General features: G+C 43.9%; 4 protein-coding genes across 8 annotated transcripts in view; 2 read left to right on the top strand and 2 right to left on the bottom strand.

The window, feature by feature from the left end:
* LOC133644879 (ankyrin repeat domain-containing protein 50-like) overlaps nt 1-2,434 on the bottom strand; it is a 26,490-nt gene extending 24,056 nt beyond the window's left edge. Inside the window, exon 1 of the mRNA XM_062039632.1 lies at nt 2,401-2,434. Coding sequence (XP_061895616.1) covers nt 2,401-2,434 — 34 coding nt within the window. The remainder of the gene's footprint in view (nt 1-2,400) is intronic.
* Nucleotides 2,435-11,983: 9,549 nt separating this feature from the next.
* LOC133645092 (gastrula zinc finger protein XlCGF57.1-like) lies at nt 11,984-25,546 on the bottom strand. Of its 2 annotated transcripts, none has more exons than XM_062039883.1 (3): nt 25,194-25,546; nt 23,952-24,206; nt 11,984-13,409 (listed from the first exon to the last, which is right to left on the bottom strand). In XM_062039883.1, the coding sequence occupies exons 1-3, from the start codon at nt 25,285-25,287 to the stop codon at nt 12,295-12,297; spliced, it is 1,464 nt and encodes a 487-aa protein (XP_061895867.1). In that variant the 5' UTR covers nt 25,288-25,546; the 3' UTR covers nt 11,984-12,294. The 2 variants fall into 2 exon arrangements, with proteins under 2 accessions (XP_061895867.1, XP_061895868.1); XM_062039884.1 differs by having other exon boundaries at nt 23,982-24,206.
* Nucleotides 25,547-28,902: 3,356 nt separating this feature from the next.
* LOC133645093 (zinc finger and SCAN domain-containing protein 2-like) lies at nt 28,903-54,844 on the top strand. Its single transcript, XM_062039885.1, has 3 exons — nt 28,903-29,416; nt 37,848-38,048; nt 53,430-54,844. The coding sequence occupies exons 1-3, from the start codon at nt 29,242-29,244 to the stop codon at nt 54,464-54,466; spliced, it is 1,413 nt and encodes a 470-aa protein (XP_061895869.1). The 5' UTR covers nt 28,903-29,241; the 3' UTR covers nt 54,467-54,844.
* Nucleotides 54,845-81,164: 26,320 nt separating this feature from the next.
* ankrd50 (ankyrin repeat domain 50) lies at nt 81,165-118,475 on the top strand. Of its 4 annotated transcripts, none has more exons than XM_062039888.1 (5): nt 81,165-81,403; nt 91,104-91,146; nt 91,313-92,171; nt 116,447-116,679; nt 117,922-118,475. In XM_062039888.1, exons 3-5 carry the CDS (start codon nt 91,684-91,686, stop codon nt 117,981-117,983), a joined length of 783 nt encoding a protein of 260 aa, XP_061895872.1. In that variant the 5' UTR covers nt 81,165-81,403; nt 91,104-91,146; nt 91,313-91,683; the 3' UTR covers nt 117,984-118,475. The 4 variants fall into 4 exon arrangements, with proteins under 4 accessions (XP_061895872.1, XP_061895874.1, XP_061895871.1 ...); XM_062039890.1 differs by lacking the exon at nt 91,104-91,146 and having other exon boundaries at nt 81,165-81,518; nt 91,313-91,537; nt 91,613-92,171; XM_062039887.1 differs by lacking the exon at nt 91,104-91,146.
* The last annotated feature ends 13,604 nt before the right edge of the window (nt 118,476-132,079 follow it).

The following is a 132,079-nucleotide window of genomic DNA, read 5'->3' as shown; positions in this document are numbered from 1 at the left end:
CCCCCAGTTGTCTCCCATTACCCCCAGTTGTCTCCCATTACCCCAGTTGTGTCCCATTACCCCCAGTTGTCTCCCATTACCCCCAGTTGTCTCCCATTACCCCAGTTGTCTCCCATTACCCCCAGTTGTCTCCCAATACCCCCAGTTGTCTTCCCATTACCCCCAGTTGTCTCCCAATACCCCCAGTTGTCTCCCATTACCCCCAGTTGTCTCCCAATACCCCCAGTTGTCTCCCATTACCCCCAGTTGTCTCCCATTACCCCCAGTTGTCTCCCATTACCCCCAGTTGTCTCCCATTACCCCCAGTTGTCTCCCATTACCCCCAGTTGTCTCCATTACCCCCAGTTGTCTCCCATTACCCCCAGTTGTCTCCCATTACCCCAGTTGTCTCCCATTACCCCCAGTTGTCTCCCATTACCCCAGTTGTCTCCCATTACCCCCAGTTGTCTCCCATTACCCCCAGTTGTCTCCCATTACCCCCAGTTGTCTCCCATTACCCCCAGTTGTCTCCCATTACCCCCAGTTGTCTCCCATTACCCCCAGTTGTCTCCCATACCCCCAGTTGTCTCCCATTACCCCCAGTTGTCTCCCATTACCCCCAGTTGTCTCCCATTACCCCCAGTTGTCTCCCATTACCCCCAGTTGTCTCCCATTACCCCCAGTTGTCTCCCATTACCCCCAGTTGTCTCCCATTACCCCCAGTTGTCTCCCATACCCCAGTTGTCTCCCATTACCCCCAGTTGTCTCCCATTACCCCAGTTGTCTCCCATTACCCCCAGTTGTCTCCCATTACCCCAGTTGTCTCCCATTACCCCCAGTTGTCTCCCATTACCCCCAGTTGTCTCCCATTACCCCAGTTGTCTCCCATTACCCCCAGTTGTCTCCCATTACCCCCAGTTGTCTCCCATTACCCCCAGTTGTCTCCCATTACCCCAGTTGTCTCCCATTACCCCCAGTTGTCTCCCATTACCCCAGTTGTCTCCCATTACCCCCAGTTGTCTCCCATTACCCCAGTTGTCTCCCATTACCCCCAGTTGTCTCCCATTACCCCCAGTTGTCTCCCATTACCCCAGTTGTCTCCCATTACCCCAGTTGTCTCCCAATACCCCCAGTTGTCTCCCATTACCCCCAGTTGTCTCCCATTACCCCCAGTTGTCTCCCATTACCCCCAGTTGTCTCCCATACCCCCAGTTGTCTCCCATTACCCCCAGTTGTCTCCCATACCCCCAGTTGTCTCCCATTACCCCAGTTGTCTCCCATTACCCCAGTTGTCTCCCATTACCCCCAGTTGTCTCCCATTACCCCCAGTTGTCTCCCATTACCCCAGTTGTCTCCCATTACCCCAGTTGTCTCCCATTACCCCCAGTTGTCTCCCATTACCCCAGTTGTCTCCCATTACCCCCAGTTGTCTCCCATTACCCCCAGTTGTCTCCCATTACCCCCAGTTGTCTCCCATTACCCCCAGTTGTCTCCCATTACCCCAGTTGTCTCCCATTACCCCCAGTTGTCTCCCATTACCCCCAGTTGTCTCCCATTACCCCCAGTTGTCTCCCATTACCCCCAGTTGTCTCCCATTACCCCCAGTTGTCTCCCATTACCCCAGTTGTCTCCCATTACCCCCAGTTGTCTCCCATTACCCCCAGTTGTCTCCCATTACCCCAGTTGTCTCCCATTACCCCAGTTGTCTCCCATTACCCCCAGTTGTCTCCCATTACCCCAGTTGTCTCCCATTACCCCCAGTTGTCTCCCATTACCCCCAGTTGTCTCCCATTACCCCCAGTTGTCTCCCATTACCCCCAGTTGTCTCCCATTACCCCAGTTGTCTCCCATTACCCCCAGTTGTCTCCCATTACCCCAGTTGTCTCCCATTACCCCAGTTGTCTCCCATTACCCCAGTTGTCTCCCATACCCCCAGTTGTCTCCCATTACCCCCAGTTGTCTCCCATTACCCCCAGTTGTCTCCCATTACCCCCAGTTGTCTCCCATTACCCCCAGTTGTCTCCCATTACCCCAGTTGTCTCCCATACCCCCAGTTGTCTCCCAATACCCCCAGTTGTCTCCCATACCCCCAGTTGTCTCCCATTACCCCAGTTGTCTCCCATTACCCCCAGTTGTCTCCCATTACCCCCAGTTGTCTCCCATTACCCCAGTTGTCTCCCATTACCCCCAGTTGTCTCCCATTACCCCCAGTTGTCTCCCATACCCCCAGTTGTCTCCCAATACCCCCAGTTGTCTCCCATTACCCCCAGTTGTCTCCCATTACCCCAGTTGTCTCCCCATTACCCCAGTTGTCTCCCATTACCCCCAGTTGTCTCCCATTACCCCCAGTTGTCTCCCATTACCCCCAGTTGTCTCCCATTACCCCAGTTGTCTCCCATACCCCCAGTTGTCTCCCATTACCCCAGTTGTCTCCCATACCCCAGTTGTCCCCCATACCCCCAGTTGTCTCCCATTACCCCAGTTGTCTCCCATTACCCCCAGTTGTCTCCCATTACCCCAGTTGTCTCCCATTACCCCAGTTGTCTCCCATTACCCCCAGTTGTCTCCCATTACCCCCAGTTGTCTCCATTACCCCCAGTTGTCTCCCATACCCCCAGTTGTCTCCCATTACCCCCAGTTGTCTCCCATTACCCCCAGTTGTCTCCCATTACCCCAGTTGTCTCCCATTACCCCAGTTGTCTCCCATTACCCCAGTTGTCTCCCATTACCCCCAGTTGTCTCCCATTACCCCAGTTGTCTCCCATTACCCCAGTTGTCTCCCATTACCCCCAGTTGTCTCCCATTACCCCCAGTTGTCTCCCATTACCCCAGTTGTCTCCCATTACCCCCAGTTGTCTCCCATTACCCCCAGTTGTCTCCCATTACCCCAGTTGTCTCCCATACCCCCAGTTGTCTCCCATTACCCCCAGTTGTCTCCCATTACCCCCAGTTGTCTCCCATTACCCCCAGTTGTCTCCCATTACCCCCAGTTGTCTCCCATTACCCCCAGTTGTCTCCCATTACCCCCAGTTGTCTCCCATTACCCCAGTTGTCTCCCATTACCCCCAGTTGTCTCCCAATACCCCCAGTTGTCTCCCATTACCCCCAGTTGTCTCCCAATACCCCCAGTTGTCTCCCATTACCCCCAGTTGTCTCCCAATACCCCCAGTTGTCTCCCATTACCCCAGTTGTCTCCCATTACCCCAGTTGTCTCCCATTACCCCCAGTTGTCTCCCAATACCCCCAGTTGTCTCCCATTACCCCCAGTTGTCTCCCATTACCCCCAGTTGTCTCCCATTACCCCAGTTGTCTCCCATTACCCCCAGTTGTCTCCCATTACCCCCAGTTGTCTCCCATTACCCCAGTTGTCTCCCATTACCCCAGTTGTCTCCCATTACCCCAGTTGTCTCCCATTACCCCAGTTGTCTCCCATTACCCCCAGTTGTCTCCCATTACCCCCAGTTGTCTCCCAATACCCCCAGTTGTCTCCCATTACCCCCAGTTGTCTCCCATTACCCCAGTTGTCTCCCATACCCCCAGTTGTCTCCCATTACCCCCAGTTGTCTCCCATACCCCCAGTTGTCTCCCATTACCCCCAGTTGTCTCCCAATACCCCCAGTTGTCTCCTATTACCCCAGTTGTCTCCCATTACCCCCAGTTGTCTCCCAATACCCCCAGTTGTCTCCCATTACCCCCAGTTGTTCCCATACCCCAGTTGTCTCCCATTACCCCAGTTGTCTCCCATTACCCCAGTTGTCTCCCATACCCCCAGTTGTCTCCCAATACCCCCAGTTGTCTCCCATTACCCCAGTTGTCTCCCATTACCCCCAGTTGTCTCCCATTACCCCCAGTTGTCTCCCATTACCCCAGTTGTCTCCCATTACCCCCAGTTGTCTCCATACCCCCAGTTGTCTCCCATTACCCCAGTTGTCTCCCATTACCCCCAGTTGTCTCCCATTACCCCCAGTTGTCTCCCAATACCCCCAGTTGTCTCCCATTGCCCCCAGTTGTCTCCCATACCCCCATTTGTCTCCCAATACCCCCAGTTGTCTCCCATTACCCCAGTTGTCTCCCATTACCCCCAGTTGTCTCCCATTACCCCCAGTTGTCTCCCAATACCCCCAGTTGTCTCCCATTACCCCCAGTTGTCTCCCATTACCCCCAGTTGTCTCCCATTACCCCCAGTTGTCTCCCATACCCCCAGTTGTCTCCCATTACCCCCAGTTGTCTCCCATTACCCCCAGTTGTCTCCCATACCCCCAGTTGTCTCCCAATACCCCCAGTTGTCTCCCATTACCCCAGTTGTCTCCCATTACCCCCAGTTGTCTCCCAATACCCCCAGTTGTCTCCCATTACCCCAGTTGTCTCCCATACCCCAGTTGTCTCCCAATACCCCCAGTTGTCTCCCATTACCCCCAGTTGTCTCCCATTACCCCAGTTGTCTCCCATACCCCCAGTTGTCTCCCATTACCCCCTGTTGTCTCCCATTACCCCAGTTGTCTCCCATTACCCCCAGTTGTCTCCCATTACCCCCAGTTGTCTCCCATTACCCCCAGTTGTCTCCCAATACCCCCAGTTGTCTCCCATTACCCCCAGTTGTCTCCCATTACCCCCAGTTGTCTCCCATTACCCCCAGTTGTCTCCCATACCCAGTTGTCTCCCATACCCCCAGTTGTCTCCCAATACCCCCAGTTGTCTCCATACCCCCAGTTGTCTCCCATTACCCCAGTTGTCTCCCATTACCCCCAGTTGTCTCCCATTACCCCCAGTTGTCTCCCATTACCCCAGTTGTCTCCCATTACCCCCAGTTGTCTCCCATTACCCCAGTTGTCTCCCATACCCCCAGTTGTCTCCCAATACCCCCAGTTGTCTCCCATTACCCCCAGTTGTCTCCCATTACCCCAGTTGTCCCCCATACCCCCAGTTGTCTCCCATTACCCCCAGTTGTCTCCCATTACCCCCAGTTGTCTCCCATTACCCCTAGTTGTCTCCCATTACCCCAGTTGTCTCCATTACCCCCAGTTGTCTCCCATTACCCCAGTTGTCTCCCATACCCCCAGTTGTCCCCCATACCCCCCGTTGTCTCCCATTACCCCAGTTGTCTCCCATTACCCCCAGTTGTCTCCCATACCCCCAGTTGTCTCCCATTACCCCAGTTGTCTCCCATACCCCCAGTTGTCCCCCATACCCCCAGTTGTCTCCCATTACCCCCAGTTGTCTCCCATTACCCCCAGTTGTCTCCCATTACCCCCAGTTGTCTCCCATTACCCCCAGTTGTCTCCCATTACCCCAGATGTCTCCCATACCCCCAGTTGTCTCCCATTACCCCCAGTTGTCTCCCATTACCCCCAGTTGTCTCCCATTACCCCCAGTTGTCTCCCATTACCCCAGTTGTCTCCCATTACCCCCAGTTGTCTCCCAATACCCCCAGTTGTCTCCCATACCCCCAGTTGTCTCCCATTACCCCCAGTTGTCTCCCATTACCCCAGTTGTCTCCCATTACCCCAGTTGTCTCCCATTACCCCCAGTTGTCTCCCATTACCCCAGTTGTCTCCCATACCCCCAGTTGTCTCCCAATACCCCCAGTTGTCTCCCATTACCCCCAGTTGTCTCCCATTACCCCAGTTGTCCCCCATACCCCCAGTTGTCTCCCATTACCCCCAGTTGTCTCCCATTACCCCCAGTTGTCTCCCATTACCCCCAGTTGTCTCCCATTACCCCAGTTGTCTCCCATACCCCCAGTTGTCTCCCATTACCCCAGTTGTCTCCCATACCCCCAGTTGTCCCCCATACCCCCAGTTGTCTCCCATTACCCCCAGTTGTCTCCCATTACCCCCAGTTGTCTCCCATACCCCCAGTTGTCTCCCATTACCCCAGTTGTCTCCCATACCCCCAGTTGTCCCCCATACCCCCAGTTGTCTCCCATTACCCCCAGTTGTCTCCCATACCCCCAGTTGTCTCCCATTACCCCAGTTGTCTCCCATACCCCCAGTTGTCCCCCATACCCCCAGTTGCCTCCCATTACCCCCAGTTGTCTCCCATACCCCCAGTTGTCTCCCATTACCCCAGTTGTCTCCCATACCCCCAGTTGTCCCCCATACCCCCAGTTGTCTCCCATTACCCCCAGTTGTCTCCCATACCCCCAGTTGTCTCCCATTACCCCAGTTGTCTCCCATACCCCCAGTTGTCCCCCATACCCCCAGTTGCCTCCCATTACCCCCAGTTGTCTCCCATTACCCCCAGTTGTCTCCCATACCCCCAGTTGTCCCCCATACCCCCAGTTGTCTCCCATTACCCCCAGTTGTCTCCCATACCCCCAGTTGTCTCCCATTAACCCAGTTGTCTCCCATACCCCCAGTTGTCCCCCATACCCCCAGTTGTCTCCCATTACCCCCAGTTGTCTCCCATACCCCCAGTTGTCCCCCATACCCCCAGTTGTCTCCCATTACCCCCAGTTGTCTCCCATTACCCCCAGTTGTCTCCCATTACCCCAGTTGTCTCCCATACCCCCAGTTGTCTCCCAATACCCCCAGTTGTCTCCCATTACCCCCAGTTGTCTCCCATTACCCCAGTTGTCCCCCATACCCCCAGTTGTCTCCCATTACCCCCAGTTGTCTCCCATTACCCCCAGTTGTCTCCCATTACCCCCAGTTGTCTCCCATTACCCCCAGTTGTCTCCCATTACCCCAGTTGTCTCCCATACCCCCAGTTGTCTCCCATTACCCCAGTTGTCTCCCATACCCCCAGTTGTCCCCCATACCCCCAGTTGTCTCCCATTACCCCCAGTTGTCTCCCATTACCCCCAGTTGTCTCCCATACCCCCAGTTGTCTCCCATTACCCCAGTTGTCTCCCATACCCCCAGTTGTCCCCCATACCCCCAGTTGTCTCCCATTACCCCCAGTTGTCTCCCATACCCCCAGTTGTCTCCCATTACCCCCAGTTGTCTCCCATTACCCCCAGTTGTCTCCCATTACCCCAGTTGTCTCCCATTACCCCCAGTTGTCTCCCAATACCCCCAGTTGTCTCCCATTACCCCCAGTTGTCTCCCATTACCCCAGTTGTCTCCCATTACCCCCAGTTGTCTCCCATTACCCCCAGTTGTCTCCCATTACCCCAGTTGTCTCCCATTACCCCCAGTTGTCTCCCATAACCCCCAGTTGTCTCCCATTACCCCAGTTGTCTCCCATACCCCCAGTTGTCTCCCAATACCCCCAGTTGTCTCCCATTACCCCCAGTTGTCTCCCATTACCCCAGTTGTCTCCCATTACCCCCAGTTGTCTCCCATTACCCCAGTTGTGTCCCATTACCCCCAGTTGTCTCCCATTACCCCCAGTTGTCTCCCATTACCCCAGTTGTCTCCATTACCCCCAGTTGTCTCCCAATACCCCCAGTTGTCTCCCATTACCCCCAGTTGTCTCCCAATACCCCCAGTTGTCTCCCATTACCCCCAGTTGTCTCCCAATACCCCCAGTTGTCTCCCATTACCCCCAGTTATCTCCCATTACCCCGAATTGTCTCCCAATACCCCCAGTTGTCTCCCAATACCCCCAGTTGTCTCCCATTACCCCCAGTTGTCTCCCATTACCCCCAGTTGTCTCCCATTACCCCAGTTGTCTCCCATAACCCCCAGTTGTCTCCCATTACCCCCAGTTGTCTCCCATTACCCCAGTTGTCTCCCATTACCCCCAGTTGTCTCCCATTACCCCCAGTTGTCTCCCATTACCCCAGTTGTCTCCCATTACCCCCAGTTGTCTCCCATTACCCCCAGTTGTCTCCCAATACCCCCAGTTGTCTCCCATTACCCCAGTTGTCTCCCATTACCCCCAGTTGTCTCCCAATACCCCCAGTTGTCTCCCAATACCCCCAGTTGTCTCCCATACCCCCAGTTGTCTCCCATCACCCCCAGTTGTCTCTCAATACCCCCAGTTGTCTCCTATTACCCCGAATTGTCTCCCAATACCCTCAGTTGTCTCCCAATACCCCCAGTTGTCTCCCATTACCCCCAGTTGTTTCCCATACCCCCAGTTGTCTCCCATTACCCCCAGTTGTCTCCCATTACCCCAGTTGTCTCCCATACCCCCATTTGTCTCCCAATACCCCCAGTTGTCTCCCATTACCCCAGTTGTCTCCCATTACCCCAGTTGTCTCCCATACCCCCATTTGTCTCCCAATACCCCCAGTTGTCTCCCATTACCCCAGTTGTCTCCCATTACCCCCAGTTGTCTCCCATTACCCCAGTTGTCTCCCATTACCCCCAGTTGTCTCCCATTACCCCCAGTTGTCTCCCAATACCCCCAGTTGTCTCCCATTGCCCCCAGTTGTCTCCCATACCCCCATTTGTCTCCCAATACCCCCAGTTGTCTCCCATTACCCCAGTTGTCTCCCATTACCCCCAGTTGTCTCCCATTACCCCCAGTTGTCTCCCAATACCCCCAGTTGTCTCCCATTACCCCCAGTTGTCTCCCATTACCCCCAGTTGTCTCCCATTACCCCCAGTTGTCTCCCATACCCCCAGTTGTCTCCCATTACCCCCAGTTGTCTCCCATTACCCCCAGTTGTCTCCCATACCCCCATTTGTCTCCCAATACCCCCAGTTGTCTCCCATTACCCCAGTTGTCTCCCATTACCCCCAGTTGTCTCCCAATACCCCCAGTTGTCTCCCATTACCCCAGTTGTCTCCCATACCCCAGTTGTCTCCCAATACCCCCAGTTGTCTCCCATTACCCCCAGTTGTCTCCCATTACCCCAGTTGTCTCCCATACCCCCAGTTGTCTCCCATTACCCCCTGTTGTCTCCCATTACCCCCAGTTGTCTCCCATTACCCCCAGTTGTCTCCCATTACCCCAGTTGTCTCCCATTACCCCCAGTTGTCTCCCAATACCCCCAGTTGTCTCCCATTACCCCCAGTTGTCTCCCATTACCCCCAGTTGTCTCCCATTACCCCCAGTTGTCTCCCATTACCCCAGTTGTCTCCCATACCCCCAGTTGTCTCCCAATACCCCCAGTTGTCTCCCATACCCCCAGTTGTCTCCCATTACCCCAGTTGTCTCCCATTACCCCCAGTTGTCTCCCATTACCCCCAGTTGTCTCCCATTACCCCAGTTGTCTCCCATTACCCCCAGTTGTCTCCCATTACCCCAGTTGTCTCCCATACCCCCAGTTGTCTCCCAATACCCCCAGTTGTCTCCCATTACCCCCAGTTGTCTCCCATTACCCCAGTTGTCCCCCATACCCCCAGTTGTCTCCCATTACCCCCAGTTGTCTCCCATTACCCCCAGTTGTCTCCCATTACCCCTAGTTGTCTCCCATTACCCCAGTTGTCTCCCATACCCCCAGTTGTCTCCCATTACCCCAGTTGTCTCCCATACCCCCAGTTGTCCCCCATACCCCCCGTTGTCTCCCATTACCCCCAGTTGTCTCCCATTACCCCCAGTTGTCTCCCATACCCCCAGTTGTCTCCCATTACCCCAGTTGTCTCCCATACCCCCAGTTGTCCCCCATACCCCCAGTTGTCTCCCATTACCCCCAGTTGTCTCCCATTACCCCCAGTTGTCTCCCATTACCCCCAGTTGTCTCCCATTACCCCAGATGTCTCCCATACCCCCAGTTGTCTCCCATTACCCCCAGTTGTCTCCCATTACCCCCAGTTGTCTCCCATTACCCCCAGTTGTCTCCCATTACCCCAGTTGTCTCCCATTACCCCCAGTTGTCTCCCAATACCCCCAGTTGTCTCCCATACCCCCAGTTGTCTCCCATTACCCCCAGTTGTCTCCCATTACCCCCAGTTGTCTCCCATTACCCCAGTTGTCTCCCATTACCCCCAGTTGTCTCCCATTACCCCAGTTGTCTCCCATACCCCCAGTTGTCTCCCAATACCCCCAGTTGTCTCCCATTACCCCCAGTTGTCTCCCATTACCCCAGTTGTCCCCCATACCCCCAGTTGTCTCCCATTACCCCCAGTTGTCTCCCATTACCCCCAGTTGTCTCCCATTACCCCCAGTTGTCTCCCATTACCCCAGTTGTCTCCCATACCCCCAGTTGTCTCCCATTACCCCAGTTGTCTCCCATACCCCCAGTTGTCCCCCATACCCCCAGTTGTCTCCCATTACCCCCAGTTGTCTCCCATTACCCCCAGTTGTCTCCCATACCCCCAGTTGTCTCCCATTACCCCAGTTGTCTCCCATACCCCCAGTTGTCCCCCATACTCCCAGTTGTCTCCCATTACCCCCAGTTGTCTCCCATACCCCAGTTATTTCCCATTACCCCAGTTGTCTCCCATACCCCCAGTTGTCCCCCATACCCCCAGTTGCCTCCCATTACCCCCAGTTGTCTCCCATACCCCCAGTTGTCTCCCATTACCCCAGTTGTCTCCCATACCCCCAGTTGTCCCCCATACCCCCAGTTGTCTCCCATTACCCCCAGTTGTCTCCCATACCCCCAGTTGTCTCCCATTACCCCAGTTGTCTCCCATACCCCCAGTTGTCCCCCATACCCCCAGTTGCCTCCCATTACCCCCAGTTGTCTCCCATTACCCCCAGTTGTCTCCCATACCCCCAGTTGTCCCCCATACCCCCAGTTGTCTCCCATTACCCCCAGTTGTCTCCCATACCCCCAGTTGTCTCCCATTAACCCAGTTGTCTCCCATACCCCCAGTTGTCCCCCATACCCCCAGTTGTCTCCCATTACCCCCAGTTGTCTCCCATACCCCCAGTTGTCCCCCATACCCCCAGTTGTCTCCCATTACCCCCAGTTGTCTCCCATTACCCCCAGTTGTCTCCCATTACCCCAGTTGTCTCCCATACCCCCAGTTGTCTCCCAATACCCCAGTTGTCTCCCATTACCCCCAGTTGTCTCCCATTACCCCAGTTGTCCCCCATACCCCCAGTTGTCTCCCATTACCCCCAGTTGTCTCCCATTACCCCAGTTGTCTCCCATTACCCCCAGTTGTCACACTACAGACTTGGACACAAACAGGACAGGAAGTAAAAAGCAGCTTTAAGGAGGTCAAAACAAAATGTATGCATTCTTTCCAACGGCCGCTGGGTGGCAGCAGAGGCTCCATGTATTACCTGAAGAAACATTTAACTTCTGACCTTTCCACATTATTTATCTCATCTTTACTGCTGGAGTTCAGCTCACTGAGGATGTAAGCTCCATTTTGGTATTTTAATTATCTTTAATTATTCATAAACAGGCTTAAAACAAACCATTATTATCATTACTGCCTCATTTTTTCCACTCTCTACTAATTTCAACTATTCCAGCATGAAAACATTCAGGATGTTCATACCAACAATATTACACATCCCCAAACGTACCACTTTATTATGGTATTAATATCATATATTATTACTTTGAATATTCACATGTTTATAACAGCGCTGAACATTTTAATTTCCCCTCTGGGATTAATAAAGTATTTCTGATTGTGATAATTGCATCACTCTCATAAAGCCTTTAAAGCTGAATATGTTTTTTACCATAGGTCAGCTTCACAATGTTGGAATATTGACTGCTGATATTAATATTCTTCTATTGTTTAGAATATTACACTTTACTCTTTTTCTTTGCTCAAATGAACAGGATGAAAGTGTCTTAATTGTCACTACTGAGTGTAACTACAGTATATATAATGATGTATATAATAATCTTACATTCTTCACCTTCATTACTGCTTGATTTAACTCTCATCTTATTTTATCCAGAGACAACTTGACCATAAAAAGATGGCTGCACATCAATAAACTGTCACTAAACTTCAATAAAACTAAATATATCATATTTGGAGATTGTAAAAATGTAAAACACAAATTATGATAGAGAATATTGAAATTAAAGGAATAAAGGTAATCACATGTTTAGGAGTTAATATAGATAATGAAGTAAGCTGGACACTACATATAAATCATATAAAGAAAATCTAAAAAAAAAAAGGAGCGCAATACTAAATAGAATAAAATACATACTTACAAATATTAACTACAATTATTGTACCCAACTTCAGTTGAAGCATACATTGTTTATTGCATAAAGGTCTGGGGACATACATATAAAACAATCACACAACAATATTCATATTACACAAGAGAGTAATAAAGACAATTAATAGAATGGATTATAGAGACCCAACAAATGATTCATAAAGTCACACATTTTAAAATTGTATAAAAGACAACTGCTCAAATGATGTATAAAGTAAATAATAATATGCTTCCAGAAGTGGTCCAGAAGATGTTTCAGATGTGAACCAGTAAATATGAACTAAGAGGGATTTATGAGTACTCAAAAGCAAAAGTATGAACACATGTAAAACTTCATTTGCTGCTGCTGTTCTCACCAGCACACTTGTGTTTCTTCCACTGGTACTTAGAAGACAATCTTTCACCACACACACTGCAACTCAACACTTTCTCAGCTGGGTGTCTTCTCATGTGTGCTCTAAGAGTCTTTAGGTGACCAAAGCTTTTGTTGCAGCTTGAACAGGAGTACGGTTTTTCACCAGAGTGCCTTCTCATGTGTGATTTTAATTGGGGCCTTTGAGTAAAATCTTTACCGCACATTGAGCAGGAAAAAGGTTTTTCACCAGTGTGTGTTCTCATGTGAACTTTTAAACTTTCATTTACTACAAAACTTTTACCACATTCTGAGCAGGAAAAAGGTTTTTCTCCAGTGTGTGTTCTCATGTGAACTTGTAAACTTTGATTTACTACAAAACTTTTACCACATTCTGAACAGGAAAAAGGTTTTTCTCCAGTGTGTCTTCTCATGTGAACTTTTAAACTTTCATTTACTACAAAACTTTTACCACATTCTGCGCAGGAAAAAGGTTTTTCTCCAGTGTGTGTTCTCATGTGAACTTGTAAACTTTCATTTACTACAAAACTTTTACCACATTCTGAGCAGGAAAAAGGTTTTTCTCCAGTGTGTCTTCTCATGTGTACTTTGAAATTGGGCCTTTGAGTAAAAGCTTTACCGCAGATTGAACAGGAAAAAGGTTTTTCTCCGGTGTGTGTTCTCATGTGTACTTTGAAATTACTGCGGTCATTAAAAGTGTTGTGACAGTGAGAACACGTGAAGTGAGTGTTGTCAGTGTGACATGTTGCATCATGTTTAGAGTGTTCATCATCAGTGTCAGGAGAGTGTGACCTTGTGTCCTCACTATCTGATAGTGGAGATAACATCTTGTCTGCTTGTGATCCTCCACAGTGGTCTCCATCAGCTTCTGTTGACCTGCTGCTTCTCTTCTCCTCACTCTCACCTTTGACCTCATCATCTTCACTCTTCACACTGATGAGGTGTCTCTTGTCTTCCTCTATGAAGTGGGGGGGCTGTGGCTCCTCTTCTTTCACGTGGAGGTGCTGTGAGCTCTCCTGCTCCATACTAGAGGACCCCTCCTGCTGCTCAGGTGGAACATATTTTTCACAGACGTCTGCAGGACACAAGAAGACAAACACATGCTGGGATGGAAATAGATAAGATTTGACCAATTCAGATTTCATTTTTGATTCTGCTTTACGATTCGGTTATTTGTGGACTCACTTTGCTTTCACATTCAGTAAAAAGGAGAAGAAACAGGTGGATTAGCATCAACTTTGACTAGTTGAGAAGTAACATGAGCGTACAAAGCCAACAGTGAGGTCTTAAGAGGCACAGATTTGACGGGTCCCCCATGAGGTGCCAGAGGGCTCTAAGGACAATATTCTGCTTTGAAAATATCTATAAAATAAAAATATTTTTGGCAATTACAAAAGAATGTCCAGTGTAATTATCAGGGCATTCAATCAATCACAACTGGACTGTTAAAGTGAACATAGATACATAAATGGTAAATGGTAAATACTTGTATAGCGCTTTTCTACCTTTTTGAGGAACTCAAAGCGCTTTGACACTATTTTCCACATTCACCCATTCACACACACACATTCACACACTGATGGCGGGAGCTGCCATGCACGGCGCTAACCAGGCCCATCAGGAGCAAGGGTGAAGTGTCTTGCTCAAGGACACAACGGACGCGACTAGGATGGTAGAAGGTGGGGATTGAACCAGGAACCCTCAGATTGCTGGCACGGCCACTCGCCCAACTTCGCCATGCGGTCCCCTAAATATACAGTATATATATATATATATATATATATATATATATATATATAGTATATATATATATATACAGTGTGTATATATATATATATATATATATATATATATATATATATATATATATATATATATATATATATATATATATATATATACAGTATATATATATATATATATATATATATATATATATATATATATATATACAGTATATATATATATATATATATATATATATATATATATATATACAGTATATATATATATATATATATATATATATATATATATATATATATATATATATATATATATATATATAGAGAGAGAGAGAGAGAGAGAGAGAGAGAGAGAGAGAGAGAGAGAGAGAGAGAGAGAGAGAGAGAGAGAGAGAGAGAGAGATACATACCCCGCCTTCCACCTGATTGTAGCTGAGATAGGCTCCAGCACCCCCCGCCACTCCGAAAGGGTAGAAAATGGATGGATGGATGGATATATATACATATACACTTGTAAAGAACATCATGTCATGGCTGTCTTGAGTTTCCAATCATTTCTACAGCTCTTTTATTGTTGTGATGTAGTGATTGGAGCACATACTTGATGGTCACTAAAAACATTCATGAAGTTTGCTTCTTTTATGAATTTATTATGGCTCTACTGAAAATGTGAGCAAATGTTCCTGTTGGAACACCCAACAAGACCCAACCTCTGGGCTGATGATTTTAGCTTGTCCTGAATAATTTGGAGCTAATCCTCCTTTTTCATTGTCCCATTTAAAGCAGCAGTTCCATTGACAGCAAAACAGGCAGAGAGCATAATACGACCACCACCATGCTTGACGGTAGGCTTGGTGTTCCTGGGATTAAAAGGCCTCACTTTTTCTCCTCCAAACATATTGCTGGGTATTGTGGCCAAACAGCTCCATTTTTGTTTCATCTGACCACAGAACTTTCCTCCAGAAGGTCTTATCTTCGTCCATGTCATGTCACATGAAACACAAATGGAGCTGTTTGGCCACGATACATTACATTATATACATTACAATCAATTGACATCGGTACAATACCACCTTTGAAAAGTACTGCTTCCGCTCTTCCATCTGAGTGACTACAGGGTCGAGGTGCACACACAAAGTGCACACAAGCAATAACATCTTGAAGAGGAAGAAAGGCAAAGAACTACAATTCTACTGGTTAATAATGAGGGTGTGAAGTACAATATGGAGGTATTTGGCCTTCAAAACTAACAATAAAAGGTGACTCTTTAAAGGCCTACTGAAATTTTTTTTTAAAATTTAAACGGGGATAGCAGATCTATTCTATGTGTCATACTTGATCATTTCGCGATATTGCCATATTTTTGTTGAAAGGATTTAGTTCAGAACAACGACGATAAAGATTGCAACTTTTGGTATCTGATAAAAAAAAGGCTTGCCCTACCGGAAGTAGCGTGACGTAGTCAGTTGAACATATACGCAAAGTTCCCTATTGTTTACAAGGATGGCCGCATGAAGTGAGAGCGATTCGGACCGAGAAAGCGACGATTTCCCCATTAATTTGAGCGAGGATGAAAGATTTATGGATGAGAAAATGCAAGTGAAGGACTAGTGGGGAGTGGAAGCGATTCAGATAGGGAAGATGCTGTGAGAGCCGGGGGTGACCTGATATTCAGCTGGGAATGACTACAACAGTAAATAAACACAAGACATATATATATACTCTATTAGCCACAACACAACCAGGCTTATATTTAATATGCCACAAATTAATCCCGCATAAAAACACCTAGGTGTTTGTTATGCTAGCTCCTAGCTCCTAGCTCGAGCTAGTTATAGCTCGAGCGGGTTATATGGACGGGATCCTGTATATATAACCCGCCAATACAATTCAAACACCTGCACAACACACACACTCACTCAGCCCAAAGGACCGTTCACCTAACCCAAGGTTCATAAATCTTATATATTTAACCAAAGTTACGTACGTGACACACACGTACGGGCAAGCGATCAAATGTTTGGAAGCGCGCGGGTGGGACCTGATATTCAGCTGGGAATGACTACAACAGTAAATAAACACAAGACATATTAAGATTAAAGATTAAAGATACCAATGATTGTCACACACACACTAGATGTGGTGAAATTTGTCCTCTGCATTTGACCCATCCCCTTGGGGAGCAGTGGGCAGCAGCGGCGCCGCGCCCGGGAATCATTTTGGTGACTTAACCCCCAACTCCAACCCGTGTTGCTGAGTGCCAAGCAGGGAGGTTATGGGTCCCATTTTTATAGTCTTTGGTATATATATACTCCATTAGCCACAACACAACCAGGCTTATATTTAATATGCCACAAATTAATCCCGCATAACAAACACCTAGGTGTTTGTTATGCTAGCTCCAAGCTCCTAGCTACTAGCTCGAGCTAGTTATAGCAAGCGATCAAATGTTTGGAAGCGCAGCTACGTACTCACGGTACCACGTCTGTGTATCCAAATCAAAGTCCTCCTGGTTATAGTCTCGGTTGTCCGAGGTCTTCGATCTTGACTGCATCTTTCCGCAATGTAAACAATGAAACACCGGCTGTGTTGTGTTGCTGACTTCCCTCGCAAAATACTCCGCTTCGCACCGACGACTTTCTTCTTTGCTTACTCAGCTTCTTTCTCCATAATGCAATGAACAAATTGCAACAGCTTCACCAACACAGATGTCCAGAATACTGTGGAATAATGAGATGAAAACAGAGCTATTTCGTATTGGCTTCAATGGGGAAGCCATACCTCTGTTAAACTGGCTACGTCACGCGCATACGTCATCATACATAGACGTTTTCAACCGGAAGTTTAGCAGGAAATTTAAAATGTCACTTTATAAGTTAACCCGGCCGTATTGGCATGTGTTGCAATGTTAAGATTTCATCATTGATATATAAACTATCAGACTGCGTGGTCGCTAGTAGTGGCTTTCGGTAGGCCTTTAAACCGGGAGGCACCGCTTTGCAAGTACTGTTTCACGCCTTCTCTGCTGGGATGTTCACTTCTCCTTTATTTAACTGCAAACTGTATCAGTGTTCAATTAACATCAATACTAGCTCAAATGTTTTGTCATCTCATTGAATTGAACGCTGGCTGTGAAGATTGTGTATTCGATGTGAGAGGTGTCACTAGTCTTTATTTTTGTTGGCCAAAGTGTTGCACTGAACTACAAGGAGGCGTTGTTGGAGAAGAACAAAACTTGTTTATTAGACTTCATATTCATTAGCCAAACTGCTTTGACTTTTATATTAATATCAAAAAGTAAACGCCATGATTTATTTACATTTCGTCGATGTATTGTCGTGGAGATAAAAGTCACTGTGAATGTCCATTTCGTGTTCTGGACTCTCATTTTCAAGAGGATATAGTATCCCAGGTGGTTTAAAATACAAATCTGTGATCCACAATAGAAAAAGGAGAGAGTGTGGAATCCAATGAGCCAGCTTGTACCTAAGTTACGGTCAGAGCGAAAAAAGATATGTATTTCACTGCATTCTAGTCCATCACTCTAACGTTCCTCATCCACAAATCTTTCATCCTCGCTCAAATTAATGGGGTAATCGTCGCTTTGTCGCTCCGAATCTCTCTGGCTCCATTGTAAACAACAGGGAATTGTGAGGAATATTACCTCCTGTGACGTCACGCTACTTCCGCTACAGGCAAGGCTTTTTTTTATCAGCGAGCAAAAGTTGCGAACTTTATCGTCGATGTTCTCTACTAAATCCTTTCAGCAAAATATGGCAATATCGCGAAATGATCAAGTATGACACATAGAATGGATCTGCTATTCCCGTTTAAATTTAAAAAATTCATTTCAGAAGGCCTTTAATAATCCATTTTCTACCACTTGTCCTTAATAATGTGTAGAAAATAATAGGTGTATAAATGACACAATATGTTACTGCATACGTCAGCAGACTAATTAGGAGTCTTTGTTTGTTTACTTCCTACTAAAAGACAAGTTGTCTAGTATGTTCACTATTTTATTTAAGGACTAAATTACAATAATAAACATATGTTTCATGTACCCTAAGTTTTTTTGTTCAAATAAAGCCAATAATGCCATTTTTGTGGTCCCCTTTATTTAGAAAAGTACCAACATAATTTTAGTAGTGGTACCAAAATATTGGTATGGCTACAACACTACCACCTATATTTGAATATTGTCTAATGGAAATGACTGCTGTGTGATAATCACATGAATAACCAGTGTTGGCGTTAACACACTTTTTATGTCTTTTTACGCATTGAAATCAAAAAGGACGTGCATTTCTGTAAGTCCGCGCGTCCCTGGGATGCAGAGTTTTTGTTTTTGTAACCCACCTGCCTTCTCCGGGTCAAAACTCCAGTTTGCTTGTTTGTTTTTTTAATCGATTATCGCTTTCCGCCGGTGTTTTGTTTTGTTTATTGTGACGGTGCGCTCTTATCACGCCGTCACTTGAGGACCGCCACGTCAGCGGGAGCAAGCGTGCTGTCACAAAGACAATGTCAGTGTCGTGACTTGGAGAAGATAACCGGGTCACATTTCTGTCCCCGGTTTTTTTTTCTCCCCAAGATGGCGCCGCTGTAGTGGCTGCTGGTGGCAGGAGCTCTGTGCTCTTGTGTCATCCTTTTGTGTTCCGGATGTTTCCCTCTGGTTTTCATGTGGGGGTTTTTTTGCCTTATGGTTGGGGACCCTTTGGGACTGTGTGACAAGGGGTGGCACTTTGGTGACTTGTGCTGTGCTTTTTTTGTGGACTTCTGGATCTGCCTCCCGGGAGCCTTTTGGCCATGGAGACCAGCTTCTGGGTCTCTGCCACACCAGAGTCCGTTTGGAGAGACTGGAGGAGATGTGGATGAAGAGACAGGACTGCAGAGTTTGGAGAGACTGGAGGAGATGTGGATGAAGAGACAGGACTGCAGAGTTTAGAGAGACTGGAGGAGATGTGGATGAAGAGACAGGACTGCAGAGTTTAGAGAGACTGGAGGAGATGTGGATGAAGAGACAGGACTGCAGAGTTTAGAGAGACAGGAGGAGATGTGGATGAAGAGACAGGACTGCAGAGTTTAGAGAGACTGGAGGAGATGTGGATGAAGAGACAGGACTGCAGAGTTTAGAGAGACTGGAGGAGATGTGGATGAAGAGACAGGACTGCAGAGTTTAGAGAGACTGGAGGAGATGTGGATGAAGAGACAGGACTGCAGAGTTTAGAGAGACAGGAGGAGATGTGGATGAAGAGACAGGACTGCAGAGTTTAGAGAGACAGGAGGAGATGTGGATGAAGAGACAGGACTGCAGAGTTTAGAGAGACAGGAGGAGATGTGGATGAAGAGACAGGACTGCAGAGATTGGAGAGACTGGAGGAGATGTGGATGAAGAGACAGGACTGCAGAGTTTAGAGAGACAGGAGGAGATGTGGATGAAGAGACAGGACTGCAGAGTTTAGAGAGACTGGAGGAGATGTGGATGAAGAGACAGGACTGCAGAGTTTAGAGAGACAGGATGAGATGTGGATGAAGAGACAGGACTGCAGAGTTTAGAGAGACAGGAGGAGATGTGGATGAAGAGACAGGACTGCAGAGTTTGGAGAGACTGGAGGAGATGTGGATGAAGAGACAGGACTGCAGAGTTTAGAGAGACTGGAGGAGATGTGGATGAAGAGACAGGACTGCAGAGTTTAGAGAGACAGGAGGAGATGTGGATGAAGAGACAGGACTGCAGAGTTTAGAGAGACAGGAGGAGATGTGGATGAAGAGACAGGACTGCAGAGTTTGGAGAGACTGGAGGAGATGTGGATGAAGAGACAGGACTGCAGAGTTTAGAGAGACTGGAAGAGATGTGGATGAAGAGACAGGACTGCAGAGTTTAGAGAGACAGGAGGAGATGTGGATGAAGAGACAGGACTGCAGAGTTTAGAGAGACTGGAGGAGATGTGGATGAAGAGACAGGACTGCAGAGTTTAGAGAGACTGGAGGAGATGCGGATGAAGAGACAGGACTGGAGCTGGTGCTGAGAGCCGGGACAGACAAGCTTCACAGTGTCTTGGCTGAATGAGCAGGTATCGGACACCACGGTCTCCTTGGACGTATCCTCGCTCATCCGTGCAGACTGGACACTGGCCGAGAGTTGGTGGGCGGCTGAGGGTGGAGTCGGCTCTCTTGGTTGCTTTGTTGGGTCTGCTCCTGTCTCTGGCCATGCTCCCCCCACCCCAGCAGACGATGGCGTGGAACACCGCAGAGGTCACCACAGTGTATATGTTTTTGTTGTTGTTGTTGTTTTACTTTTGTGGCTGTGTGTAGAAGTGACTGTTCTTTTAATGTCTTTAATGTCCTTTGTGTTCTTTGATGTTTCCCTCTTACACTCATGTTTATGTGTGCTATGGCTATGAGTTTGTTTTTCTCTTTGGCCACAGTCTGGACCCCCTCTCCAGGGGCCCAGGCTGAGACTGATTTTTTTTTCTCAGCCCTCCTCCCCCTCCCCCTCCCCAGCATTTACCTGTTTCTCACCTTTTTTGTAAGGGGCGCCGGAAGTTGGCAGACCCGTCAGCGATCCTGTTCTGTCTCCCTGTAATGTTTGTCTGCTCTTGAATGGGATTGTGCGGAAAATCTTAATTTTCCCTCTGGGATTATTACAGTATTTCTGATTCTGATTGTGTTTTTATTGCCTGTCTTCAAAGTAATGAACTTTCCGGTACAATTTCTTAAATTTTGATTCACCGAAAGTTTTATCAGTCACAAATACTGCCTCAGTTTGCACTCGGACAACTTTACCACAAGGGGGCTGTCAAAAGAAAGACTTTAGAAAGACAAGAAGACTTTGCTAATTAGTACTAATAAACTAGATTGATTGAGACATTGCTGGACAGCAGAGAAGTAACTAAATCCAAATAAACGTTGAATATATATTTTTTAAGATATCTGGCTTGTATCTTCATTAGGGATGTAAATCGTTAAGAATTTCTCGATACGATACCCTAATCGATACTCCTTATCGATACCAGTATTTATGGGTACTCTTATCGGTACTACATGTCATTTGTGGAAATAAAAAAGTGTAAAAAAGGTATTTTAAATAGCATTCTTATTAGCACAAGAGGTTGAACACCTCCAACATGATGTTCTGTAACATCTCAGAGCAGGGAAGTCTTTTATCAACAGCTGTTTATTTCAAGTCTTAAAGGCCTACTGAAAGCCACTACTAGCGACCACGCAGTCTGATAGTTTATATATCAATGATGACATCTTAACATTGCAACACATGCCAATACGGCCGGGTTAGTTTACTAAAGTGACATTTTAAATTTCCCGCAAAATATCCTGCTGAAAACGTCTTGGTATGACGACGCTGCGCGTGACGTCACAGATTGTAGAGGATATTTTGCGACACTATAGCCGCCAGCTATTAAGTCGTGTGTTTTCATCGCAGATGATTGTGGACATCTGTGTTGGTGAATCTGTTTCAATTTGATCATTGAACAAAGGAGAAAGAAGCTGAGCAAGCAAAGAAGAAAGCTGTCGGTGGGAAGCGGTGTATTTTGCAAGGGAATGCAGCAACACAAACACAGCCGATGTTTCATTGTTTACATTCCCGAAAGATGACAGTCAAGCTTTACCATTGGCCTGTGGAGAACTGGGACTACAGAGACTCTTACCAGGAGGACTTTTAGTTGGATACGCTGACGCTGTACCGTGAGTACGCAGCTGCGCTTCCAAACATTTGATCGCTTGCCCGTACGTGCATGTCATGTACGTAACTTTGGGTAAATATATGTGCTGTATGAACTTTGGGGAGGTGAACGGTACTTTGGGCTGTGGGATTGAGTGTGTTGTGCAGGTGTTTGAGTTGTATTGGCGGGTTATATGGATGGGAGGGGGGAGCTAGGAGCTAGCATGTCACGTACATGTCACGTACATGTGCATGTCACGCACATGTGCATGTCATGTACATGTGCATGTCACGTACATGTGCATGTCACGTACATGTGCATGTCACGTACGTAACTTAAATATATGTGCTGTATGAACTTTGGGGAGGTGAACAGTACTTTGGGCTGTGGGATTGAGTGTGTTGTGCAGGTGTTTGAGTTGTATTGGCAGGTTATATGGATGGGAGGGGGGAGCTAGGAGCTAGCATGTCACGTACATGTCACGTACATGTGCATGTCACGTACATGTGCATGTCACGTACATGTGCATGTCACGTACGTAACTTAAATATATGTGCTGTATGAACTTTGGGGAGGTGAACGGTACTTTGGGCTGTGGGATTGAGTGTGTTGTGCAGGTGTTTGAGTTGTATTGGCAGGTTATATGAATGGGAGGGGGGAGCTAGGAGCTAGCATGTCACGTACATGTCACGTACATGTGCATGTCACGTACATGTGCATGTCACGTACGTAACTTAAATATATGTGCTGTATGAACTTTGGGGAGGTGAACGGTACTTTGGGCTGTGGGATTGAGTGTGTTGTGCAGGTGTTTGAGTTGTATTGGCGGGTTATATGGACGGGAGGGGGGAGCTAGGAGCTAGCATGTCACATACATGTCACGTACATGTGCATGTCACGTACATGTGCATGTCACGTACGTAACTTAAATATATGTGCTGTATGAACTTTGGGGAGGTGAACAGTACTTTGGGCTGTGGGATTGAGTGTGTTGTGCAGGTGTTTGAGTTGTATTGTCGGGTTATATGGACAGGAGGGGGGAGCTAGGAGCTAGCATAACAAACACCTAGGTGTTTGTTATGCGGGATTAATTTGTGGCATATTAAATATAAGCCTGGTTGTGTTGTGGCTAATAGAGTATATATATGTCTTGTGTTTATTTACTGTTGTAGTCATTCCCAGCTGAATATCAGATCCCACCCGCCTCTCACAGCATCTTCCCTATCTGAATCGCTCCCACTGCCTTCTATTCCTTTACTCTCACTTTCCTCATCCACAAATCTTTCATCCTCGCTCAAATTAATGGGGAAATCGTCGCTTTCTCGGTCCGAATCGCTCTCGCTGCTGGTGGCCATGATTGTAAACAATGTGCAGATGTGAGGCGCTCCACAACCTGTGACGTCACGCTACTTCCGGTACAGGCAAGGCTTTTTTTTATCAGCGACCAAAAGTTGCGAACTTTATCGTCGATGTTCTCTACTAAATCCTTTCAGCAAAAATATAGCAATATCACGAAATGATCAAGTATGACACATAGAATGGACCTACTATCCCCGTTTAATTAAGAAAATCTCATTTCAGTAGGCCTTTAATTTCATGCCTTTAAAGAAGTCAACTATGTGTGCAGTGCAAGGTGAAATGCAGTTATGTCATCTTCTTGTCAATAACACACACATCACACTTGTGCGTGTTGTTGCTTCCTTATTTGTCATTATTCAAAGCTGATTTTAATGTGTAGCAGCGGCAGCTGAACTCATTGCGACAACGTGTCATAGTTACGTCAGTCAGCTGGAATTAAAAATACAAATAGTTGTGTCATTAGTCCAGAATCTTCACGGTCCTCATGGACGACATAATTAGGAACCAGTACTAAAAAAAATGGTACTTGGTATACATCCCTAATCTTCACCACTAAACCTTTGAAATATGCTGACATGTGTGCTGCTAAAGGTAAATAAACAGTAGCCATATTGAATATTTGCCTTCATTTGACCACGTGAGGTAAGGAGGACGGCCTCTAGGTCACATGGTTACACCCCAGCAATTACACTGTTGATGATTGATGAGCATTCATGTTTAAATGGTGGTGTTAAAAAGCAAGTATATCTCCATCTTTAGTCATAAATGTGGCCCCCGGATGTACATGTGTCACAAACATTGTATTAGATGATATGTGGATGTTGTGCTTACTTGGACTGTGATGAAGCTGTGAGGACTCACGTGCTTTGTCTTCATGCTCTTCAGTCTTCACAGAGACAACAGTCATGACATCATCCTCCTCCTGCCCCGCAACACACTCTCCCTCCTCTTCCTCTTTAAAATAGGGGGGCTGTGGATACTCCTTGACACCTTTAAAATGTGAGGGCTGCGGATCCTCTAAAGTGAAACTGTCCCCCTGCAGATGAGGGAGACATTCTTCTTGGTGTCCAATCAGCTGATGGATGTCTACAGGACACAAACAAAACACATTTTAACTCCTACATGCTAAATATTAAATTGTACATGAAATATAGGGCTGTGGCTATTGAAAATGTTATTAATCAACTGTTCTACTGGAAATGTTTACGATTAATCGAGTAACTGGATAAAACATATATTGCTTGGTTAAAGACAAATTTAAGTGACTTTAAGACATTTCACTTAATAATGAACGGCCAATTGGTTTGAGATGGTATGAGATCAAGATGTCATCTTTAGATCAGGCTTTGTTTTTTCTACAATCACTGCCACGTTAAAAAGTTAAAGTACCAATGATTGTCACACACACACTAGGTGTGGCCAGATTATTCTCTGCATTTGACCATCACCCTTGATCACCCCCTGGGAGGTGAGGGGAGCAGGGAGCAGCAGCGGTTGCCACGCCCGGGAATCATTTTTATGGTGATTTAACCCCCAATTCCAACCCTTGATGCTGAGTGCCAAGAAGGGAGGACTCAGTCGGGTTTGAAGTCACAACCTACCCATCTCAGGGCGGACACTCTAACCACTAGACCACTGAGTAGGTGTTGTAGTAGGTTTTGTAGTAGGTTAATGGCTGCACTAATATGAAGGAAATAACAGGTCAGTATAGCTTTTACACACATAAATAACTTGTCAAACCTGCCAGCTAGCAGGCTAGGTTTACAGCGTCAGTTACCAAGGTAACTAACTCTGACTTTGTCTTACCTCTCTGTATTTGGAGGTAAAACTCTCGAGGAGTTTGCACTTAACCTGCTCTCTGGAATATTCCCCCGGTGACTGTGTGACTTTTGTGTAAACATGTTGATACACATTGTTACAAACTGAGAGGAACATCAACCTCTCATAAATATTGTCTGGTTTTTATGAACAACATAAAACAATCAGTGCATCATCCAATTCATCTTCCTATAGACAATCTATTGAAGAATAGTGTTAATAATAAATATAAAGTTAGTAAAGAAGTAAACAAACCTGTTGTGTGTAACACAACTTGATGTTGTCGCTCCTTCTCCTCTTTTGTTGGACAAAGTTCCTCCTCGTACTCTGCTATGGTTCTTTCGCACATTTTCACACAATCACAACACTTTACACTCACACTTGATCTCTGCTTAGCGATGTCTTTTCATCACTTCTTTGTTAGCAGCTAACAAGCTAAGCTAACTAGCAAGCTAAGCTAGCATCAAGGTGCGCTCAGACTAATATACAAACAGTTATTAATGAATAGAGTGTAATAAAGGACATATATGTGTACATGGACGCACAGATTAACAACACTGCAATAACGTCTTCACCGTCAGACGCCATCTTGCTTTATCCTTGCCGTGTTTGCTTCGCGCGCAGTCTTGTCAGATCTCGCGAGAGAAACAAGTACACAAGCTCCCACCCCCGGTACAACTATTTTATTATATACTATTTACTTATTCTGAAAACAAAAGTAAACTTGTCCACTTATTTTCGTAAACATATTCAAATATTTAACAATGTATTGAAAGAACAGTAGCATAAGGAAAGAAAAAAAATAAAAATATTACACTCATGATATTATTTTTGTCTTTGATACTAATCGTTTTTATAATGTATTTTAGAATGTGGGAGGTTCTCATGTTCTTCTTAAATTTACTTTGGCATTATATTTATATATATTACACTTTTATGCAGATGACTGCCAAATTTATATGCCAATTTGAAAAGGCCACGGTCCCCTGACACCCCTTCTCAACTGTCTATGCCACGTCAAGGCTTGGTTAGCCCAGAATGTTTTAATAATGAATGAGGGAAAAACGAAAATTTCAGTTTTTGGTCCGGCCCTCACTGACTTGGGACCATTGCAAAATGATGTGCGTCCCAAAGTCAGCAGCCTTGGCGTCACTATAGACAGCCATTTTAAACTTGACAAACAAGTCAATGGCGTTTTAAAATCCTGTTTTTATCATCTTCGTCTTTTAGTAAAGGTAAAACCGTTTTTATCTTTTAACCTTTTTGAACAAGTGGTGCATGCTTTTATTTCAAGTGGCCTGGACTACTGCAATGCACTTTATGCTGGCATTAGCCAAAAAGCTCTCTCCCGGTTGCAGTTAGTCCAGAAGGTGCGCTCTGTGTGTGTCTAGGTGTGTCTGGGTGTGGGTGTGGGTCCTAAGGCTTTGTAGACGTCTACAGGTATGCCAACTGCTGCTTTACCACAGTGTGTCTGGTCCATGGCAGTTCTCACTTTCCCCGAGTAGGAGGGAGGTACAGGTACACCTGAGTTGGCTTCTGTGGTATCTGTTGTAATGCCTCTTGGTCAACAGAAGGTGGTCTGTTGAGGAACTGACTAAAGAGTTTTTTCCAACGCCCACTGATAGATTTGCTCTTTAATTTGGTGGATGCATCAACAGAGAGAGGGTGTGCAGTGCCCCCTTTGGCTGGACCGAAGATGGCTTTGAGATGTCTGAAGAGCATTTTGGAGTCCAGAGAGTCTGCATAACGCTGGATTTCCTCAGCTTTTGGCTCCCACCATGTGTCTTGCATAGAGCAGAGCTCTCTTTGGTCTTTTGCTTGACAGTCTTTAAACCTGTCATGTTGGGATCCACAATATAGGCTCTTCTTTTGTCATCAATTTGAGCCTGTACAGTCATGTCGTACTCATCAAACTAGTTTTCAATTCTCTGCTTCTTGGCAAACAGAGGTTGTGCAGTCGCTGTTACTATGTCCCTGAACTGGGTCCAATTGTCTGGTGTACTGCCTGTAAGGGGTCCTTTTTAATCCAATTCTTGGTCCAAGGTGGCGGGAGAGTGAAGTTTGGCTGTATTAAACCATACTTTAGTGACTTTTGGCTATACTTTCACGTGGTTCTTAATGGGCTAAATCTGGAACCTGGGTTATTAGTTTTCCTGCCATCTTATGTGTCTAAACAATACAATTCCTTGAATCCTTCAACTCCCCCAGCCGGATACTCACCAGAACCCCCTTAGTCCAGTACATCACCCTGGTCTTGCAGCAACTCCACTGGCTCCTCGTCAAAGACCGTAGCCAGTTTTAGATCATCTTCTTACTTGCAAGGTTATCCACAACCTCGCCCCGTCATATCTTCATATCTTTGGAACTTTAAAAGTATTTGAAAACTGTTTAATACTTTTTGGGGAGTAGCTTGTAGATGTGGAACATATGCAAGTAAGACTTATGCTGACCCACAGCATGTAGCAAATAAAGTAGAGGAATGTAATAAATGCAGTTATTTCTGTCAGGAGCTGGAATGCTGCTTAGTGACGTGACCCCAAGGATGCAGAGAAAATACTCACATGGAGGGGAGGAAAGAATAGAAAACTCAACCACAAAAGGAGTGGAGGAAAACAAAAGAAGGCGAGTGCAGAAGTAAATGCGCAAGAGGCGGAACTAATTTTGTACCAGAAACAACACGTGTACGCAAAGATCCGACGCTGTCTGGATGACAATCTGGACTGAAATAGGAGATTGATTGGCAACATGGTACAGGTGTGTCCCGGTTGCATATCAGGCAGCTGGTGTGGAAGATTGTGAACAGCACGAGGAAGTGAAAAACACCAAATAAGGGCACAGGACAGGAACTTATATACCACATACAGATAACAAGCAAACATAAGTCCAAAACAGTTACAAAGAAGTAACAATTTCCTCACTTTGGACGAAGATATCAACCGCTATTCTCTCTGGTCGGTGGAACCAATCAGATGTTAGGACCCGCCCCCTGACTTTAATGGCTGAGTTTGAAAGATAAAATACATTTATGTATTTAATTCCATTTTTAATGAATTATCACATTTTAATAATTATTTAAAGATGTATTTATTTGTTTAATTTTGTCCCATTTGACCCTCCATATTTTTGCAACAGCAAGACTTCCACAATATGGACTCATTTAGCCTTTTCAAATCAAGAACACACTTATTCCAGAATGCTTATTCACTTTCATTTCAGCTATTTCTAGTTTCTTGTCTAAACTGACATTTTCTGTTTTATATTGTTCAATGTTTTAATGTTTGTATCGTCTCTAGAAAGGCACCTTATAAATAACATTGATTATTATTATTCGTATTATTCTTAAACAGAGGATTTGGTCCTTTCACATCATCTACAACCTTTTTTTCTTCCTGAGAACTTTTTTAAAAAAAACTAAAATGGCGGAGATTTACTCATTTTTTGTCATGTTTATTTTCATAGCTTCTTTCAAGCCAAACAAAGGACATAAGATTATTTTGCCAGAGCACATTTGTATCACTACTAGAGGTATTTTGTCAAAAATAAAGGATTTTGTGTTTTATTAATATGAGCAGCAACATTTCAATGGTACTATATGTAGGACTTTACAATACTGTACTGCCATCTACGGGTGACTTTTGGCTACCGCACGATAAATTGACGTGTAGGCGAGAGGCAGTATTTTAGTTTCACTTTCACTTTGCCTTTTACCTCATTTTTCATTATCATCAGAATAAAACACAGACCAAAATGTATCGACTTATTGGTGAATAATACAACAATATATACATCATTTTAGTTAATGAAACAATTACAACAACAACAAAAAAATCATTTGATTACAAACAACAGTTTTAACAAAGTCAATAATGCAAAATAAATGTAGAAAATCAAAAAGTGATCACGCTCCTGATTTACTACAAAGCTTTGAGTCTTCTGCGCATGACACATCTCGCGAGAGCAGAGCAGTCATAGACGAGAGCAGAACCGTCTTGTAACGTCAAGCGTGCCAACTGTCGTGAAAGCACATTGACCCAGAACGAAGCCAGAAGGACGCTAATAAGTCAGTCTTATTATTTGTTCTCCAGTTTGAAATATTTACGTCGTATAAAATACATCTTTGATTCTTTAATTCAGGGTAAAATCGTTTCGATGCGCTAGAAGCACTTTGCTGCTTCTCGTGCTCGTTTATTGTTAGTTAGCTTAGCTCGCTAGTTAGCTTAGCTTGTTAGCTGCTAACAGAAGTTATCAACACATCGCTAAGTAGACATCAAGTGTGAGAGTAAAGTGTTGTGATTGTGTGAAAATGTCTACATTACACATGTTGAGAGCGCGACTAACTGCTGCCGTTGAAGAAATATTTGTAGTGTTAGAAAGAACGATAGCAGAATACGAGGCGGAACTTTCTAGAACAAAAGAGGAGAACAATCAACTACTGGACGCTGTTTTCAAGAAATATCAAGTTGTGTTACACAGAACAGGTTTGTTGACTTCTTACTCTCACATCTTTACTAACTTTATGTAGGATTATTAACACCTTTCTTCAATAGATGGTTAATCGGTGGCCTAGTGGTTAGAGCAGACCTGGGCAAATTAAGGCCCGGGGGCCACTTGCGGCCCACCGGACATTCCCAAATAATTTTTTAGATATTTAAGATGGAAATTTAAATATCTAAGTTTAAGTTAGATATTAAACTTAAACATTTCATACATTTGTTTTTGAAATGTATGATAATTCAGGTTTTCCTGGAAATTCAAGTTTGAGTTCATAATTCGTGGTTTTCCAAAGCCCTATACAAAGTATTTCAATGGTTGGAATCTGCGCTTTTGCATGATATACCAGTTACTATGGTATTCTAATTAGTTACTATGGTAATCTAATTAGTTACTATGGTATTTCAATTAGTTACTATGGTAATGTAATTAGTTACTATGGTGTTCTAATTATTTACTATGGTAATCTAATTAGTTACTATGGTATTCTAATTAGTTACTATGGTAATCTAAATAGTTACTATGGTCATCTAATTAGTTACTATGGTAATCTAAGTCACAGCAGCTCAGACGAGGCACCAAGCAGTGTGGGCGGGGAGCGTTTCCACGGAGTGTTTCCTGAAATGTGGGTGTCAGGGACAGACGCGGAAGGAGATTTTCACAACAAAGTTCTAAAGCTTAGTGATATATCAGATATATCAGATTGTAAGTGTTTGTTTTTTTTACCCTTCGTGTTCATATTTCGCTGTGTTTGTTGCATTTTGCTTGATTGTAAAATATGTGGATGGAGAGGGGGTGTGACGTTCATATGTTGTCAATATTCAGTGTTTTATTCTTCATAGTTAATATTGTAAATCCCACATTCTTTATTTTCATGTACATTGTGGGTGTCTCATTCAGTAAACATTTTTTAAATTCCATGCCGTTTTTTCAGGCGTTTTTAGCATTCAATCAGACATTATTGGGAGGTTGTGTATTAGTGGTCCTAAAAATACAAATACCGGCCACCAGACACATATTTTTCTGTAAATGTGGCCCCTGAGTCAAAATAATTGCCCAGGCCTGGGTTAGAGTGTCCGCTCTGAGATGGGTAGGTTGTGAGTTCAAACCCCGGCCGAGTCATACCAAAGACTATAAAAATGGGAGCCATTACCTCCCTGCTTGGCACTCAGCATTAAGGGTTGGAATTGGGGGTTGCATCACCAAAAATGATTCCCGGGCGCGGCCAACGCTGCTGCTCACTGCTCCCCTCACCTCCCAGGGGGTGATCAAGGGTGAGGGGTCAAATGCAGAGAATAATTTTGCGACACCTAGTGAGTGTGTGTGTGTGTGTGTGTGTGTGTGTGTGTGACAATCATTGGTACTTTAACTTGAACTTAATAGGAAGATGCTTTGTCTTGTGGGGATGATGCAATGCTTTCATTTACATTCTTCATGAAAACGAGACAGTTTGATGTTGATGTTCCTCTCAGTTTGTAACAATGTGTGATTGATTGATTGAAGGACTTATGAGAAGTTTGCATAGGAAAGGCTACACTTTCATCACGGTACACATTCACTGCTCAGTGTTTCCCCCAGAAAATGTGTTAGTTAAGGTGGTGGGAGGGGGCGTCGCCCGGGATAGGCGGCCGGACGGGGAAGGGGGTGGCGCCCGGGATAGGCGGCCGGACGGGGAAGGGGGTGGGTGGGTGTAAGGAACAGTGTAACTTGGCCTCTCGCCATCACGTCTCCACCTCATCGCTGCCACCACAGCCTGGAGGGCCAATAAACTACAGACTCTCATTACATTGAACACATTGTTTATTAAAAAATAACCAAATAACAATTTCTTATAATAAATAAAAATATTAGAGAAATAAAGAAGCCTACACTTTTTGGTTGTGTTTTCCGCTCCATTTGCAGAATGGCGATATACGATATATACCTCCATATTTTTCCCGTAAAGTACAAATAAAACACAAAACAGTCCGAGTTACCTGAGATACTAAGTATGTCATTATTATGACTTAGTAAGTCAATATTTTGACTTAGTAATTTGAGGTTAGTTTGTCTAAATTGTCAGACGATTGCTTCTCTGAGGTCTCCATCATGTCCAGAAGTCTCTTCTTTATTTGGACGTCGTCTTCTACTGCATTCAGCAACTTTGTCTCCATTGGAAGTTTTCCTTTTAGTCTGTCCTGCTTGTGGCTGTTGAGTTTTGCCTCGTGAAAAAAAAAAAAAAAAAATATATAAGGATTTTTACAAAATGACATTCAACAATCATGAATATATTATTTGGGATGAAGCCACTTTAGCACAGGTGTAAGATAGTGACATGTTATTTACAACATGTCAAATGGTCCTCAACATCGTCAGGAAACAATGTGTGTCAATAAAACACTTCGAGCTATTTTAATTTTGACAGAAAAAAAAAATATTTAATGCAACTGCAGTTTTACTTAACTCAATATTATTTATTACAAGAAACTACTCAAAGCATTTTTAATACAAGCCTATTTAAAGGCCTACTGAAAGCCACTACTACCGACCACGCAGTCCATCCATCCATTTTCTTCCGCTTATCCGAGGTCGGGTCGCGGGGGCAGCAGCTTAAGCAGGGAAACCCAGACTTCCCTCTCCCCAGCCACTTCGTCCAGCTCTTCCCGGGGGATCCCGAGGCGTTCCCAGGCCAGCCGGGAGACATAGTCTTCCCAACGTGTCCTGGGTCTTCCTCGTGGCCTCCTACCGGTCGGACGTGCCCTAAACACCTCCCTAGGGAGGCGTTCGGGTGGCATCCTGACCAGATGCCCGAACCACCTCAACTGGCTCCTCTCCATGTGGAGGAGCAGCGGCTTTACTTTGAGCTCCCCCCGGATGGCAGAGCTTCTTACCCTATCTCTAAGGGAGAGCCCCGCCACCCGGCGGAGGAAACTCATTTGGGCCGCTTGTACCCGTGATCTTGTCCTTTCGGTCATGACCCAAAGCTCATGACCATAGGTGAGGATGGGAACGTAGATCGACCGGTAAATTGAGAGCTTTGCCTTCCGGCTCAGCTCCTTCTTCACCACAACGGATCGATACAGCGTCCGCATTACTGAAGACGCCGCACCGATCCGCCTGTCGATCTCACCATCCACTCTTCCCTCACTCGTGAACAAGACTCCAAGGTACTGGAACTCCTCCACTTGGGGCAGGGTCTCTTCCGCAACCCGGAGATGGCACTCCACCCTTTTCTGGGCGAGAACCATGGACTCGGACTTGGAGGTGCTGATTCTCATGCAGTCTGATAGTTTATATATCAATGATGAAATCTTAACATTGCAACACATGCCAATACGGCCGGGTTAACTTATAAAGTGCAATTTAAAATTTCCAGCTAAACTTCCGGTTGAAAACGTCTATATATGATGACGTATGCGCGTGGCGTCAGTAGTTAAACGGAAGTATTGGTATCCCATTGAATCCAATACAAAAAAGCTATGTTTTCATCTCAAAATTCCACAGTATTCTGGACATCTGTGTTGGTGAATCGTTTGCAATTTGTTTAATGAACAATGAAGACTGCAAAGAAGAAAGTTGTAGGTGGGATCTGTGTATTAGCGGCTGGCTGTAGCAACATAACCAGGAGGACTTTGACTTGGATAGCAGACGCGCTAGCCGCCGACCGCATGGATGATCGGGTGAAGTCCTTCGTCCTTCCGTCGATCGCTGGAACGCAGGTGAGCACGGGTGTTGATGAGCAGATGACGGCTGGCTGGCGTAGGTGGAGCGCTAATGTTTTTATCATAGCTCTGTGAGGTCCCGTTGCTAAGTTAGCTTCAATGGCGTCATTAGCAACAGCATTGTTAAGCTTCGCCAAGCTGGAAATTATTAACCGTGTAGTTACATGTCCATGGTTTAATAGTATTGTTGATTTTCTGTCTATCCTTCCAGTCAGGGATTTATTTATTTTGTTTCTATCTGCATTTGAGCCCGATGCTATCACGTTAGCTCAGTAGCTAAAGAGCTTCACCGATGCATTGTCGTGGAGATAAAAGTCACTGTGAATGTCCATTTCGCGTTCTGGACTCTCATTTTCAAGAGGATATAGTATCCCAGGTGGTTTAAAATACAAATCCGTGATCCACAATAGAAAAAGGAGAAAGTGTGGAATCCAATGAGCCAGCTTGTACCTAAGTTACGGTCAGAGCGAAAAAAGATACATCCTGCACTGCACTGTAGTCCTTCACTCTCACGTTTCCTCATCCACAAATCTTTCATCCTCGCTCAAATTAATGGGGTAATCGTCGCTTTCTCGGTCCGAATCTCTCTCGCTGCTGGTGTAAACAATGGGAAAATGTGAGGAGTCCTTCCTTTTTTTTATCAGCGACCAAAAGTTGCGACCTTTATCGTCGTTGTTCTCTACTAAATCCTTTCAACAAAAATATGGCAATATCGCGAAATGATCAAGTATGACACATAGAATGGATCTGCTATCCCCGTTTAAATAATTAAAAAAAAAAGAGTAGGCCTTTAAATACATGTAAAACAGCTGAACTTGAATATATGCTTGCCGCCTTGACTTCTGATTCCAAAGCAAGTCTTTTTGTCACACTGTTGTCAAACAATGATCATATTCAAACAAATATGATTCCACATTGTTGAAAGTGGTCATCTGAGAGCATTTGGAATTGTAGTGCAGTTCATATAAAAATGTTTTGATGCCCCATCTATCTGCCTTTTAACAATATGACTTCCTAGCAATGAAGTTAGCGCCCACATACCTGAAGCAGAGCTCTTCTCTCTTTCACCACAGAAGATTGTGGATTGCTCCTATTGGAATCTTGCTGCTCTTGTACATCATTGGGCATATCTTTGTCTGTGACCAGGCTGTCAAGGGTGAATGGAGACTCCCAACTCTTGTGAGAGCTTGTGTCAATATCTGATGTTTCTATTCTAAATGGAATGGATGTAGTTGATGGAGAAGCGCCCCAGATCTGCTGGCATAGTTGGAAGTACAGCAAAACAACTCTAGCGTAACCACTTCTTCTTCCACCTGCGTCCACTGCTTGTCTGTACTTTCCACCAATCACTTTCAGTTTAGTGTCGATAGTTGTTCTTGTCATGTCCTCTTTCCGATGAGGATATTCCTCAGATGTCCCTCCAAGTCCGTACCGTTCCAAAATAGGGTAAGAATGTCACCAGACTTGGACTGGCAAGTTTCCCAGTCAGCACTTTGTTGAGTTTTGTTTACTTTAAGCTCCAAAACGATGCTTAAAATTAGCTCTACTTCTTTGTCAGTCCACATAGATAATTCTTTCTTGCCGTGACCCGCCATTTTTGATATATGCCGCCTCCGGAAATTACGTTTTGGATGTTTCTGATTGGCTAAAATGGTCTTAAGTCCTAGGCTACAGCGCCCCCAGTATTTTGGCATGCATATGACACTCAGTGTATGCGTTTGCTTGGGGACAGTAATAGTTTTTTTAAATGTGCACGTGTGGCTTGAGATCCTGTTAAGACGTTAGTTTAGGCGGCGGCTCTTTGTTGTTAAGGCGGCTGCCTTAACAACAAAACGCTGCGGGAAACCCTGCTGCTACAAGAAAGCCTGAGATGGTTTCAGTGGAAATATGTTTTAACTCACATTACTATGTAGAAAGTAGCATTTACAATACAAATATACTGCAAGAAAATAAATGAAAATATAATTTACAATAAGCAAAAGGCTTTGTATAGTCCCAGTTACGAGTAGCCGCAACCTGTAATGTCTTCTCTTTTTGATAGGGAGTACCACATTTTGGTGGGATAGCAGAAAATGATTTGGAACCTTTTTAGTTGTGAAATCTGGGTTGAATGTCATTTGTACAACTACTTCTGGGTAGTTGCAATACATGGGTATTTTAGTGGTATGGTGTATCTTGTACACCAGACCAACTGCAAGAAGCTGTAGTCTGAAATGATTGGCAGAAAGGTGAGCCCGAGAAGGACGGTTGAGTAGAAGCCCAATCATTTTGTTTTGGCTGTCGGGAGTTTGTTTTTCAGGGCTTTTAAGGCGTCACGGTACTAAACATGAACTCTGTAGTCAAAGTGGGGTTAAATGAGTGCTTGTGTTAGAGTCTTAAGTGTATTTCTACCCACCAGCGGGGTGATCCTACTATGTAAGAACTACGGTTGTATGGTATACCGGTATTGGTATAGTACCGCAATACTAATGAATCATATTTGGTACTACACCGCCTGTAAAAAGTACTACTTCTATGATTATATCAATATTTTTTGGCATCACAACATCTTCTTTTGTTTAAAAAAAATTATATAATGTTTATAAAGTCAGTAAATATGTCCCTGGACACATGAGGACTTTGAATATGACCAAAGTATGATCCTGTAACTACTTGGTATCAGACTGCTACCCAAATTTGTGGTATCATCCAAAACTAATGTAAAGTATCAAACAACAGAGGAATAAGTGATTATTAAATTTGAACAGAAGTGTAGATAGCACATGTTAAAACAGAAAATAAGCAGATATTAACAGTAAATGAAGAAGTAGATTAATAATCAATTTTCTACCACTTGTCCTTAATAATTTTGACAAAATAATAGGTAGATAAATGACACAATATGTTACTGCATATGTCAGCAGACTAAATTAGGAGCCTTTGTTTGTTTACTTCCTACTAAAAGACAAGTTGTTTAGTAAGTTCACTATTTTATTTTAGGACAAACTTGCAATAAGAAACATATGTTTAATGTACCCGAAGACTTTTTGTTAAAATAAAGCCAATAATGCACTTTTTATGGTCCTTTCTATTTAGAAAAGTATCAAAAAGTATCGAAATACATTTTGGTACAGGTCCCGCTACCAAAATATTGGTATCGGGACAACACTAGTAAGAACAGAATTCGTCGGTTGATTCTTTGAATACCTTAGTAGTCATTTTTTCATTGGAGAGATTAGTCTCTACGATGCAGCCAAGATAGGTCATCTCATTTTTGTTTGTTATAATATTGTCACCCACTTTGACTGTGAAGTTATCTACTTTTCTGAGGTTAGGAAGTGATCCAAAAACCTGTGTACTTGCAAGTACCAGGCGAGTCTTAATGTGCCAGTTTGTCATTGAAAGCCTTGCTAGTCTAGGTCTTAAGGATTGTAGCTTTGCTTGTTTTGTGGTCGTCAGCCTCAGTTCTATGTTCTTTATGGGTACAGAAAATGATGGAATGATCACTTAAGCCGCATACAGTAGTTCCACTTGTGGTGATCTTAGACTGGTCAGAAGTAACAACGAGGTCTAGGAAAGTTGAAAAGGACTCACTCACCCTGGTAGTTTGCTTAATGAGCTAAGTGAGACCATGTTGGTGGCACAGCTTAGTGAAGGTTTTAAAAATGGGTGCATCCTTTCAGGACATATCTGTGTTCCAGTCCCCAAGAAGATGTAAACCTGTATCAACATGTTTACACAAAACTCACACACTCACCAAATACATTTTACACTGTAATCAAATCTAATTAAAGTTATAATTTCACTTTCTGATTCTGACTTACATGCAACAATAAGTGAAAGTAAACATTTATTTTCAATAACCAAAGTAGTCAACACTTGACTGACTTTCTGTCACGGTATAGCTCGGTTGGTAGAGCGGCCGTGCCAGCAACTTGAGGGTTGCAGGTTCGATCCCCGCTTCCGCCATCCTAGTCACTGCCGTTGTGTCCTTGGGCAAGACACTTTACCCACCTGCTCCCAGTGCCACCCACACTGGTTTAAATGTAACTTAGATATTGGGTTTCACAATGTAAAGCGCTTTGAGTCACTTGAGAAAAAGCGCTATATAAATGTAATTCACTTCACTTCACTGTCAGCGTGTCGTAGATGGTCTCCAATTCCTAAAGAGGAATTGTTGATGGAGATACTCCATAAAATACCACATAGTAAAACATGTTTTGGTAAAAGTTCCTTTTGGCCCAGCCAACAAAATGACGACAAAAAAGTATTTTGCATGATGGCAAAAACTTACCATGACTGTTTTTTTAAGTGATTTTGGAATTAGATTTTTCATTTCCATGATATTGAAGTTAAGGTAATGACTATGTCATTACAAGACTGTGGTTGAGTTTAGAGATAAAGTTTAGGTGTCATAGACCGTATACAGAATAAAATATTTACACACTTTACATCAGTGAGTGTAAAGTTAAGAATGCCTCAATCAATGCTGCCTCATACTTATAAAAACTTTTCAAATTGCCCCCATCAAATTTCCAAGTCTGTTTTTGTACTGACTTTTGAATTAATTGTAGTGACTGGGACAAAATGAGGTATTTCCTGAATTTTTATTGGTTGTTTTGCTACACACTTTTAACACAGCACACAAAAGAACACAAATAATGTCATTGTGTTAACAGTGTCAGTCCAAAACGATGTGTATTCTCTTTTTTATCTTATTTACTTATTTACCCAACAGACATTAAATATGATGAGGAGGATCCACAGCCCCCCCACATGAAAGAGGAAGAGAAGGAAGTGTGGATCAGTCAGGAGGGAGAGTGTGTTGTAGGGCAGGAGGAGGATGATGTCAGCAAGTTTCCACTGACTGTTGTCTCTGTGAAGACTGAAGAGCATGAAGACAAAGCACCTGAATCCTCACAGCTTCATCACAGTCCAAGTAAGCACATATCATTTTATTCTCAATCCATCACAACTGGACTGTTCACTTTGTCTTAGAACACTCATCCAAGTAGGCTTCATCACTTCATGCTCATACACTTCAAGTCTTAAATCTAATCATTGCAATTTAGAGGGGAACTGCACTTTTTGGGGGAATTTTTCCATCGTTCACAATCATTATAAAAGACATGATGGTGGATATATATAAAAAAAAATCACATTCTAAGTACTGGGTGATATGGCCTTTTATTAATATGTGGATATGTTTAGTCCATGTCACGATACACCATATATATGTGGATATGTTTAGTCCATGTCACCATACACCATATATATGTGGATATGTTTAGTCCATGTCACCATACACCATATATATGTGGATATGTTTAGTCCATGTCACCATACACCATATATATGTGGATATGTTTAGTCCATGTCACGATACACCATATATATGTGGATATGTTTAGTCCATGTCACCATACACCATATATATGTGGATATGTTTAGTCCATGTCACGATACACCATATATATGTGGATATGTTTAGTCCATGTCACCATACACCATATATATGTGGATATGTTTAGTCCATGTCACCATACACCATATATATGTGGATATGTTTAGTCCATGTCACCATACACCATATATATGTGGATATGTTTAGTCCATGTCACCATACACCATATATATGTGGATATGTTTAGTCCATGTCACCATACACCATATATATGTGGATATGTTTAGTCCATGTCACGATACACCATATATATGTGGATATGTTTAGTCCATGTCACGATACACCATATATATGTGGATATGTTTAGTCCATGTCACGATACACCATATATATGTGGATATGTTTAGTCCATGTCACGATACACCATATATATGTGGATATGTTTAGTCCATGTCACGATACACCATATATATGTGGATATGTTTAGTCCATGTCACGATACACCATATATATGTGGATATGTTTAGTCCATGTCACGATACACCATATATATGTGGATATGTTTAGTCCATGTCACGATACACCATATATATGTGGGTATGTTTAGTCCATGTCACCATACACCATATATATGTGGATATGTTTAGTCCATGTCACGATACACCATATATATGTGGATATGTTTAGTCCATGTCACGATACACCATATATATGTGGGTATGTTTAGTCCATGTCACCATACACCATATATATGTGGATATGTTTAGTCCATGTCACGATACACCATATATATGTGGGTATGTTTAGTCCATGTCACCATACACCATATATATGTGGATATGTTTAGTCCATGTCACGATACACCATATATATGTGGATATGTTTAGTCCATGTCACCATACACCATATATATGTGGATATGTTTAGTCCATGTCACCATACACCATATATATGTGGATATGTTTAGTTCATGTCACCATACACCATATATATGTGGATATGTTTAGTCCATGTCACGATACACCATATATATGTGGATATGTTTAGTCCATGTCACCATACACCATATATATGTGGATATGTTTAGTCCATGTCACGATACACCATATATATGTGGATATGTTTAGGCCATGTCACCATACACCATATATATGTGGATATGTTTAGTCCATGTCACGATACACCATATATATGTGGATATGTTTAGTCCATGTCACGATACACCATATATATGTGGATATGTTTAGTCCATGTCACGATACACCATATATATGTGGATATGTTTAGTCCATGTCACCATACACCATATATATGTGGATATGTTTAGTCCATGTCACCATACACCATATATATGTGGATATGTTTAGTCCATGTCACGATACACCATATATATGTGGATATGTTTAGTCCATGTCACGATACACCATATATATGTGGATATGTTTAGTCCATGTCACGATACACCATATATATGTGGATATGTTTAGTCCATGTCACGATACACCATATATATGTGGATATGTTTAGTCCATGTCATGATACACCATATATATGTGGATATGTTTAGTCCATGTCACGATACACCATATATATGTGGATATGTTTAGGTCATGTCACGATACACCATATATATGTGGATATGTTTAGTCCATGTCACCATGCACCATATATATGTGGATATGTTTAGTCCATGTCACGATACACCATGTATATGTGGATATGTTTAGGCCATGTCACGATACACCATATATATGTGGATATGTTTAGTCCATGTCACGATACACCATATATATGTGGATATGTTTAGGCCATGTCACGATACACCATATATATGTGGATATGTTTAGGCCATGTCACCATACACCATATATATGTGGATATGTTTAGTCCATGTCACCATACACCATATATATGTGGATATGTTTAGTCCATGTCACGATACACCATATATATGTGGATATGTTTAGTCCATGTCACGATACACCATATATATGTGGATATGTTTAGTCCATGTCATGATACACCATATATATGTGGATATGTTTAGTCCATGTCACCATACACCATATATATGTGGATATGTTTAGTCCATGTCATGATACACCATATATATGTGGATATGTTTAGTCCATGTCACGATACACCATATATATGTGGATATTTTGCCTTAGCCTTGAATGAACACTTGATGCATATAATCACAGCAGTATGATGATTCTATGTGTCTACATTAAAACATTCTTCTTCATACTGCATTAATATATGCTACTTTTAAACTTCCATGCAGAGAGGGAAACCACAACTAAGTCAATTTAGCAAAAGTGTATTTATGAAACAGTTATTAAGCAGTGGCACAAACATTCATGTCATTTCAAAACAGAAAGTGCAAGATTGTCAGAGACATTTTAAAACAAGCTATTAGTGCACTTTTGTGCATGATGTCACTAAGATGACATATCAAAACTACACTAAATTAAAGTGCACTTTTTGTACAGAACGCCACTACAATATTTAAAAACAAATAAAGTGCACTTTTGTGCATGATGTCACACAAGATATTTCAATAAGTGTCAAATAAAAATGAGCTGCATAATAGGAAATCAAATAGTAAGAAAGGGCATCTCTATCCTCCTTCAAAACCGCACTAAAACAACACCTTCAGGCAACTTCAACCCTAAACTAACTTTCTCTGATGATGCAATTGTTGATGACTGAAGTGTTGATACCAACTAATCCTAACCCCTCTCCCCCTTTCACATCCCACACCACGGATTGTAAATAATGTAAACAATTCATTGTATACACTGATGACTATCTTGTGTGATGACTGTATTATGAAAATAGTATATATCTGTATCATGAATCAATTTAAGTGGACCCCGACTTAAACAAGTTGGTCAATTGTACGGAATATGTACTTCACTGTGCAATCTACTAATAAAAGTTTCAATCAATCAAAATCAATAGTGTATGTCCTTCACTATGTGGTAGGTTCCTGCGGACGTTATCTCCTTCTGTTGTTGACTATTTGTTTCATACGGTGTTGATGTGGAAATGGTTGCTTGGGCATTTTGTGGGTGTGGCACTGAACGGAGATGTTGACACGCAGAGTTTCAAGCACTCTTCATTCTCTAGCGGGTGACTTTTCAAATGATGCTACATTAGCAGTGCTGCTACTTTTTGTAGCAATGCTTTTGCCGCATACTTGTCCACCATCTACCTGCTTGAAGCCAAACCACCGCCAGACGATGGACCCCCTGCTGTTTGTCTTGGGAATTAATTATTCCTTCATTTGTTACCAGATTGGCACCTTCTTTCTCTCGTATTACCACTCACATCACAGCTAACGTTACCATGTCGCTACCTGTCTGCTCCGTGAGAGCGTATGACGTTGCACACGTGACAGTATGTGACGTATGTAAGAAGGTGCGCTTGTTTTATGTCTCTGTGAGAAGGAGAGACAAGAAAGAGTGAGAAGAGCCTGCAGTGTAATGCCTGCAGCTAAAAGCAACTGTGTGAGAACGTATACTCCAATATCACCATATAGTCATTTTCTATATCGCACAGAGACAAACCCACGATATATCCAGTATATTCCATGTATCACCCAGCCCTAATTGTAACTCATAAATGTAAATAAAAGTCCACTTGCAATGGAGCCAATGGGAGGTCCTCTATAACCATCCAAAATACACCAACAATACTCCATTTGCATTTTGTGGCTTGAATGTCCACCAAGTGTTAGTTGACTTGACTTGACTTGGAACATGCATGCATACAACATGATACATCACACATGCATGCATACAACATGATACATCACACATGCATGTATACAACATGATACATCACACATGCATGCATACAACATGATACATCACACATGCATGCATACAACATGATACATCACACATGCATGCATACAACATGATGCATCACACATGCAAGCATACAACATGATACATCACACATGCATGCATACAACATGATACATCACACATGCATGCATACAACATGATACATCACACATGCATGCATACAACATGATACATCACACATGCATGCATACAACATGATACATCACACATGCATGCATACAACATGATACATCACACATGCAAGCATACAACATGATACATCACACATGCATGCATACAACATGATGCATCACACATGCATGCATACAACATGATACATCACACATGCATGCATACAACATGATACATCACACATGCATGCATACAACATGATACATCACACATGCATGCATACATGATACATCACACATGCATGCATACAACATGATACATCACACATGCATGCATACAACATGATGCATCACACATGCAAGCATACAACATGATACATCACACATGCATGCATACAACATGATGCATCACACATGCATGCATACAACATGATACATCACACATGCTTGCATACAACATGATACATCACACATGCATGCATACAACATGATACATCACACATGCATGCATACAACATGATACATCACACATGCATGCATACAACATGATACATTGGGACGGTATAGCTCGGTTGGTAGAGCGGCCGTGCCAGCAACTTGAGGGTTGCAGGTTCGATCCCCAATTCCACCATCCTAGTCACTGCCGTTGTGTCCTTGGGCAAGACACTTTACCCACCTGCTCCCAGTGCCACCCACACTGGTTTAAATGTAACTTAGATATTGGGTTTCACAATGTAAAGCGCTTCGAGTCACTTGAGAAAAAGCGCTATATAAATGTAATTCACTTCACTTCATTTCACATCACACATGCATGTATACAACATGATACATCACAATTTCCAGTTTGTCTATTCAACATGTTGGAAAAGGAGTAGGAAGAAGCAGAGCTTATTTAATCCTACCCCTTTTCTTTTACATAACAGTTGCTAAAACTTTTGTTGACTTCCTGTTCTCAATGTATTCACAATATACTCCATAAGTAATCACAATAAAAATAAATCAATAATAATGACTGAAGTAAGTTATATTTCATATGGTGAGATGAGTAAGATGATGTAGAAAATGAATGATGGATGAAATAAATTGATAATGTTTATCATGGTTCTTCTTCTTTGTACTTTGTAAACACTTTAAGTGTGAAGAGTTTCTTGAAGTGGATCATATTAGTACATTGTTTGATTGCTTTGCTTCATCCATTCCATCATTTAATTCCACATACTGATATACTGAAGGTCTTAAAGGCCTACTGAAATGAATTTTTTTTATTTAAACGGGGATAGCAGATCTATGCTATGTGTCATACTTGATCATTTCGCGATATTGCCATATTTCTGCTGAAAGGATTTAGTATAGAACGACGATAAAGATTGCAACTTTTGGTATCTGATAAAAAAAAGGCTTGCCCCTACCGGAAGTAGCGTGACGTAGTCAGTTGAACATATACGCAAAGTTCCCTATTGTTTACAATGATGGCCGCATGAAGTGAGAGAGATTCGGACCGAGAAAGCGACAATTTCCCCATTAATTTGAGCGAGGATGAAAGATTTATGGATGAGTAAAGTGCAAGTGAAGGACTAGTGGGGAGTTGAAGCTATTCAGATAGGGAAGATGCTGTGAGAGCCGGGGGTGACCTGATATTCAGCTGGGAATGACTACAACAGTAAATAAACACAATACATATATATACTCTATTAGCCACAACACAACCAGGCTTATATTTAATATGCCACAAATTAATCCTGCATAATAACACCTGCGTGTTTGTTATGCTAGCTCCTAGCTCCTCTGCTAGCTCCTAGCTCCATAGAACACGCCAATACAATTCAAACACCTGATCAACACACACAATCACTCAGCCCAAAAGACCGTTCACCTAACCCAAGGTTCATAAAGCTTATATATTTTTAAAAAGTTACGTACGTGACGCGCACATACGGTCAAGCTGTCAAATGTTTAGCAGCCAAGGCTGCATACTCACGGTACCTGATATTCAGCTGGGAATGACTACAACAGTAAATAAACACAAGACATATATTTACTCTATTAGCCACAACACAACCAGGCTTATATTTAATATGCCACAAATTAATCCTGCATAAAAACACCTGCGTGTTTGTTATGCTAGCTCCTAGCTCCTATGCTAGCTCCTAGCTCCATAGAACACGCCAATACAATTCAAACACCTGATCAACACACACAATCACTCAGCCCAAAAGACCGTTCACCTAACCCAAGGTTCATAAAGCTTATATATTTTAAAAAAGTTACGTACATACGCAAAAAAAAGTTGCGCACATACGGTCAAGCGATCAAATGTTTAGAAGCCAAAGCTGCATACTCACAGTAGCACGTCTGCGTCTTTGTCATCCAAATCAAAGTAATCCTGGTAAGAGTCTGTGTTGTCCCAGTTCTCTACAGGCGTCTGTGTATCGAAGTCAAAAGTCCTCCTGGTTAGAGTCTCTGTTATCCGAGTTCTTCCATCTTGACTGCATCTTTCGGGAATGTAAACAAAGAAGCGCCGGCTGTGTACTGTTGTGGCTGACTACGTTCGAAAAATACGTCCATTTCGCACCGACAACTTTCTTCTTTGCTTGCTCGGCTTCCTTCTCCATAATGCAATGAACATGATTGCAACAGATTCACGAACACAGATGTCCAGAATACTGTGGAATTATGAAATGAAAACAGAGCTTTTTTGTATTGGCTTCAATGTGGAAGGCATACCCGTGTTCCCCGGGCTACGTCACGCGCATACGTCATCCTCAGAGGCGTTTCGAACCGGAAGTTTAGCGGCAAATTTAAAATGTCACTTTATAAGTTAACCCGGCCGTATTGGCATGTGTTATAATGTTAAGATTTCATAATTGATATATAAACTATCAGACTGCGTGGTCGCTAGTAGTGGGTTTCAGTAGGCCTTTAAGTGTTGTACGTGCATACAAATGTTTTAAATTACATTTTTCTCTAAGATTATATTTCTCCTCTTTAGTTGAGAATTGTTGTACATTCTTGGCTAGCAGGTTACAGTTTGCTTTGTGTATCATTTTAGCTGTTTGCAAAGTCAGCTTATGTTGTATGTTTTGCATATGAGATTTCCAGTTCATTTTATCATCTATTAATACTCCCAAAAATCTGGTTTCTCTTACCCTTTCAATGTCTACTCCGTTTATTTGTATTTGTGTATGATGCTCTTTTCTACTGTTACCAAATAGCATTATTTTACTTTTACTGAGACTCAAAGATAGTCTGTTTTTGTCAAAGCATCTTTTTAATGTGTTCATTTCTTCTGTTATTATTTGTATTATCTTCTGTGTGTTCTCTCCTGAACAGAAAGCAGTTGTGTTGTGTGCAAATAAAACTAACTTTAAGTCCTTTGTAACTTTACAAATGTGGTTTATATGAAGATTAAACAATCTTGGTCCAAGTATTGATCTCTGGGGTACACCACAAGATATATCTAGCCGTGTTGACATATTTTCACCCATCTTCACAAATTGCTTCCTGTTGGTTAAATAGCTTCTTATCCAGTTTAAGACCAAACCTTTGATGCCATATCCTTCTAGTTTTGTTATTAAAATATCATGATTAATTGTCTCAAATGCTTTAGTTAAAGGCCTACTGAAAGCCACTACTAGCGACCACGCAGTCTGATAGTTTATATATCAATGATGAAATCTTAACATTGCAACACATGCCAATACAGCCGGGTTAACTTATAAAGTGACATTTAAAATTTTCCGGGAAACTTCCGGTTGAAAAGGTCTATGTATGATGACGTATGCGTGTGACGTCAATGGTTGAAGCGGAAGTATTGGGACACATTGAATCCAATACAAACAGCTCTGTTTTCATCTCATAATTCCACAGTATTCTGGACATCTGTGTTGGTGAATCTTTTGCAATTTGTTTAATGAACAATGAAGACTGCAAAGAAGAAAGCTGTAGGTGGGATCGGTGTATTAGCGGCCGGCTGCAGCAACACAACCAGGAGGACTTTGACTTGGATAGCAGACGCGCTATCCGACGCTAGCCGCCGACCTCATCGATGATCGGGTGAAGTCCTTCGTCGCGCCGTCGATCGCTGGAACGCAGGTGAGCACGGGTGTTGATGAGCAGATTAGTGATGGGATCAGCAGTTCTTTTGACTGTACTATATCACTAGAATCAGTTCCTTAAATTGATTTGTTCAAACAATTTGTTCGGGGGCTTGCGTAGTACAGTACAGTGCAGCCATTGGCGGGAAAAGCAGCAAATAGGGTGAACGTGAGTCCCTACACAGTAGTGATGGGATCGGCAGTTCTTTTGACTGTACTGAATCACTAGAATCAGTGAGTGACACAGCGCCACAGTTCAGTACGTCAACCTGAATCACTTCTGCAGCAGCAGTTCTGTGTGCAGGTCAGCGAATCATGAGTCAGTCAGTAACAGCTTCCCCAGCGGCAGATCTCGGTGTGTGTCAGTTGGCGAACGACACAAGCCCTCAGCACCCAATGAACGACACGCACAGTGACTGAACGAGAGCCTCAATGTGACGTCCTCCTCCGCGACACAGTCACTTCTCTGGGTCAGTAGGTTCGCCAGTCCTGATTCTGAATGAGTGCGTGAGTGCAGCGCGAACCTGAATCACGTCCTCAGCGACAATAAATAAAGAAAGAAAATAAATACCTTCAAAATAAAACAAATAAATTAAGAGCCAGAAATGCCAACATAAAAACTAAATGTTCTGTGGCCTACGTTTAAAAATATAACAAAGAAAATATCAACTTAAATGTGCAAACAAAAATAAAATAAATAGGCTACCTTAAATAAAACAAAACAAATATTAAACCAAGTGCCAGAAATGCCAACATTAAAACTAACATTTCTGTAGCTTACATTTAAAAATATAAAAATGGAAATATCAACTTAAATATACAATAAAAAAGAAAATAAATACCTTAAATAATATAAAAATCAACAACAGTTCCAGAAGAAGGGATAATACTAATAATACTAATAATAATATGAATCAGAATTGATCCCCAAGGAGAAATTCATTTTTGTTACAATATCTGTGTAAATAATAGCCTATGTATGTGTACATACATTAGTTATTATTTTTATTTTAAATCTTCTCAAAACAGCCTGCCCTACACTCCCCCCCTCTCGCATGGCTGCTGCTCAGCCTTGCCCTGCCTGCACTTGAGTTTCTTTCTGTCTCCTCTACTCTCATAACTTTATGTGTTGAGATAATGTGTTTGTTTTCATGTGGCTTGAGTCAACATTAGCCGTTAGCTTGGAGAATGAATGGAGAACGGATGCCAATGGCATGAAACATATCCCCGCGACGGGAGGAGAATCACTCGCGGCATTGGGGCAAGCAGAGCAGGGAGCGAGAGCGTTGTCGTTCACTGACTGATTCATGTCGTTAATTCGCGGTGAACGAATCGTTCGCTCAGTCCCTCCCCCTGCCCTCTCATTGGCTGCGTCGTTCGCCTACGTCGAGGGTTCAGTGAGTCACAGAATGCGCCAGTTCCACTCATACATAGTCGGCATAGTCGCGGCGGAGCTCAACTGAACTGAGAAAGGAACGAATCAGTTCATGATTCGGTTCAGTACGTTCACTCAAAAGATTCGTTCGTTCGAACGAATCGTTCGCGAACGACACAACACTAGAGCAGATGAGGGCTGGCTGGCGTAGGTGGAGAGCTAATGTTTTTATCTTAGCTCTGACGAGGTCCCGTAGCTAAGTTAGCTTCAATGGCGTCGTTAGCAACAGCATTGCTAGGCTTCGACAGGCGGCACAGCATTAACCGTGTAGTTACAGGTCCATGGTTTAATAGTATTGTTGATCTTCTGTTTATCCTTCCAGTCAGGGGCTTATTTCTTTTGTTTCTATCTGCATTTAAGCACGATGCTATCACGTTAGCTCCGTAGCTAAAGTTCTTCACCGATGTATTGTCATGGAGATAAAAGTCACTGTGAATGTCCATTTCGTGTTCTCGACTCTCATTTTCAAGAGGATATAGTATCCGAGGTGGTTTAACCCTTGTGTGGTGTTCGGGTATGTGGGACCCGTTTTCGATTTTCATTAAAAGAAAAATGATACAATGAATTCATTTTTCAAACTGAGACTTACTGGCTTTGGCTCATTTTCTGTGAAGAACATATATCAGAATACATATTTAATGAACACACACCATACACCCCCCCTACACATTTCTATTACATATAAGATGTTCGGGGTCCACTGGACCCGGGGCTAATAGAAGTGTGGAAATTGATGTTCTGTGTACCACACGCCCACACACACTCACACACACACACACACACACACATGCACACACACACACACACACACACACACACACACACACACACACACACACACACACACACACACACACACACACAGCAGGCCTAGACAGGAGGAGGACAGAGTGTAGGTACACAGAACATCAAAGGGTCAAATGTGCGACAAAATGAGAGCAGACAGTGTTGACAAACAATGTTGCAACCTTGTGTGGGAACCACAGGTACAGAAACACAAAAGAAGAATCCCTGTGGGATGCAGAAACTGGCAGAGAAATTTCCATGCAACATTCGTGTTGTTGTTACTCAGCCAGCGTTTGTGGGTCTTAGACTTAGACTTACTTTTTATTGTCGTTCAAATTTGAACTTTACAGTACAGATAGGAACAAAATTCCGTTGCATTAGCTGGTTGGCAGTGCAGAATAAAAAAGCAATAAGGTGCAGATATAAATAAATAAATTACTGTAAAGATAAATATATTGCACTTTTGCATATGTATCTACATTTATGGATGTATGTTATATTGTCTTTATATTCCAGCGAGTTCATCCATTTTTGGGGGGGAATTGAGGGGATTATTATGATGCGTTCAAGAGTCTTACGGCCTGTGGGAAGAAGCTGTTACAGAACCTGGAGGTTCTGCTACGGAGGCTGCGGAACCTCTTTCTAGAGTCCAGCAGTGAAAACAGTCCTTGGTGGGGGTGGGAGGAGTCTCTGCAGATTTTCTGAGCCCTGGTCAGGCAGCGGCTTTTTGCGATCTCCTGTATGAGGAAGAGGAGTCCTGATGATATTTTCCTCACCACTCTCTGGAGAGACTTCCAGTCTGAGGCATTGCAGGCTCCAGTCCAGACAGAGATGCAGTTGGTCAGTAGGCTCTCTTATAAATAAATGATAAATGGCTTATACTTGTATAGCGCTTTTCTACCTTCAAGGTACTCAAAGCGCTTTGACACTATTTCCACATTTACACATTCACACACACATTCACACACTGATGGCGGGAGCTGCCATGCAAGGCGCTAACCAGCAGCCATCAGAGGCAAAGGGTGAAGTGTCTTGCCCAAGGACACAACGGACGTGACTAGGAAGGTAAAAGGTGGGAATTGAACCCCAGTAACCAGCAACACTCCGATTGCGGGCACAGCCACTCTACCAACTTCGCCACGCCGTCCCTTATAGTGCCTCTGTAGAATGTGCTGAGAATGGGGGGAGGGAGCTGTGCTCTTTTCATCCCACGCAAAAAGTGCATGCGCTGCTGAGCTCTTTTTTACAAGAGCTCCGGTGTGTAGGGACCAGGTCATATTGTCAGTTTTCTGCACCCCCAGGAACTTGGTGCTGCTTACCATCTCCACCGCTGTGCCGTTGATGAAGAGTGGAGCGTGGCTGGACTGGTGCTTCCTGAAGTCGGCGATGATCTCCTTGGTCTTGTCGACGTTCAGGACCAGGTTGTTGGTTCTGCACCAGTCAACCAGATGTTTCACCTCCTCCCTGTAGTCCATGTGGTTGTTGTCACGGATGAGGTCCACTACTGTCGTGTACTTCACAATGTGGTTAGTAGTGGACCTGGCGCAGCAGTCATGGGTCATCAACGTGAACAGCAGCGGACTCAGGACGCAGCCCTGGGGGGAGCCGGTGCTCAGGGAGATGGCACTGGAGGTGTTGTTGCCCACTCTCACAGACTGGGGGGAGGCGGTGCTCAGGGAGATGGCACTGGAGGTGTTGTTGCCCACTCTCACAGATTGGGGGGAGCCGGTGCTCAGGGAGATGGCACTGGAGGTGTTGTTGCCCACTCTCACAGACTGGGGGGAGGCGGTGCTCAGGGAGATGGCACTGGAGGTGTTGTTGCCCACTCTCACAGATTGGGGGGAGCCGGTGCTCAGGGAGATGGCACTGGAGGTGTTGTTGCCCACTCTCACAGACTGGGGGGAGGCGGTGCTCAGGGAGATGGCACTGGAGGTGTTGTTGCCCACTCTCACAGATTGGGGGGAGGCGGTGCTCAGGGAGATGGCACTGGAGGTGTTGTTGCCCACTCTCACAGATTGGGGGGAGCCGGTGCTCAGGGAGATGGCACTGGAGGTGTTGTTGCCCACTCTCACAGACTGGGGGGAGGCGGTGCTCAGGGAGATGGCACTGGAGGTGTTGTTGCCCACTCTCACAGACTGGGGGGAGGCGGTGCTCAGGGAGATGGCACTGGAGGTGTTGTTGCCCACTCTCACAGATTGGGGGGAGCCGGTGCTCAGGGAGATGGCACTGGAGGTGTTGTTGCCCACTCTCACAGACTGGGGGGAGGCGGTGCTCAGGGAGATGGCACTGGAGGTGTTGTTGCCCACTCTCACAGATTGGGGGGAGCCGGTGCTCAGGGAGATGGCACTGGAGGTGTTGTTGCCCACTCTCACAGACTGGGGGGAGGCGGTGCTCAGGGAGATGGCACTGGAGGTGTTGTTGCCCACTCTCACAGATTGGGGGGAGGCGGTGCTCAGGGAGATGGCACTGGAGGTGTTGTTGCCCACTCTCACAGATTGGGGGGAGCCGGTGCTCAGGGAGATGGCACTGGAGGTGTTGTTGCCCACTCTCACAGACTGGGGGGAGCCGGTGCTCAGGGAGATGGCACTGGAGGTGTTGTTGCCCACTCTCACAGACTGGGGGGAGGCGGTGCTCAGGGAGATGGCACTGGAGGTGTTGTTGCCCACTCTCACAGATTGGGGTCTGTCTGTGAGGAAGTCAAGCAGCCAGTTGCAAAGGGGGTACTGAATCCAAGGGGGGACAGTTTGCTCACCAAGTGCTGCAGGATTATGGTGTTGAATGCAGAGTTGAAGTCCAGGAACAACATCCGCACGTGTGTGTCCTTTCCTTCCAGATGTTCTAAGCTCAGGTGGAGTGCAGAGGAGATGGCGTCCTCTGTGGAGCGGTTAGGGCCATAAGCAAACTGGTATGGGTCGAATGTGGGGGGGAGTCTGGAGACAATATATTCCTTTACCAGCCTCTCCAAGCACTTCATTACAGATGTATTTTGGGATAAGTCAGTATTTTAACATGAAAGTGTTTGATTGTGAGGCATTAAAAGCCACAAAATGCAACGGGTCCATCAGACCCACAAACACTGGCTGAGTAACAACAATATGAACACCACACAAGGGTTAAAATACAAATCCGTGATCCACAATAGAAAAAGGAGAGAGTGTGGAATCCAATGAGCCAGCTTGTACCTAAGTTACGGTCAGAGCGAAAAAAGATACATCCTGCACTGCACTCTAGTCCTTCACTCTCACGTTCCTCATCCACGAATCTTTCATCCTCGCTCAAATTAATGGGGTAATCGTCGCTTTCTCGGTCCGAATCTCTCTCGCTGCTGGTGTAAACAATGGGGAAATATGAGAAGCCCTTCAACCTGTGACGTCACGCTACTTCCGGTACAGGCAAGGCTTTTTTTTTATCAGCGACCAAAAGTTGCGAACTTTATCGTCGATGTTCTCTACTAAATCCTTTCAGCAGAAATATGGCAATATCGCGAAATGATCAAGTATGACACATAGAATGGATCTGATATCCCCGTTTAAATAAGAACATGTCATTTCAGTAGGCCTTTAAGTCCATGAATACTGCGGCCGCAAATTATTTTATCTGCACGGTGAAGCACTTTAGCTACTGAGCTAATGTGATAGCATCGTGCTTAACTGCAGATAGAAACAGAAGAAATAAACCCCTGACTGGAAGGATAGACAGAAAATCAACAATACTATTAAACCATGGACATGTAAATACACGGTTAATACTTTCCAGCTTGGCGAAGCTTAACAATGCTGTTGCTAACGACGCCATTGAAGCTAACTTAGCTACGGGACCTCGACAGAGCTATGCTAAAAACATTAGCTATCCACCTACGCCAGCCAGCTCTCATCTGCTCATCAACACCCGTGCTCACCTGCGTTCCAGCGATCGACGGCGCGACGAAGGACTTCACACGATCATAGATGCGGTCGGCGGCTAGCGTCGGATAGCACGTCTGCTATCCAACTCAAAATCCTCCTGGTTGTGTTGCTGCAGCCAGCCGCTAATACACTGATCCCACCTACAGCTTTCTTCTTTGCAGTCTTCATTGTTCATTAAACAAATTGCAAAAGATTCACCAACACAGATGTCCAGAATACTGTGGAATTATGAGATGAAAACAGAGCAGTTTGTATTGTGATACAATGTGTCCCAATACTTCCCCTTCAACCATTGACGTCACGCGCATACGTCATCATACATAGACCTTTTCAAGCGGAAGTGTGGCGGGAAATGTAAAATGTCACTTTATAAGTTAACCCGGCCGTATTGGCATGTGTTGCAATGTTAAGATTTTATCATTGATCTATAAACTATCAGACTGCGTGGTCGCTAGTAGTGGCTTTCAGTAGGCCTTTAAATGTAAATGTAGCTTTGATGTGGCAAGCTACTTTTGCAGTGTAGCTTGTAGTGTAGCATGCTACAATTCTGTGAGGATAGCTTAGCTACATTTAATTGAGAGTAACTTGTAGCTTAGCTTACTACATTGTCCAGGTAGCTTGCCCATCACTGTCTATTTGGCCTAGCTCACATGTCAATAGTTTGAATACTGCAAACTTCCATACAGTAACACCTCATTTGTTCTGCAGACGTCCAGCGGGTGTCAGCGGGGAGTCATGAAGAGGAGTGGCACACCAGTGTGGGACAGAAGGAGCTACAGGCCCCCTCCCACATTAAAGAGGAGCAGCTTCATGATGAAGATGAAGCTCAGTCCTTACAGCTTCATCACAGTCAAAGTGAGGAGAACAGAGGGGCGGAGCTTGTAAGTCAACACATCACAGAAGCTGATGGAGAGCATTGTGAAGATATAAAGTCAGAACCAGACAGCATCTTTGCTCCACTGTCAGACATGGACCACATGATGTCACACTCTTCTGATCACAGTGACCACATCCAAAAACCTTTGGAGAGTCAAAATGACTCTAAAGGTGATACGAGACATCACACTAACAACAAACACTTTGACTGCTCTCAATGTGGGAAATCATTTAGACATAAGGGTCATTTTACAGAACACATAAGAATACATACTGGAGAGAAACCTTTTATTTGCAAAAAGAGTTTCTCCACAAAGCTTAACATGACCACACACATGAGAACACACACTGGAGAGAAACCTTTTAGTTGCTCAGCTTGTGCTAAAAGATTCAACACTAAGTGGGAAATGATATTACACATGAGAACACACACAGGTGAGAAACCTTTTACTTGCTCTGTTTGTAAGAAGAGTTTCTCCAGAGAGCAACACATGACCACACACATGAGAACACACACTGGAGAGAAACCTTTTAGTTGCTCTGTTTGTAAGAAGAGTTTCTCCAGAAAGGACTGCATGACCACACACATGAGAACACACACTGGAGAGAAACCTTTTAATTGCTCAGCTTGTGCTAAAAGATTCAACACTAAGAATGACATGATATTGCACATGAGAACACACACAGGTGAGAAACCTTTTACTTGCTCTGTTTGTAAGAAGAGTTTCTCCAGAGAGCAACACATGACCACACACATGAGAACACACACTGGAGAGAAACCTTTTAGTTGCTCTGTTTGTAAGAAGAGTTTCTCCAGAAAGGACTGCATGACCACACACATGAGAACACACTGGAGAGAAACCGTTTAGTTGCACTGTGTGTGATAAGATGTTCAGGTTTAAGTATCAGGTCAGTAGACACAAGTGTGTAACAGTCATGGAAGCTGCAGGGATTTAAGAACACTTAAACAGTGATTGTGCTAAATGTAGTTTAAAAACACAGCATGTTTAATAAGAATGTATATTTGATGTTGTATGTAGTGCTTCTCATCTTCTAGTCTTATATGTTGGCCTGTACTTACTGTTTAAGTTGTGTGCATTTATTGAATATTATATATGTTGCTATTTTTTTACCTCATCTTTGAAGAGAGGACATCTTATTATTTTCATTGTTTTTTTTCCACACATTTTTTCCACTGCATTTTATTGATGTTATTATCCAATTAAAAGTATGAATGAATAAAATGGTTAACAAAATGTGGACTGTGGTAGATTAGCAGCATTGTTACATCATGGATGTTAACTACTGCAAAACATCAACAAAGAAGAAAAATGCTGAAGTTAGCAACACATCACTGAACTTTAGAGCCATCGTGAGTGGAGTTGCTTGTTTTTATTGCTGCATTTCTACTTATTTCACCTCACATCTTCACTTTTAATACTAAAGTCTTCTTCACATATATTGTTGTAGGCTTCTAACATTTATGTTTCTGATGTGTGTGTAGTCTGTGGAAAGGGTTGTTGTCCCTTGTGGATCCAATTGTTCACTTGCACAGGTACATCTTCATCATCATCATCATCATCATCATCATCAGACGTCACCAGTCCACTACTGGACGAAACCTTAGCATTAATGTTTTAATATAAGTGTGACATCATTATTCCTTGATAATAAGACTAAAAGTACAGATTTAAAGGCCTACTAAAAGCCACTACTAGCGACCACGCAGTCTGATAGTTTAGATATCAATGATGAAATCTTAACATTGCAACACATGCCTATAGAGGCTTTGCAGCTGACGTCATCAGCCACGTGACATTAGCTTGGCGGCCATCTTGCCGGTCACCAGTTCAGTGCCGGTCAACGACTCACACACGCTTTCTTGTTAGATCTGCTGCTATTTGAGCTTGGAAATGCCGGAAACCTGCTGTGCTTCTATAGATTCCCGGCAAACATCAAAAAACGCGATAAATGGATCGCGGCGATTTGTCGTGAACGATGGAAACCTACGATTTACACAAGGATATGCAATGAACACTTCATATCAGGTATGTAAACTAACTATAACAGTAGGCTCTTCTGTGTGTGCTTTTTCCTTACCTTGGTCATGAGAAGAAATCCATTCTTGTTTGGAATCTGCCACATCAGCCCATCATGCACAAAAGCTGCTGTAAAATACTTGTAGGCATCCAGACTCTTGTATGCCTTAAGGTCCTTTCCAGTGTACGGAGATGGTGAATGGACGAGGTCATTATAAATGTCTGGATATGAGAGATCAGGCAGGTCGGCTGTTGCAAAATGCTCAGGTGATTTTAGCATGCTTCTCGGTAAAAGGTACGGATCCGTTGTGCCAACAAGGTTCAACTTCTCTCGGTAACGTTTCTTGGACTCTTCATCCAAATGCACAACTTCATTGGATAGCAAATCAGCCATAATTCGGATGAAATCGGTGAAAATGTAGCGCAGAAATCTAACTGAATCTGTACGAACACGTAGGAACAAGCTGACCGGCAAGATGGCGGCGTAACACAAAGTCACGTGATCACGTGACTGCAAAGCCTCTATACGGCCGGGTTAACTTATAAAGTGCCATTTTAAAATTTCCGGGAAATATCCGGCTGAAACTGTCTCGGTATGATGACGTTTGCGCGTGACGTCACGGATTGAACGGAAGTATTGGGACACCATTGTGTCCCAATACAAACAGCGTCAGTTTTCATCCCATAATTCCACAGTATTCTGGACATCTGTGTTGGTGAATCTTTTGCAATTTGTTTAATGAACAATGAAGACTGCAAAGAAGAAAGTTGTAGGTGGGATCGGTGTATTAGCGGCTGGCTGCAGCAACACAACCAGGAGGACTTTGAGTTGGATAGTAGACGTGCTATCCGACGCTAGCCGCCGACCGCACCGATGATCGGGTGAAGTCCTCCGTCGCGCCGTCGATCGCTGGAACGCAGGTGAGCACGGGTGTTGACAGCCCTTTGAGACACTTGTGATTTAGGGCTATATAAATAAACATTGATTGATTGATTGATTGATGAGCAGATGAGGGCTGGCGTAGGTGGATAGCTAATGTTTTAACATAGCCTTGTCGAGGTCCCGTAGCTAAGTTAGCTTCAATGGCATCGTTAGCAAAAGCATTGCTAGGCTTCGCCAGGCGGCACAGCATTAACCGTGTGGTTACATGTCCAGGGTTTGGTTCGGTGTCTCCTGATAGTAGAAGTAATAATAGTATTGTTGATTTTCTGTCTATCCTTCCAGTCAGGGGCTTATTTCTTCTGTTTCTATCCGCAGTTAAGCACGATGCTATCACGTTAGCTCCGAAGCTAAATGCTTCACCGATGTATTGTCGTGGAGATAAAAGTCACTGTGAAAGTCCATTTCGCGTTCTGGACTCTCATTTTCAAGAGGATATAGTATCCCAGGTGGTTTAAAATACAAATCCGTGATCCACATTAGAAAAAGGAGAAAGTGTGGAATCCAATGAGCCAGCTTGTACCTAAGTTACGGTCAGAGCGAAAAAAGATACGTCCTGCACTGCACTCTAATCCTTCACTGTCACTTTCCTCATCCACGAATCTTTCATCCTCGCTCAAATTAATGGGGTAATCATCGCTTTCTCGGCCATCATTGAAAACAATGTGCAGATGTGAGGAGCTCCACAACTTGTGACGTCACGCTACTTCCAGTACAGGCAAGGCTTTTTTATCAGCGACCAAAAGTTGCGAACTTTATCGTCGATGTTCTCTACTAAATCCTTTCAGCAAAAATATGGCAATATTGCGAAATGATCAAGTATGACACAGAATGGATCTGATATCCCCGTTTAAATAAAAAAATCTCATTTCAGTAGGCCTTTAAGCACTGTATTAGAGTGCCTCTTGTAGTACTCCAACTCACCACACTGAGAAGTGGGGGCGATCATGAGCTAGCAGATGCATGTTGCTATCATGTTTTATCAGCGAGGAAGACAGCATTTGTGTTTACTTTTTGTCAGATCCAAGTTTTAATGCTCTGCTGAATAAATGAATCACTATGGCTGCCAATATGGAGGATTATATATATATTTAACATCAAATACTTCTCTTAACAGGTAGAAAAATGACACCACAATAAAAGTGAAACAGCAGCAGGACTCAGTAAATATTTTATTAATTGACTAATGAATTAACTATAAAGAGTAACATGACAGTGGATATTTCACAAGAGTTCAGTAAAAAGTGTAAAATGGGAATGCTACATAAAATGCTTAACATAGACTGATACTGATACTGTGTAATCATTTATTTGTCCTAACATTATTTTGGGATATAAATTGATGTCCCCCCAATGTTAAACTCATTTCTACGCTCACTGTGTGAAGACTGGAGGTTAATAAAGTCAAAACATTTAGCACAAATGATGTGTATATATGTTAGCCAATAACAAGTCCGTCTGTAAGGCACACAAACATTTATTCAACATCGTTATGATGTAACATGGAAGATGCTAACGTTAAGCTAACTAGCGAGGTGATGCTGTGAAGAGCTGCTCCGCAAAGTTGGCATACAACCAAAAATTACTTATTATTAATGTTCAATCAATCAATCAATGTTTATTTATATAGCCCTAAATCACAAGTGTCTCAAAGGGCTGCACAAGCCACAACGACATCCTCGGTACAGAGCCCACATACGGGCAAGGAAAAACTCACCCCAGTGGGACGTCGGTGAATGACTATGAGAAACCTTGGAGAGGACCGCATATGTGGGTAACCCCCCCCCCCCCCCCCCCCCTCTAGGGGAGACCGAAAGCAATGGATGTCGAGTGGGTCTGACATAACATTGTGAAAGTCCAGTCCACAGTGGATCCAACACATCAGCGAGAGTCCAGTCCACAGCGGGGCCAACAGGAAACCATCCCGAGCGGAGACGGGTCAGCAGCGCAGAGATGTCCCCAACCGATGCACAGGCTAGTGGTCCACCCGGGGTCCCGACTCTGGACAGCCAGCACTTCATCCATGGCCACTGGACCTATGCAACTCCCCCTCGCAAGGGACAGGGGAGAAGAGGAGAGAAGAAAAGAAACGGCAGATCAACTGGTCTAAAAAGGGGGGGTCTATTTAAAGGCTAGATCATACAAATGAGTTTTAAGATGGGACTTAAATGCTTCAACTGAGGTAGCATCTCTAACTGTTACCGGGAGGGCATTCCAGAGTACTGGAGCCCCAATAGAAAACGCTCTATAGCCCGCAGACTTTTTTTTGGCTCTGGGAATCACTAATAAGCCGGAGTTCTTTGAACGCAGATTTCTTGTCGGGACATATGGTACAATACAATCGGCGAGATAGGCTGGAGCTAAACCGTGTAATATTTTATACGTAAGTAGTAAAACCTTAAAGTCGCATCTTAAGTGCACAGGAAGCCAGTGCAAGTGAGCCAGTATAGGTGTATATATATATGTATATAAAGGTATATACAGTATAGGCGTAATATGATCAAACTTTCTTGTTTTTGTCAAAAGCCTTGCAGCCGCATTTTGTACCAACTGTAATCTTTTAATGCTAGACATAGGGAGGCCCGAAAATAATAGGTTACAGTAATCGAGACGAGACGTAACGAACGCATGAATAATGATCTCAGCGTCGCTAGTGGACAAGATGGAACGAATTTTAGCGATATTACGGAGATGAAAGAAGGCCGTTTTAGTAACACTCTTAATGTGTGACTCAAACGAGAGAGTTGGGTGGAAGATAATACCCAGATTCTTTACCGAGTCTCCTTGTTTAATTGTTTGGTTGTCAAATGTTAAGGTGGTATTATTAAATAGATGTTGGTGTCTAGCAGGACCGATAATCAGCATTTCCGTTTTCTTAGCGTTGAGTTGCAAAAAGTTAGCGGACATCCATTGTTTAATTTTATTAAGACACGCCTCCAGCTGACTACAATCTGGCGTGTTGGTCAGCTTTAGGGGCATGTAGAGTTGAGTGTCATCAGCATAACAGTGAAAGCTAACACCGTACTTGCGTATGATGTCACCCAGCGGCAGCATGTAAATACTAAAGAGTGCAGGGCCAAGAACCGAACCCTGGGGAACTACGCACGTTACCTTGACATAGTCCGAGGTCACATTGTTATGGGAGACGCACTGCATCCTGTCAGTAAGATAAGAGTTAAACCAAGACAAGGCTAAGTCTGACATACCAATACGTGTTTTGATACGCTGTAATAAAATATTATGATCGACGGTATCGAAAGCGGCGCTAAGATCAAGAAGCAGCAACATAGATGACGCATCAGAATCCATGGTTAGCAATAGATCATTAGTCATTTTTGCGAGGGCTGTCTCCGTAGAGTGATTTGCCCTGAAACCGGATTGAAAAGGTTCACAGAGATTGTTAGTCACTAAGTGTTCATTTAGCTGCTGTGCAACAATTTTTTCGAGAATTTTGGAAATAAACGGAAGGTGGGAGACCGGTCGGTAGTTTACCATGAGGTCAGGATCGAGGTTAGGTCTTTTGAGCAGAGGATGAATAACCGCTTTTTTGAATGCTAGGGGAACAGTGCCGGAGGAAAGTGATAAGTTTATAATATTTAACACTGATGGACCTAATAATACAAACAGTTCCTTGATAAGTTTCCCAGGAAGTGGGTCAAGTAAACATGTTGTTTGTTTTGTCCCACTTACACGCTGTAATAATTCCTCTAATGTTATTTCATCAAAAATAGAGAGACTATTTTGGAGGGCAGTGTCCGTCGTATATACAGTCGTATTTGTGTTAATAGAACCCAGTTGTAGCTGGGATGCATTGTCTTTAATCTCCTTTCTAATGACTTCAATTTTCTTATTAAAGAAATTCATAAAGTCATCTGCCGAGTGGGTGGAGCTACTGGGAGGAGTCCCTTGTTGGGTTAACGATGCTACTGTACTAAACAGAAATTTAGGATCGTTTTTGTTGAGGCGGATGAGATTTGAGTAGTATTTAGCTTTAGCTAAGGTAAGCATGCGTTTATAAGTTATTAACTCCATGCTTGATGGAAAACCTCAAGTTTAGTCGCGCGCCATTTGCGTTCCAGTTTTCTACATGATAATTTATGAGCTCTAATTTCTTCTGTAAACCATGGGGTGCGCCTTTTAGGGGCCCTTTTTTGCTTTAGCGGTGCTACACTATCAATGGTGTCGCGCAGGGCATCGTTAAAGTTGTTAGTGAGGTTATCAATAGAGCCCACATAATTTGGGAATGGTGCTATTACCGAAGGCAGTAGGTCAGCAAGAGTCGTCGTTGTGGCAGCATTAATGTTGCGGCCGCTATAGCAGTTATTATTATTATTAGCTTGTTGACAATGAGTCAAAACTTCAAATTTGATAAGGTAATGATCGGACATTACTTTAGTATATGGAAGTATCATAACTTTGGAGGTGGTGACACCCCTGACAAGCACTAGATCTATTGTATTACCGTTGCGATGCGTGGGTTCATGTATTATTTGTGTAAGACCACAGCTATCAATTATGGTTTGGAGCGCCACGCACTGAGGGTCCGATGGGGTATTCATATGGATATTAAAGTCCCCCATTATGATTATATTGTCGGCGTGCGTCACTAGATCAGCAATGAACTCTGAGAATTCACTGATAAAGTCCGAATAGGGCCCAGGGGGGCGGTAGATAACAGCCAGGTCGAGAGGTAGCGGTGTGACAGACCTCATAGTGAGCACCTCAAACGATTTATATTTATTATTTAGGTTAGGGGTAAGGTTTACATTTTCATTGTATATTAGTGCGACACCCCCTCCCCTTTTAAGAGGACGGGCAACATGCGCATTCGTATAGTTAGGAGGAGATGCCTCATTGAGCGCAAAAAATTCGTCTGGTTTGAGCCAGGTTTCGCTAAGACCAATGACGTTAAGATTGTTGTCTCTAATGACCTCATTAACTAATAACGCCTTGGGAGACAATGATCTTATGTTTAAAAAGTATTGGGCTGTTTTGACGAGTTTTTGTTAAGATTATCCGTAGTAGCAATATTAACAATGTTGCGTTTATTATGCGTAGTGCACTTTAAATAGTTTCGACCATATCTAGGAATTGATATGACGGGAATTTTCCGATTGTTTGCTTGGTGCTGCAATAGACTGGACATATCATAATTTGCCACCTCAGTAGAATGCATGTCCACCCCTGACACAGACACAACAGAAAAAACATTATGTGAATTGTGTATTATTCTAAGAGAATTGCTATGCGTACATGGATTATCCAGCCTGGCGCTGGCTAGTTCTAGCTTAACTGACTCCTCACCCGGACTAACAGACATTGTAATTGCCTGTGACCGGGCTTGCTCTAGTGTAGTCAGTCAAGTGAGACTTAAATAGTAGTCTATGTTTCTAGACAGGATGATGGCGCCTTCCTGGTTAGGGTGAAGGCCGTCTCTCATCAGCAAGCCTGGTTTGCCCCAGAAAGAGGGCCAGTTATCAATAAACGTTAGTCCCTGTTGCCTACAGAAGATAGCCAGCCACTTGTTAAGCGAGACTAATCTGCTATACCTCTCATCATTTTTTTATTCACTGGCTTTTAACCCAGCATGAGACTTTAAACTGTTTTTAACTTTTAACTTTTTTAACTGCTTTTTATCTAACAAAATTGTTCTTAGGGTAATTTTGTATTTGCTTTTTAATGTGTATTTTACTTCTGTTTTAAATTTTATTTTTTAGTCTGTCCTTTGCCTTTATTTCTTTGTGGTGTACAGCCCTTTGTCTTTCAACTGTGGTTGTTTTTAAAGGGCTTTATAAATAAAGTTGGTATGGTATGGTATGGTATCATTGCCTCTCGCAGGCAGGGGGCCAGAGACAATTACTCGATGCCTGGACATCTTTCTGGCGAGATCACAAGTCCTGGCTATGTTTCTCTTTGTAATCTCTGACTGTCTCATTCTAGTGTCATTGGAGCCAACGTGTACAACTATACTCACATAATTAGTGGTGCGATTAGCCTGTCGTACGTGTTTACTAGGCCTGTTGCGAGTTAGCTCCCTAAGATTAGCTTCAATGTCAGGTGCTCTGGCCCCGGGGATACACTTTATTGTGGCTGGTTTGCTAAGCTTTATGTTTCGGGTGATGGAGTCCCCTATGACTAAGGTGTGGTGCCCGGTAGACTGGGGTGTAGGACTAGCTAAAGAGCTAAATCTATTATGCGTCTCAACCGGTACACCGTAGCTTCTAGGCCGCTTAGGACTGCTACAAGCTGGGCTAGTTAGCTCGCTACAGCTAACGCTAGCAGATGTGTCCGCAACATCTAAAGTTACGACATTACTCTGCTCTAACTGGCGGACACGGCCCTCTAGCAGAGCCAACCTCTCCGTGAGTTTGGTGCAATACGCGCAGGAAGCCATTACTCACAGTGTTTTCTGTCACCGAGTGAAGTTCCTGCTGTCCTCAGGGAAGTGGTCGCGGTCTGCGGGAGTAGCTTCCTACTTACCTTCTGACCGGCGCTGCCTTTCTCCGCGCTAGCTTAGCAGCTAGCTAGCTGAGGAAAGGGTGGTGGGACAGAGATCGGGTGATTTGCAAGTTAAATAGTACCACTAAATATGTTTGAGAAGTGATAAAGAAAGCTGTAGAACAATTAAAAGCACACAGATAGAGCGATACTTAGCATTTTTGGCAACAGCGAACAGACGGCGAGCAGTCACGCACTTTATTGTCCATATTGGCTAGGGATAAAGGACGATAATTACTGCAATTCAATGGGTCTTTATCCTTTTTATGTATCAATGAGGTATGAGAAAAATTGAAGGTTGGAGAAAACAATTGTTTATTAAATGAAGATTGGTACATTTGTAATAATAGAGGAGACAAATCTTCACTGAATATTTGATACAATTCTGTATTGTAGCCATCAGGGCCAGGAGATTTTAATTTTTTGCAGATGAATTTATAGCTTTTTGAATTTCCATGAATTGCATCGGTTCCTCCAGTGATTTTTTTGTCATGCTCTGATAAGGATGGCAGTTGTATTGCGTTTAAATATGACTGCATAGCTTCTATGCTACAATCTTTCTCAGGCTTATATACATTTGTATAAAATGTTCTAAACGTTTCGTTGATTTGCTTGGGATCAACAGAAATACTACCATCTGAAAGTTTAATATTAGATATATGATTTCTAGTCATCTGCTTCTTTAATCTTAACGCAAGGAGCTTTCCAGCTTGCTCGCCGTATTCATGAAACTTTCATTTTGCCCTATTCATTTTATATTCAACCTTCTGCTTTATTATATTATCATATTCCATTCTTTGTTTGCACAGTTTGATCTATGTTTCCTGATTATACTGTTTGGACAATGTGTCCTGCAATTGTTTGATTCCATTCAATCATTCATTTTCTTCAGCACCTTGTTTTTTATTCTTAAAGCTTGCAATCCTAATAAGTTCTCCTCTTACACAACGATTTGAATTGGACTATGATCAGAAATAATTATTGGGTGAATTTTAGCCTGCACGTTTTCTACAATTGCCTTAAGAACAAAGAACATATCAATTGTGTTTGAATAAAAAGTGAAATTCTTCTCATGTGGATTTAAGGTTCTCCAAATATCTATTAGGTTAAGAGTTTGCATTCATTTCAGAAGAGAAAAAACAGATTTCTTGGGTTTAACAATCTTGCCAGTTTTATCAATATATGGATGTATTGTTAAATTTAGATCTCCACCCATAATAATATCAGAATGAACATAATCTGCCAATTTGAGCTGCATGTCACCAAAGAAAGAAGGTTTATCATCATTGGGTGCGTATAAGTTTACCAGTGTGATATTGTTCTTATGTATATGGCAGTTAATAATCATATATCTACCCTCTGGATCCAAAAATACACTATTTATAATATCATTGTGTTAAACATTATAGCAACAGCAGATCTTTTGGAGGACAGTCCAACACCAACTATCTCACCAAGCCATTCTTTTTTCAGATGTTTGAAATGTTCAGTTTCCAAATGCTGTAGAAAAGCAATATCAGTAGAAAGATTGTTTAGATGCTTCACAATTGTTCTTTGTTTCACCTGTTGTAAATAATTGTAAATAATGTCAATAATTCAATGTGATTATCTTGTGTGATGACTGTATTATGATGATAGTATATATGATAGTATATATAGTGGACCCCGACTTAAACAAGTTGAAAAACTTATTGGGGTGTTACCATTTAGTGGTCAATTGTACGGAATATGTACTTCACTGTGCAACCTACTAATAAAAGTCTCAATCAATCAATCAAATGTTCATTTGCACCTTTTACATTCCACGATATCATTCTCAATCATTTTCTAGTCATTGCAATATCTTATGTTTATGTTAACTGCTCTTCTTCCTTATGTGACAAAAATGATCAAACATAACATTTAGTAAATGTGTCCTCTCAATGTTTAATTATTTGTCCTTGTCAACCCCCCTACCTCCCATTGCTCTTTACCACAACATGTCATCATTTAAATAGCAAAACAAACATGCTGAAAGAAAGTCAAATAAATCAGAGGAAAAAGAGATCATGGAAACAAAATCATAAGAGAAGGAGAAAGATAAAAAGTAGAACAGTAGAAGAGAGGAAAAAAACTAAGAGATAACAAAACTAAACTAAACAAATATCACCAATCAATCAAGTAGTGGTACAAAAAGTAAAAACAGAACCAGGCCAGTAATGCATCCCCACAAAAGATCTAGTTAATAATTTGAGAGTCCAGTCCATAGTGGATCTATAGTTAATAGTGTGAGAGTCCAGTCCATAGTGGATCTAGTTAATAATGTGAGAGTCCAGTCCATAGTGGATCTAGTTAATAATGTGAGAGTCCAGTCCATAGTGGATCTAGTTAATAATGTGAGAGTCCAGTCCATAGTGGATCTAGTTAATAATGTGAGAGTCCAGTCCATAGTGGATCTAGTTAATAATGTGAGAGTCCAGTCCATAGTGGATCTAGTTAATAATGTGAGAGTCCAGTCCATAGTGGATCTAGTTAATAATGTGAGAGTCCAGTCCATAGTGGATCTAGTTAATAATGTGAGAGTCCAGTCCATAGTGGATCTAGTTAATAATGTGAGAGTCCAGTCCATAGTGGATCTAGTTAATAATGTGAGAGTCCAGTCCATAGTGGATCTAACATAATAGTGTGAGAGTCCAGTCCATAGTGGATCTAGTTAATAATGTGAGAGTCCAGTCCATAGTGGATCTAGTTAATAATGTGAGAGTCCAGTCCATAGTGGATATAGTTAATAATGTGAGAGTCCAGTCCATAGTGGATATAGTTAATGATGTGAGAGTCCAGTCCATAGTGGATCTAGTTAATAATGTGAGAGTCCAGTCCATAGTGGATCTAGTTAATAGTGTGAGAGTCCAGTCCATAGTGGATCTAGTTAATAGTGTGAGAGTCCAGTACATAGTGGATCTAGTTAATAGTGTGAGAGTCCAGTCCATAGTGGATCTAGTTAATAATGTGAGAGTCCAGTCCATAGTGGATCTATAGTTAATAATGTGAGAGTCCAGTCCATAGTGGATCTAGTTAATAATGTGAGAGTCCAGTCCATAGTGGATATAGTTAATAATGTGAGAGTCCAGTCCATAGTGGATATAGTTAATGATGTGAGAGTCCAGTCCATAGTGGATCTATAGTTAATAATGTGAGAGTCCAGTCCATAGTGGATCTAGTTAATAATGTGAGAGTCCAGTCCATAGTGGATATAGTTAATAATGTGAGAGTCCAGTCCATAGTGGATATAGTTAATAATGTGAGAGTCCAGTCCATAGTGGATATAGTTAATGATGTGAGAGTCCAGTCCATAGTGGATCGAGTTAATAATGTGAGAGTCCAGTCCATAGTGGATCTAGTTAATAATGTGAGAGTCCAGTCCATAGTGGATATAGTTAATGATGTGAGAGTCCAGTCCATAGTGGATCGAGTTAATAATGTGAGAGTCCAGTCCATAGTGGATCTAGTTAATAATGTGAGAGTCCAGTCCATAGTGGATCTAGTTAATAATGTGAGAGTCCAGTCCATAGTGGATATAGTTAATAATGTGAGAGTCCAGTCCATAGTGGATATAGTTAATGATGTGAGAGTCCAGTCCATAGTGGATCGAGTTAATAATGTGAGAGTCCAGTCCATAGTGGATCTAGTTAATAATGTGAGAGTCCAGTCCATAGTTGTGGCTTGTGCAGCCCTTTGAGACACTCGTGATTTAGGACTATATAAGTACTGCGAAGTCTGGGACGCTAAATAAGGCACACTTGCAAATAATGCCTTTCTTTATGTGTGCAATTGGGGCAGAAGTCCACAGGAGGGCGCACGTTCCCCTCCAGAGTCTATTGCTGTCATTCAAAGACACGTGGCGGAAGTGGCTCACCTGAGCAGCTGAAAACAATCAGTCAATCACAATCACTTCTAAAACATCCAATAAATAGACTCCAACAGTCAGAAGTTTACAAGCAGAATGGAAACATCAAACCAGGTAAGAAGGAGCTATTTTCTTTACAACTTGTTTCAACTTTAAATCAGAGATGACAGATCTTACTTTATCTTCCTGGTTCTTGTATCGCTCCGTGTTTGACATCATTTAAGATAGTGATGGGTTGATGAGGCCTCATGAAGCGTTTCGACACATTGCAAAACTGTATTGATACTGTGTCGATACTGTGTCACTAAATACTGCCATCTGCTGGACATTAAAAATCCCTACAGGCAACCTATGGACCGACTCAACTGACACTGATATTATGACCTAGTATATACAATAATATAAACCAAGTCATTGTATTTCATTTAGGATTATTTCATATCTTCATTTAAATAAAAATATATTTTTTAGATACAGTCAAATAATGTGAACATGTATCATGACTAGGATGGTAGAAGGTGGGGATTGAACCCCAGTAACCAATTGCTGGCACAGCCACGCTACCAACTTCGCCACGCCGTCATTCCTGGAGCTTCTCTAGTAACAGTACTGATGGGTCCTGCAACACAGATGCATCGGCGCATGCGTCGAGCTCATAGAGCGAAACCCTGTGTCGGTGCGCGTACCGCTTTTAGAAAGTCACGTGACCGATCATGAGCTGCTTTGGTCACGTGACCGATACGCGAACTGTATCGCACTGACGCCTCCTCTGTGCCCTGTGAGCAACGTTCCCTCTAAGGTGCGCGCCTGCGCAATTGCGCAGTGCTCAAGCGTCCTCCGCGCACACCGTGCGCCGCACAGCCAATATATGCCGCGCACCAAATCAAACCCATCTGAATTCTAAACAAAATAAACACATTTATTCTGTGTAATTTTGAAATGCAACTTTGAGTGACAGTGACAACAAGCGGCCCTAATGGTGTTCGTCAACAACACGCATTGCGCCGCTTCCTAATAAACACAGTTTGGCGCGCAGGCGTCAGTGCGATACAGTTCATGAGCGGTCACGTGACCAAAACAGCTCATGAGCGGTCACGTGACCAGAACAGCTCATGAGCGGTCACGTGACCAAAACAGCTCGTGTTCGGTCACGTGACTTTCTAAAAGCGATACGCGCACCGACACAGGGTATCGCTCTATGAGCTCGACGCATGCGCCGATGCATCGGTGTTGCCGGACCCATCACTAATTTAAGACTTTATCGTGCCCGGAAAAGGAGTGTTGTTAGTCCCATGTTGATGTGATAAAACCTCTTTCTTGGCACACATGCAGCAGAATGTGTGGCATTTTTTACAGCCAAAATATTGTGTCCAAAAAATACACAAACTCAGTGTCATGTTCAAAACCACAAATAAAAGAATAAGACCGGGAAATATTTTCACACATTCATCAGTTAGTCACTCCTCTGTTACACGTAAATATCCTGCAGTTATCTTGCCATATATACAGTAGGATTGACTTGTGTTGAACAGCAACAACTGCAGCCATCACAACAAGACGATCTGGAGGCCAACATGACAATTATGCAGTACAAATGCCAAAAGAACTCTCTCCAAGGTCAGCTGGAGTCCGTCAAGGACACGTACCTTGCGGCCAGGAGAAGTCTCCAAGGTCAGCTGGAGTCTGTCAAGGACACGTACCTTGCGGCCAGGAGAAGTCTCCAAGGTCAGCTGGAGTCTGTCAAGGACACGTACCTTGCGGCCAGGAGAAGTCTCCAAGGTCAGCTGGAGTCTGTCAAGGACACGTACCTTGCGGCCAGGAGAAGTCTCCAAGGTCAGCTGGAGTCCGTCAAGGACACGTACCTTGCGGCCAGGAGAAGTCTCCAGGGTCAGCTGGAGTCCGTCAAGGACACGTACCTTGCGGCCAGGAGAAGTCTCCAAGGTCAGCTGGAGTCCGTCAAGGACACGTACCTTGCGGCCAGGAGAAGTCTCCAAGGTCAGCTGGAGTCCGTCAAGGACACGTACCTTGCGGCCAGGAGAAGTCTCCAAGGTCAGCTGGAGTCCGTCAAGGACACGTACCTTGCGGCCAGGAGAAGTCTCCAAGGTCAGCTGGAGTCCGTCAAGGACACGTACCTTGCGGCCAGGAGAAGTCTCCAAGGTCAGCTGGAGTCCGTCAAGGACACGTACCTTGCGGCCAGGAGAAGTCTCCAAGGTCAGCTGGAGTCCGTCAAGGACACGTACCTTGCGGCCAGGAGAAGTCTCCAAGGTCAGCTGGAGTCCGTCAAGGACACGTACCTTGCGGCCAGGAGAAGTCTCCAAGGTCAGCTGGAGTCCGTCAAGGACACGTACCTTGCGGCCAGGAGAAGTCTCCAAGGTCAGCTGGAGTCCGTCAAGGACACGTACCTTGCGGCCAGGAGAAGTCTCCAAGGTCAGCTGGAGTCCGTCAAGGACACGTACCTTGCGGCCAGGAGAAGTCTCCAGGGTCAGCTGGAGTCCGTCAAGGACACGTACCTTGCGGCCAGGAGAAGTCTCCAGGGTCAGCTGGAGTCCGTCAAGGACACGTACCTTGCGGCCAGGAGAAGTCTCCAGGGTCAGCTGGAGTCCGTCAAGGACACGTACCTTGCGGCCAGGAGAAGTCTCCAGGGTCAGCTGGAGTCCGTCAAGGACACGTACCTTGCGGCCAGGAGAAGTCTCCAAGGTCAGCTGGAGTCCGTCAAGGACACGTACCTTGCGGCCAGGAGAAGTCTCCAAGGTCAGCTGGAGTCCGTCAAGGACACGTACCTTGCGGCCAGGAGAAGTCTCCAAGGTCAGCTGGAGTCCGTCAAGGACACGTACCTTGCGGCCAGGAGAAGTCTCCAAGGTCAGCTGGAGTCCGTCAAGGACACGTACCTTGCGGCCAGGAGAAGTCTCCAAGGTCAGCTGGAGTCCGTCAAGGACACGTACCTTGCGGCCAGGAGAAGTCTCCAAGGTCAGCTGGAGTCCGTCAAGGACACGTACCTTGCGGCCAGGAGAAGTCTCCAAGGTCAGCTGGAGTCCGTCAAGGACACGTACCTTGCGGCCAGGAGAAGTCTCCAAGGTCAGCTGGAGTCCGTCAAGGACACGTACCTTGCGGCCAGGAGAAGTCTCCAAGGTCAGCTGGAGTCCGTCAAGGACACGTACCTTGCGGCCAGGAGAAGTCTCCAAGGTCAGCTGGAGTCCGTCAAGGACACGTACCTTGCGGCCAGGAGAAGTCTCCATGGTCAGCTGGAGTCCGTCAAGGACACGTACCTTGCGGCCAGGAGAAGTCTCCAAGGTCAGCTGGAGTCCGTCAAGGACACGTACCTTGCGGCCAGGAGAAGTCTCCAAGGTCAGCTGGAGTCCGTCAAGGACACGTACCTTGCGGCCAGGAGAAGTCTCCAAGGTCAGCTGGAGTCCGTCAAGGACACGTACCTTGCGGCCAGGAGAAGTCTCCAAGGTCAGCTGGAGTCCGTCAAGGACACGTACCTTGCGGCCAGGAGAAGTCTCCAAGGTCAGCTGGAGTCCGTCAAGGACACGTACCTTGCGGCCAGGAGAAGTCTCCAAGGTCAGCTGGAGTCCGTCAAGGACACGTACCTTGCGGCCAGGAGAAGTCTCCAAGGTCAGCTGGAGTCCGTCAAGGACACGTACCTTGCGGCCAGGAGAAGTCTCCAAGGTCAGCTGGAGTCCGTCAAGGACACGTACCTTGCGGCCAGGAGAAGTCTCCAAGGTCAGCTGGAGTCCGTCAAGGACACGTACCTTGCGGCCAGGAGAAGTCTCCAAGGTCAGCTGGAGTCCGTCAAGGACACGTACCTTGCGGCCAGGAGAAGTCTCCAGGGTCAGCTGGAGTCCGTCAAGGACACGTACCTTGCGGCCAGGAGAAGTCTCCAGGGTCAGCTGGAGTCCGTCAAGGACACGTACCTTGCGGCCAGGAGAAGTCTCCAAGGTCAGCTGGAGTCCGTCAAGGACACGTACCTTGCGGCCAGGAGAAGTCTCCAAGGTCAGCTGGAGTCCGTCAAGGACACGTACCTTGCGGCCAGGAGAAGTCTCCAAGGTCAGCTGGAGTCCGTCAAGGACACGTACCTTGCGGCCAGGAGAAGTCTCCAAGGTCAGCTGGAGTCCGTCAAGGACACGTACCTTGCGGCCAGGAGAAGTCTCCAAGGTCAGCTGGAGTCCGTCAAGGACACGTACCTTGCGGCCAGGAGAAGTCTCCAAGGTCAGCTGGAGTCCGTCAAGGACACGTACCTTGCGGCCAGGAGAAGTCTCCAAGGTCAGCTGGAGTCCGTCAAGGACACGTACCTTGCGGCCAGGAGAAGTCTCCAAGGTCAGCTGGAGTCCGTCAAGGACACGTACCTTGCGGCCAGGAGAAGTCTCCAAGGTCAGCTGGAGTCTCAAGGACACGTACCTTGCGGCCAGGAGAAGTCTCCAAGGTCAGCTGGAGTCCGTCAAGGACACGTACCTTGCGGCCAGGAGAAGTCTCCAAGGTCAGCTGGAGTCCGTCAAGGACACGTACTTTGCGGCCAGGAGAAGTCTCCAAGGTCAGCTGGAGTCCGTCAAGGACACGTACCTTGCGGCCAGGAGAAGTCTCCAAGGTCAGCTGGAGTCCGTCAAGGACACGTACCTTGCGGCCAGGAGAAGTCTCCAAGGTCAGCTGCAGTCCGTCAAGGACACGTACCTTGCGGCCAGGAGAAGTCTCCAAGGTCAGCTGGAGTCCGTCAAGGACACGTACCTTGCGGCCAGGAGAAGTCTCCAAGGTCAGCTGGAGTCCGTCAAGGACACGTACCTTGCGGCCAGGAGAAGTCTCCAAGGTCAGTTGGAGTCCGTCAAGGACACGTACCTTGCGGCCAGGAGAAGTCTCCAAGGTCAGCTGGAGTCCGTCAAGGACACGTACCTTGCGGCCAGGAGAAGTCTCCAAGGTCAGCTGGAGTCCGTCAAGGACACGTACCTTGCGGCCAGGAGAAGTCTCCAAGGTCAGCTGGAGTCCGTCAAGGACACGTACCTTGCGGCCAGGAGAAGTCTCCAGGGTCAGCTGGAGTCCGTCAAGGACACGTACCTTGCGGCCAGGAGAAGTCTCCAAGGTCAGCTGGAGTCCGTCAAGGACACGTACCTTGCGGCCAGGAGAAGTCTCCAAGGTCAGCTGGAGTCCGTCAAGGACACGTACCTTGCGGCCAGGAGAAGTCTCCAAGGTCAGCTGGAGTCCGTCAAGGACACGTACCTTGCGGCCAGGAGAAGTCTCCAAGGTCAGCTGGAGTCCGTCAAGGACACGTACCTTGCGGCCAGGAGAAGTCTCCAAGGTCAGCTGGAGTCCGTCAAGGGCACGTACCTTGCGGCCAGGAGAAGTCTCCAAGGTCAGCTGGAGTCCGTCAAGGGCACGTACCTTGCGGCCAGGAGAAGTCTCCAAGGTCAGCTGGAGTCCGTCAAGGGCACGTACCTTGCGGCCAGGAGAAGTTTCCAAGGTCAGCTGGAGTCCGTCAAGGACACGTACCTTGCGGCCAGGAGAAGTCTCCAAGGTCAGCTGGAGTCCGTCAAGGTACCTTGCGGCCAGAGAAGTCTCCAAGGTCAGCTGGAGTCCGTCAAGGACACGTACCTTGCGGCCAGGAGAAGTCTCCAAGGTCAGCTGGAGTCCGTCAAGGGCACGTACCTTGCGGCCAGGAGAAGTCTCCAAGGTCAGCTGGAGTCCGTCAAGGGCACGTACCTTGCGGCCAGGAGAAGTCTCCAAGGTCAGCTGGAGTCCGTCAAGGGCACGTACCTTGCGGCCAGGAGAAGTCTCCAAGGTCAGCTGGAGTCCGTCAAGGACACGTACCTTGCGGCCAGGAGAAGTCTCCAAGGTCAGCTGGAGTCCGTCAAGGACACGTACCTTGCGGCCAGGAGAAGTCTCCAAGGTCAGCTGGAGTCCGTCAAGGACACGTACCTTGCGGCCAGGAGAAGTCTCCAAGGTCAGCTGGAGTCCGTCAAGGACACGTACCTTGCGGCCAGGAGAAGTCTCCAAGGTCAGCTGGAGTCCGTCAAGGGCACGTACCTTGCGGCCAGGAGAAGTCTCCAAGGTCAGCTGGAGTCCGTCAAGGACACGTACCTTGCGGCCAGGAGAAGTCTCCAAGGTCAGCTGGAGTCCGTCAAGGACACGTACCTTGCGGCCAGGAGAAGTCTCCAAGGTCAGCTGGAGTCCGTCAAGGGCACGTACCTTGCGGCCAGGAGAAGTCTCCAAGGTCAGCTGGAGTCCGTCAAGGGCACGTACCTTGCGGCCAGGAGAAGTCTCCAAGGTCAGCTGGAGTCCGTCAAGGGCACGTACCTTGCGGCCAGGAGAAGTCTCCAAGGTCAGCTGGAGTCCGTCAAGGGCACGTACCTTGCGGCCAGGAGAAGTCTCCAAGGTCAGCTGGAGTCCGTCAAGGGCACGTACCTTGCGGCCAGGAGAAGTCTCCAAGGTCAGCTGGAGTCCGTCAAGGGCACGTACCTTGCGGCCAGGAGAAGTCTCCAAGGTCAGCTGGAATCCGTCAAGGACACGTACCTTGCGGCCAGGAGAAGTCTCCAAGGTCAGCTGGAGTCCGTCAAGGGCACGTACCTTGCGGCCAGGAGAAGTCTCCAAGGTCAGCTGGAGTCCGTCAAGGGCACGTACCTTGCGGCCAGGAGAAGTCTCCAAGGTCAGCTGGAGTCCGTCAAGGGCACGTACCTTACGGCCAGGAGAAGTCTCCAAGGTCAGCTGGAGTCCGTCAAGGGCACGTACCTTGCGGCCAGGAGAAGTCTCCTAGGTCAGCTGGAGTCCGTCAAGGGCACGTACCTTGCGGCCAGGAGAAGTCTCCAAGGTCAGCTGGAGTCCGTCAAGGGCACGTACCTTGCGGCCAGGAGAAGTCTCCAAGGTCAGCTGGAGTCCGTCAAGGGCACGTACCTTGCGGCCAGGAGAAGTCTCCAAGGTCAGCTGGAGTCCGTCAAGGGCACGTACCTTGCGGCCAGGAGAAGTCTCCAAGGTCAGCTGGAGTCCGTCAAGGACACGTACCTTGCGGCCAGGAGAAGTCTCCAAGGTCAGCTGGAGTCCGCCAAGGACACGTACCTTGCGGCCAGGAGAAGTCTCCAAGGTCAGCTGGAGTCCGTCAAGGACACGTACCTTGCGGCCAGGAGAAGTCTCCAAGGTCAGCTGGAGTCCGTCAAGGACACGTACCTTGCGGCCAGGAGAAGTCTCCAAGGTCAGCTGGAGTCCGTCAAGGACACGTACCTTGCGGCCAGGAGAAGTCTCCAAGGTCAGCTGGAGTCCGTCAAGGACACGTACCTTGCGGCCAGGAGAAGTCTCCAAGGTCAGCTGGAGTCCGTCAAGGACACGTACCTTGCGGCCAGGAGAAGTCTCCAAGGTCAGCTGGAGTCCGTCAAGGACACGTACCTTGCGGCCAGGAGAAGTCTCCAAGGTCAGCTGGAGTCCGTCAAGGACACGTACCTTGCGGCCAGGAGAAGTCTCCAAGGTCAGCTGGAGTCCGTCAAGGACACGTACCTTGCGGCCAGGAGAAGTCTCCAAGGTCAGCTGGAGTCCGTCAAGGACACGTACCTTGCGGCCAGGAGAAGTCTCCAAGGTCAGCTGGAGTCCGTCAAGGACACGTACCTTGCGGCCAGGAGAAGTCTCCAAGGTCAGCTGGAGTCCGTCAAGGACACGTACCTTGCGGCCAGGAGAAGTCTCCAAGGTCAGCTGGAGTCCGTCAAGGACCCGTACCTTGCGGCCAGGAGAAGTCTCCAAGGTCAGCTGGAGTCCGTCAAGGACACGTACCTTGCGGCCAGGAGAAGTCTCCAAGGTCAGCTGGAGTCCTTCAAGGACACGTACCTTGCGGCCAGGAGAAGTCTCCAAGGTCAGCTGGAGTCCGTCAAGGACACGTACCTTGCGGCCAGGAGAAGTCTCCAAGGTCAGCTGGAGTCCGTCAAGGACACGTACCTTGCGGCCAGGAGAAGTCTCCAAGGTCAGCTGGAGTCCGTCAAGGACACGTACCTTGCGGCCAGGAGAAGTCTCCAAGGTCAGCTGGAGTCCGTCAAGGGCACGTACCTTGCGGCCAGGAGAAGTCTCCAAGGTCAGCTGGAGTCCGTCAAGGGCACGTACCTTGCGGCCAGGAGAAGTCTCCAAGGTCACAGGTCAGCTGGAGTCCGTCAAGGACACGTACCTTGCGGCCAGGAGAAGTCTCCAAGGTCAGCTGGAGTCCGTCAAGGACACGTACCTTGCGGCCAGGAGAAGTCTCCAAGGTCAGCTGGAGTCCGTCAAGGACACGTACCTTGCGGCCAGGAGAAGTCTCCAAGGTCAGCTGGAGTCCGTCAAGGACACGTACCTTGCGGCCAGGAGAAGTCTCCAAGGTCAGCTGGAGTCCGTCAAGGACACGTACCTTGCGGCCAGGAGAAGTCTCCAAGGTCAGCTGGAGTCCGTCAAGGACACGTACCTTGCGGCCAGGAGAAGTCTCCAAGGTCAGCTGGAGTCCGTCAAGGACACGTACCTTGCGGCCAGGAGAAGTCTCCAAGGTCAGCTGGAGTCCGTCAAGGACACGTACCTTGCGGCCAGAAGTCTCCAAGGTCAGCTGGAGTCCGTCAAGGACACGTACCTTGCGGCCAGGAGAAGTCTCCAAGGTCAGCTGGAGTCCGTCAAGGACACGTACCTTGCGGCCAGGAGAAGTCTCCAAGGTCAGCTGGAGTCCGTCAAGGACCCGTACCTTGCGGCCAGGAGAAGTCTCCAAGGTCAGCTGGAGTCCGTCAAGGACACGTACCTTGCGGCCAGGAGAAGTCTCCAAGGTCAGCTGGAGTCCGTCAAGGGCACGTACCTTGCGGCCAGGAGAAGTCTCCAAGGTCAGCTGGAGTCCGTCAAGGACACGTACCTTGCGGCCAGGAGAAGTCTCCAAGGTCAGCTGGAGTCCGCCAAGGACACGTACCTTGCGGCCAGGAGAAGTCTCCAAGGTCAGCTGGAGTCCGTCAAGGACACGTACCTTGCGGCCAGGAGAAGTCTCCAAGGTCAGCTGGAGTCCGTCAAGGACACGTACCTTGCGGCCAGGAGAAGTCTCCAAGGTCAGCTGGAGTCCGTCAAGGACACGTACCTTGCGGCCAGGAGAAGTCTCCAAGGTCAGCTGGAGTCCGTCAAGGACACGTACCTTGCGGCCAGGAGAAGTCTCCAAGGTCAGCTGGAGTCCGTCAAGGACACGTACCTTGCGGCCAGGAGAAGTCTCCAAGGTCAGCTGGAGTCCGTCAAGGACACGTACCTTGCGGCCAGGAGAAGTCTCCAAGGTCAGCTGGAGTCCGTCAAGGACACGTACCTTGCGACCAGGAGAAGTCTCCAAGGTCAGCTGGAGTCCGTCAAGGACACGTACCTTGCGGCCAGGAGAAGTCTCCAAGGTCAGCTGGAGTCCGTCAAGGACACGTACCTTGCGGCCAGGAGAAGTCTCCAAGGTCAGCTGGAGTCCGCCAAGGACACGTACCTTGCGGCCAGGAGAAGTCTCCAAGGTCAGCTGGAGTCCGTCAAGGACACGTACCTTGCGGCCAGGAGAAGTCTCCAAGGTCAGCTGGAGTCCGTCAAGGACACGTACCTTGCGGCCAGGAGAAGTCTCCAAGGTCAGCTGGATTCCGTCAAGGGCACGTACCTTGCGGCCAGGAGAAGTCTCCAAGGTCAGCTGGAGTCCGTCAAGGGCACGTACCTTGCGGCCAGGAGAAGTCTCCAAGGTCAGCTGGAGTCCGTCAAGGGCACGTACCTTGCGGCCAGGAGAAGTCTCCAAGGTCAGCTGGAGTCCGTCAAGGGCACGTACCTTGCGGCCAGGAGAAGTCTCCAAGGTCAGCTGGAGTCCGTCAAGGACACGTACCTTGCGGCCAGGAGAAGTCTCCAAGGTCAGCTGGAGTCCGTCAAGGACACGTACCTTGCGGCCAGGAGAAGTCTCCAAGGTCAGCTGGAGTCCGTCAAGGACACGTACCTTGCGGCCAGGAGAAGTCTCCAAGGTCAGCTGGAGTCCGTCAAGGACACGTACCTTGCGGCCAGGAGAAGTCTCCAAGGTCAGCTGGAGTCCGTCAAGGACACGTACCTTGCGGCCAGGAGAAGTCTCCAAGGTCAGCTGGAGTCCGTCAAGGACACGTACCTTGCGGCCAGGAGAAGTCTCCAAGGTCAGCTGGAGTCCGTCAAGGACACGTACCTTGCGGCCAGAAGTCTCCAAGGTCAGCTGGAGTCCGTCAAGGACACGTACCTTGCGGCCAGGAGAAGTCTCCAAGGTCAGCTGGAGTCCGTCAAGGACACGTACCTTGCGGCCAGGAGAAGTCTCCAAGGTCAGCTGGAGTCCGTCAAGGACCCGTACCTTGCGGCCAGGAGAAGTCTCCAAGGTCAGCTGGAGTCCGTCAAGGACACGTACCTTGCGGCCAGGAGAAGTCTCCAAGGTCAGCTGGAGTCCGTCAAGGACACGTACCTTGGTGCCAGGAGAAGTCTCCAAGGTCAGCTGGAGTCCGTCAAGGACACGTACCTTGCGGCCAGGAGAAGTCTCCAAGGTCAGCTGGAGTCCGTCAAGGACACGTACCTTGCGGCCAGGAGAAGTCTCCAAGGTCAGCTGGAGTCCGTCAAGGACACATACCTTGCGGCCAGGAGAAGTCTCCAAGGTCAGCTGGAGTCCGTCAAGGACACGTACCTTGCGGCCAGGAGAAGTCTCCAAGGTCAGCTGGAGTCCGTCAAGGACACGTACCTTGCGGCCAGGAGAAGTCTCCAAGGTCAGCTGGAGTCCGTCAAGGACACGTACCTTGCGGCCAGGAGAAGTCTCCAAGGTCAGCTGGAGTCCGTCAAGGACACGTACCTTGCGGCCAGGAGAAGTCTCCAAGGTCAGCTGGAGTCCGTCAAGGACACATACCTTGCGGCCAGGAGAAGTCTCCAAGGTCAGCTGGAGTCCGTCAAGGACACATACCTTGCGGCCAGGAGAAGTCTCCAAGGTCAGCTGGAGTCCGTCAAGGACACATACCTTGCGGCCAGGAGAAGTCTCCAAGGTCAGCTGGAGTCCGTCAAGGACACATACCTTGCGGCCAGGAGAAGTCTCCAAGGTCAGCTGGAGTCCGTCAAGGACACGTACCTTGCGGCCAGGAGAAGTCTCCAAGGTCAGCTGGAGTCCGTCAAGGACACGTACCTTGCGGCCAGGAGAAGTCTCCAAGGTCAGCTGGAGTCCGTCAAGGACACGTACCTTGCGGCCAGGACTGTATCTTACCTAAACTGAAACTTGTATTTCTGTGTAGAGCCAATCACAAGCGGCGGCGGCGGAGTGACATTCTTCAAAAGTCACAATTATAACGGACCCTGACTACAAAATAGATGATACAAATATCATCTGATATCAATAAATGATGTGTTGATATAGAAACCTGCCTACAATACTGATAATACAAGTATGACTTGTGCTGATATCAATCAGTCAATGACGTATCGACATAGCTCCAAGATTGTGCATAGTCCAGATTGATGTCAGAAGGCTGATTGATATTGCTGTGATATCATCATCTAAACCCTTGTATCGTGACAGTACATATGTAAGTAAATATGAATGTGTAAAGGAAGAGCTTTTGTAACTGAATCATATTTGAATATAAATAAATAAGGACTCCCCTCATTATAATATTACATGATTGTGTACATTTTTATTGTATAGTTTTTACATACACCATTAAAAAAAAAAAAATGTTTAGTTTTTTTTCATCACTGTTTTTTTACGGTAAAATTTGGCAACTGACCTACAACTATTGTCATCGTTAATATAGGTCAAGTAGATTTTGAAGTATTTGTTTACATTTGTATACATTGTATATTATTAGATACTACAAAACTCAGACAACTGCATGTTTTCCTGTCAAATGGAAAGAATGAGTAGACTTTGACGCACACTATTGTGGCGGCCCTTGGGTTTGATACCTGTGATGTACGCCATACCTACTTGACATTATTAATAATAACATTATGGTTGACGACTGTTATATTTGTAATATTGAAAATGGGAGTCATTCATTTTTGGAATGGGACACTGTACATTTATTTTGGGAGATAAGAGGTTGGTTGGGAGACATTTATGGAGATGTCCCAATTTAATGGAGAAGAGATTACATTTGGATTTTTTTTTATAGACTATAGCAACCTTTAAAATAATCATTAATATTATTCTGTTGCAAGCTACATTGTTCATAAAATAGATTTGAAAGCCAGATTCTCCCATCGGAGTTGTTGCGTCAGACCAATATTTTAAACTTTTTATCTCAATATTTAGACTCTTTTATGTCAAAATTTCGATTTTTTTAAATTTTATTTCATAATTTCAAGTTTGTTTGTCACCATTCTGACTTTATTTTCTCAAAATTTCCATTTTGTATGTAAATGTGTTATACTTGTGTAGCGCTTTTCTACCTTCAAGGTACTCAAAGCGCTGTGACACTATTTCCACATTCACACACACACGCACACACACACACGCACACACACACGCGCGCACGCACACGCACACGCACACACACACACACACACACACACACACACACACACACACACACACACACACACACACACACACAGGGGTGTGACGAGGTTGGTAGTAGGTGGGAATTGAACCAGGAACCCTCAGGTTGCTGGCACGGCCACGCCGTATCTTCTTTTATCTGGTTATTTTGACTTTATCTCATCATTTCTACTTTTCATCTCATGCTAACGACTCACCATTGGGCTATTCCTTTTTTTTTTTGTGGCGGAAACGGGCTTCCAAAGTAAAGGGTCGCCTGATGCTTTTATTATGAAGTATCCGACGGCAGGACACAAAGAATACAACTCCCAGCATGCTTCGCGGCCCGCCTGGTGCTGTGAGACGAGTGTTTTGGAGGCGGGGATAGGATAATAAGACTACACCTCCCAGCATGCTTCGCGGCCCGCCTGGTGCTGTGAGACGAGTGTTTTGGAGGCGGGGATAGGACGTTAAGACTACACCTCCCAGCATGCTTCGCGGCCCTCCTGGTGCTGTGAGAGAGTGTTTTGGAGGCGGGGATAGGATAATAAGACTACACCTCCCAGCATGCTTCGCGGCCCGCCTGGTGCTGTGAGAGAGTGTTTTGGAGGCGGGGATAGGATAATAAGACTACACCTCCCAGCATGCTTCGCGGCCCGCCTGGTGCTGTGAGACGAGTGTTTTGGAGGCGGGGATGGGACATTAAGACTACACCTCCCAGCATGCTTCGCGGCCCTCCTGGTGCTGTGAGACGAGTGTTTTGGAGGCGGGGATATGATAATAAGACTACACCTCCCAGCATGCTTCGCGGCCCTCCTGGTGCTGTGAGACGAGTGTTTTGGAGGCGGGGATGGGACATTAAGACTACACCTCCCAGCATGCTTCGCGGCCCGCCTGGTGCTGTGAGACGAGTGTTTTGGAGGCGGGGATGGGACATTAAGACTACACCTCCCAGCATGCTTCGCGGCCCGCCTGGTGCTGTGAGACCAGTGTTTTGGAGGCGGGGATGGGACATTAAGACTACACTTCCCAGCATGCTTCGCGGCCCTCCTGGTGCTGTGAGACGAGTGTTTTGGAGGCGGGGATGGGACATTAAGACTACACCTCCCAGCATGCTTCGCGGCCCGCCTGGTGCTGTGAGACGAGTGTTTTGGAGGCGGGGATATGATAATAAGACTACACCTCCCAGCATGCTTCGCGGCCCTCCTGGTGCTGTGAGACGAGTGTTTTGGAGGCGGGGATATGATAATAAGACTACACCTCCCAGCATGCTTCGCGGCCCGCCTGGTGCTGTGAGACGAGTGTTTTGGAGGCGGGGATGGGACATTAAGACTACACCTCCCAGCATGCTTCGCGGCCCGCCTGGTGCTGTGAGACCAGTGTTTTGGAGGCGGGGATGGGACATTAAGACTACACTTCCCAGCATGCTTCGCGGCCCTCCTGGTGCTGTGAGACGAGTGTTTTGGAGGCGGGGATGGGACATTAAGACTACACCTCCCAGCATGCTTCGCGGCCCGCCTGGTGCTGTGAGACGAGTGTTTTGGAGGCGGGGATAGGATAATAAGACTACACCTCCCAGCATGCTTCGCGGCCCGCCTGGTGCTGTGAGACGAGTGTTTTGGAGGCGGGGATAGGATAATAAGACTACACCTCCCAGCATGCTTCGCGGCCCGCCTGGTGCTGTGAGACGAGTGTTTTGGAGGCGGGGATAGGATAATAAGACTACACCTCCCAGCATGCTTCGCGGCCCGCCTGGTGCTGTGAGACGAGTGTTTTGGAGGCGGGGAGTCTCAGTGGGTCTGCTGGCCGGGCGGCGGTGTGTGTGCGTCGGACAGCAGGAGGCAGGAGGAGCCCTCACCGCCTGGAGGACGACACGGCGAGAAGGGAGAGACAGCGGAAAGAAAAAGAGGGGACATTGAAAGAAAGACGCCGCGTTGCTCGGATGAACATATCGGAGCTCAAAGGCTGAAGTTTGGCTGTCGACGAGGACAAAAAGCCGACAAGGTGAGAGACTAAAAGCCGACAAGGTGAGAGACTAAAAGCCGACAAGGTGAGAGACTAAAAGCCGACAAGGTGAGAGACTAAAAGCCGACAAGGTGAGAGACTAAAAGCCGACAAGGTGAGAGACTCCTCTTCTTTTTGTTTTGTCGTCCTCACATCTGCTTTGTTGAAGTTGAAGTACGGCGGCCATCGAACATCTGCACCGCCGCCTTGACATCTGTGTATCAATGCGCGCATTTGTTAGCTAGTCCCCCCAAATATGGAGCCTGTGAAGGAGATTTGTCTTCCAACTAACTTGAATGTCCTCGTCCAGTCTCACTTCCAACACCGCAATCATCAACATTAGCCCGAGTAGACAGACCCTTTTGGACTTGGCAGCAGAGTGCGGATGTTTGGCATTTAAAGCCACATTGGAAGGAAGGAAGGAAGGAACGAAGGAAGGAAGGAAGGAAGGAAGGAAGGAAGGAAGGAAGGAAGGAAGGAAGGAAGGAAGGAAGGAAGGAAGGAGGGGGCTGACAGAAAGAAACTGCCAAGAATTGAGAGTTGCAATAAAAGCAAGACAAGAGCATGCATCACATTTGAAGAAGATGAATACATTATATTGTCTGCATCACATTTGAAGAAGATGAATACATTATATTGTCTACATCACATTTGAAGAAGATGGATACATTATATTGTCTGCATCACTTTTGAAGAAGATGAATACATTATATTGTCTGCATCACATTTGAAGAAGATGAATACATTATATTGTCTACATCACATTTGAAGAAGATGAATACATTATATTGTCTGCATCACATTTGAAGAAGATGGATACATTATATTGTCTACATCACATTTGAAGAAGATGAATACATTATATTGTCTACATCACATTTGAAGAAGATGGATACATTATATTGTCTGCATCACATTTGAAGAAGATGAATACATTATATTGTCTACATCACATTTGAAGAAGATGAATACATTATATTGTCTGCATCACATTTGAAGAAGATGAATACATTATATTGTCTACATCACATTTGAAGAAGATGAATACATTATATTGTCTACATCACATTTGAAGAAGATGAATACATTATATTGTCTGCATCACATTTGAAGAAGATGAATACATTATATTGTCTGCATCACATTTGAAGAAGATGGATACATTATATTGTCTACATCACATTTGAAGAAGATGAATACATTATATTGTCTGCATCACATTTGAAGAAGATGGATACATTATATTGTCTGCATCACATTTGAAGAAGATGGATACATTATATTGTCTACATCACATTTGAAGAAGATGAATACATTATATTGTCTGCATCACATTTGAAGAAGATGAATACATTATATTGTCTGCATCACATTTGAAGAAGATGGATACATTATATTGTCTACATCACATTTGAAGAAGATGAATACATTATATTGTCTGCATCACATTTGAAGAAGATGAATACATTATATTGTCTACATCACATTTGAAGAAGATGGATACATTATATTGTCTGCATCACATTTGAAGAAGATGGATACATTATATTGTCTACATCACATTTGAAGAAGATGAATACATTATATTGTCTGCATCACATTTGAAGAAGATGGATACATTATATTGTCTACATCACATTTGAAGAAGATGAATACATTATATTGTCTGCATCACATTTGAAGAAGATGGATACATTATATTGTCTGCATCACATTTGAAGAAGATGGATACATTATATTGTCTACATCACATTTGAAGAAGATGAATACATTATATTGTCTACATCACATTTGAGGAAGATGGATACATTATATTGTCTGCATCACATTTGAAGAAGATGGATACATTATATTGTCTGCATCACATTTGAAGAAGATGGATACATTATATTGTCTGCATCACATTTGAAGAAGATGAATACATTATATTGTCTGCATCACATTTGAAGAAGATGGATACATTATATTGTCTGCATCACATTTGAGGAAGATGAATACATTATATTGTCTGCATCACATTTGAAGAAGATGGATACATTATATTGTCTGCATCACATTTGAAGAAGATGGATACATTATATTGTCTACATCACATTTGAAGAAGATGAATACATTATATTGTCTGCATCACATTTGAAGAAGATGGATACATTATATTGTCTGCATCACATTTGAAGAAGATGGATACATTATATTGTCTACATCACATTTGAAGAAGATGAATACATTATATTGTCTGCATCACATTTGAAGAAGATGGATACATTATATTGTCTGCATCACATTTGAAGAAGATGGATACATTATATTGTCTACATCACATTTGAAGAAGATGAATACATTATATTGTCTACATCACATTTGAAGAAGATGAATACATTATATTGTCTGCATCACATTTGAAGAAGATGGATACATTATATTGTCTGCATCACATTTGAAGAAGATGGATACATTATATTGTCTGCATCACATTTGAAGAAGATGGATACATTATATTGTCTGCATCACATTTGAAGAAGATTAATACATTATATTGTCTACATCACATTTGAAGAAGATGGATACATTATATTGTCTGCATCACATTTGAAGAAGATGAATACATTATATTGTCTGCATCACATTTGAAGAAGATGGATACATTATATTGTCTGCATCACATTTGAGGAAGATGAATACATTATATTGTCTGCATCACATTTGAAGAAGATGGATACATTATATTGTCTGCATCACATTTGAAGAAGATGGATACATTATATTGTCTACATCACATTTGAAGAAGATGGATACATTATATTGTCTGCATCACATTTGAAGAAGATGGATACATTATATTGTCTGCATCACATTTGAAGAAGATGGATACATTATATTGTCTACATCACATTTGAAGAAGATGGATACATTATATTGTCTGCATCACATTTGAAGAAGATGGATACATTATATTGTCTGCATCACATTTGAAGAAGATGGATACATTATATTGTCTACATCACATTTGAAGAAGATGGATACATTATATTGTCTGCATCACATTTGAAGAAGATGGATACATTATATTGTCTGCATCACATTTGAGGAAGATGAATACATTATATTGTCTGCATCACATTTGAAGAAGATGGATACATTATATTGTCTGCATCACATTTGAAGAAGATGAATACATTATATTGTCTGCATCACATTTGAGGAAGATGGATACATTATATTGTCTGCATCACATTTGAAGAAGATGGATACATTATATTGTCTACATCACATTTGAAGAAGATGGATACATTATATTGTCTACATCACATTTGAAGAAGATGAATACATTATATTGTCTACATCACATTTGAAGAAGATGAATACATTATATTGTCTGCATCACATTTGAGGAAGATGGATACATTATATTGTCTACATCACATTTGAAGAAGATGAATACATTATATTGTCTACATCACATTTGAAGAAGATGAATACATTATATTGTCTACATCACATTTGAAGAAGATGAATACATTATATTGTCTACATCACATTTGAAGAAGATGAATACATTATATTGTCTACATCACATTTGAAGAAGATGAATACATTATATTGTCTACATCACATTTGAGGAAGATGAATACATTATATTGTCTGCATCACATTTGAAGAAGATGAATACATTATATTGTCTGCATCACATTTGAGGAAGATGAATACATTATATTGTCTGCATCACATTTGAGGAAGATGAATACATTATATTGTCTGCATCACATTTGAAGAAGATGGATACATTATATTGTCTGCATCACATTTGAAGAAGATGGATACATTATATTGTCTACATCACATTTGAAGAAGATGGATACATTATATTGTCTGCATCACATTTGAAGAAGATGAATACATTATATTGTCTACATCACATTTGAGGAAGATGAATACATTATATTGTCTGCATCACATTTGAGGAAGATGAATACATTATATTGTCTGCATCACATTTGAGGAAGATGGATACCGTATTTTTCGGACTATAAGTCGCTCCGGAGTATAAGTCGCACCGGCCGAAAATGCATAATAAAGAAGGAAAAATACATATATAAGTCGCACTGGAGTATACCGTATTTTTCGGACTATAAGTCGCAGTTTTTTTCCTAGTTTGGCCGGGGGTGCGACTTATACTCAGGAGCGACTTATGTGTGAAATGATGAACACATTAGCGTAAAATATCAAATAATATCATTGACGTAAGAGACTAGACGTATAAGATTTGATGGGATTTAGCGATTAGGAGTGACAGATTGTTTGGTAAACATATAGCATGTTCTATATGTTATAGTTATTTGAATGACTCTTACCATAATATGTTACGTTAACATAGCAGTTGGTTATTTATGCCTCATATAACGTACACTTATTCAGCCTGTTGTTCACTATTCTTGATTTATTTTAAATTGCCTTTCTAATGTCTATTCTTGCTGTTGGATTTTATCAAATACATTTACCCAAAAAATGTGACTTATACTCCAGTGCGACTTATATATGTTTTTTTCCTTCTTTATTATGCATTTTCGGCCGGTGCGACTTATACTCCGGAGCGACTTATACTCCGAAAAATACGGTAAGTCGCATTTTTGGGGGAAATGTATTAGATAAAAGCCAACACCAATAATAGACATTTGAAAGGCATCCATCCATTTTCTACCGCTTATTCCCTTCGGGGTCGCGGGGGGCGCTGGAGCCTATCTCAGCTGCAATCGGGCGGAAGGCGGGGTACAAATGAAGAATAGTGAACAACAGGCTGAATAAGTGTACGTTATATGAGGCATAAATAACCAACTGCTATGTTAACGTAACATATTATGGTAAGAGTCATTCTCTCAATGAGATCAATAATATTATTTGATATTTTACGCTAATGTGTTAATCATTTCATACATAAGTCGCTCCCGAGTATAAGTCGCACCGCCGGCCAAACTATGAAAAAAACTGCAACTTATGGTCCGAAAAATACGGTACATTGTTTTGTCTGCATCACTTTTTCCACCGAGGGCCACAGACTGACAAATAAAAAAGGATGCCGGGGCCGTTTTTGTCATTTTCACCTTTGAAACCCGTACAATATATAGATCCTTTTCAAAGAACTAGAAAATACTATTTCAGTAGAATTTGTGTGTGAATGCTGAAGAGCCACCGTTGAATTGAAATGCTAACAGTTAGCAAGCGGCCATGTCACAAAACATATGCGCAAAATAATCTTAAAAAAAACAGTACGATGCTAACATTGGCATGCTTACCAAAATATATGACGCTGAGGTGTAAACTTGCTAAATTAGCTAAAAAAATGTTAGCATGCTAAAGTTAGCAAGTTCTTTACAAGATGAATTGGTCTGTAGAATCATTCAAACACAAATCAGAAAATACAATCATTACAAAACAATGATCATTGAAATTAGAACCAAGATAAAATACTTTCAGTCGTCATAAGCACATTTAAATAATAAGTCTTTCCAGCCTGGATTTCAACATTACCATCGTAGAGGCCTGTCTCAAGTCTTCCAGAAGACTATTCCACATTTTTAGGAGCTTAAAAGCGAAATGCAGCCTCGCCATGTCAAGTAGCAAAATATAATACTCAGAGGTGCGTACCTGGAAAATGCTAGCCTGCTAACGTTAGCATGTATAAAGTACCGAAATGTGACCGAGGTGTCAACCTACAAAATTATTTTTAAAAAGGTAGCGTACAAATGCTAACAGGTTTCATCCGCTAAGTAACAAAATATTTGACGCTGAGGTGTATACATGCACAATTAGCCAAAATGCTAGCATGGTGACATTAGAATGCTAAGGAAAAATTAGCCACAGGCCGCTAATGTTAGCGCTTTGGACACCCCTGGTCAAAGTTGTCACTTCAGGCTGTAAAAAACTTCTTGTTTGATGAAGATGTTGTGGAGATAAGGAAGCAAAATTCAAGCCAAACAACGACAGAATGGAGAAGTTAGTTGTTGTTATTATTATTATTATTATTATTATTATAATCACAAATACTTTATTAATCCCTGAGGGGGAATGAAAATGCTCAGCACAATCCCATCCAAGAGCAGACAAACATTACAGGGAGACAGAACAGGATCAAACATTACAGGGAGACAGAACAGGATCAAACATTACAGGGGCACAGAACAGGATCAAACATTACAGGGAGACAGAACAGGATCAAACATTACAGGGGCACAGAACAGGATCAAACATTACAGGGAGACAGAACAGGATCAAACATTACAGGGGGACAGAACAGGATCAAACATTACAGGGGCACAGAACAGGATCAAACATTACAAAGGGACAGAACAGGATCAAACATTACAGGGAGACAGAACAGGATCAAACATTACAGAGGGACAGAACAGGATCAAACATTACAGGGAGACAGAACAGGATCAAACATTACAGGGGGACAGAACAGGATCAAACATTACAGGGGCACAGAACAGGATCAAACATTACAGGGAGACAGAACAGGATCAAACATTACAGAGGGACAGAACAGGATCAAACATTACAGAGGGACAGAACAGGATCAAACATTACAGGGAGACAGAACAGGATCAAACATTACAGAGGGACAGAACAGGATCAAACATTACAGAGGGACAGAACAGGATCAAACATTACAGGGAGACAGAACAGGATCAAACATTACAGAGGGACAGAACAGGATCAAACATTACAGGGAGACAGAACAGGATCACTGATGGGTCTGCCAACTTCCGGCGCCCCTTACAAAAAAGGCGAGATACAGGTAGACAATGGGGGGGGGGGGGTGAGAAAAAATCAAATGGGTGTAAGCCTGGGCCCCTGGAGAGGGGGTCCAGACTGAGGCCAAGGGAAAAAAGAAGTCATAGCCATAGCACACATATTCTTACATGTGTGTAATGGGTGTAAGCCTGGGCCCCTGGAGAGGGGGTCCAGACTGAGGCCAAGGGGAAAAAAGAAGTCATAGCCATAGCACACATATTCTTACATGTGTGTAATGGGTGTAAGCCTGGGCCCCTGGAGAGGGGGTCCAGACTGAGGCCAAGGGAAAAAAGAAGTCATAGCCATAGCACACATATTCTTACATGTGTGTAATGGGTCTAAGCCTGGGCCCCTGGAGAGGGGGTCCAGACTGAGGCCAAAGGAAAAAAGAAGTCATAGCCATAGCACACATATTCTTACATGTGTGTAATGGGTGTAAGCCTGGGCCCCTGGAGAGGGGGTCCAGACTGAGACCAAGGAGAAAAAAGAAGTCATAGCCATAGCACACATCCCTCTTACATGTGTGTAATGGGTGTAAGCCTGGGCCCCTGGAGAGGGGGTCCAGACTGAGGCCAAGGAGAAAAAAGAAGTCATAGCCATAGCACACATCCCTCTTACATGTGTGTAAGATGAAAACATCAAACGTCAAAGGACATTAAAGACATTAAAAGCGCAGAGCTGATAAAAAGGAAAGTTCCACAAGGTCTTTGCCATTCCGGTCTAATTACCATAAATTACTACTTTTTTGCTACACTTTGAACCTTGCGGCTTATAAAACGGTGCGGCTAATTTATGGATTTTTTTAGCTAGCGGCCATAGTGCAAAAAAAACCCCAAAACAAGTAAATACACAGAAAAAGTGTGTTATTGTTCGTGCCATAGCGCCATCTTTTGGACGAGTTCGATCATTGTATGTGCTGCAGTGCCCTTCTGTTTTGAGCTCTGGACCAGAAGTACAATTGCTGTTCTGTCTTGTAGTCGTCCATAGCGTTACTGCTAGTATAGATTCTTCATTCATCACTACAAGCAACGTTTGTAAGTGTTACAATCTCCATCCATCCATTTTCTACCGCTTGTCCCTTTCGAGGTCGCGGGGGGTGCTAGAGCCCAAGTTTTACAATATATCTAAAACAATTCTTACTTACTAAAGTGTCCCATGTGTGACGTCTGTAGGAGAATTTTCATGCATATTTGTACGTGCTATCTTAATGTAATTAAGCTAGTGTCATTAGCATTAGCTAATATGCTAACACATTTACAAGTGTCCGTGTTACTATTATTACCTCACAATGGCATTCTTTTGGTATAGTTTCAGTTTTTTAAGTTCACCGTGGAGTTATTGAATCTGTTTAGCTGATTGGAGCGCTAGCTTGTGAAGCTATGGGGTCCATGACCATGACTTCTGTTTTGTTTGATCAGCTGTTTTACTGCTGTGTTACAAACAATTAAGGTATGTAAACATCAATTTACAAAATATATCTGTGTAAATAACTCATTTCACAACGTATATATCTGCGACTTATAGTTGGGTGTGGCTAATATATGGAAAAATATTTTTTTATTCTACTATTTAGTGGGTGCGACTTATATATCGGTGAACTCGATAGTCTGGAAAATACGGTACTCGTGTAAAAAGGTTTATTCCAGCCGGCGGTTCGCAAGATCAGTTTGCTTAATATAAAAACAAGCAGCATTATTTGAATGAGAAAACTGCTGTTCTAAATGTGTCCACTTGATGTCGCAATAGCATTTCAAGTGTAACCCACGTCACACATGACAGTATTTAAAGATGGCGTGTCAGCTGACTGTAAGCACCGTCTGGATCGCTCCTGTTGTGGCTGGCGGCAGACTGGTGCAGTATCGACGAACAATACCTTCTTTCATTGTAAATCATCCACTAAACGGATAAAATAACAAAACGTTAAGATGCAAAGACTTAAGTCAACTTGACCGTCATCTTTTTAGTTAGAGTTCCATGCAGCGCTTGCAATTGGTTGAATGAATACATACGATGCGCACCCTGAACTCCTATGTAAAAATGTATGTTTCTACATTTGTTGTGTTTATTTTATGCTTCAACATTGGTCAAGTTTGTAGTTATTTTACCTTGAATTTGGCTACAGTCTCATTTTGATAATTGTTTTGTTTATATTATAATTGTAATATAGGAATGATGATAAATGAATGTGTTGTGGCAGTTGCGGATGTCACCAATGCGGCGCTTTGAGGAAACACTCGGTTGATTTTCCTAACGATTTTGAATGCTAAAGAAGAAGTGCTTAACGTTTAATGGCTTTCTAAATCCACTGAGACAAAGTATAAGTTCATTGTGTTCTGCAAACTGCGCCATTTTCCCCCCTCAGAATATTCAACTAACGAGGTGTTTTGCCAAGAGGATGAGTTGTGATATGTACATATTTACAATGTGCTTCTTCGATTTTAGACAACGTTCACAGTCTGAAGTTGTCTTTATTTTCAAGTTATCATGCCGTGAGTTCACCACTTTTGGTTCTAGAGTATTTAATGTTGATGTAAGGTCACAACACAGGAAGTAGATTTCCCGAGGGGGCGTGGCTAAAGGCGAGAGTTGCCAACGTTTTTTGACTTCTTTGCATGCATGTTAGCATTTCTGTGGTGCATGTAAGTGTGAAAAAGCCAACTAAAAGAGGTTGGTGGATGAGAATAAATGTAAAGGTCAAATATAGGTTAGAAATGTTCCTCTCTTTCCCCCTCAAAGGTGCTGACACGCCTGCGTTTGTTGGATGAGAATAAATGTAAAGGTAAACTATAGGTTAGAAATGTTCCTCTCTTTCCCCCTCAAAGGTGCTGACACGCCTGCGTTTGTTGGATGAGAATAAATGTAAAGGTAAACTATAGGTTAGAAATGTTCCTCTCTTTCCCCCTCAAAGGTGCTGACACGCCTGCGTTTGTTGGATGAGAATAAATGTAAAGGTCAAATATAGGTTAGAAATGTTCCTCTCTCTCCCCCTCAAAGGTGCTGACACGCCTGCGTTTGTTGGATGAGAATAAATGTAAAGGTAAACTATAGGTTAGAAATGTTCCTCTCTTTCCCCCTCAAAGGTGCTGACACGCCTGCGTTTGTTGTGCTGTTTCCCAGGAATGTTGGACGGGAGAAAAGGAGACGAGTGTCAGTAATGGAGGCCGCGGCGGCCCCATCCTTTACCGTACATCTGTGGAACCACGCCCGCCTCCGCCATGGCTAACTGCGTCCCGCCAGCCAGTGGACGCGCCGAGTGCCATGCCCCGCCAGCGCCATGCTAAGGCGGCGCGGGAGTAACCACCAGGAGCGCTCGCTTCGCGCCGAGGGAAAACGCTGGAAGAAGTTGGTGGAAAATCTCTGAGTTCATCGTCGACGGCGGTTTGTTGTTTGGACCTAGATACTTGACTTTTTGCCCAGCGACTTCCTGAGAGCTGAGTGGTGATGACACCAGGAAGTGAGGATGTGAGAGGCAGGAAGATGGACGCCGTATGAAGACAAGGAGGAAGCAGCACAGCACAATGGCCCAAAGCAGTCTGCTGCAGGGGAAACGCTTTTATTGCCGGGAATGGGTCTTCCACAAGATCCAGCATTGCCTCCAGGAGAAGAGCGACGACCTGGGCGGGGCGACCGGCACGCCCGCTAAGCAGCCGGCGCCCGTGAAAGGCGGCAACTCCTGGGGGGTGTTGCTGGTCGGCGGTCCCGGCAGCGGGAAAACGGCGCTGTGCACGGAGCTGCTGTGGCCCACGTCCGCCCAGGGAACCCAGCGGGGCCTGCACCAGCGCGGCCTGGCCTTCCACTTCTGCCGGGCGGACGACTCGGACACCACGTGCGTCGCCGGCTTCGTCCGCCGCCTGGTGGCGCAGATCTGCCGCGGCGGGCTGGTGCCGGGCTACGAGGAGAAGGTGCGCGACCCGGCCGTGCAGGGAGCCCTGCAGCCCGGCGAGTGCGAGAGGAACCCCACCGAGGCCTTCAAGAGGTAAGGCGGCACACAATACAGTCAGGTGGCCCGGGGCATCTACCACATATGCCACACTAACACTTTCTTTCACATATATACCTTATGAAATGACTTACTTACACACAAATCATTTATTTACATCCCTTCATTGTCTGTAACAAGGCAGTAAAACGGCAAATCAAACAAAACATAAGTCATGGTCATGGAGCCACTAGCTGCTCAAGCTAGCTCTCCAATCAGCTAAACAGACTCAATAACTCCACGCTGACGTTTTGCTGAACTTACTGAGGAGTTTGTGAAAGTCAAACAACACAAAAAGAATACTAACACAGACACTCGTAAACGTGTTAGCATAGTAGCTAAGGCAAAAGACGCTAGCTTCATTACTTTACGACAGCACGTAGAAATATGCATGAAGACACAGATCTAGTATGTAAGAATTGTTTGTTATGTTGTAAAACTTACAAACGTTGCTTGGAGTGATGAATGAAGAATCCATACGAGTAGAAACGCTATGGGCGGCGAGAAGACTGAACGGCTTTCCAATTTAAAAGCACTAATTGGAAGGACACTGCAGCAGCTGCAGTGAGCAAACTGGTCCAAAAGATGGCACCATAGCACAAACAATAAAACACATTCTCAAAAGGTATCAATTAGCCACACTGTTTTATAGGCCGCAAGGTTCAAAAAGTAGCAGCTTATTGTCTGGAATGTATGCTATGTTACTGATCATCTGGCTCAAAGACCAGGTTTTTCAATCATATATATCAATAATTATCCAGCTGGAGCGACAAAAGAGGCTTCTATGGTGATAGTTTCCAGCAATATGGCCCCGCCCAAGTCCTTCCACAGGGTGAAGGAGCCACTTCAAGTTAGTAATCCTCGTCTCTGTGCCGCAAAGAAACTACATTTATTAGGAGTGAAGACAGGAAGCCATGCTAACCGCTAAGCTAGCATGGATGTACATAAACAAGAGCGTAAGTGCTTAGTAGCTTTGACAGGAGTGCAGAGTCACCAACTATGTACAGGAAGTCATAATGAAAGTCTAGAGTAATCATTTATTTTTAATAAGTAATCATTTACACTACCGCATTATTATTATTATTGTTAAGAAAGTGATTAGCATGTTTTTAGGAGGTAATTAGCAGTGTCTTACTGAGGTCTTCATGACAAATTAGCCATAACTGGTTCATGTCACGGTGACAAAATGGCTTTTGCCTCCAAATATCAAATGGGAAGCAGACCCTCCCCCACCCCCACCCCTGACCCTTCCCTCCCCCACCCCTCTTTTCTTTCACTCCTGCTCCACACATTTCATGTCTGCCATTCTGCTGTGGACTACTGTCCTGGTCCAGACCTGTGGACTACTGTCCTGGTCCAGACCTGTGGACTACTGTCCTGGTCCAGACCTGTGGACTACTGTCCTGGTCCAGACCTGTGGACTACTGTCCTGGTCCAGACCTGTGGACTACTGTCCTGGTCCAGACCTGTGGACTACTGTCCTGGTCCAGACCTGTGGACTACTGTCCTGGTCCAGACCTGTGGATTGTCCCAGCCCGTAGTCTCCAAAAGGATCCGTGCATGAGTTTATGTGTAGGACTTGTCAACGCAGCGTAGGCAAAGACGGTGTGTGTGTGTGTGTGTGTGTGTGTGTGTGTGTGTGTGTGTGTGTGTGTGTGTGTGTGTGTGTGTGTGTGTGTGTGTGTGTGTGTGTGTGTGTGTGTGTGTGTGTGTGTGTGTGTGTGTGTGTGTGTGTGTGTGTGTGTTTGTTTTCTTGTCTGGCCATCTGCTGACGTTTGTTGCACCAACTCAACACACACACCCGGGGCGGTGAAGTAGGTCAGTAAGGTAAATGATTTTTGAAAGCCTCACCAGAGTCAACAGGCCTCTCTCTCTCTGACTGTGGCCTGACACCATCTTTCCCAGAGAAGAGCGTGTCATGGCTGACTTCACTTTGACCCCCGCCCCTACAGAAAAAGCAGGTTATTAAAGGGACAAAAATAGTCTGAACCCAACAAGGAGGAGTTCCTGGCCGCATGCAGACTTTGATTGATTGATTGAGACTTTTATTAGTAGATTGCACAGTGAAGTACATATTCCGTACAATTGACCACTAAATGGTAACACCCCAATAAGTTTTTACACTTGTTTGTTCAAAAAGATAAACGTATGACGGGGGGGGGGGGGGGAGAGCTAGCATTTACAAGTTAGCATTCACAAGCCTGATGGCCTGTGGGTAGAAACTGTTTGTCAGTCTCGTACTCGTGGATTTCAGGCTCCTGTATGGTCTGCCTGATGGTAGGAGGCTGGAGAGACGGTGTACTGTCCTTGATGATGTTGTGTGCTCTCCTGGTGGCCCTGGTAGACTACATGTCCTGTAGTGAGGCTGGAGAGACGGTGTACTGTCCTTTATGATGTTGTGTGCTCTCCTGGTGGCCCTGGTAGAGTACATGTCCTGTAGTGAGGAGAAGAGACGGTGTACTGTCCTTTATGATGTTGTGTGCTCTCCTGGTGGCCCTGGTAGACTACATGTCCTGTAGTGAGGAGAAGAGACTGTGTACTGTCCTGTATGATGTTGTGTGCTCTCCTGGTGGCCCTGGTAGACTACATGTCCTGTAGTGAGGAGAAGAGACGGTGTACTGTCCTGTATGATGTTGTGTGCTCTCCTGGTGGCCCTGGTAGAGTACATGTCCTGTAGTGAGGAGAAGAGACTGTGTACTGTCCTGTATGATGTTGTGTGCTCTCCTGGTGGCCCTGGTAGACTACATGTCCTGTAGTGAGGGGAAGAGACTGTGTACTGTCCTGTATGATGTTGTGTGCTCTCCTGGTGGCCCTGGTAGACTACATGTCCTGTAGTGAGGAGAAGAGACTGTGTACTGTCCTGTATGATGTTGTGTGCTCTCCTGGTGGCCCTGGTAGACTACATGTCCTGTAGTGAGGGGAAGAGACTGTGTACTGTCCTGTATGATGTTGTGTGCTCTCCTGGTGGCCCTGGTAGACTACATGTCCTGTAGTGAGGGGAAGAGACGCTGTACTGTCCTTTATGATGTTGTGTGCTCTCCTGGTGGCCCTGGTAGACTACATGTCCTGTAGTGAGGAGAAGAGACGGTGTACTGTCCTTTATGATGTTGTGTGCTCTCCTGGTGGCCCTGGTAGACTACATGTCCTGTAGTGAGGAGAAGAGACTGTGTACTGTCCTTTATGATGTTGTGTGCTCTCCTGGTGGCCCTGGTAGACTACATGTCCTGTAGTGAGGAGAAGAGACGGTGTACTGTCCTGTATGATGTTGTGTGCTCTCCTGGTGGCCCTGGTAGACTACATGTCCTGTAGTGAGGAGAAGAGACGGTGTACTGTCCTTTATGATGTTGTGTGCTCTCCTGGTGGCCCTGGTAGACTACATGTCCTGTAGTGAGGAGAAGAGACTGTGTACTGTCCTTTATGATGTTGTGTGCTCTCCTGGTGGCCCTGGTAGACTACATGTCCTGTAGTGAGGAGAAGAGACTGTGTACTGTCCTTTATGATGTTGTGTGCTCTCCTGGTGGCCCTGGTAGACTACATGTCCTGTAGTGAGGAGAAGAGACTGTGTACTGTCCTTTATGATGTTGTGTGCTCTCCTGGTGGCCCTGGTAGACTACATGTCCTGTAGTGAGGAGAAGAGACTGTGTACTGTCCTTTATGATGTTGTGTGCTCTCCTGGTGGCCCTGGTAGACTACATGTCCTGTAGTGAGGAGAAGAGACTGTGTACTGTCCTTTATGATGTTGTGTGCTCTCCTGGTGGCCCTGGTAGACTACATGTCCTGTAGTGAGGGGAAGAGACTGTGTACTGTCCTGTATGATGTTGTGTGCTCTCCTGGTGGCCCTGGTAGACTACATGTCCTGTAGTGAGGAGAAGAGACTGTGTACTGTCCTGTATGATGTTGTGTGCTCTCCTGGTGGCCCTGGTAGACTACATGTCCTGTAGTGAGGAGAAGAGACTGTGTACTGTCCTTTATGATGTTGTGTGCTCTCCTGGTGGCCCTGGTAGACTACATGTCCTGTAGTGAGGAGAAGAGACTGTGTACTGTCCTGTATGATGTTGTGTGCTCTCCTGGTGGCCCTGGTAGACTACATGTCCTGTAGTGAGGAGAAGAGACTGTGTACTGTCCTGTATGATGTTGTGTGCTCTCCTGGTGGCCCTGGTAGACTACATGTCCTGTAGTGAGGAGAAGAGACTGTGTACTGTCCTTTATGATGTTGTGTGCTCTCCTGGTGGCCCTGGTAGACTACATGTCCTGTAGTGAGGAGAAGAGACTGTGTACTGTCCTGTATGATGTTGTGTGCTCTCCTGGTGGCCCTGGTAGACTACATGTCCTGTAGTGAGGAGAAGAGACTGTGTACTGTCCTGTATGATGTTGTGTGCTCTCCTGGTGGCCCTGGTAGACTACATGTCCTGTAGTGAGGAGAAGAGACTGTGTACTGTCCTGTATGATGTTGTGTGCTCTCCTGGTGGCCCTGGTAGACTACATGTCCTGTAGGCTGCTCCTGATATGTACTGAGCACTCGCTGGAGTGCCTTCCTGTCCTTAGCAGTGCAGTTTCCATACCAGACCGTGATTGAGCTGGTAAGGACACTCTCAACCGTACTTCTATAGAAGTTGCTGAAAATTTTGGGTGGCATGCCAAATGTTCTCAGCCTTCTTAGGAAGTACAGTCGCTGCTGGGCTTTCTTTATTGTTTGTTGGGTGTTGTGATCCCAGGTGAGGTCCTCGCTGATGTGGGTCCCGAGGAATTTAAAGGCTAGAGAGAGAGATCAGAAATGATAAGAAAAAGTGTCTACATTTGATTATTTACAATCCGAAGAGGTATGATGAGGAAGGGAGGGTGTTAGTTTAGGGTTGAAGTTAAGTTAAGTTAAAGTAGCAATGATCGTTACACACACAGTAGGTGTGGTGAAATTTGTCCTCTGCATTTGACCCATCACCCTTGTTCACCCCCTGGGAGGTGAGGGGAGCAGTGGGCAGCAGCGGTGCCGCGCCCGGGAATCATTTTTGGTAATTTAACCCCCAATTCCAAGCCTTGATGCTGAGTGCCAAGCAGGGAGGTAATGGCTCCCATTTTTATAGTCTTTGGTATGACTCGGCCGGGGTTTGAACTCACAACCTACCCATCTCAGGGCGGACAAGTTGCCTGGAGGTGTTCTTTTAGTGCGGTTTTAAAGGAGGATAGAGATGCCCTTTCTTTTACACCTGTTGGGAGTGCATTCCACATTGATGTGGCATAGAAAGAGAATGAGTTAAGACCTTTGTTAGTTGGGAATCTGGGTTTAACGTGGTTAGTGGAGCTCCCCCTGGTGTTGTGGTTATGGCGGTCATTTACGTTAAGGAAGTAGTTTGACATGTACTTCGGTATCAGGGAGGTGTAGCGGATTTTATAGACTAGGCTCAGTGCAAGTTGTTTAACTCTGTCCTCCACCTTGAGCCAGCCCACTTTGGAGAAGTGGGTAGGAGTGAGATGGGATCTGGGGTGGAGGTCTAGAAGTAATCTGACTAGCTTGGTCTGGGATGTTTGGAGTTTAGATTTGAGGGTTTTGGAGGTGCTAGGTTACCAGGAGGTGCATGCGTAATGGAAAAAGGGTTGAACGAGAGTTCCCGCTAGAATCCTCATGGTGCTTTTGTTGACCAGAGAGGAGATTCTGTAGAGAAATCTCGTTGGTTGGTTAACCTTTTTGATTACTTTGGTTGCCATTTTATCACAGGAAAGATTAGCCTCTAGAATGGAACCTAGGTAGGTGACCTCATCTTTCCTGGTGATAACAATGTCACCTACTTTTATGGTGAAGTCATTGACTTTCTTAAGGTTGATGTGGGACCCAAACAGGATGGATTCAGTTTTACCCAAGTGTATGGATAGCTTGTTGTCAGCGAGCCAGGTGCAAGTTCTACAGAGTTCAGCACTGAAGATTTTCTCCACCTGTGACTTGTCCTTGTCTGATACTAGCAGGGCAGAGTCATCCGCAAACAGTTAGCTTAATGGAACTATTGTTCTTAAGCACTTGAACCCTCCCTACTTCCCAGACTATACAGCGCACCGGCATATAAGACGCACCCACTACTTTTCCAAAAAATACAAAATTCCCAATATTAGCCGCACCGGACTGACTGTAAGGCGCAGATATATACGTTGAGAAATGACTTATTTACACAGAAATGTTCTGTAAATGTTTATTTACTTACCTTTCCAAACGGTATGTGTAACACGGCAGTAAAAGGGCTGACCAAACAAAACAGAAGTCATGGTCATGGACCCACTAGCTGCGCAAGCTAGCTCTCCAATCAGCTAAACAGACTCAATAACTCCACGCTGACATTTTGCTGAATTTACAAAACTGAAACAATACAAAAAGAATGAAATTATAAAACACTCGTAAATGTGTTAGAATATTAGCTCATGCTAACGGTGCTAGCTTGATTATAATTATAATAGCAGGTACAAATATGCATGAAAATACTCCTACAGACGTCACACATGGGACACTTTAGTAAGTAAGTGTTTTAGTTATATTGTAAAACCTACAAATGTTGCCTGGAGTGATGAATGAAGAATCCACACGAGTAGAAACGCTATGGACGGCTGGAAGACGCACACAGCAAGTCAGTTGGAGAAAAAAAAGAAGTGATGAATGAAGAATCTATACTCGTAGAAATGCTATAAACTGCTTGAAGTCAGAACGGCACTTCTACTTCCAGTTGAAAGCTCAGTCTAAACAGAAGGGCACTGAACTCGTCCATAAGATGGCACCATAGCACAAACAATAATACACCGTTTCAGTGTCTTTGCTTGTTTTTGGATTTTTTTTAAAACTATTTGAACTATTTGCATTATGGCCGTCAGCAAAGACAAATCCATAAAGTAGCCGCAGCGTTTTTGTAAGCCGCGGGGTTCAAAGCGGAGAAATAAAGTAATGCTTTACAGTCCAGAATTGACAGTATATAAATAACCTGTTCAAACAAGAACCACCTCCAGAAAAACACATTTGTTTGGTTTATTTGCATTTTGTTTCTAGAAAGGTTTGGTGTAAAAGTGACAATGTTTTGAAAACAATGTGAGGAAGATTGATCATTTCAACAATACATATTTGTATCAGTTCTATCATCAATGAAGGATATAGCCCATTACCGTCTTTTGTCTACCACTGTGGGTCTATTCAGCTCTATTTTCATAGAAAAGGCGCATTAAAGGAGTGATATTATGATGTATTGTCTACTTAACATGTCACCGTGTCATCTTCAAATCTCTTTGCTGCTGTTTTGTTTGATCAGCCGTGTTACACAAACAATTAAAGCACGGAAATAAACACTTTTATGTGTAAATAACTCATTTCACTACAATTTAGTGGGTGTGCCTTATATTCTGGTGCAACTTATAGTCAGGAAAACTTGAATAACTTATATAAATATCAGCTCCAAATATCCTCTTTGACTGCTAATCGGCATCAGCCCTTTAAAAACATATCAATGGACCTCCAGTATCAGAGTATTGCTACTTTTAAGGCATCAGCCCTTCAAAAACATATCAATGGACCTCCAGTATCAGAGTATTGCTACTTTTAAGGCATCAGCCCTTCAAAAACATATCAATGGACCTCCAGTATCAGAGTATTGCTACTTTTAAGGCATCAGCCCTTCAAAAACATATCAATGGACCTCCAGTATCAGAGTATTGCTACTTTTAAGGCATCAGCCCTTCAAAAACATATCAATGGACCTCCATTATTAGAGTATTGCTACTTTTAAGGCATCAGCCCTTCAAAAACATATCAATGGACCTCCAGTATCAGAGTATTGCTATTTTTAAGGCGTCAGCCCTTCAAAAACATATCAATGGACCTCCAGTATCAGAGTATTGCTATTTTTAAGGCATCAGCCCTTCAAAAACATATCAATGGACCTCCAGTATCAGAGTATTGCTACTTTTAAGGCATCAGCCCTTCAAAAACATATCAATGGACCTCCAGTATCAGAGTATTGCTACTTTTAAGGCATCAGCCCTTCAAAAACATATCAATGGACCTCCAGTATCAGAGTATTGCTACTTTTAAGACATCAGCCCTTCAAAAACATATCAATGGACCTCCAGTATCAGAGTATTGCTACTTTTAAGGCATCAGCCCTTCAAAAACATATCAATGGACCTCCAGTATCAGAGTATTGCTACTTTTAAGGCATCAGCCCTTCAAAAACATATCAATAGACCTCCAGTATCAGAGTATTGCTACTTTTAAGGCATCAGCCCTTCAAAAACATATCAATAGACCTCCAGTATCAGAGTATTGCTACTTTTAAGGCATCAGCCCTTCAAAAACATATCAATGGACCTCCAGTATCAGAGTATTGCTACTTTTAAGGCATCAGCCCTTCAAAAACATATCAATAGACCTCCAGTATCCGAGTATTGCTACTTTTAACAAGCTGTGTTTTCCAAAATCCAAAGGGCTGCACTGTCAGGCTCCAAAGTGTTGAAAAGAAAGGAGCAGTACACAACACAAGACTGAGGCACAAAAGAAAAGCAAGTAAAAGTTGATGGTTATCTCCACACGGCCTTGGGATACAAAGACACACCTTTGTTTAGACTGAGCACTTCCAAGGCCGCAGAGTCCAAACCTTACACGACTTGCCATTAGTCAAGTGTCGTAAAACACACATTTTATTTTGTAGGAGCTGTTTATCCCCCGCCAGCTGTGACTTTCAGCTGGCCAAGACAAAACAGGTCTTGTTAGTAGATAGTCATCACCACTTGTGACTCACCTGTGGGCCAGACTTCTTTTAAACCTTAGCTTCTTTTCATCCCTGGCAGTGGATTATTTTGCAATATACTAAGGAGATGATTTGTCTCCAGGTGATGAGTTGGTCCAGAAGACTTGACAGGAAGTCCCAGGGCAACAGAACTCAGCTTGAGGGAGAATGCAGAGCATCCTTCCCACTAAAAAGGGTCCGAATGGTTGCGCCGCAGAGGATTTGGTAGCATCCTTCCCACTAAAAAGGGTCCGAATGGTTGCGGCGAATGTTTGTTCAGCTGTTGTAGCGCCGCTTAGTCATCAGACTCTTCTGTCTTTGAAGTGACGTACCTTTAACTTGAATGTAGGCGTGATGGCATGCTTGGAAAGTGCACTAATACCTCATTCTGGGAATGCCCAACATTCACACAACAATCTTCTAGCTTTTTAGTATTAGTATTATTATTAAAGACATTCACACATAGAAGATTCTACACCAAAAACAAGATTTTTATTGTTATTATTATTATTATTATTATTCTGTGAATGTCCAAGCATTCACTTAAGAATCTTCTATCTTTTTAGTATTATTATTATTATTAAAGACATTCACACACAGAAGATTCTACACCAAAAACAACATTTTTATTATTATTATTATTATTATTATTATTCTGTGAATGTCCAAGCATTCACACATAGAAGATTCTACACCAAAAACAAGATTTTTATTATTATTATTATTCTGTGAATGTCCAAGCATTTACACAAGAATCTTCTATCTTTTTAGTATTAGTATTATTATTAAAGACATTCACACACAGAATATTCTACACCAAAAACAAGATTTTTATTATTATTATTATTATTATTATTATTATTATTATTATTCTGTGAATGTCCAAGCATTCACACAAGAATCTTCTATCTTTTTAGTATTAGTATTATTATTATTAAAGACATTCACACATAGAAGATTCTACGCCAAAAACAATATTTGTATTATTATTATTATTATTATTATTATTCTGTGAATGTCCAAAAATTGACACAAAGATTCTACACCAAAAGCAACATTTGTATTATTATTATTATTATTATTATTATTATTATTATTATTATTATTATTATTATTATTCTGTGAATGTCCAAGCATTCACACATAGAAGATTCTACACCAAAAACAAGATTATTATTATTATTATTATTGTTCTGTGAATGTCCAAGCATTTACACAAGAATCTTCTATCTTTTTAGTATTACTATTATTATCAAAGACATTCACACACAGAAGATTCTACACCAAAAACAAGATTTTTATTATTATTATTATTATTCTGTGAATGTCCAAGCATTCACACAAGAATCTTCTCTTTTTAGTATTAGTATTATTATTATTAAAGACATTCACACATAAAAGATTCTACACCAAAAACAACATTTGTATTATTATTATTATTATTATTATTATTATTATTCTGTGAATGTCCAAGCATTCACACAAGAATCTTCTATCTTTTTAGTATTAGTATTATTATTATTAAAGACATTCACACATAAAAGATTCTACACCAAAAACAACATTTGTATTATTATTATTATTATTATTATTATTATTATTATTATTATTCTGTGAATGTCCAAGCATTCACACATAGAAGATTCTACACCAAAAACAAGATTATTATTATTATTATTATTCTGTGAATGTCCAAGCATTTACACAAGAATCTTCTATCTTTTTAGTATTAGTATTATTATTAAAGACATTCACACATAAAAGATTCTACACCAAAATTATTATTATTATTATTATTATTATTATTATTATTATTATTATTATTATTATTATTATTATTCTGTGAATGTCCAAGCATTCACACAAGTATCTTCTATCTTTTTAGTATTAGTATTATTATTATTAAAGACATTCACACATAGAAGATTCTACACCAAAAACAAGATTTTTATTATTATTATTATTATTCGGTGAATGTCCAAGCATTTACACATAGAAGAAACGTTAGCATGCTATTGTTTGTATGCTAAGGTTTTATGCTAGTTTTTTACCTAATTGTGTATGTTTTAAGCTGAAAATTATGGATTTTGATACTTGGCGCCATCTTGGAAGTATGCCATCCATCCATCCATCCATCTTCTTCCGCTTATCCGAGGTCGGGTCGCGGGGGCAGCAGCCTAAGCAGGGAAACCCAGACTTCCCTCTCCCCAGCCATTTCGTCCAGCTCCTCCCAGGGGATCCCGAGGCGTTCCCAGGCCAGCCGGGAGACATAGTCTTCCCAACGTGTCCTGGGTCTTCCCCGTGGCCTCCTACCGGTCGGACGTGCCCTAAACACCTCCCTAGGGAGGCGTTCGGGTGGCATCCTGACCAGATGCCCGAACCACCTCATCTGGCTCCTCTCCATGTGGAGGAGCAGCGGCTTTACTTTGAGCTCCCCCCGGATGGCAGAGCTTCTCACCCTATCTCTAAGGGAGAGACCCACCACCCGGCGGAGGAAACTCATTTTGGCCGCTTGTACCCGTGATCTTGTCCTTTCGGTCATAACCCAAAGCTCATGACCATAGGTGAGGATGGGAACGTAGATCGACCGCTAAATTGAGAGCTTTGCCTTCCGGCTCAGCTAACATCTCTAATATTATTCAATGTTAGCATGCTAATGTTTTATGCTACCTTTTTAGCTAATTTTGTATGTTTAGACTTACAAATAGTACATTTCGGTATTTCCTCTTACCATGTCATGTGCTAGCATGCAAACGTTTTAGCTAATTTTGTATTTTCTAATCTACAAATCTATGTTTTTAATACTTGGCGCCATCTTGGAAGTATGCTGACACCTCTTATATTATATGTTAGCATTCTAATGTTAACATGCCAACATTTTATGCTAGCTTTTCAGCTAATGTTGTATGTTTACATTTATAAATAGTGCATTTTGGTATTTCCTCTTACCATGTCACGTGCTAGCATGCCAACGTTGTATGCTAACTTTTTAACAAATGTTGTATGGTTTAACATAACAATCTTGGTTTTTGATACTTGGCGCCATTTTTGGAATATGCTAACATCTCTTATATTCTACAACATTAGCATGCTAACATTTTATGCTAGCTTTTTACCTAATTTTGTATTTTTTAACATAATCGTAGTTTTTGATACTTGGCGCCATCTTGGAAGTATGCTAACATCTCTTTTATTATACAACGTTAGCATGCTATTGTTAGAATGCTAACGTTTTATGCTAGCTTTTTAGCTAATTTTGTGTGTTTTATCCTTAAAATCTTGGTTTTTGATACTTGGCGCCATCTTGGAAGTATGCTAACATCTCTTATATTATACAACGTTAGCATGCTAACATTTCATGCTAGCTTTTAACTATTTTTTGTTTAAACCTAAAAATCATGGATTTGGATGCGATGCCAGATTCAATCGACCCCCAGCCAGAGGTTCAGGGCACATCAACATTTCTGCAGACATATTCTAGTGACCAATTATGGGCGTATCCCTACGTGCATCCCTATAGAACTTAAACAAAAACTTCTTGTGTTGGTCATTCAAGACATGTTTTCAGGCTCAGAAACAATGCCGTTAAAATATCACAGTGTTTTTTGAACAACACAAATGGAAAGAAAAGTGTAGTCTTTGCTAGTATGAGTAAACAACAATGTAGTTGGCAATTGTACGACAAGCAAAGTGAACATTTACGACACTTTTGCAGTATTTGTCAAACAGATACAACGCTAGGGTGGCAAGTTTGGTGCTATTTGTGTATTGTAAAGTTGGATACCATGTTTGGACTGGACTTTGTCAGGGTTTCATCCAGCTTCCAGCTGCCCTAACATGCCTTTTCCTTCAGGACAAAAGAAGTGGCGTCCAATGGGGGGGAATTAGCGCAGTCACGTGGGCGCAAACAAATTCCAGCAGTTTTTGTTTGTTGCTGATGGGACACAAACGTTAGTTTAGGTGTGACCCCATGCAAAGATGAACGCTCATAGATAGTAGACATGTTTTCTACCTAACTAACTTACTCCAAATGGCTGCTGCTGATATTGCAAGTCCTCAATAAATCCCATTTGAGAGATCTGTTATTAGTTCCTGGGAGGACTGAGTGGCAAAATAGTCAGGAAATGACTCAAGTCTTGTGTAGACATGGACCGATTATTGGCACCGATATTTGACTATTTTTTTACATCAGAAAATACAATACATACACATATGATAGCAATACTTAGTATTTGAAAACAAAGTGCTGGTTGCCTGCTGTACTTACCTGTCATAACAACAACTTACTGGTCCACTTTGCTTTGTTTTTGCTACAAGCCTCCTCCGTCCGGGTTCCCTGATTCAATCAAATAATAACTAATAATAATTTTGCTACAAGCCTCCTCCGTCCGGGTTCCCTGATTCAATCAAATAATAACTAATAATAATTTTGCTACAAGCCTCCTCCGTCCGGGTTCCCTGATTCAATCAAATAATAACTAATAATAATTTTGCTACAAGCCTCCTCCGTCCGGGTTCCCTGATTCAATCAAATAATAACTAATAATAATTTTGCTACAAGCCTCCTCCGTCCGGGTTCCCTGATTCAATGAAATAATAACTAATAATAATTTTGCTACAAGCCTCCTCCGTCCGGGTTCCCTGATTCAATGAAATAATAACTAATAATAATTTTGCTACAAGCCTCCTCCGTCCGGGTTTCCTGATTCAATCAAATAATAACTAATAATAATTTTGCTACAAGCCTCCTCCGTCCGGGTTCCCTGATTCAATCAAATAATAACTAATAATAATTTTGCTACAAGCCTCCTCCGTCCGGGTTCCCTGATTCGTCTGCGTGGAGTTATTGAGTCTGTTTAGCTGATTGGAGAGCTAGCTTGCACGGCTAGTGGGTCCATGACCATGACTTCTGTTTTGTTTGATCAGTCCTTTTACTGCCTTGTTACAGACACTGTTTGGAAACAATTAATGTATGTAAATAAACATTTACAGAATATTTCTGTGTAAATAAGTCATCTCACAACGTATATATCTGCTACTTACAGTCCGGTGCAGCTAATCTATGGATTTGTCTTCACTGACGGCCAATTATTTTTTTTAAAAACAAGCAAAGACACTGAATGGTGTGTAATTCTTTGTGTTATGGTGCCATCTTTTGGACATGTTCACTTTAGACTGAGCTTTCAACCAGAAGTATAAGTGCCGTTGAGTTAGTAACCGTCCATAGCGGTTCTACTCATATGGATCACTCCAAGCAACGTTTGTAAGTTTTACAATATAACTAAAACTATTCTTACTGACTAAAGCGTCCCATGTGTGACGTCTGTTTTCACGCATATTTGTACATGCTATCATAATGTAATCAAGCTAGCGGGTTTTACAAGTGTCTGTGTTAGTATTATTAACTTACAATAACATTATTTTTGTATTGTTCACTTTCACAAATTCCTCAGTAACTTCAGCAAAACGTCAGCGTGGAGTTATTGAGTCTGTTTAGCTGATTGGAGAGCTAGCTTGCGCAGCTAGTGGCTCCATGACCAGGACTTCTGTTTTGTTTGGTCAGCCCTTTTACTGCCTTGTTACAGACACTGTTTGGAAACAATTAAGGTATGTAAATAAACATTTACAGAATATTTCTGTGTAAATAAGTCATGTCACAACGTATATATATATATATATATATATATATATATATATATATATATATATATATATATATATATATATATATATATATATATATATATATATATATATATATATATATATATATATATATCTGCGACTTGTAGTCCGGTGCGGCTAATCAATGGAACATATTATTCTCTTGAAAAATGTAGTGGGTGTGTCTTATATACAGGTTTGTTCTATAGTCTAGAAAATACAATCTCTAGTCTTGTGCTTTACGGCTGATTGGAAAGAGAATCCACATTTTCACTGCTGGACTCTAGAAAGAGGTTCCGCAGCCTCCGAAGTAGAACCTCCAGGTTGTGTAACAGCTTCTTCCCTCAGGCCGTAAGACTCTTGAACGCATCATAATTAAATGATCCCCTCAACTCCCCCCAAAAATGGATTAACTCGCTGGAATAAAAAAGACAATATAACATACATCCATAAACGTGGATGCATGTGGAAAAAGTGCAATATATTTATCTGTACAGTAATCTATTTATTTATTTATATATGCACCTTATTGCTTTTTTATCCTGCACTAGCATGAGCTTATGTAACGAAATGTCCTTCTTATCTGTGCTGTAAAGTTAAAATTTGAATGACAATAAAAAGGAAGTGCAAGTCTAATAAGAAGAGGTTTCCACTAAAGTGCAAGCAGGGCAGCTATTTAGTGCTTTGTGGGTCTCTTCTGCACTGGGCGGCTCTTGAGGTTGAGGGACGCCAAAATGGGCGCACTTTCATGTGGTGCACGGCAGTGGAAAATTAGGGCGGCATTTTAGCAAGCGAGCAAGAAATAAAGAAGTGCAATCCCCCCCCCCTTGTGACGAAGCAAGTTGAGAGGAGAAAGCACCATGCAATGATGAGTCAGCATCACATTGTGGTATACAAACACACTTTGCATGGACTCAAGAGACAGACACTTAGCAGAAAAGAAGGAATTAGCTAAGGTGTAGCGTAAAAAGTGGCAGGATTAAGAAGCCTTACTTTTCTCCTCATAAACTGGACCAAGATCTTGAGGGATAATCCGGACTTGGCAGGAAAAGAAGTCCTTGCCAGTCATCCCAAAGCGTGTGTGTGGAGATTGACGCACACCTCGGTGTTGACATGGCTTCGGGGGTTTGGAGAGGATGAAATTTCAGATTCCGTGGGCTAAGTCAGGAATGTGGACTGGGAAGAGCTTGGGGGATTTGCAGGAGTTATCTGAGGCACGAGTGCTGGCCAAAGAAGAGGTGTCATTAATATAGGGTTCATCACTGATGACTTGGCATACAGACTGCACACACTCACCAAGACAGCAAATACAAATATCTTCAAAGAAGAGGTGTCATTAATATAGGGTTCATCACTGATCACTTGGCATACAAACTGCACACACTCACCAAGACAGCAAATACAAATATCTTCAAAGAAGAGGTGTCATTAATATAGGGTTCATCACTGATCACTTGGCATACAGACTGCACACACTCACCAAGACAGCAAATACAAATATCTTCAAAGAAGAGGTGTCATTAATATAGGGTTCATCACTGATGACTTGGCATACAGACTGCACACACTCACCAAGACAGCAAATACAAATATCTTCCGTATAAGTCCCACATGTTGTGACATGACTTATTTATTTGCTAAATGTATATTTACATACCTTAATTGTTTCCAAACGGTAGCTGTAACAAGGCAGTAAAACGGCCGACCAAACAAAACAGAAGTCATCATCATGGAGCCACTAGCTGCACAAGCTAGCTCTCCAATCAGCTAAACAGACTCAATAACTCCACGCTGACGATTTGCTGAATTAACTAAGGAATTTGTGAAAGTGAAACAATACAAAAAGAATGCCATTGTAAGTTAATGATACTAACACAAGTTGGAGTATTAGATAAGGCTAACGACGCTGACGATAGCACGTTGAAATATGCATGAAAACACTCCTACAGACATCACACATAGTAAGTTGTTTTAGTTATATTGTAAACCTTACAAACGTTGCTTGGAATGATGAATGAAGAATCCATGCGAGTAGAAACGCTATGGACAGCTAAAGGAGTAAAAGCTCTAATTGGAAGGTGAGCTAACATTGGCGCCGTAGCACAAACAATAACACACCCAATTAGTGTATTTTTAAAAACTATTTGTATTATGGCCGTCAGCGAAGAAAAATCCGTAAATTAGCCGCACCATTTTATAAGCCGCAAGTTTCAAAGTGTAGGAAAAACGTAGCGGCTTATAGTCCGGAATTTACGATACTTGACTTTTAGCAAAGGTTTTTCTAAGGGAAGAGTGAGTGGAGACAGACGCGTGGCTCTTGTTGTCTCCACTAAAAATAAAAGCTTCAAACAAACAACAATGTGGTGAGTGTTCCTGTGAGCGGTCCCATGACCGAGCATCTGCCATACCAACGTCATGAGACTTCATCCCGGAGATCACCACTTTTACATTTGGAAATGTTAGCAACGTTTTGAAAAGAATATTAGCACCTCACACATCTTGGCAGCTAGCATGACTGGGGAACCAGCAATGAACTGACTGGGATCCTGGGTCACACCCAGTTGAAACTGGTTTGAAAGCAGTTTAGTAGTTGTACTGAGGCGGATACAAAACTACGTTCAATGCCCACAAAGAAATTGACTCTAAAATCGTTAAGACTTTTCCAAAAATGCTAACATACATTGGCTTTGCTATTGACATGCTACTTATTAGCATTAGTGATTTTACATGGCGATTTCAACACCTCCAAATTTGTGAATGAAAACTACGACGACGATGCACGCTACAATCAAACATTGTCATCACTTTGGTGAGCCAAAGATAAAAAAAAACACATTTTAATCCAATCCAATCCACTTTATTTATATAGCAACAAAAATGTTTCCAAAGTGCTCCACAACAATATTAAAAACAATATTAAAATATTATCCTTAGCTCCACCAATGACTGAATAAAAACAAGAAATAGATAAATATAAAAACAATATAAAAATAAATATATATATATATATATATATATATATATATATATATACACTACCGTTCAAAAGTTTGGGGTCACCCAAACAATTTAGTGTTCGAGCCTTCATTTCTAAGAACAAGAATAGACTGTGGAGTTTCAGATGAAAGTTCTCTTTTTCTGGCCATTTTGAGCGTTTAATTGACCCCACAAATGTGATGCTCCAGAAACTCAATCTGCTCAAAGGAAGGTCAGTTTTGTAGCTTCTGTAAGGAGCTAAAGTGTTTTCAGATGTGTGAACATGATTGCACAAGGGTTTTCTAATCATCAATTAGCCTTCTGAGCCAATGAGCAAACACATTGTACCATTAGAACACTGGAGTGATAGTTGCTGGAAATGGGCCTCTATACACCTATGTAGATATTGCAGCAAAAACCAGACATTTGCAGCTAGAATAGTCATTTACCACATTAGCAATGTATAGAGTGTACTTCTGTAAAGTTAAGACTAGTTTAAAGTTATCTTCATTGAAAAGTACAGTGCTTTTCCTTCAAAAATAAGGACATTTACATGTGACCCCAAACTTTTGAACGCTAGTGTGTATATATATATATATATATATATATATATATATATATATATATATATAAACATTACTGCCATCCAACATCTTGTAAGTGTAATTACACCTTCATGTCATACATGCAAATGATAACAACACAAGATCTAACTGGGCAGCAGTTATCATGATAAGCTCATTTTCAAATGTTGCAATAAAAAACAGTTAAACAATATTTACTAACATACACAAAAAGTAACAACAATTGGTACTGTTGATTCCCAGGTACCAAGAATTGGTAGCGTATTGCTTCAAATGGTTTTCATGCATCTTTGTACGTGCTATCACAATGTAATCAAGTGAATGTCATTAGCATTGGTTAATATGCTAGCACGTTTACGAGTGTCTGTGTTAGTATTATTAACTTACAATGGCATTCTTTTTGTTTTGTTTCAATTTCACAAATTCCTCAGTAAATTAGCCAACACGTCAGCATGGAGTTATTGAGTCTGTTTAGCTGATTGGAGAGCTAGCTTGCGCATGACTTCTGTTTTGTTTGATCAGCTGTTTTACTGCCTTGTTACAGACACTGTTTGGAAAAAATATGTAAATAAACAGACGATAGCGCAGAAATAATAGCCTATATGTAATATATAAAATAACACATATTTTGATTCTGAAAAATAGCGATGGTTGAAGGACCGGAAATGGCGCATTTGCTCACATGAGTTGAAAAATATAGCTAACGTAGATCCACACTGATCTTCCAGTCTTTTCTACTTAACATCCATTAAAAGATTACAAATATATTGGTAGCACCTACTCAGTGGTTAGAGTGTCCACCCTGAGATGGGTAGGTTGTGAGTTCAAACCCCGACCGAGTCATACCAAAGACTACAAAAATGGGAGCCATTACCTCCCTGCTTGGCACTCAGCATCAAGGCTTGGAATTGGGGGTTAAATCACCAAAAATGATTCCCGAGCGCGGCCACCGCTGCTGCTCACTGCTCCCCTCACCTCCCAGGGGGTGATCAAGGGTGATGGGTCAAAAGCAGAGAATAATTTCGCCACACCTCGTGTGACAATCATTGCTACTTTATATTACTACTTTATATTACATTATTACTAGGGCTGCAACAACTAATCGATTACAAAAATAGTTGGCGATTAATTTAGTCATCGATTCGTTGGATCTATGCTATGCGCTTGCGCTGAGGCTACGTTTATTTTTATTTATTTATTTTTTTAACCTTTTTTTATAGACTGCAACATTTACAAACAGCTGAGAAACAATAATCAAAATAGTAGGGGTGTAACGGTACGTGTATTTGTATCGAACCGTTTCGGCACGGGGGTTTCGTTTCGGTGCGGAGGTGTACCGAACGAGTTTCCACACGGACATATTAAGTAGCGTACTGCACGTTGTGTAAACAATACTCAAAATGCCGGACATTTGAGGCATTTAAGGAACTCCGCCCTGACAGCTCCGCAAAAGAGGACATGTCCGGTGAAAAGAAGACGTATGGTCAGTCTATCCTAGCCCGTTAGCTGCTAGCATGCTAGCAAAAGAGGACATGTCCGGTGAAACCGATCGCTGCTAGCATGCTGGCAGCTAACGGGCTAGGATAGACTGACCATCCGTCCTCTTTTCACCGGACATGTCCTCTTTTGCGCGGCTGTCCGGGCGGAGTTTCTTAAATGCCTCAAATGTCCGGCATTTTGAGTTAGGGTTGCGTGTATTTTCAATGTACGTTCAGGGTTAAGAAGGGGTTAAAAACAAAACAGCAGCATTGGTGAGGGAGGGGCAGAGACAGAGAGAGAGAGAGAGAGTTATGATAAACACGCATGCGTCACATTTAATTTTGTATTATCTATAGCAGGGGTGTCAAAAGTGTGCATTTTTGTAACATTTTCCTTCTTTTATTTGGCAAGTTGAAAGAACATGGCGCCAGTATGCGGGTTTTTTCAATAAAATACTGGAAAGGATAGAAATGTAGTTTGTCTCTTTTATCCGATTATTAATCGATCAATCGAAGCAATAATCGACAGATTAATCGATTATCAAATGAATCGTTAGTTGCAGCCCTAATTATTACTTTCATTTACTTCCACGTTAAAAAACACTCATTTTTAAGATGTGGCAACTTTGATCTTATTTTGTAGTAGTAGCGACTTCCACTTGGTCAACTTCCTTAGTTTTCACTTAATGGAAGGCCACATTGGGGCCTGTGCGTGTTTACACTGGAGTCTGCTTAAGATCACATTTAGAACAAATCCCATTTGGGGTCCTGACTTCTTCTGTTTTGTTTGATGTTGTCATTACTGCCACAAGTGGTGGTAAAGTGTACCGCTGGCAGCTGAGGAACAGCAATGGTTGAATGATATCAGTTGTATTTATTACTCGGGCAGAACAAAGCGACTAAGTGACCTGAGCTGTTGGATCTCTCTGGCCAAGTGTGCAAATACAGATGAGCTCACGAGGGTCAGGAGAGTTGAGGTGTTCACTTTGTGAGCGTCCCTGCAGTGTGCCAAGAAGCAACCCGGCAGATGGCGAGTGGATTAAAGGTCTGTATCAGTGGGCATCAACTGGGACATACGTGGAGGACTCCAGGATGAACCGTGTCGTCGGACACGCTCGGTGTCGGCCGGCAAAGTGGCTTTTGTGGCGATACCTCGCAGAGTTGCCTTTTTTGTCCGCAGCTCTCGTCTTTCCACTCTTTGACGGCCCCAAAGTAGCTGAATTGCGGGCCAACAATGGCCTCTTTGTCGGGCCCACTTGCTGTCACTGTGGATTTGATTGTCTCAGTGGGCCACAGAGGCTCGGCCCATTCACGCCCAGTCATCCCCGCGGACGCACATTCTTCTTGGCAAGCCTCCCAGATGGCAGCGCAGGTTCCCCGCCATCAGGAGAGATTAGGCCAAGTCGTGTCATGATGAAGCGAGGACTATGGTCTTAGAGTGGTAAGAGATTTGGGCACTGAGAGGTTTGGCATAGTCTTGTAAGGACTGTGTCTACATGACTTCATAAGTACTCTTCCAGGTCCTAAACATTTGACAGGAGGACAACCGTCATACCGGCTCAGAAATGGAATGGCTTGGGAGACAGTTCTATACTTCTGTTTCAATTGGTTGTATTCCGTCACCTGACTTCTTCCCAAAAGTGAAAACCAACCAAGCCAGGATGGCTGTTGTACAGCAAGCAACTTGTTGTACAACAAGCAACTTGTTGTACAGCAAGCAACTTGTTGTACAGCAAGCAACTTGTTGTACAGCAAGCAACTTGTTGTACAGCAAGCAACTTGTTGTACAGCAAGCAACTTGTTGTACAGCAAGCAACTTGTTGTACAGCAAGCAACTTGTTGTACAGCAAGCAACTTGTTGTACAACAAGCAACTTGTTGTACAGCAAGCAACTTGTTGTACAGCAAGCAACTTGTTGGACAGCAAGCAACTTGTTGTACAACAAGCAACTTGTTGTACAGCAAGCAACTTGTTGTACAACAAGCAACTTGTTGTACAGCAAGCAACTTGTTGTACAGCAAGCAACTTGTTGTACAGCAAGCAACTTGTTGGACAGCAAGCAACTTGTTGTACAGCAAGCAACTTGTTGTACAGCAAGCAACTTGCAAACCGCTAACAAAACAGGCTCAACTATTCCTGCCAGCAACGATGCAATGGAATAGATCCTTATTTTTGATCAAACAAAGACTTGTCCAGTGATATCATGGATTGTCTGTCGGTGGACTTCCCAGACATATGGAACTATTGTGCTCAGACATCATTGTAGACCACTAAACAGATGAAAACTTAGAAAAGCATGGAGGTCTACAACTTCTTTGTGTGTGGTGGAGTCAGGACAATTGCTATCAAGACTCTCACAGATAAATATGCACCGTGTTTGCTCGGGTAAGGTCGTATTTCACCATTTAACTTTGCGTCTAAATAAGCCATGTTTGTTGTAAGTAGCTTGTTTTTCCCATCTTTGTCAAAATGTAACTAACGTCAACATTGTGTATGTGCTGAAAGATTCATTTATGATTGTTTATCAAAATATAACTATAGATGTCAACATTGTGTTCGTGCTGAAAGATTCATTTATGATTGTTTATGAAAATATAACTATAGATGTCAACATTGTGTACGTGCTGAAAGATTCATTTATGATTGTTTATGAAAATATAACTATAGATGTCAACATTGTGTACGTGCTGAAAGATTCATTTATGATTGTTTATCAAAATATAACTATAGATGTCAACATTGTGTACGTGCTGAAAGATTCATTTATGATTGTTTATCAAAATATAACTATAGATGTCAACATTGTGTTCGTGCTGAAAGATTCATTTATGATTGTTTATCAAAATATAACCATAGATGTCAACATTGTGTACGTGCTGAAAGATTCATTTATGATTGTTTATCAAAATATAACTATAGATGTCAACATTGTGTACGTGCTGAAAGATTCATTTATGATTGTTTATCAAAATATAACCATAGATGTCAACATTGTGTACATGCTGAAAGATTCATTTATGATTGTTTATCAAAATATAACTATAGATGTCAACATTGTGTATGTGCTGAAAGATTCATTTATGATTGTTTATCAAAATATAACTATAGATGTCAACATTGTGTACGTGCTGCACCTATTGTATTGCTTTTGGTTGTGACTTTCATTCCAGTGCAAAATTGTATTTTTAATATTTGTTGGTTTTATTGAACTTGGTATTTAAAAGATGACATTTCAATGACAATGTATAAAGTATACAAGAAATACAAGTGTATTGCATATGATTATGTATTATTAATGACATAAGTGGTTACTATGGGCAATGTTATGGTTAATGGAGGTCAACATATGTTCCAGCCCGTGTTTGAATGCTCTGCTAAAACAAGTCTGAGAGCACGTGTGGCCTTGCAAGGTGACTGACGGTATCTCCGTAACGGAAAGCCTCAGCTCGCCCGGAGCACGCCTTCGCCAAGGTTTCCGTATCGATTCATTGATTTGCTCAACCTCATTAAATGCAATGCTTAATTAACGTGGGCCCATGATTCAAATGTCACCAGGCTGAAATCCTCGGATCACTTTATCTTCGTCTGCCGAGCTGGAAGTAACGTAATGAGTGTGGAGGAAATGACATTTTGCTCTGAACGCCTTTGTTGACGGGCTGTGGGTCACTTAGCATTCATGTGCCACATAAACGCCACAGCTGACAGACGACACGTCCTGTCGCGTCTAAAGACCCAAGTCGGGTTGTTTTTAAATGAACTGTCCACTTCTTGTAGGGGCTACCATTCCATTAAATCAATGATGTATGCCTCTTCCAGGCTCCTTATTTGGAAGACATACAGTAGCTGCCTGCTAAGTTATCAAATAAATAAACCTCCATAATTGGTTGATTTCATTTCCTTGCCTTGTAAAAGCTGTGAATGTCAGACACTCCACTGAGATGTTTGCACTGTGTTGTCTCTTCATTTACTTGCTGAAGTCTACTTCAAATGCAATGGTAAGAAAGGTGCAAAACTGGAGCATAAGACAGGATCTCTCAGTGAGGTGCAGTCAGACCCATTTTACAATATTACTTTATTTACAATAAATACATCCATTATTGACTTTTACTAATCCATGTCCACAAAAATCCATTATTTCCCCCACATCTAGTAAACATAGATAACTGCGGTAAAACTCCCGAATTTTAGTGTTACCATTTTAATTTAGAATTGTGGAAAACAGAGAGACTGACAGGCGGCTGTGATGTTTTGGTGAATTTACGAAACTGAAACAATACAAAAAGAATGCCATTGTAAGTTAATAATACTAACACTTGTAAAGGCGTTAGCATATTAGCTCATGCTAACGACGCTAGCATCATTACATTACGATAGCATGTATGAATATGCATGAAAACACTCCTACAGACATCAGAGTTGTTTTAGTTATATTGTAAAACTTACAAACGAATGAATGAAGAATCCACACGAGTAGAAACGCTATGGACAGACAGAAGACGGAACAGCACTTCTACTTCCGGTTGCAAGCTCAGTTTAAACGGAAGGGCACTGCAGCCAAACTCCATACAACAAATAATAACACACCCATTCAGTGTCTTTGCTTGTTTGTTTTTTTGCTTTTTGCATTATGGTTGTCGCTGTAGAAATATCCATAAATTAGCCGTATCGTTGTTTTTGAAGCCGCAGGGTCCAAAGCGTAGGAAAAAAGTAGCGGCTTATAGTAGGGTAATGGATATTTGGATGTGAATGATGCACATTTAAGGTCAGGTGTTGCTATGGTAACAAGTCATCATTGAGCATCCTCTCCCACCCTCTCCTAGATGTGTGCTCCTGCCTCTCCTGAGCGCCAAGCCGCCACCGCAGGCTCTCTTCCTGCTGGTGGACTCGGTAGACCAAGGTGGGCAGCTGGGCGAGGCGGAGCAGAGGTCGCCGGCGGACTCCCCCCGGACCATCGCCGAGCTCCTCGCCACTCATCAGCAGTTCCTGCCTCCGTGGCTCCTGCTGGTCTGCTCTGCGCGGAGACAAAACAAAGCCATTACCAAACTTTTCACCGGTAGGTTCTCCTCCCACCAGTTGTTGATGATAAGCAACACATGTCATGATGCAACGTCAGAAAGAGTGTAAATACATAGGGGTGTTGCTCTCCATCTGATACAGCAAGTATGGGCTTGCATGGGGAAAGTCCTGCAAAGTGATTACTTGTGTGTGATATCATGTGCAATACAAGCAGTCCTGTAACATTTTTGCTTGAGTGTGATATCACATGTAATACAAGCAGACCTGCAGCATGTTTACTCGTTTGTGATATCATGTGCGATATAAGCAGCCCTGGAGCGTGTTTACTCGTGTGTGATATTACTTGCAGTCTTGCAGCGTGTTTACTTTAGTATGATATGACGTGCGATACAAGCAGCCCTGGAGCATGTTTACTCGTGTGTGATATTACGTGCGATACAAGCAGTCTTGCAGCGTGTTTACTTTAGTATGATATGACGTGCGATACAAGCAGCCCTGGAGCATGTTTACTCGTGTGTGATATTACGTGCGATACAAGCAGTCTTGCAGCATGTGTATTTGTGTGTGATATCATGCGCGAAACAAGCAGCTAGTGGGTCCATGACTTCTGTTTTGTTTGATCAGCCGTTTTACTGCCGTGTTCCAAACAATGAAGTTAGAGCGCGGCACAGTGGGACAGCAAAGGGCGAGATGTTAGTCAACCTGTGAGAGTTGTTTACAGGAGTGTGGATCACATCTGTGGGGTCTGGTTGTTTACAGGAGTGTGGATCACATCTGTGGGGTCTGGTTGTTTACAGGAGTGTGGATCATATCTGTGGGGTCTGGTTGTTTACAGGAGTGTGGATCAGACCCGTGTGGACGTGGGGTCTATGTGTTTACAGGAGTGTGGATCTCATCTGTGGGGTCTGGTTGTTTACAGGAGTGTGGATCGGACCCGTGTTGACGTGGGGTCTGTGTGTTTACAGGAGTGTGGATCAGATCTGTGGGGTCTGGTTGTTTACAGGAGTGTGGATCAGACCCGTGTTGACGTGGGGTCTGGTTGTTTACAGGAGTGTGGATCAGACCCGTGTTGACGTGGGGTCTGGTTGTTTACAGGAGTGGGGATCAGACCCGTGTTGACGTGGGGTCTGGTTGTTTACAGGAGTGGGGATCAGACCCGTGTTGACGTGGGGTCTGTGTGTTTACAGGAGTGTGGATCAGACCTGTGTTGACGTGGGGTCTGTGTGTTTACAGGAGTGTGGATCAGACCTGTGTTGACGTGGGGTCTGTGTGTTTACAGGAGTGTGGATCAGATCTGTGGGGTCTGGTTGTTTACAGGAGTGTGGATCGGACCCGTGTTGACGTGGGGTCTGGTTGCGGGACGCAGCGAGGCTCACTTTGACTTGGCGCCTGGCCACTGACTGTAAAAGCCAGTGCCACGCAAGCTGCTCCTATAATATTTCCCCAAGACTGCCAACATGCAACCCCCAACCCTCATGCTGGATTAGAGTGTGGACGGCCATGGCTGCCTTCTCCCACACTTAAAAGCCACTGACAGCGCAGATGGTTTTGATGTTGCAGATTACATTTGGCTTCTCCAATTTGCATATTGACTCACTCTGCCGCAACATTGACCGTCTGCCACGTAATTACCAGTGAGTTATGTCATCCTGACCATGGCTTTGTTAGCTAGTCAGATAGCAGATTATCTCAAAACGTTATGGCTGGATTTCGATGAAACTTTCAGGTTGTGTTTGAAATGGAATAAGGAACAAGTGATTAGAATTTGGGCCCGATCCGGTGTTCTGTCGAACTTTGATGCTTCCCTGAAAAAAGCTAGCGGTTGCATAAAACGGTGACTAAAATGAAAATGTAAGATGTCATTGATTGTGTCAAGATGAACTTCCTTACACTGCATTTGTCTGCATGCTTGATCGTCAGAAGATACAATGAAAGAAACCATTTAAAAGCACTCATACACACTTTATATATATATATATATATATATATACACATACATATACACTCCTACAGACGTCACACATGGGACGGTTTAGTAAGTAAGAATTGTTTTAGTTATATTGTAAAACTTACAAATGTTGCTTGAAGTGAAGGATGAATAATCCATACGGGGAAAAATGCTGTGGACCACTAGAAGACAGAACTGCACTTCTACTTCCAGTTGAAAGCTCAAAAAAAAAAAAAAGAGCCCTGCAGCACCTGCAGTGAGTGAACTTGTCTAAAAGATGGCGCACAAACAATAGCACACCTTTTCTAAGTCTGGGCTTGTTTTGAAGAAAATAAAACTATTTGTATTAAAGCCGTCAGCAAAGATAAATGAGTTGCACTGTGTCATGAGCCGCAGAGTCCAGAGCGTAGGAAAAAGTAGCGGTTTATAGTCTGGAATTTACTGTAGATTAATGATCATTTTAAGAACCGTATTGAAAATGGTTCAATTATCATTTACATAGCAAATCATATATTGTGTTGCGTTATGGCCAAAGGGTGTTTATCAGGCTTGTCCAAAAAAAATAGATTTTCGAATGAATTGCGATTCTTATTTGTAACGATTCATAATCGATTTAAAGAAATGAAAAAACAATGTCCATGTCCAGCCACTTGATGAAATGTTTGGGTAGAATTCAATTAAACAATACCAGTTTTCTTTTCAGTAATAAATACATTCATCAGAGCTGTTTATTTTATGGAGGAATGAAGTTAATTATAGAACGGGCACCCGATGTTATTGAAAAAGTATTGATTTTGAATGGAGAATTAATTCTTACCCCCAAGAATTGAATTGAATGGAATCACGTGATGCCCAAAGATTCTCCTGTTTATATATATCGCCTATCCCTAATTCCACTATAAATATCTTCAAAATGTACGAGTGTCTTTCAGGAAATGTCCAAAATAGGATAAAGAACAATCGATTACATTTTGGGACTAGTATGTATCATTTCTACTAGGTTACCTTACCTTTATGTTTGGAGCTTCAACTTGTGTGTGTGCGTGTGCGTGTGCGTGTGCGTGCGTGCGTGCGTGCTCGTGGCTCTACCTCCACCCGCAGGGACAAAGACAGTGGATGACTGACAAGACTCACTTTATTGTGCTAGAAATAGCTGAAAAAGTTAGAGCCGGATATTGCTTGAACTTTCAGGAAATGTGTGAACTAATGGCAGTTGTGGATTCAGGACTACAGTGGGGAGGCGTAGGGCCTGGTGCAGGTCTGATGTTGAGGGACGGCTCTTATATCGTCCTCCCTCTTCCTGCCCTCACTTTTCCTTTTCTGTCCTGTCCGTCTTCTCGCTCTGCTTCAAATTGCAGAAGGTAAACAGTCTCCTTCAGTCACATGTGAAAGGATATGAATTTCTCCTCATTTCATCTGATTGACTTTGTGCACCGGGAGACTCACAATAGCTCCGGCTTTGCTCCACGCTTTTTGCTTTTGTCTGGATTCAGTCTTCTGCTTCCAGTTCACTGCAAGGGTGGCTTTTTTTCTTCTTGCTCACGGCCGCGTATAAAAGACGTACACAAACAGAATAGAGCGTGGCCTTCATTCACGTGTGTAAAGTAGGACACATGATGCCAAGTGTCTCCTGAAAGTCCAGTGACTCCTAATGGGGACGATATCAATATACATGGCGATAGACATGTATATTGATATCAACAAAAAAATCCATCTTCTTCCCCTTATCTGAGGTCGGGTCGCGTCGAAAGAAAGCGCAAGTTGTAAAGTAGGACTGTCACGGTATGAACATTTCACTTATTGTCACCAAAATGATCACGGTTACCATTATTATCGCCTTTATTATTTTCAAAAAGTACTTATCTTTTAACCAAGTTTTATTTCAAAACACATTGAAACATTATTGTGGATAACAACACTGTGTTTCACATACCTCAAGTACAAATTGAATGTGCACATAAAAGCCACACGAGCATAATAAACAAAATAATAACTTCAATAAATCAAAATAAATGTGAAAATTGTAGCACATTTTGCTCGACGATAGTATTTTTCTGAGACCAAATTAATTACAATACATAATAGTAATGCAAGTATACGCAATTAACTTGTATTTCTCTTATATTTAGGGACCAAGTCCCTTGGGACAGAGGACCCTATTGAATTTCTGGCGTTTTATTATTATTCTTTATTCTTTATTATTATACCGCCGCCTCTTTGAGCTGTAATTTGACCCCCTTAACATGCTTCAAAACTCACCAAATTGGACACACACATCAGGACTGGCGAAAATTGCGATCTAATCCAGAAACCAAACCCCAAAACTCAAAATTGCGCTCTAGCGCTCCCTAGGAAGAAAACACAGACAAAATTGCCTCTAACTCCCAGTAGGAATGTCGTAGAGACATGAAACAAAAACCTCTAGGTAGGTCTCACTTAGACCTAGATTTCATACACTGACAACCCCTAGCAAAAATCAACAGGAAGTTTGCAATTCCCCCTTCAAAACACAAAAGTTGTGTAAAAACAGTCACCTTTTTTCAAACATTATCTCCTCTGAGCGCATTTGTGGTGTCGGCTTCAAATTAGCACAGGAGAGAGATTGAACCCTTCTGATTAAAAGTTGATGAAAGAGTTTTAATTACTGCTCCGGTTTGGATTTTATGAGCCCTCAAAGAACCGCTGCGGAGGTCCCGTCCATCGCTGCTTGCAGCTTTAATTTAACCTTGTCATTGAAATGTCAACTTTTAAATAGCAACTTGAATAAAACAAACCAATTAGGGGGGAAAACAATATGATTACAAAGCCAAATGTCCCATCCACCCATTTTCTACCGCTTGTGGTAATATTTCAGCTTCAAAACGGATGGGCAATATGAGCCCATCAACACGGACAAACGAGCGAGAATGCCGTCTTTACGTGTTGGCAATAGACAAAAAGACCTCGTTATTTTAACTGGGGAAAATGCACTTTAAAGACTTACTGAAAGCCACTACTAGCGACCACGCAGTCTGATAGTTTATATATCAATGATGAAATCTTAACATTGCAACACATGCCAATACGGCCGGGTTAACTTACAAAGTGACATTTTACATTACCCGCTAAACTTCCGGTTGAATACGTCTATGTATGATGACGTATGCGCGTGACGTCAATGGTTGAAGTGGAAGTATTGGGACACATTGTATCCAATACAAAAAGCTCTGTTTTCATGTCAAAATTCCACAGTATTCTGGACATCTGTGTTGGTGAATCTTTTGCCATTTGTTTAATGAACAATGGAGACTGCAAAGAAGAAAGTTGTAGGTTGGGATCGGTGTATTAGCGGCTGGCTGCAGCAACACAACCAGGAGGACTTTGAGGATAGGAGACGTGCTATCCGACGCTAGCCGCCGACCGCATCGATGATCGTGTGAATTCCTTCGTCGCTCCGTCGATCACTGGAACGCAGGTGAGCACGGGTGTTGATGAGCAGATGAGGGCTGGCTGGCGTAGGTGGATAGCTAATGTTTTTAGCATAGCTCTGTGAGGTCCCATAGCTAAGTTAGCTTCAATTGTGTCGTTAGCAACAGCATTGCTAGGCTTCGCCAGGCTGGAAAGTATTAACCGTGTAGTTACATGTCCATGGTTTAATAGTATTGTTGATCTTCTGTCTATCCTTCCAGTCAGGGGTTTATTTCTTTTGTTTCTATCTGCATTTAAGCACGATGCTATCACGTTAGCTCCGTAGCTAAAGTGCTTCACCGATGTATTGTCGTGGAGATAAAAGTCACTGTGAATGTCCATTTGGCGTTCTGGACTCTCATTTACAAGAGGATATAGTATCCCAGGTGGTTTAAAATACAAATCCGTGATCCACAATAGAAAAAGGAGAAAGTGTGGAATCCAATGAGCCAGCTTGTACCTAAGTTACGGTCAGAGCGAAAAAAGAAAGTCCTGCACTGCACTCTAGTCCTTCACGCTCACATTCCTCATCCACAAATCTTTCATCCTCGCTCAAATTAATGGGTAATCGTCGCTTTCTCGGTCCGAATCTCTCTCGCTGCTGGTGTAAACAATGTGCAGATGTGAGGAGCCTTTCAACCTGTGACGTCACGCTACTTTCAACCTGTGACGTCACGCTACTTTCAACCTGTGACGTCACGCTACTTTCAACCTGTGACGTCACGCTACTTCCGCTACAGGCAAGACTTTTTTATCAGCGACCAAAAGTTGCAACTTTACCGTCGATGCTCTCTACTAAATCCTTTCAGCAGAAATATGGCAATATCGCGAAATGATCAAGTATGACACATAGAATGGATCTGCTAACCCCGTTTCAATAAAAAAATGTCATTTCAGTAGGCCTTTAAAGATGTTTAATATTTAAGTTACAGAGCCATTTTATTTGTTTATTCATTTCCCTTCCAATTACAGCACAACAGTAAACAATTGTACAGCAATGAGAAATAAAAGTGTATATCCTTTGAAATGGTGACTTGCATGCTTTATATACTGTGAATGCATTACATTATAAACACTATCATTTTTATCGATTATTTCGTTGTACTGTGTGGCACATTGAGACAACAATATGATTGACAGTCTAAAAGTGACATGTCTTCCTTCACTTGTTTATATATTTGTATGTATAAAATATAAAAATCGCAAATCGAATCGCAATTGCAATTTGGAGAAGAAAAGCAGCAATTGTTTTTTTTTTTCCTGAAAATAGTGCAGCCCTACTGTAAATGATGCAATATGCATGGAACACAACCTGCTCACTCAACTTTGTGGCTATTATAAATAAGCATCCGTTGATAGTATATATGTACCCCGCCTCCCGCCTGAATGCAGCTGTGATAGGCTACCCCCCGTGAACCAAAAAAGGGACAAGCGGTAGAAAATAGATGGATGGATATATATATATATATATATTATATGGTTTACATTGTCTGAGTGTTTTCCATGCTTGTGTTGTTATTTCCCTTCTGCCTTGATAGCTGAGGGATTATAATCAGAGGAAGGTTACATTAAAATCTAAATCTTTACATTGAATCAATTTATTCTCCTGCTCTTTATTGACGGTAGGTCATAAAACATCAATAATTATGGATATGGACTGACATATAACATGAGACAGTTACTGCTTATTCAGGAGGTGGCGAAGATTTGTGTAGTGACTTTGAACCATGAGAGGAAACATCAACTCTCTTCAGAGTTAAGAATGTCTCTGAGAGGAGCGAGTGCCACTAAGGCGTACAGAATGTGTCTGAGATGACTCCCCCTCATCAACTCTCTTCAGAGTTAAGAATGTCTCTGAGAGGAGCGAGTGCCACTAAGGCATACAGAATGTGTCTGAGATGACTCCCCCTCATCAACTCTCTTCAGAGTTAAGAATGTCTCTGAGAGGAGCGAGTGCCACTAAGGCGTACAGAATGTGTCTGAGATGACTCCCCCTCATCAACTCTCTTCAGAGTTAAGAATGTCTCTGAGAGGAGCGAGTGCCACTAAGGCGTACAGAATGTGTCTGAGATGACTCCCCCTCATCAACTCTCTTCAGAGTTAAGAATGTCTCTGAGAGGAGCGAGTGCCACTAAGGCATACAGAATGTGTCTGAGATGACTCCCCCTCATCAACTCTCTTCAGAGTTAAGAATGTCTCTGAGAGGAGCGAGTGCCACTAAGGCGTACAGAATGTGTCTGAGATGACTCCCCCTCATCAACTCTCTTCAGAGTTAAGAATGTCTCTGAGAGGAGCGAGTGCCACTAAGGCATACAGAATGTGTCTGAGATGACTCCCCCTCATCAACTCTCTTCAGAGTTAAGAAAGACTCTGAGAGGAGCGAGTGCCACTAAGGCGTACAGAATGTGTCTGAGATGACTCCCCCTCATCAACTCTCTTCAGAGTTAAGAATGTCTCTGAGAGGAGCGAGTGCCACTAAGGCGTACAGAATGTGTCTGAGATGACTCCCCCTCATCAACTCTCTTCAGAGTTAAGAATGTCTCTGAGAGGAGCGAGTGCCACTAAGGCGTACAGAATGTGTCTGAGATGACTCCCCTCATCAACTCTCTTCAGAGTTAAGAAAGACTCTGAGAGGAGCGAGTGCCACTAAGGCATACAGAATGTGTCTGAGATGACTCCCCCTCATCAACTCTCTTCAGAGTTAAGAAAGACTCTGAGAGGAGCGAGTGCCACTAAGGCGTACAGAATGTGTCTGAGATGACTCCCCCTCATCAACTCTCTTCAGAGTTAAGAAAGACTCTGAGAGGAGCGAGTGCCACTAGGCGTACAGAATGTGTCTGAGATGACTCCCCTCATCAACTCTCTTCAGAGTTAAGAATGTCTCTGAGAGGAGCGAGTGCCACTAAGGCGTACAGAATGTGTCTGAGATGACTCCCCCTCATCAACTCTCTTCAGAGTTAAGAAAGACTCTGAGAGGAGCGAGTGCCACTAAGGCGTACAGAATGTGTCTGAGATGACTCCCCCTCATCAACTCTCTTCAGAGTTAAGAATGTCTCTGAGAGGAGCGAGTGCCACTAAGGCGTACAGAATGTGTCTGAGATGACTCCCCCTCATCAACTCTCTTCAGAGTTAAGAATGTCTCTGAGAGGAGCGAGTGCCACTAAGGCGTACAGAATGTGTCTGAGATGACTCCCCCTCATCAACTCTCTTCAGAGTTAAGAAAGACTCTGAGAGGAGCGAGTGCCACTAAGGCATACAGAATGTGTCTGAGATGACTCCCCCTCATCAACTCTCTTCAGAGTTAAGAAAGACTCTGAGAGGAGCGGAGTGCCACTAAGGCGTACAGAATGTGTCTGAGATGACTCCCCCTCATCAGCTCTCTTCAGAGTTAAGAATGTCTCTGAGAGGAGCGAGTGCCACTAAGGCATACAGAATGTGTCTGAGATGACTCCCCCTCATCAACTCTCTTCAGAGTTAAGAATGTCTCTGAGAGGAGCGAGTGCCACTAAGGCATACAGAATGTGTCTGAGATGACTCCCCCTCATCAACTCTCTTCAGAGTTAAGAATGTCTCTGAGAGGAGCGAGTGCCACTAAGGCGTACAGAATGTGTCTGAGATGACTCCCCCTCATCAACTCTCTTCAGAGTTAAGAAAGACTCTGAGAGGAGCGAGTGCCACTAAGGCGTACAGAATGTGTCTGAGATGACTCCCCCTCATCAACTCTCTTCAGAGTTAAGAATGTCTCTGAGAGGAGCGAGTGCCACTAAGGCGTACAGAATGTGTCTGAGATGACTCCCCCTCATCAACTCTCTTCAGAGTTAAGAAAGACTCTGAGAGGAGTGAGTGCCACTAAGGCGTACAGAATGTGTCTGAGATGACTCCCCTCATCAACTCTCTTCAGAGTTAAGAATGTCTCTGAGAGGAGCGAGTGCCACTAAGGCGTACAGAATGTGTCTGAGATGACTCCCCCTCATCAACTCTCTTCAGAGTTAAGAATGTCTCTGAGAGGAGCGAGTGCCACTAAGGCGTACAGAATGTGTCTGAGATGACTCCCCCTCATCAACTCTCTTCAGAGTTAAGAATGTCTCTGAGAGGAGCGAGTGCCACTAAGGCGTACAGAATGTGTCTGAGATGACTCCCCCTCATCAACTCTCTTCAGAGTTAAGAATGTCTCTGAGAGGAGCGAGTGCCACTAAGGCGTACAGAATGTGTCTGAGATGACTCCCCCTCATCAACTCTCTTCAGAGTTAAGAAAGACTCTGAGAGGAGCGAGTGCCACTAAGGCGTACAGAATGTGTCTGAGATGACTCCCCCTCATCAACTCTCTTCAGAGTTAAGAAAGACTCTGAGAGGAGCGAGTGCCACTAAGGCATACAGAATGTGTCTGAGATGACTCCCCCTCATCAACTCTCTTCAGAGTTAAGAAGACTCTGAGAGGAGCGAGTGCCACTAAGGCGTACAGAATGTGTCTGAGATGACTCCCCCTCATCAACTCTCTTCAGAGTTAAGAATGTCTCTGAGAGGAGCGAGTGCCACTAAGGCGTACAGAATGTGTCTGAGATGACTCCCCCTCATCAACTCTCTTCAGAGTTAAGAAAGACTCTGAGAGGAGCGAGTGCCACTAAGGCGTACAGAATGTGTCTGAATTGACTCCCCCTCATCAACTCTCTTCAGAGTTAAGAATGTCTCTGAGAGGAGCGAGTGCCACTAAGGCGTACAGAATGTGTCTGAGATGACTCCCCCTCATCAACTCTCTTCAGAGTTAAGAAAGACTCTGAGAGGAGCGAGTGCCACTAAGGCGTACAGAATGTGTCTGAGATGACTCCCCCTCATCAACTCTCTTCAGAGTTAAGAATGTCTCTGAGAGGAGCGAGTGCCACTAAGGCGTACAGAATGTGTCTGAGATGACTCCCCCTCATCAACTCTCTCAGAGTTAAGAATGTCTCTGAGAGGAGCGAGTGCCACTAAGGCGTACAGAATGTGTCTGAGATGACTCCCCCTCATCAACTCTCTTCAGAGTTAAGAAAGACTCTGAGAGGAGCGAGTGCACTAAGGCGTACAGAATGTGTCTGAGATGACTCCCCCTCATCAACTCTCTTCAGAGTTAAGAAAGACTCTGAGAGGAGCGAGTGCCACTAAGGCGTACAGAATGTGTCTGAGATGACTCCCCCTCATCAGCTCTCTTCAGAGTTAAGAATGTCTCTGAGAGGAGCGAGTGCCACTAAGGCATACAGAATGTGTCTGAGATGACTCCCCTCATCAACTCTCTTCAGAGTTAAGAATGTCTCTGAGAGGAGCGAGTGCCACTAAGGCATACAGAATGTGTCTGAGATGACTCCCCCTCATCAACTCTCTCAGAGTTAAGAATGTCTCTGAGAGGAGCGAGTGCCACTAAGGCGTACAGAATGTGTCTGAGATGACTCCCCCTCATCAACTCTCTTCAGAGTTAAGAAAGACTCTGAGAGGAGCGAGTGCCACTAAGGCGTACAGAATGTGTCTGAGATGACTCCCCCTCATCAACTCTCTTCAGAGTTAAGAATGTCTCTGAGAGGAGCGAGTGCCACTAAGGCGTACAGAATGTGTCTGAGATGACTCCCCCTCATCAACTCTCTTCAGAGTTAAGAATGTCTCTGAGAGGAGCGAGTGCCACTAAGGCGTACAGAATGTGTCTGAGATGACTCCCCCTCATCAACTCTCTTCAGAGTTAAGAATGTCTCTGAGAGGAGCGAGTGCCACTAAGGCGTACAGAATGTGTCTGAGATGACTCCCCCTCATCAACTCTCTCAGAGTTAAGAATGTCTCTGAGAGGAGCGAGTGCCACTAAGGCGTACAGAATGTGTCTGAGATGACTCCCCCTCATCAACTCTCTTCAGAGTTAAGAATGTCTCTGAGAGGAGCGAGTGCCACTAAGGCGTACAGAATGTGTCTGAGATGACTCCCCCTCATCAACTCTCTTCAGAGTTAAGAAAGACTCTGAGAGGAGCGAGTGCCACTAAGGCGTACAGAATGTGTCTGAGATGACTCCCCCTCATCAACTCTCTTCAGAGTTAAGAAAGACTCTGAGAGGAGCGAGTGCCACTAAGGCGTACAGAATGTGTCTGAGATGACTCCCCCTCATCAACTCTCTTCAGAGTTAAGAAAGACTCTGAGAGGAGCGAGTGCCACTAAGGCGTACAGAATGTGTCTGAGATGACTCCCCCTCATCAACTCTCTTCAGAGTTAAGAATGTCTCTGAGAGGAGCGAGTGCCACTAAGGCGTACAGAATGTGTCTGAGATGACTCCCCCTCATCAACTCTCTTCAGAGTTAAGAAAGACTCTGAGAGGAGCGAGTGCCACTAAGGCGTACAGAATGTGTCTGAATTGACTCCCCCTCATCAACTCTCTTCAGAGTTAAGAATGTCTCTGAGAGGAGCGAGTGCCACTAAGGCGTACAGAATGTGTCTGAGATGACTCCCCCTCATCAACTCTCTTCAGAGTTAAGAAAGACTCTGAGAGGAGCGAGTGCCACTAAGGCGTACAGAATGTGTCTGAGATGACTCCCCCTCATCAACTCTCTTCAGAGTTAAGAATGTCTCTGAGAGGAGCGAGTGCCACTAAGGCGTACAGAATGTGTCTGAGATGACTCCCCTCATCAACTCTCTTCAGAGTTAAGAATGTCTCTGAGAGGAGCGAGTGCCACTAAGGCGTACAGAATGTGTCTGAGATGACTCCCCCTCATCAACTCTCTTCAGAGTTAAGAAAGACTCTGAGAGGAGCGAGTGCCACTAAGGCGTACAGAATGTGTCTGAGATGACTCCCCCTCATCAACTCTCTTCAGAGTTAAGAATGTCTCTGAGAGGAGCGAGTGCCACTAAGGCGTACAGAATGTGTCTGAGATGACTCCCCCTCATCAACTCTCTTCAGAGTTAAGAAAGACTCTGAGAGGAGCGAGTGCCACTAAGGCGTACAGAATGTGTCTGAGATGACTCCCCCTCATCAACTCTCTTCAGAGTTAAGAATGTCTCTGAGAGGAGCGAGTGCCACTAAGGCGTACAGAATGTGTCTGAGATGACTCCCCTCATCAACTCTCTTCAGAGTTAAAAATGACTCTGAGAGGAGCGAGTGCCACTAAGGCGTACAGAATGTGTCTGAGATGACTCCCCCTCATCAACTCTCTTCAGAGTTAAGAATGTCTCTGAGAGGAGCGAGTGCCACTAAGGCGTACAGAATGTGTCTGAGATGACTCCCCCTCATCAACTCTCTTCAGAGTTAAGAATGTCTCTGAGAGGAGCGAGTGCCACTAAGGCGTACAGAATGTGTCTGAGATGACTCCCCCTCATCAACTCTCTTCAGAGTTAAGAATGTCTCTGAGAGGAGCGAGTGCCACTAAGGCGTACAGAATGTGTCTGAGATGACTCCCCCTCATCAACTCTCTTCAGAGTTAAGAAAGACTCTGAGAGGAGCGAGTGCCACTAAGGCGTACAGAATGTGTCTGAGATGACTCCCCCTCATCAACTCTCTTCAGAGTTAAGAAAGACTCTGAGAGGAGCGAGTGCCACTAAGGCGTACAGAATGTGTCTGAGATGACTCCCCCTCATCAACTCTCTTCAGAGTTAAGAAAGACTCTGAGAGGAGCGAGTGCCACGAAGGCGTACAGAATGTGTCTGAGATGACTCCCCTCATCAACTCTCTTCAGAGTTAAGAATGTCTCTGAGAGGAGCGAGTGCCACTAAGGCGTACAGAATGTGTCTGAGATGACTCCCCCTCATCAACTCTCTTCAGAGTTAAGAATGTCTCTGAGAGGAGCGAGTGCCACTAAGGCGTACAGAATGTGTCTGAGATGACTCCCCCTCATCAACTCTCTTCAGAGTTAAAAATGACTCTGAGAGGAGCGAGTGCCACTAAGGCGTACAGAATGTGTCTGAGATGACTCCCCTCATCAACTCTCTTCAGAGTTAAGAATGTCTCTGAGAGGAGCGAGTGCCACTAAGGCGTACAGAATGTGTCTGAGATGACTCCCCCTCATCAACTCTCTTCAGAGTTAAGAATGTCTCTGAGAGGAGCGAGTGCCACTAAGGCGTACAGAATGTGTCTGAGATGACTCCCCCTCATCAACTCTCTTCAGAGTTAAGAATGTCTCTGAGAGGAGCGAGTGCCACTAAGGCGTACAGAATGTGTCTGAGATGACTCCCCCTCATCAACTCTCTTCAGAGTTAAGAATGTCTCTGAGAGGAGCGAGTGCCACTAAGGCGTACAGAATGTGTCTGAGATGACTCCCCCTCATCAACTCTCTTCAGAGTTAAGAATGTCTCTGAGAGGAGCGAGTGCCACTAAGGCGTACAGAATGTGTCTGAGATGACTCCCCTCATCAACTCTCTTCAGAGTTAAGAATGTCTCTGAGAGGAGCGAGTGCCACTAAGGCGTACAGAATGTGTCTGAGATGACTCCCCCTCATCAACTCTCTTCAGAGTTAAGAATGTCTCTGAGAGGAGCGAGTGCCACTAAGGCGTACAGAATGTGTCTGAGATGACTCCCCTCATCAACTCTCTTCAGAGTTAAGAATGTCTCTGAGAGGAGCGAGTGCCACTAAGGCGTACAGAATGTGTCTGAGATGACTCCCCTCATCAACTCTCTTCAGAGTTAAGAATGTCTCTGAGAGGAGCGAGTGCCACTAAGGCGTACAGAATGTGTCTGAGATGACTCCCCCTCATCAACTCTCTTCAGAGTTAAGAATGTCTCTGAGAGGAGCGAGTGCCACTAAGGCGTACAGAATGTGTCTGAGATGACTCCCCCTCATCAACTCTCTTCAGAGTTAAGAAAGTCTCTGAGAGGAGCGAGTGCCACTAAGGCGTACAGAATGTGTCTGAGATGACTCCCCCTCATCAACTCTCTTCAGAGTTAAGAATGTCTCTGAGAGGAGCGAGTGCCACTAAGGCGTACAGAATGTGTCTGAGATGACTCCCCCTCATCAACTCTCTTCAGAGTTAAGAATGTCTCTGAGAGGAGCGAGTGCCACTAAGGCGTACAGAATGTGTCTGAGATGACTCCCCCTCATCAACTCTCTTCAGAGTTAAGAATGTCTCTGAGAGGAGCGAGTGCCACTAAGGCGTACAGAATGTGTCTGAGATGACTCCCCCTCATCAACTCTCTTCAGAGTTAAGAATGTCTCTGAGAGGAGCGAGTGCCACTAAGGCGTACAGAATGTGTCTGAGATGACTCCCCCTCATCAACTCTCTTCAGAGTTAAGAATGTCTCTGAGAGGAGCGAGTGCCACTAAGGCGTACAGAATGTGTCTGAGATGACTCCCCCTCATCAACTCTCTTCAGAGTTAAGAATGTCTCTGAGAGGAGCGAGTGCCACTAAGGCGTACAGAATGTGTCTGAGATGACTCCCCCTCATCAACTCTCTTCAGAGTTAAGAATGTCTCTGAGAGGAGCGAGTGCCACTAAGGCGTACAGAATGTGTCTGAGATGACTCCCCCTCATCAACTCTCTTCAGAGTTAAGAATGTCTCTGAGAGGAGCGAGTGCCACTAAGGCGTACAGAATGTGTCTGAGATGACTCCCCCTCATCAACTCTCTTCAGAGTTAAGAATGTCTCTGAGAGGAGCGAGTGCCACTAAGGCGTACAGAATGTGTCTGAGATGACTCCCCCTCATCAACTCTCTTCAGAGTTAAGAATGTCTCTGAGAGGAGCGAGTGCCACTAAGGCGTACAGAATGTGTCTGAGATGACTCCCCCTCATCAACTCTCTTCAGAGTTAAGAATGTCTCTGAGAGGAGCGAGTGCCACTAAGGCGTACAGAATGTGTTGAGATGACTCCCCCTCATCAACTCTCTTCAGAGTTAAGAATGTCTCTGAGAGGAGCGAGTGCCACTAAGGCGTACAGAATGTGTCTGAGATGACTCCCCCTCATCAACTCTCTTCAGAGTTAAGAAAGACTCTGAGAGGAGCGAGTGCCACTAAGGCGTACAGAATGTGTCTGAGATTGATCCCCCTCCATCAACAACTCTCTTCAGAGTTAAGAAAGACTCTGAGAGGAGCGAGTGCCACTAAGCGTTAAA

Source organism: Entelurus aequoreus, linkage group LG28, assembly GCF_033978785.1.
Source record: "Entelurus aequoreus isolate RoL-2023_Sb linkage group LG28, RoL_Eaeq_v1.1, whole genome shotgun sequence".
NCBI lineage: Eukaryota > Metazoa > Chordata > Actinopteri > Syngnathiformes > Syngnathidae > Entelurus > Entelurus aequoreus.
The sequence above is the reverse complement of the archived record's forward strand: the minus strand, read 5'-3'. Positions and strand labels throughout refer to the sequence as shown.

What these genes read in the sequence shown, in the direction of transcription:
- LOC133645092 (XM_062039883.1), bottom strand. Translation starts at nt 25,287, where the DNA reads ATGTGCGAAAGAACCATAGCAGAGTACGAGGAGGAACTTTGTCCAACA. An exon ending in AGTTGTGTTACACACAACAG is followed by an intron (nt 24,207 to 25,193) that starts GTTTGTTTACTT and finishes TGTGTCCTGTAG; the next exon opens with ACATCCATCAGCTGATTGGA. An exon ending in ACAGCTTCATCACAGTCCAA is followed by an intron (nt 13,410 to 23,951) that starts GTAAGCACAACA and finishes TGTGTCCTGCAG; the next exon opens with ACGTCTGTGAAAAATATGTT.
- LOC133645093 (XM_062039885.1), top strand. Translation starts at nt 29,242, where the DNA reads ATGTCTACATTACACATGTTGAGAGCGCGACTAACTGCTGCCGTTGAA. An exon ending in AGTTGTGTTACACAGAACAG is followed by an intron (nt 29,417 to 37,847) that starts GTTTGTTGACTT and finishes TTTACCCAACAG; the next exon opens with ACATTAAATATGATGAGGAG. An exon ending in ACAGCTTCATCACAGTCCAA is followed by an intron (nt 38,049 to 53,429) that starts GTAAGCACATAT and finishes TTTGTTCTGCAG; the next exon opens with ACGTCCAGCGGGTGTCAGCG.
- ankrd50 (XM_062039887.1), top strand. Translation starts at nt 91,684, where the DNA reads ATGAAGACAAGGAGGAAGCAGCACAGCACAATGGCCCAAAGCAGTCTG. An exon ending in CCCACCGAGGCCTTCAAGAG is followed by an intron (nt 92,172 to 116,446) that starts GTAAGGCGGCAC and finishes ACCCTCTCCTAG; the next exon opens with ATGTGTGCTCCTGCCTCTCC. An exon ending in CATTACCAAACTTTTCACCG is followed by an intron (nt 116,680 to 117,921) that starts GTAGGTTCTCCT and finishes GTGTGTTTACAG; the next exon opens with GAGTGTGGATCAGATCTGTG.